Here is a 144,179-nt window from a genome sequence, read left to right as displayed (position 1 = left end):
ACTTCAGTCTGCTTGGCATTAACACACTGAAAGGCACTCCTAGCCCACATTTTGTAGTTTTTGTGGACTCCATTATACAGTTGCATTAACACTGCCTGCTTTTATATACTGCATGTAATAAGATTCAGATAAATTATTTTTAAAACTTAACAGATGTTATTTTAAATGCTTTTCTTAAATAACTTTTTAGTAGAAATATATGCATTCTTATTATATTGCAGAGATCCCAGTGGAAATGGATCTGGATGTCCTATAAAAGGATCTTCCTTGAAGAAAAGGCAATTGGAGCCTAGGAGGTACCATTTCTAGTGAGAAATGCAGCTCTGGGAGTGGAGGAGTGTGGGATCCAATTGCAACAGACTCTAAAGAAGGATCTGAAGGTTTCTGTAACTTGTACTCAGCCTGAGGGACTAGAACAATCCAGAGAATGCTTTGTAGGCTCCTTATGCCTCTTCTTATCATTAGACTTATCAGAATTCGTGTTTCCCTTAGTCTTATCAATAACTTTCTCTGAGGCAGGCGAAGAAGAATGTGTAAGGGGAACTTGTCCAAATGTGGCAGGGAGAAACCCCTTAAGCCACAGTTTGTTTCTTCTCTCTGTTAAAGTCATGGTACTAAAAACAGTGCAAATTGAACACTCCTCATCTAAATGTGATGCCCATAAATAATACATACATTTAGTATTAGCATCCAAGTTCAGAATTATGTAGCAACAGCCCACACACTTTTTAATCCTGGAAGGTTTCTCCACCATAATGATAAACATTTCACCAACAATGATTATAACAACAACAAATGGCAGCAAAAATTATAAGAACACAAGCTTTCTACTAAGGTATTGTTCAAAGGAAGCTAGAAGGGAGCAAAGCTCAAACAGGCACCATAAAGGTAGAGAGAAAATGTTTTTACACACACACACACACACACACACATATATATATATATATATATATATATATATATATATATATATATATATAAAATTGGCAAAAGGGGGAAGGAAGACAAAGAAAAATCTGAAAAAACTTAAATAAGTCATTAGGTAACCCAAAGAGAAAGAGAAAAAATGATAAAAAAACAATGTAGCTGTTACCCAAGCAGTAAGCCAAGAGATCACATACAAAGCAAACAGGTAGCAAGAGATTTGAGCTATTTTGCTACTAGGAATGGATTGTAGGTAAGGAGAGGAGCCTGAGCCTTAGATCAAAAGTCAGATCCAGTAACTCTTCCAACAAGGAATGGATGGAAAAAACAACATTGGGTCAGTTATTAACTGATATCTATATGAATAGGTTAAGGATTGTAACATGACTGAAGAAAGATTCAGAAAAACACCTGGTTACACAGTAAAAAAGAAAGGCATAATCCATCCTTCTGAAAGCTTTTGAATGATCAATTTCTAACCCAGCATATGCAATTCCTGTATTTAAAAAAAAATAATTAATCCGTGGTTTGATCTGAGGTATGAAAAGCTTTTATAAGGCCAGACTAAACAGGTGATGTAATGGAAGGTAAAACAGTCTAGAAAATCAATTAAAACCAAAGCACACAGCTTAACATGTATATTAGAAACAGTCATTTGTCTATAATGTGATGTATCTTTGGGGAGGGGGGCAGTGTTTGGCTTACGTAAAAAAAATATTTTGGAGTGCAATACAAATCAATGATCCAACTGAGCTGAATAAAGATGAAGATTTTTAAGAAAACTTTACTGATCTTTGCACTGAACATTTTACTGAACTTGTCTAAAAACAAACGAAATTATTGTTAAGAAGATCATTAGTCACAGATACAGAGTTCAGTCAAAGTTCAGCACAAAAGCAAAAAACAGAACTCCAATTTAGCAGGCATTTATTTATTCATTTAATCATTTAAGTGTATAAATGAGCTGGTTCAAAGATGATTATCAGATACAAACTGAGCCAAAACCTATTACACATACTCAACAAAATTAAAACGTATTAAATGCCAATTCATACATAATTCAGTGGGTAAAATACTGTTTAAGCACAGGGACATGAAAAGTTAGGGCAAGGAGTAAATTACTTGACATTTGCTTAATGGAGAAAGAGACAATAAACCTATCTAGTCTGCTTTTCACTGCATTTAGTACTACATCTCCCAGTATCCCCTATTTTCCTTCATCCTCTATCTGTCCTATGACCTCTTGAATGCCTTTGTGGAGTCTCTGTCCAGTTTACATTCTGGTAGTCAACTCCCCGGGTCTGCAACTCTTGTGTGTGAAGAAACAGATAGTCAGTTCTGCAATCTGCGGTGTGTCTTTCTTATTCTGTCCTTCTTGTACAGGACAACCCTTTCACATTTCCATGAAATGTTTTGTTTTTTTAATAACACCTTTACTGAATTATCATTTGTGACATTGGCAAACTTACATTTATATAAAAGAAAATAAACCATATGTACTTGTTCATAGTTACAAACATTGCACATCACGTATATTGTTGTACAATATAATCAATCCAACATTATATAAATCTGTCAATTCCTGCCTTCCCTTAAACCTCATTCCTCCTCCAAAACATTTTTCTGCATGTATTGTTCCCACAATTTCCTTTTTATAATGTAATTTGCTCCTACCCTTTCCTACAGATTTTAGTTCCAGTTGTTTTATCTCTGGTACAATATTCACTGAGACTTTGATTTCCATTTTCTAGTACTTGCTTTTTGACAGCCACCACTTACGATGTCTAGGCAATTCAGATCCTGTATCTTGGGGTAAAAAAAAATCTTTAGTTACATCCATTTGCTCTCCATTATTTCCAACAGAATATTCTGTGGGGAATTTTGAAAGTCTTCCAACTCCTTACATTCCTAATATGTATGTTCCCAGTTATTTCTTTCTTCCCCATCACACATCCAACATTTGCCGTCGACTTGAGGAAAAACTCTTTGGAGTCTGTTTGGGGTATAAAATACCTATGCAAACACTTCCAAGCAAAAATCCACAATCGTCTAGACTTTGTTGCATATTTGGGAGCAATATGTATGTCCTCCAATTGTTTCTTTGTGAATTGGTTATCTTACTTCCCAACCTTTTCTAACCTCGTCTGATTGATTCTTATAGTTGCTGTGCAATATGTTACATGCCCTACTAATTATCCATTTTAACAGCAGCTTCTGTTCTAGATTTAATTAAAAGCTCCACCAGTACCAGAGCAGGTCTTGCACTTAGGATTTTCCTATCCCTTTCTCTTTGCCTATACCCTGATATCAGTCTCTGATAGGGAAAGCAGTCTCTGGCCTGCATTCCAAATGTCTTCTTGGCGTCTTCTCATTCTATTACTTTTCTGTCTCTATTTGTTCCCAATACCGTGTCTCCTTTGCCAGTTTCCTCAAGTAATGTCCAGCCCCTCTTCCCTACTCTGTGTACCCCTCATTGCAGTCATCCCTACTGGCAAAATCTTCATTCTGCATTCCCGTGCTGGCTTAGTTCTTAGGATACTTTCAGCTATTTTATGAATAGAATATAATATTCTGTATTACACAAGTTATTCTCCTTAAGGGTCTGCACGAAAAATTCCACTCTCTTCTTATTTCTTAAGTTTATCCTTCCTTCATTATCATCACTTTCCACTTTGAATCTGCTTGTGTTTCATATAAGAGCCTTAACTGTGTAGTTCTAAAATATCCCTTCAAATCAGGTAATTTTAAGCCAACTGTGGGCACTGGGCAGTTGGGGCTGATCACCCTTTTCTGCTGGTTTAATACTTTTGTTCTAACTAGTAAGTGAGGAACACCGATTATTAACTTCAAACCTTGAGGTGATTTCCTGTATTTATAATTGGTAACTCTAGTGAACAGTAAGGACTGATTATGCTGCCATTATAGTGGCATACCTAGCTATACTTCAGCAGTAAACCATTAAGACAGTGTAGTACATGAAGCACTGTGATTATGCCCCAGTATTGGTAAAAAAGACAAACTAGTTAAATGCTAAGCACCCCCATAAGTGCTTTTAGGACAGTGTTTTGCGCTAGGCACCAAGACCTGACAGTACCAACCAGGATGTCGCAGTGGTGCAGCAGTTAACATTGTCACCTCACAGCAAGAGGTTCTCTGGTTTGATTCTCAGCTGGGGTGCCTTTTGTGTGGAGTCTGCATGTCCTCCCTGCATTTGCGTGGTTTTCCTTTGGATACTCTCGTTTCCTCCTACATTCCAAAGACATGCATGTGGAGTATTTCTCCCCAGACCTTCGCTGAAAATAGGCTCTGTCCTAGTCAGACTTTCCCAGTCAACATATATTAAATAAATAAAATAAACTTGCTCCATTGCAAGGGTGTCCAACCTTTTTGCCTGCCGGGGCCGTATTGAGTGAACAGAAATTGTCTTGGGGCCGCATATAAAATATCATATAGTTACCTGATTCTCTGTCATGGGCTACCAAAGTCGACCTCCTGGCTGTACTATAGGTGCATTTGATCAATGAATAAATGTAATAAATGCCTAATATTTGCCCTAAAAATTCAAATTCTCGTTCTAATATAACAGTTAACTCTAACATCTTAGTTTATTTGTAAAAATAGCTGACTTTTCACACAATACAATGTATATATGAAATAAAGTATCACAATAAAACCTGACTTATCACCATTTTTGAACATTCTTGAGTTAATGCAACATATCATGAATCTATATGAAACACAGATAAGACTTATAGCAGGAGTAAACCAGTATGTTCCTTTGAAATCAGTCTTAAAGAATAGAAAGTAATATATTATTCATATATTTTTTATATATGATGTCATGTTGCATAGTTAAGGTAATATATCCACATTTTATATACATTATAAATCATTTTAATATTCATATTTATATATAGTTGCTAAGATTTATATATAAGATGGTAAGGTTTGAGCACATAGCACTTTAACTTAATAGATTAACAACATAATCATTAGTTTTTAGTCCGACCTGTAGCACAGTGGCCTACGCTTAATTTAATTTTGTTTCATACGTTATTCTTCTTATTTCTTGAAAGTTAGCTTGGATATATGCATAAGAGACAAGCTGCACATATTAACATGTCTTATCTGTGTTTCATATAGATTCATGGTATGTTGTATTAACTTAAGAATGTTTAAAAATGGTGATAAGTCAGGTTTTATTGTGATACTTTATTTCATATATACATTGTATTGTGTGAAAAGTCAGCTATGACTTTAAAATTTGAAGGTTTCATTAATAAATGAGTTAATTGTCTTAATTGGGTACAAAGCATATAGTATTTAAACCAAGCTCTTTGAGCAAATTAATGAAATCTGATGAAGCGTATGGTTACATACGCGAAAGCGCTCATTTTATACTTTTACCTTGGATTAAAGAAGAAACTTTTTATCACTTTGTTGTTTGGCTGATTAATGGACTTTGTGAGTATATGCTGCCATTTCGTACTGGATAAACTTGTGTTGTTTTACTACAATCTTCGTTGCTTTTGACAAGTTTCCAGCGCGAGGTGAACAGTTTTATTGACTATTTTCCAAGGTATTCAGAAACTCTTGAAACTGGAAGTGATTTAATCTTCTGGATCTTATAAAATGTATTGTTTTAATAAGAACATTCATAACATTTTCCATTTTTAATTCACTGCACACAAATTTTCCTGATGTATAATGCAGTGGTACTTCATGCAAAAAGAAGTTATGTACTTACCATAACATTCCATCTGAGTAGTTAGACATCATTTGTCATCAACCTGTGGGCTTCGGATCTGGACTGGATCCGAGACGGCAGTTTCACCAGCATCAGATCCGAGTTGGTACAAGGAAAATGGACAGAGTACAGAGTTCACTCTAGATCACGAAAGCGCTTACTCTTTTTTTTGTATAAATAAAAGGTAAATCTGTTGTGGAACTCTGCAACTTCTTTATTTTACTATCAGATCCGAGCTCCAAGCTCCTCCCCTTACCCATACCACTGCACCTCCTTCCTTCCCTCAGATCGAGTTTGCCACCCAACGAATGAGCCCGATCAGCAAAAACCTGACCCACAAGAAAACACAAAAGAGAGCTGCAAAGGCACTATCTCTTAGTCACTTCAGATGAATAAACCTAACAACAAGGCCAGGGGGAAGGAGGAAGGGACAGTTGATGAGAAATGAAGTCTAACTACTCAGATGGAGCATTATGGTAAGTACATAACTTCTTTATCTGAAGTAGTTGACTTCATTTGGTCATCAACCTGTGGGAAAGAGTCCCCAGTTACCATAACCTTGGGAGGCCCTCATGGAAGGATATTCCAGAGCACCGCAGAACCAAAGGATGCTCTCCCTCTGGAAACCATGTCCAATTTATAATGAGAAATGAAAGTATAAGATGAGGACCAGTTAGCCACTGAACAAATATCGTTCAAGGATACTCTGGACCAAAAAGCAGCTGACGTAGTCATGGACCTGGTAGAATGGGCATGAACCCTCCCCAGAATAGGCATACCTTTATTTTTATCTTTGTAAACCTGTAGAATGCAAAGGGAAATCCACTTGGAACTGTCACCTTAGAAATTGGTTTGCCTAGAAAAAGGTCTAGCGAAGGACATGAACAATTGGTCAGACTTGTGAAAGGCTTAGTCCTGTGCAAGTAGAAATGTAACTGCCTATGTACATCTAACAAATGTAGTTTATATTCCCCCTTGTTCTGAAAATTTGGAAAAAAGACAGGCAGATTGATTGATTGACTGATATTTGATTCTGATCCACTTTAGGCAAAAAGGAAGGATTAGTCCGAAGTGAGACCCTGTCTTTATGAAAAAACATACAAGGGGATTTAACAGATAATGCTTGAAGTTCTGACACTCTCCAAGCTGAAGTGATAGCCACTAGGAAAGCTGTTTTTCAAGACAAAAATTTCAAATCCACAGAGGCAGCTGGCTCGAAGGGTGAAGCAACTAACGCCTGTAAAACTAAGGTAAGTATCCAAGGAGGAGTGGGGTCCTTAACCGGAGGCCTTAAAAGAAGGATCCCTTTAATGAAGGTTTTGCAAAGTCTAGAAGAAGCCAAGGACCCCATGTTTTCACGTACATGGAAATTAGAAATGGCAGCCAGTTGAACTTTCACTGTATACAAGCTGGCACCCTGCTGGAAAAGGTGTGCAAAAAATTCAAGAACCACTGGCACTGGAGCTGTAAAAGAATCTAGATCCCTCTGAGAAGCCCAAATCGAAAAATGGTTCCATTTACTACAGTAAACTTTGCTGGTAGATGACTTATGGGCTGCCACCAAAATAGACCTAATGGGAAAAAAGTCCAGGAGTCCTGGCAATCAATGGCACTGGAGCAGCCAAGCCGTGAGCTTCAGACTGCCCAGGTCTGGAAGAGGAATCCACGATGGGTGTGAAATAAGATCCAGAATCGGATCCAAGAAGGAGCTACTAGATGAGACCACAGACAGGGAAACCAGATCTGGTGAGGTCAGAATGGGGCAATGAGGATAACTCTGCTCCACAACAGACGAGCCTTCTGTAAAAACTTTGTCATGAGGGCTAATGGAGAATATGCATAAAGAAGACTGGGAGGCTAAGCATGGACCAGAGCGTCTCGGGGGGGTTTCCCCCCATGGGGGAATCAGAGCAAAGAACTCGCTGCACTTCACATTGGAACAAGATGCAAAGAGATCGCAGCAAGGCTGACCCCACTTGAGGAAGATCTGCTCCACTACACAAGGATTCAGAGACCACTTGTAAGTCATCAGGATAGTCCTGCTCATTTTGTCCACTAGTATGTTGGACCGAGCCGGAATGTGCATTACTATCAGAAAATGGTTGGTAGAGATCGCCCATTCCCATATTCTCATGGCCTCTTGACAAAGGGGGTAGGGTCTGGTTCCTCCCTGTTTGTTGATGTACTAGACCACTGACATGCTGTCTGTCTGAATCGCAATAGTTCCCAGAGGAAGAAAGGCATGAAGGGCCTGCAATGTTAAGAAGACCGACCTCATCTCCAGAACACTGATATGCAGATTGGTCTCATTTAGGGACCACATGCCTTGGACTGTCCTGCCCGAGCAATGCCCCCTCCTAGTCTGGATGTGTATGTGGTCACCATGGCTTGGGGAGGGGCTACAACAAAGGACCGTTCCTCTACTATCTCCAGAGAGTGAAGCCACCAGAGGAGGGACTTCCTGCACACCTTGCTTATGTGAATCGGATGGGTCAATGGTTGATCCATTAAGGACAACTGGACTGCCAATGTCCACTGCAGAGCCCGCATATGAAGATGAGTACAAGGAAGAAGAGTGATAGTGGTTGCCATGGATCCTAGGGCTCTTAATACCACTGCAGCTGGGGGAAAGAATACTGAAGAATTGCGAGAACATGAAGATGTTGGCTCCGAACCTGCTCTGGAATCAGAAAGACTTTGGAATGCAATGTGTCTATTCTCACCCCTATGTAGTCCAGGACCTGAACCAGTTCTAGAGAGGACTTGGCTATATTTATAGTGATGCCCAGCAAGTCTGACAAGTTCAAGAAATAATTCCTGGCTTGAAACAGTAGATGCCTGGTGGGAGCGGCAAGTAGCCAATCGTCCAGGTATGGACAGACCTGTATGCCCTGAAGCCTCAGGTGAGCTGTTACTGCTGCCATGGCCTTGGTGAACACCCTGGGGGCTGTGGTGAGACCTGGACCTGGTAGTGATTGGCCCTAGCTGAAAGCGGAGAAACCTCTTAGAGCGTCTGTGCACCTTTATATGGTAGTATGCATCCTGGAGGTCTATTGAGCACATCCAATTGTTTTCCTGCAGATAAGGCAGGATGGATTGTAAAGTGACCACCTGGAACTTTTCTTTGGCAACTAACAGGTTCAGAGTGGAAAGGTCGAGAATTGGTCCCCAGTCTTTTTTGGCACCAAAAAGAACCTAGAATAGAAATAGATGCCTGATCTGGAGTGATCTGGTGGGGGGGGCAGGCTGGATGGCCCATTTGCTTAGTAGCACTTCTACTTCGATCACTGCTGCCTCCCTTTGCATGGGTGGAACATCTGGGTGGTGCTTTGGGGGAGAAGGAAGTGTCACAAAGGGAATTGTGTAACCTCTGGATATTATTTGGATCACCTAATGGTTTGTTGACATGTACTCCCACGTTATCAGGTGTATAGGAAAATGGCCTCCGACTGCCTCCAGAGCACAGCAGTCAAGCAAACCCTCAGGGCTGTGGTGTGGGTCTGTCCAAGAATGGTTCTCAAGACACAAAGTTCTTCGGACCCCCTCCTGCCTCTGGGCCAGCATCTATCTTGTCTCCCTCTGCCTCTAGGGGAAAAGGAGTCCTGAGTGTCCCAGGAATACTGAGACTTCTGGAACCACATCTTCTTTTGCCATAACTGATTCCTGAAGAGGGATCTTTGGGGGTTAGAGAAGCAGATCCTGACAGCAGACAGTACATTCCCATCCTTCTCACTCTGGACTAGTGTGTCACGGACCGTCTTCCCAAACAAGAAAGAACCGTCATAGGGACCATTCGCAAAAGATGCCTTGAAGGGTTCTGCACAATTACATAGCCTGAGCCAGGTGTGTCACCTCATAGCAATGCCAGACCTGGCTGCACGTGCCGCTCCTTCGGTGGCATGAGAAAGGAGTCACGTGGATATGTTTGTAACCACTTTCAGAGTGGCCATTCGCGTAGAGAATGTGCATTTATCATCTGGCGACATGGATCCCGGGGGAGATGCAGTGAACTCTGATCAGGTCACACTGCAGTCTGGTAACATGAGCCATATAGTTCAGCGCCCTTATACAAGAGGTGGCTAAAGCATAAGTCTGCTTTCCCAACTGGTCCATGGTCCTGGACTCTCAGTCTGGGGGGATGGACCGTGGAACTCTCCTGATCCAGTTCCTTCTTCGTGGCAGCTGCTACCACCATGGCATCCACTGGGGACCCTTTGTTCCAGCTCGGTCTATCTACCAGGGGGGGCTCAAGATTTTATCTGGATGTTTTGGGATTGGCTCCATGGTGTCCATTTCTTTCCATGACCTGGTGGTAATGAGGTCCACCAGGGGATCCACGGGGGGGGACATCCAAGAAGTATATGGGCTCGTGTTGAATGCCTCCAGAAATATCGACTCGTCTGAAGAAGGCTTGGGGGCGGACCATCCCCCCCCACTGGCGCATTATCTCCATGATGTCTCCAAAGGAGACATCCTTGGGGGGGTGATCTGAGGGACCCTTCCCTTTCCTCCACGCCGGTATCCTCTGTGAGGGACTCGGGGGTGTTCAGGTGCCTCCGTTTGCACTTGCGTTTGTGAGGAACCTCTTCGGTGGAACTCTACAGAGAGGACTCATGTACAGCCTGTGGTTCCTCGAGGGGAACAGTCTGGGGGCATGTCGAGCACTGGCAGACCCTGCATGGGCAGAAAGACAGAAGGCACACCCATAAGAGAGGGGATCAGGGAAGACTCTGAGGAAATGGTCAGAGGCCTTGATCCATGTGCGAGAACCCTCTCCCCCACATCGAATGCCGAGGGGGAGCTAGCCTCCACAGAAAGAGAGGATGCTCTCCCCAGATCCAACAGGGGGATCAGAGCCAAGCCTGAAGGTGCCTAGACCCTGAGGGGTAGGGAGCCAATGGAGGGAAAAACCCAAACCCTCAGATCCAATACCCAGGCTACGGCTCCAAAAGCTGGGATCTGACTTGGTCGGACCTGATATGCTCAAGGTAACTGCCGGCGTAGAGCTAGATGGTACCATTGGCGCCGGCCCCCTGCCTCCAGAACCTCTTGGATTCAGGGACTTTGATACCAGAGGATGGATCGGAGAAGGAGAAATAGGGGCAAATAACAGTAGTGAGCTACACCCTCCAAAGGGAGAGGGTACCAGCAAGACTCCCATCTGCAACTGGGCGTGAATAAACCTTTGCATCATTCTGTCCATATTGGCTTACAATAAGCTTCTCATAGACCTTGAAGAGGCCACAGAAGCTGACTGGGAAGGACGGTGCACGGAGGCCCTAGAAGGAGGCCAAACCTCCTCCAGTTCTGGGGAAAACCTTGGTGAATGGAGATGACGGGAAGTTGGCCTGGTAACACCAGGTAGTTTGGAAGGAGGACCCGCCGGATCGGAGCATTCCGGGTATCTCTTCCCTCCATTTTCTCTCTCTCTCTGTGTTTCATAGACTCCATTTCCCTAAATCTGTGGTCAGGAAGGTGAGTTCCTGCCTGGGAGGGAGGGGAGAACACAATGGCCGAGATAGCTGCGGTCACAGCCATGACCACAGAAACAGTAGGTGAGGAGGCGGCCGCCTCTGTAGAAGGGAGTACCCCCTTTAAAATCAGCTTGGCCCTGGGGTCTTTCAGAGCCCTGCGGTTAAACCCCGCACATATGGAGCAGTCAGAGGAAAAGTGTGCTGCCCCCAAACATACAACAGTATGGCCATCCGCCGGTGACAACTTATGGGCACATTCCTGAAGATCAACTTCTGTTGATCTGACATCATCCAGCCCAAAAGGTACAAGGTACCAAAGGCAGAAAACTCAACCCCAACACACACACACAACACGAGGCTGGAAAAGGAAAGAAGGCTTACATTAAATTACACTACCAAACAGACACTCTACTCTAAAACTTTCTTTTTACTTAATGGAGAATGCGAGGGGAGGTTAAGGAAAGAAAGGGGTCAAAGATCTACCTAAACACTAAGCACACACACCAAGAAAATACCCTAAAACTGTCCTACCAGCCTGGAGATCAAGGGATCACGTTGTAGGCGAAGCTGCGGCAAACGAGATCTGAGGTAAGGAAGGAGGTGCGGTGGTATTATGGGTAAGGGAAGGGGCTTAGAGCTCAGATCTGATGCTGGTGAAACTGCCATCTCGGATATGGTCCAGATCCGAAACCCACAGGCTGATGACCAAATGAAGTCAACTACTACAGATAGCACATCACTGATCTGTTTTGGATCTTCTTCCATCAGTGTTGTTAGTCCTTCCTTCTTTCCAACCATAGCTGGAGCACCGTCAGTTACTATGCCAGACATGTTTTCGATGGTCAAGGAAAATCTTGCCAGTGTTGCTTTTAGTGCTTTATACAAGTCAACAGACTTTGTGGTATCTTTCAGTAGAACCAGAGAGGCCAGTTCTTCAGTAATACTGAAATCGTTGTCAACACTACGAATAAATATGGCAAGTTGTGCCATATCTGTAGCATCTGTGCTGTCATCCAAAGCTATGGAGTAAAACTTGAAAGTTGCACACTGAGATTCCAAAGTATTTTCTATATATTTGGCTATATCTTCCACACGCCTTGCGATTGTCTGGTGTGATAGACTTATTTTAGAAAAATCTGATTTTTTTTCAGGACAAATTATGTCTGCTACACTTTCAAGGCATTCTTTAATAAATTCATCATCAGCAAATGGCTTAGATTTGTAAGCAATTAAATTTGCTACAACATAACTTGCCTTCACTAATGAATCCAGTTGAGTAGCTGATTTTCGAAACAACTGTTGTTGGAATGTAAGATTTATTTTTAAATCTAATATTTTTTGTCTACGCAAACTCCTTGCAATTCACTTAATTTGGGGTGCATTTGAATATAATGCCTTTTCAAGTTGTAGTCCTTGAAAATGGATGCCACTTCTCTGCATAGTAAGCAAAGTGCTTTATTATTAGATTCAACAAAGAAATAGTCGTCAGTCCATTTCTCCTGAAACACTCTCCTTTCATCCGCTATTTTTCTTTTCGTGCAACTTTTATTTTGGCATGATGCAGAAGCCATGCTGAAAAGTAAAAAAGGATTAAAAAGAAGTTATGTGGTCACCATAACGTTCCATCTGAGTAGTTCTACTTCATTTGCCTTCAACCTGTGGGGATACGGATCCCTATCGGATCCAAGCCAGCAACTTTACTAGCATCTGCTCCGAGCTCCAAGCTCCTCCCCTTACCCATAATACACCTCCTCTACCTTCCAATCCCCAGATTGAGTTTGCTGAACCTTATACTGATAAACCGACCTGAAAAAATTATTTGTGACCTATAACTGCAGCCCGTAGGCTATTCATATGCCAAGGTCCGGGGGAAGGAGGGAGGGACAGTTGAAGACAAATGAAGTAGAACTACTCAGATGGAATGTTATGGTGAGTACATAACTTCTTTACCTGAAGTAGTTTACTTCATTTGGTCTTCAGCATGTGGGACAGAGTCCACAGCTACTAAACTCCTGGGAGGCCCTCATGGAAGGATATTCCGGAGCACCGTGGAACCAAAAAGTGCTGTCCTTCTAGAAGTCAAATCCAATTTGTAATGAGAAATAAACACATGAGATGAGGACCAAGTAGCTGCAGAACATATATTCAATGACACTCTAGACCAAAAGGCCGCAGATGTAGCCATGGACCTAGTGGAATGAGCTTTCACCTGACCTGGAGGAGACATACTTCTGTCCTTTTAGACCTGAAGGATGCATGAAAAAATCCATCTAGCAATAGTGACCTTGGAGATAGGTTCCCCAAAAAGGGTTTATAGAAGGATACAAACAATTGATCAGATTTACGGAAATTTTTTGTCCTATGTAAATAGAATCATAACTGTCTATTAACATCCAACAGGTGGAGTTTGTATTCCATCTCATTAGAAAAATTAGGAAAAAACACAGGCAAATTGATGGTCTGATTGATATTGACTGATGATGTCACCTTAGGAAGAAAGGATGGACTGGTTCTAAGGGAAACCCTATCTTTGTGAAAAATCATGTAAGGAACTTTAATGGACAAGGCCTGTAATTCTGAAACCCTTTTGGTAGAGGTAATAGCCACCAGAAAAGCTGTTTTCCAAGATAAATATTTCAGATCTACTGTTGCAGCAGGCTCGAAAGGATCTTTGATCTTGGGGGCATAACAAAAAGGTGCCTTTAATAAAGGCTTTATACAGTCTGGAGGAGGCTAAAGAGGCAGAATTCTCACTCACATGAAAATGAGAGATGGCAGCCAACTGAACCTTGACAGTAGAAGAATTACCTCCATGTTGAAAAATAGCTAGGAAATCAAGAATGGCGGAAATAGGAGCCGTGAAGGGGTCTAAACTCTTTTGAGAGGCCCAAAAGGAAAACGTTTCCACTTGCTGCGATAAACCTTCCTGGTCGAAGACTTATGAGCAGCCACCAAAATAGATCTAACTGAGGAGGATAGTCCGGGAGTCCTAGCAATCACAGGAATTGGAGCAGTCAAGCTGTGAGCTTCAAACTGTCCAGATTTGGATGAGGCACCCTGGAAGGGTGTGAAATCAGATCCTAAATGGGATCCGGCATCCAAGGCGGAGCCAGAAGGTGAGACCAAAGGAAGGGAAACATTACCTGGCGAGGCCAAAATGGGGCAATGAGGATCACTTTGCTCCCCCAGTCAACGTGCTTTCTGTAGAAACCTCGGAATAAGAGGTACTGGCGGGTAAGCATACAGAAGACCGGGAGTCCAAGCATGAACTGAGCATCTCTGGGGGACTCCTCTGGCAGGGGGTTCAGAGCGAAAAACTACACCTCGCATTGGAAGGAGATGCGAAGAGATCGCAGCAAGGTTGACTCCACTTGCGGAAGATCTGTTCTGCTACTGAAAGATTCAGAGACCACTCATAAGGCATCAGAATAGTCTGACTTAGCCTGTCCGCTAGGATGTTGGACCTTTCCGGAATGTGCATTGCGATGAGAAAGCGACCAATGGAGATCACCCATTCCCACACTCTCATGGCCTCGCAACAAAGGGGGTAAGATCTGGTCCCTCCCTGTTTGTTGATATACCAGACCACTGACATGTTGTCTGACTGAATTGCAATTGTTCCCAGAGGAAGAAAGGCATGAAGGGCCTGCAACGCTAGAAAAACCACCCTCATCTCTAGGACATTTGTGTGCAAGCTGGTCTCTACAGGGGACCACAGGCCTTGGACTGTCCTGCCCGAACAATGCCCCCCACCCGAGTTGAGAGGCGTCCGTGGTCACTATGGCTTGGGCCGGGGCTGGAACAAAGGGTCGTCCCTCCAAAATGTCCAGAGAACACATCCACCATATGAGGGATGACTGACAGACTCGACTGAGATGAATTGGATATGCCAATGGCAGTTCTAACAGGGACGATTGTACAGCTAGAGTCCACTGTAGAATTCTCATGTGTAACCGGGCACATGGAAAAAGAAGAGTTATGGTCGCCGCCATCGAGCCTAAGGCCCTCAAAACCAATTCTGCCGGTGGGAGATGAGAGTGGTAGATCAGGGAGACATGCATCCTCAGGTTTTGTACTCTCTCCGAGGTCAGGAAGATTTTTCACTGTAGAGTAAATCAAAATAACTACCAAGTGGGCTAAAAGTTCACCAAGAATTCCAAATCCAGCCCAACAAAAAGGTGAAGCAAGGTGAAGGTGAGAGGACAAACTTGGATCAAAAGTTTAATACATAGATACCATTAACGCTCACAAAAATACGTTTTCATTTGACATACACTTCATCAGATGCAGGCTTGAATTAAACTCCTTCTATATATACTATTTCTCTTACATATCAACCAATGAAAAGTGAACCAATTCATGAATTAATTGTTACAACCTAAGCTGAAAAACATATGTATACCTGGCATTTAGGAACCAAAACTGGTTATAGCTTATTCATTTTACTAAATAAAAACATAAAACATCCAACAAATAACAACACATTGATTTAAAACATATTTAAAATACATTTTTCACTATATGTGAAAGTAAAAAATGTTAAATTAATTTAAAAATACATTTAAATATTTATCTGGGGAAATGTCACCATCTTGTGGATTGTTTAAAAATTGCAATGCACTTGAATATACATAAAAAATACCAGTGTTTGAATGTGAACACAATCTCAAAGTGAATAAAAAAATGCTTTAAAACCATTTTTTAAAAAAGATTTAAACAGCATATAACTAATAAATTACATCAAGGACCACAATGTATATTGTCTCAGTTGTACCACAATCAAATCTACTTATAATTTTGACTGCTCTAAGCTTCAAGAGGGAGCCTATGGAAATATGGTAATTCAATCCAGACTTTTTATTAGCTTCCAAGGTGATCTGCCACCATAGTTCCTTATATTCAATATTTTCTTCCCATAGCCCCCCTCGAAGATTTTTATCCACCTTCTCCAAGGTGAAAAATAAGTAATGGTCACTAGCACACTCTAGGCTATGCTTGTACAAGGCATTAATGTTTTTTTTTATTTGATGCATCATATGTGTGTGTTCATATATTCTTTTTCTTAACTTTCGTTCTGTTTTACCTATGTAAAACCCATCACAGAGCTGACACTTGGCCAAATAGACAAGCCCGTTACTGTCACAATTTGTAAATTCCTTGCTTTCCAAGAGCCTATTTCTACATTGCAAGTACATATTCTCATTGTTGTAGACAAAGGCACATTGGGAACAATGCCCACATTTAAACATTCCTTTCCTCTTTTTATTCCTTGTAAACCCATAATCAAAGTTACTTTCCAAAAGATTTTTCAAATTCCTAGAGTTTTTGTAGAAAATTTTAATGCTTTCCTTTCTTATTTTGTCCAGGTCCGTAAGGGCTACAAATCTATCCCATTCATTGTTAATAATACCCCTTACCATGGTGGACCCAGCATTGAATTCCAGTATTAAAGCCCTATCAAAATTTTCCACCAAGCCTGTATTAACAAGTTTTGTGACCTTAACATCCCTTTTGCCTAAGATAGGTTTGTATTTCTCCATTCTAACTTTCAAAACCTCATTTTCGACTTCAAGCATCAAATGATCCAGATAATTCCTAGATTTAAACATTTTTCTTAACAATTCCATTTCCTTGTCAAAGTCCTCATTTTTGGATGTCATCCTAGAGCCCCTTATATATTGTCCTTTGACAATATTTTTCTTGTAATGCTTAGGATGAGCACTATCAAAGTGTAGATAGGAATTGGAATATGTTGGTTTTCTGAAATCCTTGGAATTAAACATATTGTCACACTTGTATATTTCCACATCCAGATATTGTAAAGTGTCCTTACTGGTTTTGTAGGTGAATTCTAAGAAAATAGTACTATTGTTGAGGTATTATATAAAGTAAGCCACTTCACTTTCTGGGGCCACCCACAAAATCACTATATAATCCAGAAATCTCTTGTAGAGAATCCAATTCTCCTTGTAGATGGAATCCACTATATACTTCTCTTCCCACCTGGCCAAAAATGGATTTGCATAAGTGGGAGCACAAGCTGCACCCATTGCTACACCCTGTATCTGGTGAAAAAATTCACCTTTAAAATACACAAAATTGTATCTCAGGACCAGGTCCAAAAGCTGCATACAGAACGAAAGTTAAGAAAAAGAATATATGAACACACATATGATGTATCAAATAAAAAAGACACTAATGCCTTGTACAAGCACAGCCTAGAGTGAGATAGTGCCCATTTTTCACCTTGGAAAAAGTGGACAAAAATCTTCAAGGGGGGCTATGGGAATAAACTATTGAATATAAGAAGCTATGGTGGTAGATCACCTTGGAAGCTAATAAAAAGCCCGGATTGAATGACCATATTTCCATAAGCTCCCTCTTGAAGCTTAGAGCAGCCAAACTATAAGTAGATTTGATTGTGGTACAACTGAGGCAATATACATTGTGGTACAACTGAGGCAATATACATTGTGGTCCTTGATGTAATTTATTAGTTATATGTTGCTTAAATCTTTTTTAAAAAATGGTTTTAAAGCATTTTTTTATTCACTTTGAGATTGTGTTCACATTCAAACACTTTGGTATTTTTATGTATATTCAAGTACATTGCAATTTTTAAATAATCCACAAGATGGTGACATTTCCCCAGATAAATATTTAAATGTATTTTACATTAATTGAACATTTTTTACATTCACATATAGTGAAAATGTATTTTAAATAGGTTTTAAATCAATGTGTTGTTATTTGTTGGATGTTTTATGTTTTTATTTAGTAAAATGAATAATCTATAACCAGTTTTGGTTCCTAAATGCCAGGTATACATATGCTTTTCAGCTTAGGTTGTAACAATTAATTCATTAATTGGTTCACTTTTCATTGGTTGATATGTAAGAGAAATAGTATATATAGAAGGAGTTTAATTCAAGCCTGCATCTGATGAAGTGTATGTCAAATGAAAATGTATTTTTGTGAGCATTAATGGTGTCTATGTATTAAACTTTTGATCCAAGTTTGTCCTCTCAGAGCTTTATCGTTTCACCTTTTTGTTGTGCTGGATTTGGAATTCACTGTAGAGTATCTATCCTGGCACCAATGTAGTCCATCACCTGTACAGGATCTAGGAGTGATTTGGATGCGTTGACTGTGATCCCCAAATGCAGGGCAAGAATCAGGAAATAATCCCTGGTTTGGGAGAGTAGATGCCTGGTGGGAGCAGTTAGGAGCCAATCGTCCAGGTACGGATAGACCTGAATCCCCTGAAGCCTCAGGTGAGCTGCTACCACTGCCATCACTTTGGTAAACACCCTGGGGGCTGTGGTGAGACCAAAGGGTAGGGCTCAAAATTGGTAATGATTGACTCCTAGCTGGAAGCGGAGGAACCTCCTAGAGCTTCTGTGCATCTTTATGTGGTAGTAAGCATCCTGGAGGTCTAACAAGCACATCTAGTCGCTCTCTTGCAGGTATGGCATGATGGACTGTAATGTGACCATCTGAAACTTCTCTTTGGCAACTGACAGGTTCAGGGTAGAAAGGTCCAGAATCAGCCTTAGGTCCCCTGTTTTCTTTGGCACCAAAAAGAACCTGGAGTAGAAGCCCGATCCGGACTGATCTTGGGGGACGGTTTTGATGGCTCATTTTTCTGGCAGCTTGGAAATTTCCTGTGATGCTACCTCCCTTTGCATGGGTGGTACATCCAGGAGGTGTCTGGGAGATTTGCGGGGATCCACAAAGGGGATAGAGTATCCTCTGGATATGATTTGAAGCACCCAGCAGTCTGATGTTATGGACTCCCATACCGCTAGGTGCAAGGACAATCATCCCCTGACTGCCTCCAGAGTAGAACAGTCGGGCCACCCCTCAAGGTTGCTGCCCGGGTTTGTCCGATAAAGGTTCTCGAGACCCAAAATTCCTCGGACCCCCTCTGCCTCTGGGCCGGCATCCATTCTGTCCCCCTCTGCCTCTGGGGGAAGAAGAGCCCTGAGTGTCCCGAGAATACTGTGACTTCTGGAACCACATCTTCTTTTGGCCTCTCTGGTTCCAGGAAAAGAACCTTTGAGGGTTCAAGAAGCAGATCCTGATGGCAGACAGTGTCTTCTCATCCTTCTCACTCTGGACTAATGTCTCTTTGACGGTCTTACCAAAATGAGTAGAGCCGTCATAAGGGGCATTGGCAAAGGATGCCTTGAAAGGTTCCAAAAATTGACATAACCTAAGCCAGACATTGCACCTCATGGACACACCAGACCCAGCTGCCCTAATCGCTCCTTCCATAGCATGTGAAAGAAGTCACATGGATGTGTTGGAGAATGCTTTCAAAGTGGCCATCCTCATGGAGAATGAAGCCCTGTCCTCCTGCAACATGGACTTAGGGGGAGACTCCTCCAGCTCCTTTACCAGGTCGTGTTGGAGTCTGGTGACATGGGTCAGGTAGTTCAGAGCCCTAATTGAAAAGGTAGCTGAAGCATACACCCGCTTCCCTAGGTGGTCCATCATCTGTGACTCTCGGTCAGGAGCATGAAACGAGGAACTCTCCTGGGTAAGTTCCTTCTTTGTGGCTGCTGCTACCAACATAGCATCTACGGGGGAGCCCTTGTTCCATGCTGGTCTGTCTATGGGGGGGGACTTAAAATTTTGTTAGATTTTTTTGGAATTGGTTCCATGGTGTCTGGCTCCTTCCATGCCCGCGAGGTGACCAGATCCACCAAAGGAACCATGGGAGGGGACACCCAGGAAGTAGATGGGCCCATGCCGAAAGCCTCCAGGAACATGGACTCATCAGAAGAAGGTTTGGGGGCAGACCAACCTCCCTGTTGGCACAGAATTTCCATGATATGTCCAAAGGAAACATCCTTGGGAGGTAACCCAGGGGAACCTTCTCCTTCATCCAAGTTTGAATCCTCAATGAGGGACTCAGGGGAGTCCAAGTACCTCCTCTTGCACATATGCTTGTGAGGTACCTCTCCGGTAGGGCTCTTTGGAGGGGAACTTACAAGCCACTTGTTCCTCAGGGGGAACCGTCTGGGGCTCCTCGAGCACAGGCTGTCCCTCTGGTAAAATGATGGGGACCATAGAAAGAGCCGAGGGGGCAGTCAGGGGTCTCGATCCAGTGGAGTGAACCCTTTCTACCACGTTGAACACCGAAGGAGAGCAAACCTACTGAGAAACCAATAAGGAGGCTGGTCTCCCTGGGCTCCTCGAGCACAGGCTGTCCCTCTGGTAAAATGATGGGGACCATAGAAAGAGCCGAGGGGGCAGTCAGGGGTCTCGATCCAGTGGAGTGAACCCTTTCTACCACGTTGAACACCGAAGGAGAGCAAACCTACTGAGAAACCAATAAGGAGGCTGGTCTCCCTGGGTCTGAGAGAATCGTAGCCGGGCCCAAAGTGGACAGAGCTCCGAGGGAGGGAACTTGGCCCAAGGGCAGAGCCTATGAAAAAAGTTCCACTCCCTTGGATCAGACACCCAAGCTCCAGATCCGAGAGCAGCTCGGATCCAACATGCTCCAGGCAGCTGTCGGCATTGAGGAAGCGGGTACCATCGGTGCCGACCCCCTGACTAAAGCCATCCTTGGATATGAATACTCCGAACCTGAGGGATGGATCGGAGAAGGAGATATCAGCTGGAAAAAAGGAAGCGACCTCCCCCCTTCTGAGGGAGAGGCGGCTAGCAAGACCCCCATCTGGATCTGAGTATGGATGAATCTCTACATCATTTTATCCATATCAACCTCAGACAAAGGCCAGGTGGACCTCGATGAGACCACGGACTCCAACCTTGTGGATCGGGGCACCGAGGCCCTAGAAGCTGAGCGTGTCTCCTCTGGCTCTGGGGAAACCTCAGAGATCGGAGCCGAGGGGAGTCACAGATCCGTAGAGTTTTCACTGGAGAAGGGAGGTCCGGTGACCTCTTGCGCTTTTCCCTCGCCTTCAATACTCTCTCCTTCTTTCTGCCCCTTTTCCGCTCTGCTTCCACAAGCTTTTGCACAGGAGGTTAAGTCACAGTCTGGGAGGGAGGAGAAGCCAGGGGAAGGGAAGAAGGATAGGCGGCCACAGCAGCTGCTGTGACTGAAGCCGAAGATGAGGCAACAGTCTCTGAAGGGGGAAGAAGGCCTTTTAGGGACAACTTGGCCTTCCTATCTTTAATAGCACAGGGTTGAACCCCACACATATAGTGCAGTCTACACTCAGATGGGCCACGCCCAAGCACATAACACACAGAGTGTGGCCATCCGCAGGGTATAACTTATGGCCACACTCAGTGCATCGTTTGAAAATAGGCTTGTCAGCCATACTGTCACCAGAAAGAAGAAACTAAAGAAAAAGTTGTTTCTTCCTTTCAGAGAACACCCAATCACCACACACACACACACACACACACACACACACACACACACACACACACACACACACACACACACACACACACACACACACACACACACACACACAAAGCATTGAGGGGGAAGGGGAAGCAACAAATCCACACAACTACTGTAAGTAAGGTAACTACCCTAAAAACTATAAACTCGACGCACCAAGGGAAGGGAGGAGAAAGGGGAACCTACTCTATCACTATCCAATGATTTTTAATGAAAAAAGAGATAGTTTAAAAGACTTTACCCACTTGAAAACCTGGAGGTAAAGAGATCAAGATGCATAAGCTATTCACGGCAAATGAGATCTGGGAGTTGGAAGGTAGTAGAGGTGTATTATGGGTAAGGGGAGGAGCTTGGAGCTCGGAGCAGATGCTAGTAAAGTTGCCAGCTCAGATCTGTATCCCCACAGGTTGAAGACCAAATGAGGTAAACTACTTCAGATCTAGTATTAACTACTAGTGCTTTATCCCTAGTTATATTTATTATTTTTAAAACAATGGCTAACAATTTACATTAAAAAAAGGAAATAAAAACTAAAAATAGCCATAATTGTAGTATATGTTAATGGTGCTGGAGGAAGCATTTTACATCCACAACATAACACAAAAATATCTAGGCAGGAGAGACACAGAATTTATGAAATTCAGATGGACTGCGATAGAGCTATGAACATGTATGGTTAGCATGTAAGCAACAGTTTCTTACTGGTACAAGGACGGTAGCTTTCAATAACCTAATCACAGCCCTACCATCAAGTTAAACATTGTTTCCTTTGCACGCTACCCAAGGAAACATTCACTTGTAAAGAAAAAACTGGCACGCGCTACACTGTCGTTTTAGTTATTCACTACAGCAGTACCAATTCTCACTGGGAAAACCACTCCAAGTATGTAAATTTTCAACATTAGCAGTCCTACAATACTATAATCCACAAAAATAAGCCAACAAATTTGCAATAAAGTAAAGAACTCACATTACTGACTTAACAAAACAATTCTGAATAAGCTACAAGAGGGTCTCACCCAAACAAATGACTGGTGCCAGAAACATGGCCTCAAGCTAAATGCCAAAAAATGCATCATCCCCTTTGGGTATGTTTTAACTACCTGTGCAGTTATGCATTTTTTTTTTTTGTATTTAAGTCAGGTTGTGGAAGAATTACATTGAGTATAATCATTTTGCATGTTACCAAAGTAAAAAAAATTCACAGGAAAATAAAGGTTTCCATTGTCCAATTAGCAGCTAGAGCTAGACTTAACCATTTCAAATTATTCTGCATCTGACAGCAGACAGATGTTTTCTGTATTTATGTGAGACTGTCCTGCAATATTGTTAAAATATTTCCTGCGATTCTGTTGTCACTGTGTTGTTGGGGGTCAAAGGCAGATTAAATTAAATGGCTTCACTGAGCCTGCCATACACTGATGAAATGAATTTTACCTTTTAAAATATCCAGCACCATTAACATATACTCTCTATCACTATCTGGCTCATCCCCACCCTTCACCCTTAACCTGCCTCCCCCTCTAGGTGACCTACCTGCTGCAATAAAGTGACTGGCCACTAGGTGGCATCTCATCACAAGCCACTGTATATTAATTTCCTATCCTATTGTTGACCGTACCTCCTTAACTCTGTTCCCACTTTTCTATAGACTTACTCTTTCACCATTTCTCCTTTGTCCTACGGTATCCTTAATCACCCTCTACTCCTCTAATATCCAGACTCTCTCCTTACTCGTCTCACCCACTTACTTACTTACTTACTACCCAATCACAGTCCTCTCCCACTTACTCCTCCCCTTTTTCTCTAATCAAGAAAAAACCCACCTCATTTTCCACTCCCACTGATAATCCTCCCCCTTACTCTCTTCCTACCCCTGCACACTTTGTTTCCCTTTATCCTATTCTTCAATATCTAACTCCCTCCATTCACTTCTGACCTTTCCCTTCTCAACTAACATACATCATTATTATTCTCCTGCCTGTATATTACCCTACCTTATCCTAACATGCCCTACCAACTCCCCTCAACTATTCAACTCTCCTGCTCCCTTCTCATCTTACTAATAACTCTTCATCATGCTACTTCATACTCCCATAAAGCTCCTCCTCCTCTCCTATGTCCTACTCAAACTACCCCTAACCCCCAACTACTACCTCTCAAACTCTCTCACTTTCACTCCATATGCTCCTCCCTTATTCCACCTAACCTGTTACACCTTTTTCATCCCAAACTATTCTCTACCTCAACTAAAACTCTCTCTCTGAAACCTCTGCTAAACCCTAACAAATACCTACTATACAAACCTTACAGTCCAAAACTGATCACCTGCAATGTCCTAGCCTTATCTGGAGACATTCATCCTAACCCTGGCCCTTGTCCCAGTGCAAACTACTCCATCCCTTCATCCTCCTCCTTACCTACAACAAATGACACTCCCCACCCTTCCTGTCCCCCTCCCACTTCCCACCTTAACACTCTGAAAATCTTCACTATCAATGCCCAGAGCCTTAACAATAAATGTCACCATCTGCAAGCCTGGATTAATCACAATAAACCCGACATCCTAGCCATCTCTGAAACCTGGCTAAAACCCCATACCACTGACTCTGAAATATTACCTCCTGGTTACCACATCCTCAGAAGTGACCGTTTAAACAAAAAAGGTGGTGGCTCTGCCATAATTTACTCTAATCATCTCTCCCTAATACCCCTTCAAATTCCTACCCCTAATTTCACAAACTCTGAAATCACAGCTAGCCTTCTCCGATTAAATAAACACAAGAATATCTGTTTCATATCCTTATATATCTCCCCAGGCAACAATATCTCCACCCTTGAAGATATCCTGTACTGGTCCTCAACTCAAATAAAATATGAAACATATATTCTAGGTGATGTCAATATCGACTGGAATAAAATCAACTCACCATCACCATCACTTTCCATTAACCTTCTAAACTTCACCCAAGTAATCTCATCAACTACTCGCCCTAACAAAAACCACCCCCCAGGGTCCATCTTAGACTGGATTCTAGTCTCCCATCCAAACAAAATCACTCTCAGTGGCACTATCCCTGACACTTTCAGTGACCATCTCCCTGCCTTCATCCATCGATCAAACAGCTTCACCCAACACCAACACCTCTACATTCAAACTCGTAACCTCAGTAACTTTAACCCTTTAATTTTCTCTAACATCTTCAAACAAATCAACTGGCAACCTCTAAATATCCTCCCACTTGACAATGCTGTTGAACATTTCAATTCCATCTTCCTAAATACTCTCAACTCCTAGCCCCTCTAAGAAATAAGCGAATCAAAACTAACTCTGCACCATGGTTGACCAAAGAAACTAAACAAATCATGTGTCATAGAGATAAGTCCTGGAAGCTCTACCAGAAAAATAAACTATCCTCTTCCTTACTTCTATACACCCAACTCCGCAACCAAGTAAAGAAACTCATTATCAAAGACAAAAAAAACTACTATATTAAACTTCAGTCCAATAACAATAAAAACCCTAAACAATTTTGGAAATCAGTCAATACCCTTCTTCATCCTGGATCTCAAAACAACCCCTGCCCCAACCCTAATCTGTCCGACAAAGAACTTAGCTCCCACTTCAATACCTTCTTCATTGAATCCATAGCCAAACTTACCACTACATTTCCTAATGACAACCCACCTAACTCCCTTTCCTCTCCACCCAACAACCCAAACAATAATCCCCCCAATTTCCATCTCAAACTGGTATCCACATATTTTATAAAAAAGCTTCTCTCCAAGCTAAAGCCAGGTTCTAACGCCCCTGACAACATTCCCCCTTCCTTCCTCAAACATGCAGCTGAAGGTATCACCCTTCCAATTAGTATTCTGATTAATAGATCCTTAACTGAGTCATACATACCCAAACTTTGGTGTTCAGCCTACATCCTACCTCTTCACAAAGGAGGCAAAAACACCTCTATTTCTAACTTCCGCCCTATCACCCTACTCTCTCCAATATCTAAAATTCTAGAAAAATGTGTCCACCACCAATTCTTACCCTATCTCATTCAAAATCACCTCCTAACACCCACCCAGCATGGCTTCCGTCCCGACCACAGTACCATAACTGCATTACTATCCTTCTTAGAAACTATCAATCAAGCTCGGGACTCTGGACTCATTGTATCCACAGTACTGCTAGACCTTTCAAAAGCTTTTGACACCATCTCCCACACACACCTTCTTCATCATCTGGCTAATCTCAAACTCTCCCCAAACACTCTTTCCTGGTTTTCCAGTTACCTATCTGATAGATCTCAAGCAGTCAAATGGAAGAACTCATTCTCATCCTTTTTGCCAACATCTACTGGCGTTCCTCAGGGATCCATCCTTGGACCCATGCTTTTCAGCATCTTCATAAACAACCTTCACACCTTTATCCCTGACACCACAGTCATTCAATACGCAGATGACTCTACCTTGGTCTGCTCTGCCCCAAATCTTCCTGAACTCCAGACCAAAACCCAATTAGCATTTACCACTACAGAGAACTGGATACACCAAAACCACCTTTCTCTTAACTCCAATAAATCCAAAATACTAATTTTTCTCCCCTCCAAAGTTTCCTCTCTGGACAAAAACACTTTCAATGTTCTTAGCCAAACTAACACTGCCATTGAAGTGGTCCCCTCTGCAAAACTCCTTGGCATCACCATAGACGAACACCTCAAATTTGATCTTCACATACAACATAACATTAAGAAAACTCACCAAAAGCTAGGTATGCTATATAGGAACAACCACTTCCTTTCAAATTCCACTAGGCATACCCTGGCAACATCCTTCCTCCTACCTTCCCTTCTATACAGAGCCTCTCTCCTAACCAACTTGTCTGCTACCAACACCTCTAAGCTTGAAGCTTGCTATAATAAGATCTCTAAATTTGCCACCAAATCCAAAACATCAACTCGCCACTGCCACAGCCTTCATTCTCTGAACTGGCTAGAACTCCCTAATCACCTAGACTATCTACAACTAACCACCGCTCACAAACTAATATTCTCCCCTAATAAATGCCCAGCCTTAAAGGACATCCTTCCTCCATACATCCCTAACAGATCACTGAGATCCAAAAACCAAAACCTAATCTCCATTAGTAAACCAAAATGACCTGCTGGCCAGCTTTTACTCTCCTTCTCACTAGGTAAAAAATGGAACTCTCTGCCTACTTCACTTAGGACTATACCCAACACTGAATCCTTCAAAACTCAACTTTTTCTTCACCTATCCTCCAAATGGAAATGCTCCTGCTTTCACCCCACTTAAATTCCATAGGGACTCCTAACTAAGTACCCCTACTCCTACTCCACTATACTCTCATACTTATTCTAATTTCTCAAAACACCTACAACTAACAGACTTTAAGTGACTGTAAGCATATAAATATTGATTAAAAAAAAAAAAAAAAAAACAAATCTGCCATCAAGTTCTCTGCAACTCTCAAAGGTATTAACCCTACTTGTTTTTACAAACTATATTGTATGTATTTTTACTTTGTAACCTTTATTTGCATTGTGTAACCTATATTGTATTATACTGTTCTTGGAGCTTTTCTCCCCGGGCCTCCACTGAAAATGGGCACTTCTTGGCCCAGTGGACTTCCCCGGTAATCAAACTGAAATAAAAAAAAAATAAAAATATCTCCCCAGATTTAGTTTCCTTTAATATAAATTCCACTAAAACATCTACTTGGTTTAACCTAGTGGTTGGAACAAAGGTGAAGCCATTTTGAAATAATTTACCAAACACTGGAGAAATCTGAAAATGACTATAGCTGAAAATGTTGTAACCATTAATATCAACAATGGTATCTGCATGAACATTCCAATATATCTGGTTTGACTCTCCCACTCCCTGGATGCCTCCTGTTGCATGTGGGACATTTGATTGAGATGAAATTGTTGTGCAAGACTAGGTACTGAATTCAATTCTCCCTGTCACCTCTTGGTGTTCTGTGAGGAGGTTGGCAAACTCAGAAAAAGTCCTCTTCATTATGTCTGTGGTCAACACCTTCTTAATTCAGTTCTCTTGTTTGTTGTTAATGGGGTGGTATCGAGTGAATCCAGCAGACAGATGTGAATAAACAATTTTATTATTATGATCCCTTTCATTACATTGTAATTTTTTTCTTATGCTTCCTCACCAATTCACAATAAATGTCAATGCAAAAACTTGCACTCTTCCTCATAACAAGGAAATATAAAACCCACGATAATATCTCACTGCAAGTTCTTAATCTCTACATGTACCTTTTTCAGTTCTTTATCATTTACCTTCAATAGGATGGCGACATACTCCAGCTCTGCCCTATCAAACAAATCCAGCAAATTATTGCACAACACAGTCCCTGCCTTTAACCCATTTACATAACTTAAGCTCCTTCAGGACTCATTGTGCATTTACACAATTTGTAAAAAAAACAAACCGTCTAGTTGCAAACTGAGATATATTTTCAAAAGCTTCTTCAGCCTACTAATTTTCATTTTCAAAGTATCAGTGCCCCTTGCACTAAAAGTCTTGGTGGCATGTAAATCAAAATGTTTCTTCAACCAATCTAGCAAATCAAGTTTTCTACCAGCATCTTCAGAGCTGCTTAAATTAGAAATGCATGATGCCAAAGGATGGTTAGAACCAGCTGTCACTTGGGTGTATCTCTCTGAGTCATCTCCTCTGGAAGGACCCTCTCACATTTGGGCTTCTTAATTCATTTCTCCTCCACCACATATAATGCTATTAAGTATAGCATCAAATTTTTGTGCCAACTGTGTTAATAATAGCATCACCCATATTGTTAAATCACTGGATGTAGGTACAGACGCAGGGCAAGAGTTCACATTACTTTCAACAGTAGCACATAAATCTTGTAATGATGTGCCCAGTAGGAACAATATATAAAAACTAAAAACCAAACACTTACATGCAAAGTTTTCAGATTTATGTGTAAAGGTTTTACATAAGGTACACTCATGCTGAATAAGCTTGTAAAAATTAAATGCATCGGGTATATTAGCTATTTCAGCCAGAGACAATTATGTTATCTACGTCCTGATTGAGTTCCATACTTAACAGAAATGAAACTGCTTCAGCTTAATAAAAATTGTGACAACTGTGTAGGTCAGCATTTTTTTCTTTTACACTGGTACAGAGTGTGGATATTTTATTCTTAAACCTATGCAAATCTTAATTTTTAGCTATCTGTGCATACAGCCTACCTGGATTTAGCCAAGGCATTTGACGCTATCCCCCACTCAGGCATCATTGACAAACTCACCTAACTAGGCATCAGCCCTTATATAGTTAGATGGGTTGCTAACTGTCTCACTGAGAGAACCCGTATAGTCAAATTAGGGGAATCCACCTCCAACAACAGACCTGTAACGAGCGGTGTTCCACAGGATCAGTCCTGGGACCTCTACTGTTTGGAATCTATTTCTCTGAAGTACAAGCAAAAACTAAAAGTTTGTGGCTGACAAAGTTTGCTGATGACTGCAAACTGAGAGCGGTCATAGAATCTCCAAATGACGTCAATATCCTACAAGAGGGTTTTACACAAACAATTGGTGCCAAAGTCATGGTCTTAAACTCAATGCAAAAAAATGCATTATCATTCCTTTTGATAAAAGCAATGTTCCTGCTAAGTACCACATCAATAGCAACAACTTAAGTATGTATTCAGTAGTGAGAGACCTGGGCACACAGGTTGACAGCAACCTTACCTTTGACCACCATGTCCCCACAGTGGTAAGAAGGGCATTAGATATTGCTCATCTAATAAGTAAGTGCATTGCCTCCAGAAAACAGATGTTATTACCTCCTTGTACTCTTCTCTCATCAGGCCAATAATTGAGTACAACACCCCTTTTGGTATGTACCTTTCTAAGCACCTGCAGCAGTTGGAGAAACCACAAAAGTTCCTCACAAGGAACATTCAAGGTCTTCTCCATCTGTCCTATGGGATTGTCTGAAATCACTGTCACTTTATTCTGTTTCATACAGATTACTCAGAGGTGATCTCTGCCTTGCATATAAGGCAATCTCTGACCCTGCGTTATTGGAAATGCTTCATATCCGAAAGTCAAATGGTACATAGGTTACTCACTCTAAAGACTTTAACCTGGTATGTGACATTAATAGAACCTGCTGGAGGGACAGATTTGTCTCCCAGAGGTTATCACACCTTTGGAACAGACTTCCTCTTCATGTCAAACAGAGCATCTCATTGCCCCTCCTCAAATGCAATCTGGACAATTGGATGGGTGAACATAAATTCACCCAGGGGTTCCATCTTTGTCCCTCTTGGACAGAGGCAATAGGTGCTGATCATAAAATAAGGGTAAGAACCTGGCTAGGCTTGTAAGGACCCTAGGGCCATTAGCCTAGTAACTTCCTATGATCCAATATAATGTATTGCCAATGGCCAAAGGTGAAGTATAGAGGTGAACAGAAGGTGGCAGAAGCAATATGATATATAAGTATGGTTACTAATATATATATATATATATATATATATATATATATACTGATATATAGGTATGGTTACTAATCAGCAAGTCAATGTGAAGACACACTCCCAGCCTTAATAAACTCTGCTGTCTCTTCTCTCTTTCACTTTCTAGGTAGTTTGAATTATTACTTACCCCCTCTGAGGCCTTCACTGATAGATTTCCACTGATTGCCTGTCTGGTTTCTTTGCATTCCACCTGATTTATACCCCTTGTGCTATCTCCCTCCCCCAATACTAAGTCTATATTCAAATCCTGCTGAGCATAGAGCCATCTTTAAATTTCTAGTCTCCCATCAGGACACAAGTGCTCTTCAGCAATTGCATTCTGCTTGCTGGTAAGCCATTAGTCCTCATGAATTTGTTTAAAGTGTTCAGATTTGTAAAGTAATACTTACTTTTTACTCTTGTCTTGATGGGCTCTGCCCCGCTCCATTCGCCCTCGATAATGCTCGGGCTCTCTCCGCTCCCCTGCCCTGCTCCATATTCCCTCCCACCCCCACTACCTCTACATTTATAGTAATCACAGCCACAGCTCACCCTCACATCATCTCCACCAATCACAGCTCCTCAAGTCATATCACATTATACCATACCAACTGACTCCGCACAAAATACTCCCAATCACTCTCATTCCCACTAGGCATTTTTTACATCACCCACACTACTTACCCATCCACATATAGTGCAACCCTATAATTCCTATTCAGACCCCCACCTAGAACCAACTTAAACTTTATAACCATGACTATAACACAACTAAGTCTAGTCTGTCTTCTCATAATTCTTTATAACACCACAAGTTATCACTCTAGCAATATCCCTAAACTTAGTAGCACAACACTACATTATGCACTCTCATATACAGACACAGCACATTATAATAATATCTGCCCACAATTGTTCAAGAACTACATAACAGACCAATTCAGAACTAAACACATATGCTCTCATTCCTACTCCAAAAAAACACAATACTTTCTCACACTTCTCACCAAACTCCAACATCTGTATCACCATTTTAACACCAGGCTCACCATAAGTGGGGATATCCAACCCAACCCAGGCCCAAATACATCCTGTCCAACACAAACTGCTCCAACACAAATGTCAGAACATAACACCCCCACTATCTTCATCCCTAGGCAAATCAACAGCAGCAGCAAAACCAACCATCGTTTAATGCTAAATATTAATATTAATATTAGATGTATCAAAAATAAAATACCTGAACTCCAGGGCACAATAGCACACTACTCCCCAGACATAGTTGTTTTAACAGAAACCTGGCTAAATAAAAACATAGCTAACTCAGACATTCTCCCTACTGGCTACAATATCATTAGACAAGACAGACCAATTCATAAAGGGGGTGGAAAGGCCTTACTGTATAAGTCCAACTTAACTGTACATCAATTACCAAACTCCTACCCCTCCCCACAATAATTGGGACATACTTATCTCACAACTTCAACTTCACCCTAAAAAGGTCATCACCACAATTGTGATCTATATTCCACCTGGTAATACACCTGCTAGCCTTGAAGACTTCTTATCTTGGTGTTCTTCCACATACTCACAAGAAACCCTTATTCTGGGGGATTTCAACCTAGATTGGTTCACCTGCATATCAGAACCACCAAGTAATCTAATAAATCTCCATGGCTACCAGCAGCTAGTCCAAATTCCAACTAGATGTGATAAAAAATCTAAAAGGGACTCCATCCTTGACTGGGTCCTAACAACCCAACATTGTACCCCTACACAGGCAGTCTCCCAGACACCTTAAGTGACCACAACATAATATACTTTATACATAGTAGAACAAGCATATGCAAAACCACTAACTATATATCCACTAGAAACACAAAAAAAATTTCTCCTGAGGTCCTCAATACTTTACTCTGTAACTGTGACTGGACCCCGCTAAAAACCCTCCCACTTGACCAGGCTGTAGCATATTTCAACAAAATATTTCTACAACACCTAGACACTGTCTTTCCATTGCACAAAATCAAGGTTAGAACCTCTTCAAACCCCTGGCTCAGTAAAGAACCCAAACAAATCCTCAAGTCCAGAGATACTGCCTGGCTTTACTATAAAAAAAAACAAAGAAACACAAAGCCTAAGTACCAAGAACTGCGCAACCATGCAAAAAAATGCATTAGGCTGGACAAAAAATCCTACTACAGGACATTACAAACTAAATACCAACACAACCCCCAAAAATTTTGGAAAAATGTAAACCTACTACTAAAACTCACCCAAAAGGCTACCCCCAAACCAACCACCCCTGACACTAAAGTTCCCATCGAAACACAATTCAGCTCCCACTTTGTGAACTCAGTTCTATCCTTAGTATCACAGGACAGTTCCTTCCTCACTATCCCCCCCAACACAAACAACACTAATACAAGCTTTACCCTCAAAACAGTTTCCACCACTTCAGTCAAAAACACATGTTCTCCAAACTAAAAACTGCATCAACAGCAGCCAATCTACTCCCCAGCTATTTCTTGAAACTCACAGCAGATGCTATTGCTATCCCAATCTCTACTCTCATAAACAGATCAATTGTTGAAAACTATGTGCCCAAACTCTGGAAAATATCCTATGTTACACCCATACATAAAAGTGGGACCTCCACTGAACTTAATAACTACAGACCCATTGCTTTACTCTCCCCCCTGGCCAAAATCCTAGAAAAATGCATCCATACCCAGGTGCTAAAATATCTCTAGACAGCAACATCCTGTCACCTACTCAGCATGGTTTCAGACCTGCCCATAGAACCACTACAACCCTCCTCTGCTTCACAGACACAATACACTGTCTCAAAAATGAAGGCCTGCAGGTGTCAACTCTTTTTTTGGATATGTCCAAAGCATTTGACACAGTCTCGCACCAAATCCTGCTAAACAAACTAAACCAATATAACCTATCAAATTCCACTCTTACCTGGTTCCAAAGCTACTTAACTAACAGGTACCAAGCTGTGAAATGGGAAAATTCTCTCTCGCCTCAGCTGCCCATAACTATAGGAGTCCCACAGGGTTCTATCTTAGGACCACTACTATTCACAGTCTTCACAAATGACCTCCACACATTATGCATCTATCATTCAGTATGCAGATGACACTACCTTAAATCTGTGCTGCACAAAACATTCCCACCCTCCTGCAAACATCTCAGCTAGCATTCTCTGACATTGAAAACTACCTTACCAAAGCCCAACTTATCCTCAGTCCAAAGAAATCTCAGCTTATGATTATAACCAGTTCTAACAAAAACACTGATAACAGTCAATTAACTATCTACTCCACAAATGCTACTCCAATCACTCCAGTGGCACAGGCTAAGCTATTGGGAATAACCATAGACTCCCAACTAAAATTTGATAGTCATCTCAACTTAACTATTAAAAAAGTACATGCCAAACTGGGATCACTCTACCGTATCAAACCATTTCTTACCAACAACACAAGATCAGCCATTGCTCGCTCCCAACTTCTACCCACCCTACTCTATGCATCTCCCATTCTGACTAATCTCAACAAAACTGAACTAAGCAAAATGGAAGCCTGCTATAACAGAATTGCCCACTTTGCTGCAAATTGCTCATATAGAACTCATCACTGTACTGCTTTGAGACAGCTCCACTGGCTTGAACTGCCCAACCTCCTAACCTACAATTAGCTCTGCCTCTGTCATTCCATCTAGTACCTTCCCAATAAGTGTTCTGCCCTCAAAAACCTAGTACAACATCACTCAGCCAAAAGGTCTCTTAGATCATCAAGCAAACTACTACTAGAAGTCGCCAACAGCTATAATAGCTTTGGAGACACACTATATAGTAGTTCAGTGGCTAAAAAATGGAACTCTGTCCCTACTAGCATTCAAAACACATCATCCAAAGCCTCCTTTAAAGACCTCATCAGGCAACATCTCAAGCAAAGTTGGCAGTGCCATGATTGCTCCCCAGGCTAGTGAAAGCAGATAAGGTACACATATTAAACCTCGAGTACTTGATAATTGTTTTCAGTCTTACTCACAAACACTGGCTAATCTACAATTTATGTACTGTACCTGTGTACTAAGTATGTATTCTACCTATGTTCCAAATTTCAACTGTACCCCACAAATCTATTAATTACCTTTATTTTTAAATTAATATTTTTTTGTTTGTTCTCTCCACTGTAACTGTTGATGTGCTGCATACCACTGTAAAAACATGTCTTTTGTAATTTGTGTGTATACTGATCATGTCTAAATAACTAAATGTATCTGTAATTTTTCTATGTGGAGCTTTTCTCCCTGGGCCTCTGTTGAAAAAGGGCCTTTTTGGCTCAGTCAGACACCCCCGGTTAACAAATGTAAAATAAATAAATATAAAATATCCTTTCTATTTTATCATATCCCTTACACTGCATGTAAAAGGAGTTGTACTGTTACAGTTTTCATATAATATCTCATAGTACTTGTAAAAGGTATTTCTAGCATTTAGTACACATTATAGTGACAATGGTATTTGCATAAATCCCGCATAATGCATTTCTGCTTTCCCTGTATCGTACTTCTGACAGCACCTTCACTGATGTGTTTTTTTAATAATAAAATCTATTGCACATCCTAGCATATTGCACATTACAAAATTAATTCAGGATATATTCCTTGTAGCAGCCCCATGTCAGGCTGCACATCCATGCTATTTACACTACCCATGGGCAGTATAATTGCATCAATACTGCAATGTTTTGTTATAATGTTTTACTATACCTTTTTATTATAACATATCTACACCATGTGACCCTATTCATTACTGATGGTGATGAGGCATTGTTACTTTTTCCACAGTGCATAATCTGGCTTTAAAAACAAAACAGGTATTACACATCCAGCAATACCACATTTGTACACAGATCACCTTATCTGTATTACTAATGGTACTTACTGTGCTAATATAAATGTAATAGTACCTGTGGGAAAGGAGGTAATGTGCTGGCATTGCACGGAAACTTCTTTTTTGCAATACTGACACAATACCTGTTATAGTTGTCATAACACTAGCTTGGGGAGCCACCATAACACAGAAGACATTCATTATAAGACAGTTTTAAGGTGTTATTTGGATGCTTCTCAATTTCCTTGGAGGTATTCTTTTGGAAAGTGTGTATGAAGTATGCTGCAGCAGTGGCTATAGAGTGGTGTGTCTTTTTTGTGTTATACTATTGTAAATATAGAGCAGACATTCAATACACTTTAGGAATTATTCAACTTTTGAATATGGCTCTTACTATGCATATTAAATTCAAGCACTTCTCTTCATGGCTTTGTGTCATTGAGGAAAAGGCATAGGTCAAAGTTCATGTCGCCACTGTGAAGTTTAAAAAGAATCACCTAACTCAAGAGGATAACCTTAGTGTATTCTTCCTGTCATTAACCTTTATTTTTCTCTACTTTAATGCAATATCTCTTTTTTTTTCTACCAACATTTGGGTTGACTATGGTTTAATATGGATACATATTCTAACTTTCTACAGTAGTGTCCTATACAGTACAATATCAGACGCCCCTATGATGTTAGAGTACAGCAGACCCAAACTACATTAGACACACATATGCTTTCCCAGTTCCATTCTAAAGAAAAGAATTGTATATTAGCATACCTCTCAACTTCTTAGAGCAAGAACACTGGACAAAGGCCCAAAAATAGGGACAAATTTTAAATATTGCTCTTACAAACTTAGAAAGTTGATAGAATAACAGATTTTGCATTAGCATGACATTTTTGAAGGGTATGGAGTCTGAAACTCAAATGTTTGTCATTATTTTTTATCTTCAGTCTTTAATGATTTTCCACAAATTTGCCAGAAAACCAAAATTTTATGAGAAATGGGCCAAAAATATGAGGCAAAAATCTGGACATTCTGAGAAAATCTGTACAGATGAGAGGTATCTGCTCCCAAAGAACATCTCTGGATCTGAGTGAGCGTATGAACAGTACAAGTATAGGTGACTTACTAAAGAATTTGCTATACACAATGACTGAAGCCATAAACTCTATATACACTGATGGTCAAATGCATGACTGCCAGTAAGGAAAGGTCAGCTACATGTCTGCTAAGAGAAGTAGTGTCCATAATCAAAGAAGTTATCTGGATCTTAAAAGGTTATGGGTTATTGCCAACACAGACTTCAGAACTACAAAAAAAAACTCCTTGGAAAAAGAACTACAAAGTGTCCATAATCAAAGAAGTTATCTGGATCTTAAAAGGTTATGGGTTATTGCCAACACAGACTTCAGAACTACAAAAAAACTCCTTGGAAAAAGAACAACAAAGTGTCCATAATCAAGGGAGTTATCTGGATCTTAAAGGTTATGGGTTATTGCCAACAGAAACTTCAGAACTACAAAAAAACTCCTTGGAAAAAGAACTACAAAGTGTCCATAATCAAAGTTATCTGGATCTTAAAAGGTTATGGATTTTTGCCAACACAGACTTCAAAACTACAAAAAAAAAAAAAAAACTCCTTGGAAAAAGAACTACAAAGTGTCCATAAACAAAGAAGTTATACGGATCTTAAAACATTATGGGTTATTGCCAACACAGACTTCAGAACTACAAAAAAAAACTCCTTGGAAAAAGAACTACAAAGTGTCCATAATCAAAGGAGTTATCTGGATCTTAAAGGTTATGGGTTATTGCCAACACAGACTTCAGAACTGCAAAAAAAAACTCCTTGGAAAAAGAACAACAAAGTGTCCATAATCAAAGAAGTTATCTGGATCTTAAAGGTTATGGGTTATTGCCAACACAGACTTCAGAACTGCAAAAAAAAACTCCTTGGAAAAAGAACAACAAAGTGTCCATAATCAAAGAAGTTATCTGGATCTTAAAAGGTTATGGGTTATTGCCAACACAGACTTCAGAACTACAAAAAAGCTCCTTGGAAAAAGAACTACAAAGCGTCCATAATCAAAACTCTTTGGAAAAAGAACTACAAAGTGTCCATAATCAAAGAAGTTATCTGGATCTTAAAGGTTATGGATTATTGCCAACACAGTCTTCAGAACTACAAACAAAACTCCTTGGAAAAAAATTACAACTGTCAAGGAAGTTCTGGAAATGAAATGTGTTAGTTTCTAATACAGACATCCGTCTTTTCTCTCTATCTCATCTATAGCCATCCACTGATTGAAACCTGATGAATTATCACAGGGCTAGTACTTAAAAAAAATAGCTAATTCATATAGCTTCATTTGGTGACAGACCATCAAGAAGTAAGAAGCACGCAAAACGTCAAGCCACATCCAGAAATCAAATAGTATGAACTTGTAGGGATTCGACACACACTCTTTTGGGACCCAACTTCTGTTAAAAATAAGATTCATCACAGTTTATTTCAACAAACCTTATACTGTGAAAGTGCTCTTCCTGACAGAAGATTGCTTTCAAATGAAACCTCAGAACACTGTTTTCTTTGAGGTGCCAAGTCTCCTACATCTCATACCAAGAAAGGAGAGAACTGTGCCCCTTAAATTTTAGAACAAGTTCAAGATGGCATCTCAGGGAAGAGAACAATTCCTTCAGTACAGTGAAGAACAGGGTAGCATGGTTATGAGCATGCTGAAGCAAGAAACTCACAACAGTTTCTGGGAAAACTGTAAAACAACTACCTAATGCAATGCTGGTGAAACCTACTATTTAGCAACCTTTTTCCATCAAAAAGCAAAAGCAGTTTTCAGACAAGAAGATTGCTTTCTCTGAACTGAGTTCATCAAACCAAGATCTGAATCATCTCTTTTCAACAAAAATGTCTGATTACACTATACACTTAACATAAACATTGATCAAGCATATACTCAAACGCTAATTTAAACTTACTAAACTGAACATCTGCAATAATGTCTGTTATAAGCGAATGTTACTATCTGTTAATGCAATACTAGGTTTTACTGCATATATATTCTGCTTTGGAGTTATTCTAGTTGTATTAGTTAAGGTCATCTTTAAGTAAAGGATCACTAATGGCAGGGTATATTGTAAAAGATGAGCTTTTTATTCCTTAAAAAAGTACAGTTGTGTACACTTACCATAAATGTAGATGTCCGAGTGTATTCACTGTTGCAGTCATCACATTCGGGTTATCTGCCTGCAGGTAGCCCTCAGCCAGCCTGAGAATACCAGAGTCTTGGATTCCTGCGTTGGATGCTGTCTCTTCTTCCATGACGTCAGGTCGTCAGGGGTATAAAACATGCAGCCAATGCCATTACATCAGTTTTTCTTGCCCCAGATGTCAGGTGCCCCCACAATGGGAAGCAATTATATGTTATGGTACCCCTCCAACAAAAAGTAAATACACCAGAAAGCTTAGACACACCAAACAAGAAGGAAGGTAGAGCCAAGAGAAGTCAGGGGGCTGGAAGGAGGGTAACCAGGACTGCAACAGTGAATACACTCAAACATCTACATTTATGGTAAGTGTACACAATGGTACTGTGTTCTTCGTGTTTCACTGTTGCAGTCATCACATTTGGGTTGATTCCCAAAGCTAAGGAAGGGAGGAGGCAGTTAGAGAGCATTAGGATCAGCTATTAAGCCCTGCAAGACTGCAGTGGCAAAACCAGCTCTGGATTTAGAAAAAATAAGCATGTGGCAATGCTTGGTGAAGGTATGTACAGAGCTCCAGGTAGCCGCTTCTAGGATGTCCCTGGTAGGGACACCTCTGAGAAAAGCTGTAGAGGTAGATGCAGCCCTGGTGGAATGAGATCTTATCCCCTGTGGGGTAGGTTTTCCATGGTGCTTATAGCAGAAATGAATGCAATGGGCTATCCACTTAGAAATGGTTTGCTTTGAAATGGCCTTCCCCTCTGCCCCTGCAGCAAAGCCAACTAGCAGCTGTTCAGAATTTCTGAGAGGCTTAGTCCTGTCCAAATAAAATCTAAGTTGTCTGTGCACGTCCAAAGAGTGCAGTATTTGTTCTCCTTTGTTTTGAGTTTTCGGGAAAAAGGTAGGCAAATGAATGGACTGCTTAAGGGCCACACTAGACACCACCTTGGGCATAAAGGAAGGATTGGTCCTGAGGGAAACCCTGTCCGCGTGGAAAATAATGAAGGGCTCCACTGCCATGAGGGCCTGTAATTCAGACACTCTTCTTACTGAGGTGACAGCTAGAAGGAAGGCTGTTTTCCATTAAAGGAATTTCAAATCTGCAGTTGCAGCTGGTTCATAAGGAGGGAGAGTGAGCTTTTCCAATACAAAGTTAAGGTCCCAGGCAGGAGTAGGGGCTCTCCTGGGGGGGGGGGGGTCTTAAATTTTTGGCCCCTCTGAGGAATTGCTTTAGCAAGGGCTGAGAGAAGAGGGGTGGTTCAGTATTATAATGTGCTGAAATGGCAGAGGCATGAATTTTAATTGACGAGAAAGATAGGCCCTTGTGGAGCATTTCTGTTAAGTACTGAAGAATATGAGGTAATCTGGGCACCATTGTGCCCATCCCCTGAGTCTGGCTCCAGGAACAGTATCTTTTCCACTTTTCAGCATAGGATTTTCTAGTACTAGGCCTCCTTGCCTCCAGAATGACATCTAACACCTGCTTGCTGAGGGATGTTATTGGAGAGCATAAGGAATTAGCCAGGCTGCAAGGTTCAGGGTTTGAAGCTGAGGGTGCAGAATCTAGCCCGCCTACTGGGACAGCAGGGAAGGTGTCTGAGGCAGGTGTCATGGTTCCAGCAGTGTCATACTGCACAAGAGGGGGTACCAGTACTGGTATGGCTAGTCTGGTGCAATCAGTATTGTCCTTGGTTTGTCCTGTTTGATCTTTAGCAGAACCTTCGAGAGGAGAGGCAGAGGGGGAAAGGCATAAACTGAGAGGCTTTCCCAGGTACAGGACAGGGCATCCACTTTCCAAGCTTGACTGTGGGGAGTTCTTGTGCAGAATTTGTCCAATTGGTAGTTCTGAAGGGAGGCAAACAGGTCTATCTTTGTTGTCCCCCATTTCTTCCTCAAGAGGTTGAATATTTTTGGTTCCAGTTTCCACTCGTGTGGGTCCATGAGATTTCTGCTTAGGTTGTCTGCCAATGAATTTAGCTTGCCTGGCAGGAATTGAGCTTGTAAGGTGCATTTGGTAGCTCAAGGCTGTGTTCCACAGAGCCATGGCTGGTCTGCAGAGAGGGTACGGGTGGGTTCCCCCCTGCTTGTTTATGTACCACATGACTGTGGTGTTGTCTGTCTTTACCAATAATTGTCCTGGAAGTATGTGGTCCTTGAAGGCTGTCAGGAAATTCTGTACAGCTAACATTTCTTTTTGGTTAATATGCAGGTGCATCTGTCTCGGGTTCCATTTGACCTGAATGCACTGGCCTGCCAAGTGAGCCCCCCATGCATAGTCTGATGCATCTGTTGTTAGGGTTTGGGTGGCAGGGGGTAGAGTGAAAAGGAGCCTCTTGTTGTGGTAGCAGGCCTCTGCCCACCAAAGGAACTCTGTCTTTATACAAGGAATGATAGGAATCATTGATTCCAGGTCCTGAGAATGTTGACAACATAGGCTTTTTAGATACCATTGTAGTTTTCTCATATGCAGTCTTGCATATGGAATTAGTAGAATGCAAGAGGCCATGAACCCCAGGGCTTGCAGAATTTTCCTTGCAGATAGCTGGGTCTTTATGGCCAGTAGTTTGAAGTAGGTTGTTAAATAAACTGTTTCTCTGGAGTGAGGAAAGCCATCTGGAAAGTTGTATTCAAGCTTGCTCCCAGGAATACAATTTGTTGGCAGGGTACTAGGTGAGATTTCTTTTCATTTATGGTGTACCCCAGTGACTTTAGAAGCTTCTTTATGAATGCCAGATGTTTTAATAACAATTCCTGCTTTCTGCCTGCATCAGACAATCATCCAAGCATGGGTATATTTGAATATTTCTCTGCAAATTGTATTCCTGGGAGCTATTTCTCTGCCTGCAATGGCTGGAGCTAGATGCTTTGTGAATACCCTGGGTGCAGTAGATAAGCCAAAGGGAAGTGCAGAGAACTGATAGTGCATGGAGCCTTCCCTGAAGCTTAGGTATTTCCTGCAAGATTCCCTTATTGGAATGTGCAGGTAAGCTTCCTTTAAGTCTAAGGTTGCCAACCAGGCATCTTTGCCTAACATAGGAAGCAGTTGTTGAAGTGTTAGCATCTTGAATTTTGGGATTACCAAAAAAGTGTTTAGAATAGAGGGGTACAGGATAGGATGCCAGGAGCTGTCTTTTCTGGGTACCAGGAAAAGTCTTGAATAAAAACCTTATCCCTTTTCTTCTGCTGGGACAGGTTGAATCGCCCTGATACTTAGAAGAGAGAGAACCTGCTGTTGAGCCTCTGCCCACTGATTTGGGGGTAGGTCTGGCCAACCGTTTGAGGTTGGTAGGGTGTGGAAGTGGAATCTGTATCCGTGGGAAACTATATTCAAAACCCATTTGTCCTGGGTAATGGGTTCCCAGTTTTTTGCATGCAGGGCAAGCTTTCCTCATAAGGGAGCAGGCAGCTGAGCAGGGCTTGGAAGGGCTAAGGTTAAATCATTGTGCCATTTTTCCATAGGGGGGTGTCTTACTACTCCCTGCTTTGGAAATGGGTGCCCCCCACTGCTTAGGCCTATGCGTAGCCTGAGACTGTAATCTAGGTGGTCTGCAGTTCCTGAGTTTGGACTGAGAAGGCCTGAAAGAGGCTGGAAAGGGCCAATTCTTTGAAGGCCAATGCCTACTAAATCTGGGAGGCTGTACTTGCAGGAAATCTTTAACAGTTTGCATAGATTTAGCTTTTTCCTCCATCTTTTTGAGGACTTCTTCTGCTTTGCTGCCAAACAGCGGTCTTGGTTTAAGGGAGCATCCAGTAATTTAGCCTTAACATGATCTGGCAAGTTTTGCTCCTTAAGCCAAGCATGCCTTCTAAGTACAGACCCAGTGACAGCAGCCCTGCAAGATGCTTCTAATGAGTCAAAACCACATTGCAAAGTATGTTTACCAACTTGTTCTGCAGAATGCATTAAATCCTGTAATTGTTTGTGTTCATTACAGTCAGGAATCAACATCATTTTCTGTTTAAGTGGTCCCATAATATGCTCCTGGTACTTTAAGATATGAAACTGGCAATTTAAAGCCCTAATGGCTAAAGTAGCATAAGTATATACCTTCTTACCCCATCTGTCCAAGGCTCTAGAATCTCTATCAGAAGGGGTAGGGTTTTTGGCAGCAATAGCCTTAATGGCCTTTGGTCCTTGGGAAATGCTCTCTGGATCCGCAGTAGGATTCTTGAAGAGGAACTTGTGAGAGTCAGGTACTCTGTAATACCTGCCAGGTTTTCTGGGAGCTGGAGGTAAAGTGCCTGGGGAAACGCTAGATTCCAAGAAGGCATTATCTACAATGTCCAGAACAGGAAGGATAGCTAAAGGCCTGTGTTGAGGGAGGAGTAAGAATTCCCTAAGCTTCTTTTTGGAGTCAGAGTAATCCTGGTTTTCCCAGCAGAAGTGCTCCCTAAGAGTGTGTAAGGTTTCACCAAAAGAAAAATCCTCTGGAGGGGAAGCAGAGGGAATGGAATCCTCTGCATCAGAATCCTCATAGGTAGATAGGGGCAAATCCTGATAATCAGAAGAAACAGAAATATCAGATTCCTGATCAGAAGAATCAGAAGGAAAATCAGTTCTAGGTCTCTTAGAGAGGGAAGGCTGGTTTCCCCTAATTAAGGTAATAAGGTCTTCAGCCACTGTAAGTATATGTTTTTTGGGCATATGGGCCTGAGCATGCGGTCTGGACTTCGATTTTCTAGGCGTGGGTCAAGTTTTAGGCCTGGAGGAAGAAGATGATGTCGGTTTAAAATGCAAGTCTGTAGGCCTGAATACACCCTCAGAAGCCGGTGCCTGCACAGCGGCTCTGGACCCATCCAAGGTAGAGACATCCGCAGGTTCCATAGTCAAAGAAGCATCTCACAACATACTGGACTCTGAATGGGTTTCAGTAGAGGCCTGCGAATCTGAAGTAGCGGGTATCAGGGGCTGCGGAAGCTCCTCACTGAGTACCGGCAGACTGGCAGCTAGCTTAACGGAAGTGTCATTGGCAGTTTTGGACCTATGCGGTCTGTCTCTGTCTTTATCCTTATGTTTTTTCAGAATATCGGTAGTCAGACGGCTTACTGAAGCCATTTCTGGATAGTTATACCAAGTACCAAAATAATTTGCTGCAAATATAGACTAACAACGAATAGTTCGGTGGTTGGTTGAACAAGGCACCAAACCGACAGCGAGGGATGTCGTGGTCTGGGCCTAAGCAAGGCATGCAGTACGAATGAAAATCTTTATGAGGTATTTACTTTCCACAGATAATGCAATTGTTAACTTTTACTGACATCGGTTAAAAGCAAGAAAAAGGATCCCCAATGGGGTACTTAGCTTTTTTTTGAAGACTTCGGTTCTGAAACTCGAAAATGAAAATTTCAGGAGTCTGCCGACTGGCACTTGCAAACTGCTTCTGCTTCAGCCACCATGCGGCAAGAAAGACTGTTGTAATGGCATCGGCTGCATGTTTTATACCCCTGACGACCTGACGTCATGGAAGAAGAGACAGTATCCGACACAGTAATCCAACACTCTGGTATTCAGGCCGGCTGAGGGCTACCTGCAGGCAGATAACCCAACAGTGAAACACGAAGAACATCACAGATTAACTGCAGCCCCTGTCTGGAGATATTATTTGGAATGCCTTCTGGGTCATGACATCTTTTTTTGAAAATTAATTTTTCCAAGCTACGCCACTGCTTACCTGTTAATACAGTTAGGAGATGTCGTACATGTTTTAAACAACAAATCCCTCTTCTTCAGCTCTTCTTTGGCATGATCGACAAATCCTTTTTCTACAGCTCTTCATCGGTGTGAATACACAGATTCCTATATCGGCATGAAAAAACTAATGGAATGGTGCTTTTGGCACATGCGCACATCAGTTAAAGGTCACGGGCATGGAAAAAAAAATGGAAAAAAAGTTGAATTTGGACTTAAGGGTTGCAGGCCGTATGGAAGAGCTCTGAGGGACGCATGCGGCCCATGGGCTGGACACATCTGCTCTATTGGAAGGATCAGTTTATCCAAATTGACTCCTGTCCTCTTCCCCTCTCAAATAGAATCCTTCAGCTCCTTATTAATTACTAACCAGAACTTCTTCTCTGGTTAATAAAAATATGCCTGATATGTGCATAAAACTAAAGGGACTAAAACATTTTAACTGTTTGCTATTTGTATCTATAGTTAACAGCTTCCACTTCCTCAGTTTTTGTATTATCTTTTGGTTATTCTCTTTCCACATATCCTTAGCAGCCATAACAACATCCTTTTTAACCCATACTCCTAAATACTTCATTTTATCATGCCACATAACTATGGGTATTGCTGAACCAATTCATTTGTGGGTATATAGTTTACAGATATAGCCTTTGTTTTACCTTTCATTAATTCTATAGCCTGAAAAAAACTGAAACTGTCTCAGAATGTTCCACAACACTGAAATTTCTTTATCTGGCTTTATCAGGTAAAAAAATAATATTGTCTGCAAATAAAGCCAACTTTTCTTGATTACCATACCAATTATATCCTTGAATTACTGCGTCCCTTATTTCTTTGCCAAAAGGTCTAAATATAACACAAACAACAAAGGGGAAAGAGGACATCCCTGCCTGGTTCTTCTGTTCAGACAGCTTATCCAAGAGAAGCCCTCCTGCTTTGATGTTTGCCTCTTATCCCTCATATATCCTCCGAAGTAATATTATTATATCAGGGAATGCAAATGCTTCCATTGCCCTACTCTTAAAATCCCAGCTTACTTTGTCATATGCTTTCTCTGCATAAAGACCCACCAACAACAGCAGTATTTTCTTATATTCTGCTTCCCTCTGGATCATCATTGTTCTTTTAATGTTATCAAATATTTGCCTCCCCTCCAAAAAACAACACTGATCCATATGCAACACCTTTGCCATTCTTTTAACCATTATAAACACTGTATAATTATGGTTTAAAATTGAAATGTGCATATAGGAAGCTAGACCTGATGTTTTTTACAGTCTTTAGGTAATACAGCTACCACAGAATGTAGGTATTTCCCTTACTTTTAAAATACTGTTAAAACTTTCCAGATCTTTATTACTTTTATCCCGTGTTGCTTCCAAGCTTCCACTGGAATGCCATCAGTTCCTGGAGACATTCCTGCAGATTGATTATATAGCATCATTTTTATCTCATTTCCTCCTATTTTAACTGCTAATTCTTGAGCCTCATCTACCTTTAACCTTGACATATTTAAGTTTTCCATAAATAGTTCCATATGTGCTTTTCTTTTTCCTAATTTTCACATTTCTCTGCTTTTTACAATTTTTCATAAAATTTCCAAAATACCTGTAATACCGCTACAGGATCTCTGGTTATTTTGCTTATTATAGGCTGCCTAATTTTGGCAATAAACCTTTCTAATATTTGTTGGCTAAGTTGTTGTGCTAAAAGTTTTTGTGCTCTAGAGCTATTATCAAAAGCAGTTGCTTGACATCAATCTTTCTAAATGTATGCATATTACCCAGGTACTCTCTTATTTTCTCTTTAACACTCTTCAAATGCGAGATTCCTCTTATTCTACAATACTTTAACCTTTGTTAGTCCCCCTAAATAATTCTTGTTACTTCTTAATTGTATCTCTTTTTATTTTATTTCTACCCTTTTAAACTCCACTTCAGTTTACTCTGCTCACTGGTTATAACCTCTGAAGGATTTTGTATCTTCCCTAATAAATCCTAAATAATTTCCACTACTCATTCCTTAAATTCCTCTCATTTTAACAAGTAGGTGGGGAAGCACCAGTGTCTCATTTTGACTTCATTATCCTGCATTTTATTTTAATTATTACTGGCACAAGGTCTGAAATAGTTACTGGGTATGTGTCAATCTCTCAGTTAAATGCACATGTTCATGTGAAATATACCTTCTGTCTACCTTGAGGAATAATATGCAAATCCTTTCAAAGTTCCTACTACTGAATTAATGTCCTACATACCCAATATTTTCATAAATTTAGTCTTAAATCTACCTTCTTTTGTTACATTTTCCCTTCTAGCCTCTCTGATGCATCTTCACTATTGGAAATCAAATTCCAGTCTCCACCTGTTAAAAACTGATTTTTCTCAAAAAATTCTTAAGCTCCATAACAGCTATATACATATAAATATATCCCAGCATAATCCTCTTACCTTCTCAGTAGCCCCTTACTATCATAAATCTACCATTATTCCCTTTTTTCCTCTTCTATCACTACTGGAGCTCTTCTAGCAATTAATGTAAGTACTCCTCTTTTCCCTTGTCCCTGATATTCTGCTAAATATCCATCCTAGATCTTTTCTTTATCAAATGCACATGCTCAGTTCTTTCCAAATGTGCCTCGTAGTATTGCTATTTGGACTGTGCATTTATTTATATAATTCAATGCTCTTTCCTTTTTCTCTATAGCTATGAGACCATTCTCAATTCCATGATAATATGAAAAGTGTCACCATTAAGATAAGTTATTATTCCCACCTATTATGTAAGTCAGGTTTTATAAAAGTCGTTTACCAGTTATTTTTTGTCATCTTCACTTGAACCAGTCACATTTTACAAGGCTTTTTCTCATAATGAAAACATTCAACCCCCCCTCCAAAAAAAAAAACAAACTATAACATGTTAACGTAATAGAAACACACAAAACTATATATATATCTTCAAATAATGGAATGTAACCCACCTAACAGGAACAATTGTCCTCAACAGGCAGCTGCAGTCACCGGCATTATATGATTTAAAGATAAGGTTGTCCATGCTAAAAAGCCTTGTTATTGCCTGTGCCATTACTTGCAGTTATTGCTTTCTGCTCTTTTTTATATTTATTAGCCTCCTAATTGTGAAAAACAACTTGCATGTTTTCAGAAAAAACATAACAGCTAACTTAACTTAGAAATTCTAGCTTTTTATTGTCCTATAATCAGTTTGTTGCCATAGAAAAATAAGAGAAAAAAATGTAGCCTTCAGCGGAAAGCTTCTAAAGACATGCAGAACATTTTTTGCTGAAGGAAAGGTTTTCATTGCATTCAGTATTCTCTTATTCAGTTGTTTTACTTAAACCTTGTTATAAGATTAAGCCAACTGTCTTGATGCAGACTTTCACCTATGCAAAAGTGAGAAAACATATCAGCTCTACATATATTATAATCTCTGTACTTTTACATCCCATCTCCTACCTCAACAACCCAAGATTGCACCCTAACTTAAACATGCTTTTATATCCAGCCTTTTTTTCCTCTTTTTGCATTGTATTGCCTACATTTCCTAATACTAAGAGAGAGAGAGAAAAGCATTCACTTAAAGCAATATCTGAAAATACTTTACTAAATAGCATGTAATGTATATCACAAAAAGTTTTAAAGAAATAGTGTTAAGAAACCATTTTACTCGATAGATAACCTTTTCTTTCATCTTCCCTTCCCCTCAGTGTCCTTCCAAACATTAATGGTATGAAGTGAGGCAAATGCCTCGCAGTCCCTCAGAAGTTTAACAAGGTTAATAAAAGTCCATTCTTTCCACTTTTTTCTTCTACAGAAATACAAATGATGCTTTTTAATCTCACATTTATTCATTAATTTCCATGCAGTCTGCCTTCTTCTTCTTCGCCTCCATCTCCCAACTCCAGACTCCAGTTCAATTCCAAGATGCTCCCGATTCTTCTAGTCAACTCCTGTACTTTGTCTCTCAAGCATTTTCCTTTGGAGCATTTGAAGGGTTTCTATGGCAAAGGCTTTCTAGGGGCTTTGCTTCTCATTATTTTGGTAATAATAGTGTACCCCTTCTGCTTGATGGCTCACTTTTGTTGGACAAACTTTTGTATTTCCTCCTTAGCATGTTCTAGATGAAAAATTACTTAGATCCTCTATGAAAAAATATTTTGAAAACAGCTGAATACAAGCAACTTGAATCTCACACCTGTCTTTGGACATTCCTTGATTACTGGAATAAATTTGCTTCTCTTCTGCCTGGTGTACACTAAATAATACTTTTCGACAAAGACTCTACTGTTTCCAACTTTTAACACTTTGCCCTTCTGCCACAGTTTTGTCAGGACCAACTCTTTCTTGTGGTAGTGTTGCATCTTTACTAAGACAGGTCTTGGTTGCTTTTTCATGGCCAGGTTTGGAGCAGACACACAATGAGCTCTTTCAATTAACAAATCCTGCTGTGTAATACCAGTCCAGTTACTTATTTGTGCTTTCTTAAAATTAATACAGTCTGTTCCTTCCAGTTTCTCTGGTACAGCAGAAAATCTCTGTTTTAATGTGCTCTCCCCTCTAACTCTACCATTTTTTAAATGTCTGTTTTTGAACAGTCTCATACTCAGCCAGACTTTTCTTCATTTCAAACTCTCATTTTTTTTGTAGTTTGTATCTGTTCATCTTAATAGCTGTTTAAAGCTTTTCCATTTCTATCCTTTTGTTATTTAAGTTGATATACTCCTTCAGTGTTTCATTTATTTTAATCAGTTTTGAGCACATCTGATTTATATTTTCCTCTAGATTATTTTAAGTCATATTTTGCACCAAAGCTGGAACTTGAACTGCTTTTTACTGAACAGATATAGGATTCTGCTTAGTCTTCTAACCTTTACTTGATTTTCTTTTAGGCTTTCAAAGTTTGTTTTTTTTTTGTTTGTTTTTTTTTTTGGCATTTGGGCAGTGTACGTTCTAGCCTGTAACTGAATTTATTAAAACTGGAAGAGTTCCTGGCCTTTATCTGTACATCCATCTTGGAAGTCCCCCATGAAATGTTCTTGTTTATAACTATGTGCCTCCTGTCTCTTCACAAGTCGGAAGAACCACCTTATGTACTGTGCATATTAGTTCCCAGCATTTCTCCCTTGGATGCCTTTCAACAGCTAAATGACAGGTTTTTTTTTTTTTTTTTGGAGGAGTTCCAAAAGTGCATAAACACTCAGTATGGTCTGACCAGGGCCCACTAGAATTGGAGCATTTCCTCTTTGCTTCTGAAGACTATACTTTGCAGACAGAACACAGCATTTTTTTCTGTTATTGCCACTGTCATCTCACTTAGCTCCTGGTGGTCCAATCCAGATGAATGAGGTAGATGAATGACTATTATGAACATTTCACACCAACAAATGTTTATGCAGATGAGGCTGTAAATAAGGACAGAATATCCAAGATCCAGGCAATTATGAAAAGTAAAATATGCAATACTGAATATAAGCAATTAGTTACTGGCAGGGAAATACATTTTGCACTTGCTAAATGCATGCACTGATTCATCTGATTATGACAAGACAATTGCCTGACTCAAACAGTGTTCCTTAACATTTTTGCCAGTTCTTTAAAATGCAAAAAGGCTGTTCTGATACATAGAGAAGCACTATGTCAATTGTAGATAAGGAAAATAGCCATAAAAAATTACAAAATGGCTATAAAATAATGAATACATTTTATTTTAAATTGACTAAGCACGTCTATTAACACATCACAGATTTAATCACACCAACTGATTAACCTAACAATATTTAAATAACAATTAAAAACAATGACCAAATCTGGTTAATAAAATTTATGCCTCAGTCTTCACCTCAACATATATTTACAGTTAATAGTTCTACTTAACCTTGGCTTTACATAGGCATTTAAAAAATCTGCCAAATTATTTCCTTTACTTCTAGTAATTTTTCCAAATTTTCCTTTAAGATCCAAATTAGCCATATCTAAAACATAAAATAAAATGTGAAATCTTTGTATTGTCATTCCACATCAGATTGGGACAGAATGGTTTGTTTTTTAAGTTATTGATAAGTGATACATTTACAGTATATTCTTAAAAAAAAACACTTAATCTCCAGACTATAGATAATGACTGGAAACCCTCCATGCCCAAGTTATTATTAACAAAACCATTATCATATCACAGCTGAATTCAATACCTCTTATGTCCCCCTCAGCCCATATCTCCTACCTAACTAGCATAGAGTCCCTAAGTATTAAGCCAAACACCATTTTCCTAGGAGATTTCAATTGACCCTTCCATAAACTGGGAGACTACACATTCTCAACTATGTATGCACAGGGTTCCCATTCAGAAGCCTGAAACATCATAAGCCTGAAAATCAAAATCCTGAAACCAAAAGCCTGAAAATTCAGAATCCTGAAAACTCAAAATCCTGAAAGCCCAAAATCCTGAAAGACCAAAATCCTGAAACTCAAAATCCTGAAAACACAAAATAGACATACTGATGTCATTGTGGCTTTGCTATTGTTAGCCCTGTGGTGTTAGGTCATGCGTTGGGGTCAGGTAAGTGTGCGGTTGGTTTTATTTTAGGGTTAGGGGCGGTTTAAGTGAGTTAGGGTTAGGGCGCATGTTAGGCATGTATGCAATAGTGACAAATATTGGGGTTAGGGGCAGTTTAAGTGAGTTAGGGTTAGGGCACGGGTCAGGTGAGTGTGTGATAGTGACGGACCTTAGGGTTAGGGTTAGGGTCAGGGTCAGTTGGTAGATATTAGTGTCTTTATAGTGACATATTAGCATTATTTGTGTTTTCAGGATTTTGAGTTTCAGGATTTTGGTCTTTCAGGATTTTGGGCTTTCAGGATTTTGAGTTTTCAGGATTCTGAATTTTCAGGCTTTTGGTTTCAGGATTTTGATTTTCAGGCTTATGATGTTTCAGGCTTCTGAATGGGAACCATGCACAGATATTTTTGGACTTCATCAATACAAAATCTCTGTAGCAGTTAGCCTACACACCAACTAAGGTCAATAAAATCCTGGACTTGTTCCTTACCAATGTGGGACAGTTTTGCTCTCCACCAGTTGTAGCTTGCTCCATGGTCAAATCAGACCATAAGTCACTCACATTTACCATAAGACTGAAGCATCTTCCAATACTTCTGTTTTCAGAGATCATGCAAAAGCTAATCTACTAAAATTGAGTGATGACTTGGCTAAACTCAAAAGCCCCTTGTCTCCTACATGTTACCGAGATGCTATCTATGCCTGGCATACAAGTAATCCTCAGATCCAGCTCTGATGGATCATTTGCTCATCCAAAAAATGAACACCATCGGAACCACCAGATACAAGGATTTAAATTTTGCTTGTGACATAAATAAGACCTGTTGGCAAGACAGATATGTGACTCAGAGTTTTACCATGCTCTGGAACAGGTTCTTCATTCTTGTGAAGCAGAGTACATTCCTAGCAATATTTAAGCATAACACTGACCAATGGATGGAAAATCAGAAGTTCACCCTAGGTTTGGACCCATGTCTCTGACTGACAGAGGCAGACAGTAATACCCAAGCTAACATACCCCCCGCATAATCTTTAGTAATCTTTAGAAACTTCCTAACATACCCCCCCCAATAAATGCCCATGATACACAGGGACACAGATGGGTTGGATTATCCAGTCAGCCTACTACACAACTTATGAGTTTATGAACCTAATGGATCCCGATGTTTATGTGGAATCCTTCACTGTTAAATTCTATGCACGTGTAAATAGCTGCAGCTAAGTACTTGCTCACCTAGGAAACAAATACATTGCTAAATTCAAAAATAAATCCCTACAATAGAAACCAAACATGAACAAGCGTTATAATAAAATAAAAAAATTCAATGTACACAAAAATAAATCTCTCAAGATGCCAAAAACACTCTAGCTATATTAACCAAGGAACTTTGAACCCCAATCAAACCAATCAAAGACAGTCAGGTGGTAAAAATAGCCACGGGGTAAAGGAAAACCACAAAGTATTCTTTATTTTAAAAATCTCAGAAACAATGCCCAGAACTTTGCCAAGCTAATAATAAATAATATCACAAACTCAGACCAAAAGGACATAACGGATCTACTAGCAGACAAAAATAGCTCAAACTTCACTCCCCTCTAAGTGTGACATATTTTATTTAACCGTTTGGGAACAGGTGCCTGCTTGCCAAGCACACTGTAACCTGTTAAGAAAACATCTTCAAAAGCCAAAAGTAGAGGAAGTTCAGCCACAGAATGTGGAAAATCCATTTGTAAGAATCATAATACTTTTGCTGAGAGGCAGGGATTTTATTCTGTTCCCAGTTAAACAAATCTTTCATTTTATTTATAGTATCAGAAAAAAAAAAAAAAACAGCAAAAGCGGCCACTGTAGATCATAAACCAAGTAGAATCCAAAAAACAAAACGATCAGGACAGTCAAACGGTTCCAAGTATGACTTTTATTGAAAAAACATTTAAAATATTAGCACTTTCATCTAACTTATTGTAGACATCTTCAGAAAGAAAGAAATAAGACAAAAAGGCAGTAACATCATGAGAACACTCTAAAACAGCCCCTTTTTGTAACAAACAGGAAGTATGTAACAATATATCAAAAGACCATAAAAATTCTTAATGTGACCTGTGCAATTTAAAAATGACCTATGCTATTTAAAAACAATAGTAAAGCTTTGAGTACCAGCAAAAGTGAAAGGGAAGGTGTACAAGAGGGTAGTGAGACCAGCTATGTTATATGGGTTGGAGACATTGGCATTGACAAAAAGGCAGGAGTCAGAGCTTGACGTGGCAGAGTTGAAGTTGTTAAAATTTGCACTGGGTGTGATGAGGATGGACAGGATTAGTAATAAGTATATTAGAGGGTCAGCCCAGGTTGGAAGTTTTGGAGACAAAGCCAGAGAGGCAAGATTATGTTGGTTTGGACATGTGCTGAGGAGGGATGCAGAGTATATTGGGAAAAAGATGCTAAGGATGAAGCTGCCAGATAACAGGAAAAGAGGGAGGCCTAAGATAAGGTTTATGGATGTGGTGCGAGAGGACATGCAGGTGGATGGTGTGACAGAGCAAGATGCAGAAGACAGGAAGAAGTGGAAACAGTTAATCTGCTGTGGCAACCCCTAACGGGAGCAGCCGAAAGAAGAAGTAGTAGTAAAGCTTTGTAACACTGATAATCACTGTCACCAAGTTAAACAAGAAAATATTAAAAGATCCACTTTAAAAACAAAAAATAGTGTCCCGTCTCTGAATACTGCAAATAAATAGGGTGCAGAAAAAGTAACTTTAAAATGTGCACTCAAAGCTCAAAGTTTATAAGCCATTTTAGTGCACTGGTAATAGATACTGCTTCTTTTAAATCTGGTACACCTATGGCATCCAAATGGAACTGCCAAGACAGTTCTTTATGCAATAATAAATTCTGCCTGTCTCCTTTGTTATTTTCATCTAGAATCCTTTCAAGAATGGAAAATCTAAACATAGAAAAGTGTTCGCAACTTATTGCATGCCTTGCTAGGGCACTTTTATTGTCTCTTCTTTAGTGCTAAACAAATGCTGATAAATACGTTTATTGAGCGAATTGTTGGTCTTGCCTATGCAAAAGGCTGTGCTTGACTGACACTGGAGAAGATAAACAACTTTATATATATAGCAAAAATATCAGCACTAGTAAGTCATCTTCTAACAGTGTTCCGCAGTGTCCTGCTGTAGTTATTTTCTATATACATGCATTGTTTCCACCGGCCACATTTCAATGTCTCAAAGCTTCCAGTGCATGATTTTTTTTTTATCTGGTCTCTCTAGAATTCTCTTGAAGTTTGGACGATTCCTATAGGTGTAAGAAGGCCATGGCCGGTGTTAATATTTTGAGGGCCCCCAGCAAATCTCAAGTTGGAGGCCCCCTAGACACTTCCAGTATAAGTATCATCCCTTCAATGCCATCCATCCTAAGCAACCTTTTATTTCATGCTGCAAACTTTTAGGAATAGTATCCTCAGACAGACCTGTAGCTACAAGCTCTTACATTAAAACAGGCCTATGTACCACACTATCACTATGTTGACCTGTCTAAGAAAGGGGCAGTTGCAGTTACTGACACTTAGTTGTAACAATGATACATTGCAACAATTCTATGTACAGGTCTGGACATAAAATTAAATGATGACTGGGCCTACATTTTAAACACACACATATACACCCTCCAGTTTTCTCCTCTGACCCCCCCCCCTCCCTTTTGGGCTCCCCATACCATGCACATTACTTTTTTCTTCCTTTTCTCACATTTTGCCTTACTCTCAGCTTTTTCAAGAAGCCATAACTTTCTATATGCTCTGAAGTGCATTTTAGTTTTTTTTTTTTCTTTTTACACAACCTTTACATCCAATAATGGCTTGAACAGAAATTCCGATTAAGGAAAGAAATTCACTGTTGCGGTTCAGCTTTAGTTTTCCTTGCATCCTTTCAACACACCTTTCCTGAATAAGACAGCACAGTAATAACTATTTAGGAAATAACTCAAGTAAGCCAGGGCCCAAGAAGCCATAGGTTTGCAGATGGCCTGGGATGCATTTTAGAGCATTTTCTCAACATTTTACTCCAAAGTTGGCTTAAACAAAAATCATGAAAAAGAAAAGAATTTCAGTCTTATTTTTTTTCTTTCAAGGAAGACATAAGTTGTGTCTAAGGCTTAATTTTCAAAACTGATAAAATAGTAGCTTACAGTAAACTAACAAACCAGTAGTTGTGAGAATACTTAAGTCTTATCTGGGAATACTGCCTACCTCCCTAACCCCCTACAAAAGACAGTCACTGTATATCCATCCCTCTGGTGTTAGACTGGGATGAAAGCAGAGATTTAAATTGCCTTAGTCATATATTTCAAGGGACTGCCGATATACATATACATAGCATTTTTTCACCCCTGGCCCTCAAAGGCAGCCACATGTATATGTGCCTGATACATGATTGTGAGAATGATTTCAGTAATATATTTGAATTTGTTGCTCCTAGACAGTACACCTCTCCTACACAAGCTATAGTAACCTTCTTTGTACACCTCTGAGGTCTGTGAGAAGCACTGCCCACAGCTCAAACACAAGCTATAATGACTTCATGTGCATACATCTAAGGTTTGACTGTGATGCAAATTAAAGATGTAATAACCAGGGGCGGGCCCATGCTATTGGACTGCCGGACTGCAGCCCCCTCAACTGTAAAATAAAGAAAAAAATAAAGAAATAAAAAGAAAAAAAAATTTAAAAAATCACAGACTTTCGTTTGCTGCAGTCTCGTTGGGGGAAGATCTCAGAACAGGCAGGGTCTGGTGTGGATTTGCACAGGTTTTCATAGCTTACTCAGACAGGGATTTATGGTGGATTGCTACAGGGATTTGGAGGATGTATGGTGGTTTGCTACAAGGTGTGTGTGTGTGTGTGTGTGTGTGTGTGTGAATGCCCGAGGTGCAATATACTGGTGGTATGGTAGGGAATACCTCAGGCTTGAACCCTGTACCTTGTATGCAGGTGTTAAAGACCTGAATTCCCTACCCACCACCATTTGTAAAAAAAACTGCAGATTTTTTCCTCATATTTGATCTGATCTGTTTCTCATAATATCTGTGGTTTGTAAATGCTGCAATGCTTGATATTTGATGGTGCAGTGGTAGCATTGTTGCCTCACAGCTGCAGGTTATCAGGTTTGATTCTTGGCTGGGGTGCTGTCTTTGTGGGGTCTGTATCTTCTCCCTGTGTTTGTGTGAGTTTGCTTTTGCGTCCTCCCATGTTACAAAGACATGTCTGCATTATTTCTTCCTGGGCCTCTGCTGAAAATTGTTTTTTTGTTCCAAGTCAGACTGTCCTGATTAACAAATGTTAAATAAAATTGACAGGCATTTGAATTTCAGACTTCAGGTTTCTGAATGTTTAATTCCTTACATATTTGATGGTGCAGTGGCAGTATTGTTTCCTCACAGCTATAGGTTTTCTGGTTTGATTCTTGGCTGGGATACCTTCTGTGTGGAGTCTGCATCTTATCCCTGTGTTTGTGTGGATTTGCTCTGGTGTCCTGCCATTTTACAAAGACATGTGTCTACAGTATTTCTCCCTGGGCCTCTGCTGAAAATTGTTTTTGTTCCGTCAGAAGTAAAACTGACAGGCATTTGAATTTCAGACTTCATATTCTTCAGAAAATACATAGTAAAACAACTTTTTATTCTAGCAATAAATATATAGTAACACAACCTTTTATTATAGCAATTTTCTAAGTTTATAAGATGACTATTTGAAATTTGTCCTTATTTTTGGGACTGTATTACCCTGTTATTGGCGTTGTCCAAGTTTTTTGTGCTAAGGTTGACATCTATGGCAAGAACTGAATTCACTGAATATGTTTGAGGGCTGTATTCCCTCATTACTGGGTTTGTCCAGGTGTTTTGTGCTAAGAGGTTGACAGCTATGGTGAGAACTGAATTCATTAAATGATAGCCATTTAGTTTCAGTCTTCCTCTCTTTCACAAAGCAGCTGATTTGGCGTAGTGGTATGTTGCTCTGACTGTTTTGCACAGGGACCTTGGCAGTAAAATGTATGGTGGTAACACAGCATGTTTCTTTCACAAAGCAGGTGATTTGTCATAGTGGTATGTTGTTCTGACTCTTTTGCACAGGGACCTTGGCAGTAAAATGTATGGTGGTAACACAGCATTTTATTCTAGCAGCTTTCCAAGATTATACAAGCAATGTTTAATGTGTTCCTGGTTTTTGCCCTTTTGACCCACCCCGATAAATTTGGCTTTTTCCAGATTTCTTGTGCTGCGAAGTTGAGATGCAGTTGAGTATTGAATAGATTTTACAAGGAGCTGAGAGCTGCAGAGGAAGAGAAGTTTAGTGCTGATTATGCTAAGTCAGCTCGCATTGCTAATAGCACAACAGGTTGTGTACTTGCTTTTGATGCAGAAGGTTGTTGGTTCTACTCCCATAAGGGGTGAATGCTGCCGTACTGAAAGTTAAGATACTAACTATGAGCTTGTTACCAGTTTGCCATCCATTTCCTATTGCAATATTACTAGCTTATTTTTTATGTAATTTAGGCAATTTATTCCTCAGGGGCATCAGACACTTTATTTTTCGATGAAACCATGAAATATAAAGGTGATTGCTAGCAGCAACCTCTTCATTACAGATTTATTTAACGTGGAATTATTTAGATGACTTTTTTACTACTTCAGAGATTGTACATATTTACTGATAATGGTGGACTGTAGAAGTGTGCATATTTACTGATAATAGTGGTCTGTAGAAGTTTGAGTAGACTTTTATGATGGAAATGTTCTGAATTGGGCAGTTTTGTCATTGGTGCATGCTTTTTGTTTCATTGTTTACTGGAAAAATGTTCAAAGCAATAGGAAGGTGTATCAAAGAGCACATGTATGTTTCATATGCAAGGGGCTTATGATTTGAAATATAAAGGTGATTGCTAGCAGCAACCTCTTCATTATGGATTTATTTAACGTGGAATTATTTAGATGACTTTTTTACTACTTCAGGGATTGTGCATATTTACTGATAATGGTGGACTGTAGAATTATGCATATTTACTGATAATAGTGGACTGTAGAAGTTTGAGTAGACTTTTATGATGGAAATGTTCTGAATTGGGCAGTTTTGTCATTGGTGCATGCTTTTTGTTTCATTGTTTACTGGAAAAATGTTCAAAGCAATAGGAAGGTGTATCAAAGAGCACATGTATGTTTCATATGCAAGGGGCCTATGATTTGAAAACAGCCCAGAATTAATCTTTATCTGCCACGGGTAAAATGTAGTTTCTTTGAATGTGGGTTTTAATGTTGTTTCAATGAATGTGAGTTTCAATGGCAGAGAAGTTTTAATGCCAAGTTTGTTTAGCAGATGTCTTAGTGTTTGTGCTGTAAAATGCAAAATAAAACTTTCAAATGAAGTTCAAATCATCATAGAAGTAAATCAGTATGCACATTAGTGTTTATGGTAAATGGAGTGAAATAGCCAAGTAATGGATCATTGGAATGGCTGCAGGGGGAGGCTCCATTTGACCATGGTTTTGTGAGAGGGAAGGGCGGCAAACTTAGGCAGCCCCAGCTGAACCATACCTCCCAACTGTCCAGATTTTCAAAGAATGAATAGATTTTTTGCTTCTTATTTTTGGTTTGTTCCTCATAAAATTTATGGTTTTCTGGCAAATCATTTAGGAATTAAGTCACTAAATAATGACACACTGAGTTTCAGACTTCATAACCTTCAGAAAAATGCATGCTAAAGTAAGACCTGTTCTATCAACTGTCTCAGTTTATACAAGAGCAATTTTAGTACTGTTTATATGTACCCCCAATATATTTGGCCTTGTCCAGATTTATTGCATTAACAGGTTGAGAGGTACATGCAAATAAATTGCTTTATAGAATTAGGCATAGCCAAACCTCTCAACTGTCCCTGATTTTGGCTCAAAATGTTGCTCTCCCCCTAATGATCCCTCCGCAAAATAGCAATTTTGGAAGAAAACATGGAGGGTTTATAATTAAGAAATAACTGTAATAATCAGTTAGATTACTTTTATTTCAGAAATGCATGTAGATTCTTTTATTTTGTCAGCTGTTCAAGTTAGCAGTACTAATATTAAAGTATCCCTTCTTTGACAGGTTCCCAGCTGTATTGTGTTGCTACTTTATATTTTTACATCACATTTTTGGTCCATTTTTCATAAAATTGTGTTTTTTTTGGCAAATTAGTGACAAATCATTAAAGACTGAAGTTAGAAAATAATGACAGACATTTGAGTTTCAGATTTCATACCATTCAGAAAATTCATACTAATGCAAGACCTCTATTATCTTTCTAAGTTTACAAGAGCAATATTTTAAAAATTGTCCTTATTTTTGGGCCTTTGTCCCATTTCTTTGTATGGCTTGGTCCAGATTTCTTGCTCTGAGGTTGAGAGGCATGACAAATGTGTCAGGGCCATCACAAGTCAGCCAGAGACATTTCAAACTGTGACATACTTGTTGCACCCCACTCCCCCATGTAGTGACTCTGGATGTGTCGAAGCAATGCAAGGAGTAGTTATGCAGTGTAAATGTGCAGAGTATCCCCCCATCCAAGGTAGACACAAGTACTAGAGTGGCTTTTCATCTGTCCTTGATTTTTACAGAATGGTTTGGTTTCTGTCATATTTTTGTACTGTTGATTTATGCTTATTACTCAAAGTGCCTGTTGCTCTGTGTTAAAGTAGCAATACTTTAATGACCATTAGGTAAGCTTGGCTGAGATTGCAAGATGCAAGTAATCTTTAATAAGCATACTGTTAAAGAGTTGCCAACATTGAAAGCCTTTCTGTTGCCATGTAGAGAATACTTAACTAGATAATGTATAAGCCTTGGGTATTGAAATGCATATGCCAGTATTTGTAATAAAGGACAGGATTACATTATTTTAAGAGACTCATTACACTTGGAGACTTCCAGTCATCTCTGCAGGCTTTACCCGTAAACAGAATGCCAATTGTGTGGTCCATAACCTGTACAGTAATCCTTTTAGTGTGGTCCATAACCTGTACAGTAATCCTTTTAAGCAATGTATCTTGAGCTTATTTCTTGTTTGCTTTTCATTTTTTACTTTGATCATGTTTTCCCCATGAAACAAGTAGATGTCAGGCAGCAGGTCTTTTTTTGGATAAGGAACATTTTTACAAGTGGGGGCATCAGAGATTTCTACTTTCAGCATCTTACTTGGTACTTTAAATAAAGCTGAATATAAATTATAATTAGAGCTGCAGTGCACGAAGTGGTTTGAGTTGAGTGCTACTTGTTTTTCTTATATTTGATTTTGGCTGGCATTCCATTAATGTATTTAAAAAAAAGTAATTTATTTTTTCATGCCTCACAACCTTTTGTGTTTCCATCCAGATATTAAGCTGTCAAGCAGCCAATGCATTGAAATATTTTTATTCTTCTACACTTCATTTTTGTCTTGATTGGACTCTCATAATGATGGTTTGGCACCCAGGGCAGTATATTTAGTTTTTGTGGTTTTGAACATAGCTCCTCCCCTTTCTAGTTGGCTGCACCCCTTTCCATTGACCCCACCCATTCAGCTGTCTCCTGCAGCTCCCCTTTGATTTGAAGTCACCAGCCGCCACTTGTAATAACCACACAATCTCCAGCCCCTCATAATCTGTAGCAGCTTTCTGTACACACACATTTGAGCAGGGCTGGTTTTAGAATGGGTGTGGTTGTAAACAGAGGCTATTATCAGCTTTAGCCTAAAAGGGTCATATCTCAGCACCATTCAGGTTAAACAGCATATTCAGAAAATTTATACATTTTTCTCTAACCAACTACAGCTTTAGTGGGGGCCCACACAGAGTCAAGGATGATTAAGGGAGTCCCCATTATCCACTTAGACAATCTGGTGAGTTGGGGCCACCATACTCCAATAATATCTAATTGTCTCAATGTTCTGTGATATATATTATGTCTTACTTTCAAAATATAATTACTTGTTAGGTACATTTTTTACTGATACACAGAAAAATAATGTCTGTGTTCTGGCATTATTGGCTGCATGCACAGACAAAAATCAGTGATGTTTTTTACACACAAACATGCATAAGCCACAACAGTACTAGTTTTGTACTTATTTCAGCAAACAGTAATACATTGTGCAATGCTGATACTGCCACACCAGATCAGTGACTGCTGTTTAGCAGTCGTCAAACAGCAGAAGGGGTAAGATTTATCTCATTGAGGAGTAATGCATAGCTGTCACTGTCTCTGATTTCACAGACCTTCCCTGATTTTGTTCATAATTTTGCTTTGTCCTTTGTAAAAAGTCTGATTTGCTGGTAAATCATTCAGGATTACAAACATTCAATCAATCCAGACATCTGAGTTTTATACTTATTGTCCAAAAATATATGTTGATGCAAAAGATGTTATTCTAGTAACTTTTTAAGTGAATTAGAGTAATATTTAAATATATTTTTGATTATGAGCCTTTATTCTATTATTTTTCGGATTGCACTGAATTCTTAAGCAAAGAAATTGAGAATTATAGTATCTGGTGTTCTGGTATTATTTATAAAACTACCTGAAAGACAAACTATCCCTGATGATCGGAAGCATCAGCTCTTCTTAAAATCCAAAGTTTCACTGAAATAAGTGACTCTGGGCTGCTGATCCCTCTATTGCTTATATTGCTCATGTTCATTATCAGCTTCATCCTAACAGGGTCGTAACTCAGCCCTGTTCATGTTAAAGAGCATAATTAGGAAATTAATACATTTTTTCTTCCTCATTTTTCCCCAACCAGCAGCAGCTTTTGTGGGGCTCCTACACAGTCAAAGATGATTAAGGGGGACCCCTGCATCCATGGGTTTTGCAAGGACCTAAAGCTGGCTATGTAATTAGTTTTAGTGGAGAAAATGTCCAACAGCAGAGTTTAGCTAAGCCAGGGACACTATGTCAGTGGTAAAATATTTAATGGAATTTTGATGCCTGTTACTTGACAAAACGCTGTTACTACAACCAGAAATATCTTTGAATTTTAAGAGAGAAGTAAATAAGAGTTATTACACTCATGGTTTATTAAGTATACAAGACTGTTGTACTAGCTTTCATTGGTTTTACAGACATTACAAAATATCAGGCTAAGATAACTTGCTGTGGTTGGGGGCCCCAGTGAACAGAGGGCCCCCATCGACTGCAGGGTTCACTGGTGCCTAAAGCCAGCTATGAAGAAGGCATATCATTAAAGTGACCTTTAAAGTCACTTTTGTTCTATACTAGTGGCCATTTTTTTTAATATAATATTCCTGATTGTCTGCTGCATCCAAGTACTAATGAATGATGACATTCTGATTACTTGTATTCCGTCATTCGCCTCTGTTAATTTCATTGATACATTAACTGTGATGTATAGTTGGAGCGTACTTCTTAGTTCTCTCTGCCCTGATTTATTCTTTGATCTTCTCGATCATCTCCACAGGATATCCATGATCCAAAAACATGTTCTTTAACATCTCAAACTGTCTAGAGCACTCATCATTGTTTGATGTTAACCTAGAAATTAATGCAAATTGACTTTTTAGAACACCTTTCTTTTGGTAGAAAAAATGGCAAGTCCTAAAATGCAGAAATTAATTGCAGTATGTAGGTTTATGATATATAAATGTATCTGATGTGTCAGCACTATTCTTCACAAGTTCAACATTCAAAAAGGGTATCTTGTGCTCTTCAATCTGGGATGAAAAACTAAGAAAGTATGTTGATTTATCCAATTCTGTTATGAACACCTCTAGTTGGTGCAAAGTAGCTGACCAAATAAAAAAGATGTCATCTAAAAAAATGGCAATAGCTCTTACAATGCTGAAAATAGTCCAATTTAAGTACCAATTCCTTTTCTCATTTTAATAAAACAATTTTTTTGCAAAGGTTGGGGTACAAGCTCCACCTATTGCCACCCTGGAGATCTGTTTAAAAATTTCTCTGTCAAAAAACAGCAAATTATTGGTCAGGACTGCTTCCATAAAATCAGGCATGAGTCTAAGCATGTTGTCACTAACTAATTGGAAATCCAAAATAATGTCACTGAACCATGAAAAACCAATGTTGCGCAGAATCACTGTGAATAAATTTTTGACATCCAAGGTGACCAATATGTTATTTTCTCCACTGTATGAATTTCTTAATTTATCAACAAAATCCCATGAGTTCCTCAAGACATGTGAAAGTCTTTGAAGAGATGTTTCAATTTGCTATCCATCATTTTGTTTTTAGTATCAGAAAAAGATAATTCTTCTGGAAAGGAATCCAAAGAACTACTTTCCTCATAATCAGAATCTTCAGCTTGAGGAGAATTAAATGAAAAATCCCACTACCCTACTCATATGATTGGCAGTTATCAGACTGAGTAACTTTTTCTTCTTGTGAAATGGAGAAACACGAACTGCAGAAACACACTTACTCTATGTTCAAGCAAGGAATGAAGCCTCACAAATGAGTACCAGAACCTGAGCAAGTTGGTAAACCTTCTTAAAGGAAAATGAAGACCAAAGTAAACTTTTCCATGACTGTCCCCAAAAGCACAGAATCATATCCCCATGCATTTATCCTGTTTTAATTAACCACAAAAAACAAATATTATGATTTTCGGAACCCCTAAAAAATACATGATATGTTACCTATTCAGTTCACTAATCTCAACAGTAACCATATACTGAATGTTGCAGAACAAAAATATCTGGGGCTTATTCTTGTTCAAACTCTCCCTTTCACAAAACACACAGACAGTTCAATCAGCATCTTTGCACAATTAAATTATGTTACAAGCTCACTCATCGTCTACCTTCAAGAGCCTAGTAAGGTATTGCTAAAAATACATTACTTTCCAAACTTAAATACGGCCTCCCCTTTCTGGTTTTTCACTCAACCAAAAATACCCACAGAATTCAAATGACAGAAAATAAGATGCCCCAAGACAATTCATTTTCAATTTCTCAAACATGTTTCAAATCTGTAAGTGGAGAAAAAGCTTTCTCCAGATTGGTACCTGCAATGTGGAACCATCTGCCTCCATAAGTTAATAATCAAGAATACTGTGATAGTTTTAAAACAGGCCTTAAGAAAAATCTCCTGTCTGAATCTTTATGCAACTGCTTTCAAGAAAATGGTTAATAACCTTAACCTGACAATTGCCCATGCAGCTGTTATGAAACAAGGCAGAGATAATTCTTTATCTGGTATTACTGGAATACTATATCTATGGTCTGTTAGACAAACAAATGACTTCAAATCTATGTAAATCTACATTTATCTCTATGTTATGCATGATCTCTTTATATGTATGCTCTGTACTTCATATTGCCTTTGACTGCACTACCTGCCATGCTTACCTGTGTGCACAATGCTTTATGTTCCTCTGTGATTGTATCACAGTCTTTTTTGAAATCTCTGTTTTCCCAGATCATGGCATAAAAAGGTCTTTGGACTAGCCCACCTACCTAGTTATAAAATAGTATTTTGACCATCTCACCTAACCAGTTATCAAGTAGTAAAGCAAAAAATAATCAACTATAAAAATGAATGTTATGTACTTACCATAACAATAGATCCATGTTCTCTTTCTATTTGGTTCAACCTGTGGGTTATTGAATCTAACTCAGATCCAAGGCTGGCCACATTCCATAGAATTCAGCCCATTGAGCTCCACCTCCTTTACCCATAATCACTTGTTCCTCAGGATTACCACAGAGTTTGGCCCATACTACCAAAACTGACAATACTCAAACTCATTCAGCAAAAGATATGAAGGACCTCAAAACATTAGGTAAAAAGGGAAGATCTCTCTAACTCAGTCATCCCACAGTCAAGACACTTGCCAAAAAGATTAGGGGTCAGAAAGAGGGAAGGATGAAACATATGGAGAGAGAGAACACGGATATATTTGTTATGGTAAGTACATAACTTTCATATCAATGTCTTTTCCATCTGAATTCAACTTGGAGGCCAGTCTCTCAGCCACATGTGAAACCCCTGGGAAGGCTCAAAAAATGATATTGCACAATATGGTGGAACCAAAGGAAGCCCTAGACCTCGACTGAATGTCCAGCTTGTAGTGGGGCACAAAGGTGTGAGGACCCACCCAGACAACATCAGCACACACCTTGTCCAACACAGTTCTGGAGAAAAATGCTGGTGAAGTAGTCATATTGCTAGTAGAATGACCTTTTGCTTTACTCTGAAGTGCTTTCCTTTCAAACTTTACTCAAAAGAGATACAATCAAATGGCCACTTGCAGAGAGTAACCTTAGACACTGGCATGCCCAACCAGACTTTTGAAAAAGAAACAAACTGACTGGATTTTATTTGTTCCATCCAAATAAAACCTTAGTTGTCTATGAACAATCAGGCAATGCAGCAAGTATTCCCCTTTCATGGCAAGCTAAGGAAAAAACACTGGTAAAACAATGGAGTGGTTCAAATTGTTCTCCGTAGCCACCTCAGGAAGAAAAGAGGGGTCTGTGTGCAGGGAAACCTTCTGTTTATGAAAACCAAGTATGGAGGTACTGACGAGAGGGTTTGCAACTGTGACACCTGCTTGGCAGAAGTAACTGCTATCAATAAGAAGTAACTGCTATCAAGAATAAGGTCTTCTGAGATAACAACTTTAAGTTAACTGTAGCAGAAAGCTCAAAGGAAGGAGCAGCCAACACCTGAAGCATGATGAACAAATCCCACACAGTGGCAGGGTCCCTGAGCAGAGAACATAACAAAAAGGTACTCTTGAGGAACACTTTGTAATTTTGAGAGCCACTAAAGGCACATTATCGAAATGGAAATGGCTGCCAATTGCATCTTAACTGTATAATAAATAGAGCCTGTGTGAAATAAATCCTTATGATGCCAAAAAGGGATCCAACCCCTTAAAGGTAGCCTAACAAGCAAAAGGCTTCCACTTACTAGCATACAACCTTACTTCTAGACAGCTTCTGAAAGGAAGACAAGATATGCACCTCTCTATCGGAAAGTGTGGGATTTTGGGAAGAGAACTTGAGGAATCACTCAGTCAACTTTAGGGCCTGAAGGTTGGGTGGGTCCATGCCTGTTGGGTGAGAGATCAGATCTGGAATGGGATCCAAGACCTAAGGAAGGTACATCAGAAAAGACCAAAGGCAGGGGAGCAACACCTGATGGGGTCAAAAAGCAGCAATGAGGATTACAGTTGCTCTGCAATGGCCTGCCTTTTGAAGAAACTTTATCATCAGTGAAGTCAGGGACAAAAGTAAAGGAGACCCGGGGGTCAAGCATAAGGAAGAGCATCCATAGGTGATTGTCCCTGAGGAGGCACTAAGGCATAATAGCTGCTGCACTTGGTGGTGTTAGGGGATGCAAACAAATTACAACATGGAGTGCCCAAGGACTGAGAAATCCAAGCAGCCACTCTCTGATTCAGGAATTACTCGTGGAAAAATAATGTTTCTGATGAAATTGCCTGTTAAGATGTTGTATCTCCCCAGGATGTGCATTACAACCAGAAACTGTTTAGATGAAATTGCCTATTGTCAAACCTCTTATGGCCCCTCCCAAAGAGGATATGAATGGGTTTCCCCCTTGCTTGTTCAAGTATCACACCACAGATAAGTCTGAACTAAAATCACACCCTGGGGGAAATGTTCCTGACTCCTGCAACACAAGGACCACCATTATCTCTAGGACATTGAAATGAAGACTGGCTTTGGTATTGGACCAGGTCCTTTGGACTGTCCTCCCTTTAAAATGCTCGCCACCCAATAAGAGAGGCACCCATTGTGACCATGGTCAGAGGAGGGGGAAAAAATAAATGGTCTCCCAGCGGACCCTCAGGAAGACACAAACCACCACCTGATTTGATTTCAGCAGACCTCTTTTAATATGATTGGGAACTCCATCAGGTGTCAGATAAGACCAGTGACCCCCAATGTCCACTGCAGAATCCCCATGTAGTACCTTGCGAGGGGAACCAAATTGTGACTGCCATGTGCCCCATAAGCTTGTGAACCAAATGAGTTGGGGAGGCTGAGGCATGACAGTAATAAAACAGGAAAGTCAATTGAGTGGCAGCAAAACACACTCTCATGGAAGACAGCATCTTCCTCTCCTGCTCACTTCTGGTCAAAGTGTCCTTAAACTTGGGCTCAAAAAGAAATGAGCCAAATGAGATGTTAGCAGACTGCTTCAAAGCATCCTTGATAAAGTTACATGACCTCATCCAAGCATGGTGATACATGGCAATGTTGGTCCCAGCAACTTGGGCCATGCCATTAGCTGCTTTAGATAGCAGATGCATAGACACTTTGGCAATGGACTCTAAGTGGACATCTGAGTCTTGAAAGTCTTCTGAAAATCCAGAGTCTGCTGAGTCTTAATCACCTTTGACACTTTAAGACAATGTCCTGCTGAAGTCTGGTCAAGTGGGCTACATAGTTCAAAGCTCTAAGTGCAAAAGTGGCTAAGACGTAAGAATGCTTCCCCAGTTGTTCCAACACCCAAGATTTCATGATCCTTTGCTTACTTTGTCTCCATTCAGGAGGTCTGTGTCACTACCACTTGGTTATATGTGCACACCTTTTTAAACATGCATCATTTTTTCAACCATGTAAGAGCCAGGCTTCCCCTGAGCACAATTCATTTCAGTGGAGTCCTAATGAGTAAAGTTTCAGTATGATGTGATGAAGAGAAAGCTGTACAATCCTCAAGCAGTGAATTAGGTATTAGCAGTTACAAAGACAAAATGTTTGATATGGAAAGGTGGACTTGTTAAAATGGAGTACACGTTAAAAAAATGTAATCCTACAGAACATATCTAGAAGACTGGAAGGAAAACTAAAATACACTAAAAGTAACATTATGAGCATAAGCAGACGTGCACACAAATCTAGCAATAAATTTTAACAGCAGCAATGACAACAGCCAGGTCCTTACATGTTGACAGTCTTTGCCTTTAGATATGGCAGAAATCTTTGGACATGACCTGGAAAGTTTCACAGTTTTTATTTTTAAGCATTTTATATGATGCCTTCACTGCCAGTGGAGAAGAGTACCCTTCTCAAATGTGGTACACTCTTGCTGGCTGTTCTCATGACATCCAGGGGTGAAGAGAACTGGTTGTGGCCTTTCTATTTTGACCTTTCAGTTGAGGAGTGAGAGAGTAAATGGCAGGAAAATGTACCCAAGTCTCCCATCTCAAGGAATGGAAAATGCATCCACGACCAACTCCTTGCTCTGCTGCATCAAACAAAACAGGGAGACTGCAGCATTCAACTGAATTGTGAAAAGGTCAATCTCTAGAGGGTCTAATTGTTGTAAGATGCTAGCCACACCCTGCTTCTAAAACTGCAACTCCAACAGGACTGAAAAAGTGTCTTAAATGCTTCCCCTAGGATGTGAACTACCCAAAGAGCAATATCCTTGGCTATGCCCACCACCATATGTACAATGCTGCCTTGCAAATAAGGTATGACTGTCCATATGCTTGCAGAGATGTCAAGTGAAGGATTGGTTGGTCAAATAAAGAATGGTCTGGAAACATGTTTGTCTCAAAAGATCTTGGCCAATAACGACTTATGTAGAGCCCACAGTGAGAAATCGTGACCTATGAAATCTGTGGGTGCCTAGGTGAGCTCTTCACACTACCAGTGAATCAGCCATCACTAAAATGTGAAAGGTTCTGCTGCTGGAACAGAAAGCCATTCAAAAGTATGCTGAGAACTGTCTACCACTAAGGTACAGTGAGTAGAGTCTGAAAGAGATCAAAGAATACATGAGGACTGCTGTCAGGACACCTCATAGTCCACTGAAATGCCTACTTCCTCAGGCATGGAAATAGCAACATGGACATTATGGAATCAAGCAAACCCTGAATGTGTTACAGGAATTAGATCTGATCCTGTGTTACGCCCATAGCCACCCAACTCAATGCCACTGAAGATAACCCTAAAGATGGAAAGAGAGACAGGATTTCTCCCAGTTAATGATGATCTTAAAGGAATGCAAGCACCATGAAATTATTCAATGGCATAGCCAGTAGTCCAAGAAGGGGAACACAGAGGTTATTCTCGTTCATTGGCAAACCTCTCTGGGTGCTTAAGGCAGTCTAAATGGTAATGCACACTGTACTGGAGTTGATGACAAGAGCAAATGAGTGTGTGTGTGTGTGTGTGTGTGTGTGTGTGTGTGTGTGTGTGTGTGTGTGTGTGTGTGTGTGTGTGTGTGTGTGTGTGTGTGTGTGTGTGTGTGTGTGTGTGTGTGTGTGTGTGTGTGTGTGTGTGTGTGTGTGTGTGTGTGTATGCGAGCACCTGTGTATATACCTCAAATGGCAATATGGCACAAGTCATCCACCACAGCCAGCTACATCATCCAGGCAAAGTACATATGACGATGCATAAGCACTTAAGTCAACATTTAGAAATGGATGCAAGAGTTTAAGTCTCTGAGATGTAAGATGTCATAGAAAACAGCCACCCCTTCAGATTAAGGAAAGTGTGAAAACACATCACCCCATTTCTGAATATGGGACACTAACTATGGCCCCATTCAACAGTCATGTTGAACCCTGTCCCAAAAGCACTGTTGAAATAGCTTAGTCTCTTACAGAGTTTTCTGGTTGATAGACTACTGCCTTTAAGATGTGGCCAACTATGTGCTAATCTACAGTCCACTGGACCTTGATGGCAGTTTCCAAACTGGGAAGAATTTGTGGAACTGTCCATCACAGAAGATCCAGGTTGTACTCAAGCCTGCAAGCCACTTGAATACCTTCCTTGGATTTTTCATCTATTGGGGTTGGTTTAGTCTAAAATATGAGTAAAAGGCTCCAGGGGCAGCTCGTGGCATCGGACTGCCGGACTGCAGCCCCCTCATCTAATTTCAAAGAAAATGTAAAAAAAAAAAAAAAAAAAGTACCTTTTTTTTGTGTGACAGACTTAGCAGATGTATTTTTTTGGTTAAATGGATCTCTCCGAGTCCGCGACTCGCAAGTACGTGCATGCGCACTTTAACCGCCTTGGGTTGCGGCAGTTTTAAATAGATTTCTTTTTTGTTTTTATTTGCAGCCTGGGGGAGTAATTAAGGCATCATTGTGATGCCCAGAAGTCTATGCGGTTCCAAACCACATAGAATTGGAAGGGGCTCGGACTGTGACGTCCGCAGGCACGTCATGACGTGCTTGCTGGGCTAAATGCTGCTGATTGGTTGTCGCTCTCTTCCCGGGCTTTATGTGCTGGGAAAAGAGTGAGAATCAATCAGATAGTCAGTTAGCTTGTGACTGTGTATTGATTCGTGACTGTGTGACAGACACACGGGATTCCGGGAAGGAACGATTATTTTTTTAATTAATAATTGCCATTGTGGATTTAAATTTTTTGGGGCGCTATACGGCTATATATTTTGTCAGCTGTGCTGAAGCAGTGAAGCCTGAAGGAAGAACAAGAAGAAGAACTGAAGAAAGAAGAAGAAAGAAGAAAAGACGTTAGAAGAAGAAAGAAAAGAAGTTAGAAGAAGAACAGAGTGAAGGTGCAGAACTAAAGTAAGTAATTATACTCTGTTATGTTCCTTTGAGAGAAGGAATCCCAAATATAGATTCTATCTTCCTGGAGAAATTGTCATTTAAATTTTAATTCACCCTGACTGGTGCAATGTATTGCAATTGTGGAAAGGCTGAAAAATGGCATTTAAGATAAAGGTGTGGTGTGGATATATGAAACTATTACTCACTGAAAGTGACTGAACTGCAAGTGCATGCTGATGAGGAGCATATGTCTTACTCTTTTCTGCATCTTAGAATAGCTAGTGAGCTGCTGGGATGTGGTGTGCTTTCATTTTCTGTATTAGAGATTTTGTATAGGAAAAAGTGGAATGTATTAAAATAAACTTTATAGAGGTAAGAATTACAGATAGAGCTAGTACTCAGTAAATGAAATGTGTGGGAGTGTGGACATCCCAATAACATGCATTGTGCAGCCCATGTATACCAAGGAGTCAGGACACATGCTACAGTAGTAGTGTATTTGTATATACATATAGATAGATATACATATACACGGGTCTGGGTGAATTACATTACAGTATAAATTTTTAGATAATGGCAGAAGCTATGTCCCATTTGAAATATGAGATTCGGCATAATGCATGGAAAAAAAGAAGAAATGGAGAAAAAGGAAAACCTCTCATTCAGTCACATACAGACTGCATTTCCTTTTAAGGTTCTGGTGGTACTGCGTATCCTGCATTTTAAAAATGATTTGCACTTGGAGTGGTAACTAACTTCTGTCTACTTTGTGAATCCTTAACTGTCTCATGGAATGGCGCCTCTAGCCTTTTAGTGCAACTTAACATAATGGCTGTAAGCCACTAGCAACAAGCACAAATCTACTTTGAAGAGGTGTGTGTTTTTATAAGAGGTGTGTGTTTTTATAAAGTGGGTAACTATTACCCTTACTGTATATCTTTTTTTTTTAATAAAACCACCAAAAAATGTTCCTTCTTGCTTGTTGTGGCTTTGTAATATTTCATTTTATTTGTAATGACATTAAAAGATATGAAGTAATGGCAGGGACTGTGCACTGTGCTTCCAAGCTGTAAGTGACATAATAAAGCACTACATTTTACTGCTACAGTTGTGTGATGGGGTGCTTCCTGCGCTCCTTGGATGGATTGGGCGGATTCATCTGGACAGTATGCTGCTGTGAACTGTCAAAAACATTTACCTAATAAAGATATAGATGCAAAATATGACTAACGATGAACTCTAATAAGGTAGAATAACACCAAACTAAACAACAAGATGGCATAAGGCATTTCTGGTCCAAAAATAAGAATAACTAAAATAGCAAACCAAATCATCCCTTAATTCGATAAGCAATATTATTATGCTAGTAAGCTACTGCCCTGCCCAGTACGCTTAGATGGTAAGACTCTCCAACACCCAACTGTCCATTGCTGAGAGAATGGATGGATGGTTCCATCCCAAGCTTCAGGGTGCCTACCTTGGATAAGGAATAAATGGGATTTGCTATTGCCACTACAGAAGGAATGAATGAGTTGTTTGGGTGTCCAGAGTTTTGCAGAATGCCCAGATTTTTGGTGTGTTCCTCATAAAATTTGTGGTTTCCTGGCAAATCAATACAGCTGAAGCTACTAAATAATGATATACATTTGAGTTTCAGACTTCATATCCTTCAGAAAATGCATGACAGAGTTTAAAATCTGTCACTATTTTTGGGCCTTTCTTCCCCCATTTCTTTAGGCTTTGTCCAGATTTCTTGCTCCAACAGGTTGAGAGGTATGGGTTTCCAAAGGAATTATGCTGTGGGCAAAACAAAATGTTAAGCATTTGAAATGTTGGCCCCCACTAGATCAAGTTCCAAAACACAGAGACTCAGTGGCAAAAAACAAATGACTTGTGTGTATATCTATAAAATGTATACACACACACACATATATATATGTGTGTGTGTGTGTGTGTGTGTGTGTGTGTGTGTGTGTGTGTGTGTGTGTGTGTGTGTGTGTGTGGATGGAATAGTGCCTTTTCTTCAAGATATGGTGATCTTAGAGTTATTATATATAAGTTCGGGGAGGGGGGAAGGCTCCTGCAAAAAAGAAGTATAAAGGAGAAGAATGATGTTCGGGATTCACTCTTTTCCTGCATGTCAAATCTTTTTTTTTTTCATTGTGTCGACACTCAACATTCCATGTACCATCATTTCATTATAAAAATACTGTATTTCTGAATGGACTTCTTCCCGTGAATAACTTATGATTACTCTAGTTACAATGCACAGCACCAAAATGAAGTCCATGTCTATTTTCAGAATGCTAGACCTTCTAGGTCAAGCAGTATATAAATCATTGTCAATACAGAGAAGCTTGTTAAATGTAATTTGTTATATTCTGCACCTTTACTTCTTCTACCACAATATGATATTTATGCAGAATTATAGACAAGATCAGCAGAACCCTTTCCATGTTGCTGTGCTGTGTTTTCCATTTTAAGCCTTTCTTTTTTTTTCATGAAAGTTTTGCCCTTTCTAATGTCTGGTTGCATTTTAACCTCTCCCTGATACTTGCAGGAATTTGTATATCAAATGAGGAGGAAGGATGTGTGTGTGTGTGTGTGTGTGTGTGTGTGTGTGTGTGTGTGTGTGTGTGTGTGTGTGTGTGTGTGTGTGTGTGTGTGTGTGTTGAGGCAGGGATTATCAGCAATAACCATCAGTATCTATTTGTCTTTGAATGCCTAAAGGACTAAATCAAAATAACTGCATGCTTTTATCTGGTTTGGTGTAGACTTTAGTAAACTGCTACCAGGGTAATGTGAAGTTTTCTGCTTGCTGCAGTTTTAAGAATGCGACTGCCATGGTCATTTATGTACTTGTCATTTTTCAGGTTATGTATTTATGTGAAAAGATATGTAGACATACCACCTTTTGAAATCAGATTTGGTAGATTTTATATGCAACTTTAACAAGTGCGATGTCATTAAATATATTACATGTATTACAATATTTGAATGTAATGTTCCTTTGCCTAAAATTTCCCACAATTCCCACTCTAATATAATATCACCCACCCCATCCAACCACTACCTTTCTTTCCACTCCACTAACTACCTTGATTATAGCAAGCTCAGATGCTCATAAGCCTAGTACTTATTATACAGCAGGAACTTCTCATTGTAACATTTGTTAATGTCTGTTATGTACTTCACAGATAAAATTCTAGTTGTCTACTGATGTACTATGTTCTTCATCTGTAAATATGTTGTAAGTAATTGCTATGTAAATTGTTAATCGCTATGTAATCCAATGTAACTGCTGTCTGTTTATTTTAACTGTGGAGCTTTTCTCCCCGGGCCTCCACTGAAAATGGATCTACGTCCAGTAGGACACTCCCGGTCAACAAATTTAAATAAATAAATAAAATATATCACTAAAGCAAACAACATTAAGTCCCGAAGTATCATGGTCCTCCTGTTTTTTTTCCGTAAAAATCTGGACTGAGGAAGACAATAAAAAGCTGGCATTGTAGCTAATTCTAGTAGTGAGAGTAAAAAAGCTGCAAATGATCTACATTCTGCAGACATGATTTTGAATCTCAAAACTGCAGTTTCCACAATGTATGACTCTTAAAACTTCACATACCAAAGCAAAATTTGCAAATTGCTTCTTAAAACAGACACGTCAAACCCACTCACTGAAGACAAACAAATTAATATTTCAATAATTCTGAAAACAATTAATAACATATACATCGCTGGCGCAAATTGTTTTCCTTAGGTACGTCAGTTTAATTATCTGAAATCATTAAATGTGTAATTATGTGTATCTTAGAATTTTGGCAATCTCTGAACAAGCTGTGCTGAAACAAAAGACAGAGGAAACAAAAGTCATTATGGGCTTATTATGTTTGAAGAAGGTATCCAGCAGGCGATTTCAGTTTGGCACACCAGATCTATCTCACTTATCCATTAAAAATAAATAAATGGAATGCTTTTGCAGGTAGAATATGTCAGGCCAGAATGATACAGTCATCTGAGCAGGTAACCACACCTTTTTATTTTTTTAATTATATAAAGATCTGCTGGAAAGTTATCTGCTCAGATTTTTTCTTTGCATAAAGCCGGTGCTATTTTTCAAGTTGGAAAACTAAGCAACGGTGATGAGCATTTCTGCAACATTCTGAGGTTCACCGACAGGTGTTTTGAGTTTCAGATTTCATACCCTACAAAAAATTCATACTGATGCAAGACCTACTGAACTTCATAAGTTTGTAAGAGCAGCATTTAAAATTGTCTGTATTTTTTGGACCTTTGTCCTACTTTTATTTATGGCCTTATCCAGATTTCTTGCTCTGAGGTTGAGAGTATATGAAATGTGTCAGGGCCATCGCCATCAGCCAGAGACGTTTCAAATTGTGACAAACTTGTTGCACCCCACTCCCAAATGTAGTGACTCTGGATGTGTCCAAGCAAGGCAAGGAGCAGTTATGCAGTGTAAATGTGCAGACTATCCCCCCCCCCCCATCCAATGTAAACACAAGTACTACAGTGGCTTTTCATCTCTCATTGATTTTGCAGAATGTTCTGGTTTCTGTCATTTTTATACTGTTGATTTATGCTTATTATTATTCAGAAAGTGCCTTTTGCTCTGTGTTTAAGTAGCAGTGCTTTAATGACCATCAGATAAGCTTGTCTGATATTATAAGATGCAAGTAAGTTTTAATAAGCAGTATTGCCAACATTGAAAGCCTTTCTGTTGTTGCCATGAAGAGAATACTTACATAACTAGATAACGTATAAGCCTTGGGTATTGAAATGCATATGACAGTATTTGTAATAAAGGACAGGATTACATTATGTTAAGCTCATTACAGGCTTTACCTGCAAACTAAACAGAATGCCAATCTATCATGTGTGGTCCATATCCTGTGCAGTAATCCTTTAAGCAATATATGTTGAGTTTGTTTCTTGTTTGCTTTTCATTTTTTACTTTGATCATGTTTTCCCCTTGAAACAAGTAGATAGTTGTTGTCAGGCAGCAGGTCTTTTTTGGATAAGAAACATTTTTACAAGTGGGAGTATCGCAGAGAATGCTACTTTCAGCATGTTACTTGATACTTTAATGAAGCTGAATATAAATTATAATTAGAAATGGAGTGCAAGGAGAAGTGATTTGAGTTAAGTGCTGCTTGGTTTTCTTATACTTGATTTTGCCTGGTATTCCAGTAATGAATTTAAAAAGTCATTTATTTTTTCATGCCTTGCATCTTTTTTGTTTCCATCTAGATATTAAGTAAGCTGTCAAGCAGCCAATGGATTGAAATATTTTTTTTCTTCTACACTTCATGTTGTCTTGATTGGACTCCCATAATGATGGTTTGGCACCCAGGACAGCGTATTTAATTAAAGTTACAGTTTTTGTGGTTTTGAGTATAGCCCCTCCCCTTTCTAGTTGGCCACACCCATTCCCATTGGCTCCACCCATTCCACTGTCTCCTGCAGCCCCCCTTTGATTTGAAGTCACCAGCCGCCACTGGTAAAAGCAGGGTGATACAGAAAGAAGTAAAGAGCCTACAAAGTGGTGAGGGCCTGCTTCCTCTTCAAAAAAACATCCACCTAGATTTGAGAGGTCTGACCAAACAGCACTTCACATTTGAACTAAATGTCCAGAATATAGCTTCTGAACACTTTAGGGAGGTAAACAGCCACACTACCCTAAGCAAGTACATGCTTAAACATCCAGCCCTGGAAACATCATTGAACCTACTCAAAAACCTTAAGAGTTTTAATTTTGTATGCATCCCTCCCAGAATGGTAGCCAAGGTCATTATCTCTTGGCTCCCCTCATCTGAAAAGGGAAATTCTCATAAAGGACAATCACAACATCTGGAAAACAATACAAAATACTTGCCTCCAGGAAGGCAAGGCACTGACATTAAAATTGGGTTATTGTGATGGTGCTTCAGCTGGAATATGGAACTGCAGAAGGGACCCTCCTGTTAATCTCAGCGTAATGAACCTTTAACTGCATTTATCCTTTTGACAGTGAGGAAGTCCATGAGTTTCTCTCTTGAATGTATTGGGGAGGGGATAAGATTGGATTTCTGGCACTTAGGTAATGCTTCATGTCATGCTCTCCCCAAGATGAAGGAAACAACAGTGCTAGTTCTGATTCGTTTGATAGCCACAGAGACACTATGTAGATTGCTACACAAGCACTGAACATAATTCCAAGGCTTCATCACCGCTAGCCCTGACAGATCTGTTGCACATGTGCAAAACAACCACCACCAGAAACACTACACCCAGGCATCTGAACTTCTCTAGTGCCATAAACAGAACGTGCCGGATAGAAAGATGCAAGTCCCAAAGGATCTCTGTGTTATGGAATAGGCTCCCCATCCATGTAAAACATAATTAATCCCTGACCTTATTCAAACAAAATTTTGATAACTGAATGGGAAATTGTAATTTTACACTGGCATGGCTCCCATGCCCCTTATGGATAGATGCAGTCAGTAAGTATTATCCTAACACCCCCTACAAATTTCTTAGTTATCTCTCTACTAACATGCCCCTCCACCCCATGATACTAGGGATCCAAATGGGTTTGGGGGGGTGTATCTGGAACTGTATGGGCCCTAGTGGCTGTTAGCCTAGGAACAACCTATGAAAAGTATGCAGCATGATTGACATTCAATCTGTTTAAGCAGAAAAAAAACAGATGATGAGGCTAGGGATGATTATGTGGTCGGCACATGACATTAGGATATGCATCGGCAATGAGTACACGTCTTTAGCATGGGAAATTTTAAAGAAATATCAAGCTATGACTGGGATACAGGATGAACTAAATACAGAAAAAAAGAAGTTATGTCTTTACCATAATGTTCCATCTGTGTTGTCGATCTTCATTCATTCTTGACTGACGGGTCCGGTTCCAGATCCTCGGAACAGACTCTGCCGTTATACTAGCTCGCGCCGGCCAAAAACTTTCGAGCTAAGGCTATACCCATTCTGACTGTCTTCCCATTATCTCAGATTATGTTTGCCTATCATAAAGAAAAATGGAAGCTCTGTCTGAGCAACAACCCTAGAACAACCCCAGGACTAGTTCCGAACCTCCAGGAATCTCTAGGAGGGGGCAGGAGGGGGGGATATCAAGAATGAATGAAGATCAACAACACAGATGGAATGTTATTGTAAGGATATAACTTGTTTATCTGATGTTGTCAATCTTCATTCAAACTTGACTGATGAGACAGAGTCCCCAGCTACTTTAGATCTTGGGTGGTCCTAAGGAAGGATATTCCTGAGCACCACAGAGCCAAAAGATGTTCTTCCCCTGGAAACCATATCTAATTTGCAATGAGTGATAAAGATATGATGGGTAGCCCAAGTTGCGACCACGCATACTTCTTCCATAGAAGCTCTGGAATGAAAGACTGCTGAAGTAGAAACAGATCTTGTCAAATGAGCTCTAATTTTTGTTGGTAGATTGAGTTTATTCTGATTGTATATAAATGTAATGGAGTCTCTCAACCATTTTGATAAACTGACCTTTGAAACTGGTTTGCCCAATCTGGTACCTGAAAAGGATAGAAATAGATGGTCTGATTTTCTAAAAGATTTTGTTCTATCCAAGTAAAAACATAATTGTCTGCGGACATCCAACATATGCAAGCAGTACTTTCCTTTGACACATTTGGAAAGAAGACTGTTAAGTCTATGGTCTGGTTGATACTGGAGTCTGACACCACCTTAGGAAGGAAGGAAGGAAGGGGGGATTAGTTCTGAGTGATACTCTATCTTTGTGGAAAATTATATATGGATACTTCACAGACAAAGGCTGTAACTCTGAAATTCTGCTGGCAGACATGATAGCTACTAGAAAGAGGTCTTCCAGGATAAAAAATTGAGGTCACAGGTGGCTTCTGGCTCAAAGGGCTGACAAACTAAGGATTGCAAGACCAAGGTTAAATCCCAAGTCCCTACAGGATTTTAGAAAGATGGCTTCAAATGCAAGCTCTGCAAAAGCAGTGAGAAATCAAAGAATGATCATCAAATCTATTATGGAAATTCGAAATGGCAGGTATATGAACTCTAATGGTAGAAGTTGTGACTCCCAATTGAAATAAAGTGGCTAAGTATTCCAGGACCTTATTGACTGGAGCCAAGAAAGGATCAAAACCATTTGTCCTCGACCAAATAAAAAAACTTTTCAATTTGCTAAGGTAATTTTTTCTGGTGGAAGGTTTGTGAGAAGCCAGAAGTATGTTTTGCACTGGGGAGGACAAAATTGTTTTGCCTGGCAATTACTGGGAGTGGACAAACCAAGCTGTTAGCTTGATATGTTGAAGGTTGGGCTGGACCAAGCCCTGATGGTGAGAGAACAGGTCTGGAGTTGGATCCAGAGTCCACGGGCTGTGAACCAGGTGAGGCCGGAGAAAGGGAAACCATACTTGACAGGGCCAATAAGGTGCAATGAGAATCACTTTGCTTCTCAACCACTGGGCTTTCCTCAGAAATTGGGGAATTAAGAGGGAATGATGAGAAGGCATATAGAAGTCATGGGGGCCAATCGTGGAGAAGTGCATCTCTTGGGGACTCCCTGCGAGGGGGGACTAGGGTAAAGTAGCTGCTGCAATTGTAGTTTATGAGAGATGCAAACAGGTCACAGCAAGGCTGACCCCATCGATGAAAGATACTCATTGCTACATTGGGATTGAGAGACCACTCCTGAGGTAGAAGGATACACCTGCTTAGTTTGTCTGCAGTCACATTGGAATTCCCCGGAACATGTGTTGCTATTAGAAAGCAGTTGGAGGCGATTGCCCATTCCAAAACTCTTAGGGCTTCCCAACATAGTGGGTAGGATCTGGTTCCCCCATGTCTGTTGATGTACCAGACTACTGACATGTTGTTTGACTGTATAGCAATTGTCCCTGAAGGAAGGGAAGACTGAAATGCTTGCAATGCTAAAAGCACTGCCCCCAGTTCTACGACACTGATGTGCATATTGGCCTCCTGAGGGTACCAAGTGCCTTGGACGGTCTTTCCCTGAAAATGCCCCCCCACCCTATCAGGGAAGCATCTGTTCTGTAGCCACTATGGCCTTGCCTGAGAGGGTAGAAGGGATGACTCCATAAATTCTCCTCTGGCTTCATGCACCAAGACAAATCCTTCTTGTAGTGGTTCATTGTTAGAATTAGATGAGACATGGGGTGAGTTAAAAGTGACCAGTGTGACAGCAGGAGCCATTGAAGCAGCCTCATGTGATACATCACCAGGGGGACTAAAAGGATTTTTGCTGCCAAGAAGTTGTAAAACCAGAGAGTGTATCACTTGAAGTTGTGACCTCAACTTTAACAACCTATGATGAGGAAGGGAGGCCATGCAGGATTTTGTATTTAGTTTTGTTCCGATGAATTCTAGGCTCTGTGTGGGAGATAGTTGTGATTTTTCTTTCTTGATTGGAACACCCAAGAACTTAGCAAGGCCTTAGATGCCTGGTGGGGGTGGTGTGGAGCCAGTAGTCTAGATATGGAAAGGGTCTATGTAAAATCTTCGAACACTGGAAATGTTGAACGTCATATGGTCAAGACCATATGATCAACATTTCAAGTGTTTGAAGATTGACTTTTAATGATGACACATGGTGCAGAATGGGAGAATTTCCCTTTTCTGCACTGAAGTGCAGTCTCGGAGTTGGTATATTTAAGTAGGGGGGTGTAGGTGGTGCAGGGGGGCTTTTTTATTATATAATCGAACTTCTGAATATCAAACATATGGTCTTGACCATATGGTATTCGACATTTTGGACGTTCGAATATATAAAATAGACCCTATGGAAACACACGGAATCCCTGCAGTCTTAAGTGAGCTGTTACAACTGCCATACATTTGGAGAACACCATGGGGGCTGTGTGACACCATAGGGCAGTGCTCAAAATTGGTAATGACCGGCTCCTAAGCAGAGAAATCTCCTGGAGCATTTGTCCATCTTTATGTGGTAATACGCATCCTAAAGATCTATAGAGCACATCCAATCATCTTTCTTTAGAAATGGAAAATAGACAAAACCATGGCGTTTATATCACGTTATCGAAAGATGAAAATAGTGAACGCTATTTCATCGGCCCCAAAACATCTAAACATGAAAATATCGAACATTCAGAACAGCTAATTTTTTCCCATGGAAAAAATTTGCTGCTCCGAAACACATACATACATACAACACAAGCACATCAAACAAACAGCAACCACACACATACACTTAAATTCCTACATCTAACGCTACACTAAACTAAACATACACTATTATCTACCCACTTACCTTAACCCAAACTCTAACCCTAAGGTCCGTCACTATCGCACACTCACCTAACCCACGCCCTAACCCTAACTCACTTAAACCACCCCAACCCTAAAGTCTGTCACTATCGCACACACGCCTAACCCGCGCCCTAACTCACTTAACCCGCCCCTAATGTACAAACAATCACACACTTACCTGAACCCAACCCGTAACTTTCCACCACAGCGCTAAGAATAGTGAAGCCACAGAAACGGCCAACCAAATTCTTCCCTGAGGAAAGAATACGTTGTTCTGCAGCTTCACTATTCTTAGCGTTTGCTGAATAGTGTTCAATATCAGAACATTCGAAGTTTTAATACTTCGATGTTCTGATATAGACCCAAACCATGACCATCTGGAATTTTGTCTGCTGTACAGATTTTTTCAATACACTGAGGTCCAAGATTGGCCTTCAGTCCCGTCTTTTTTGGCACCAAAAAGAATCTTGAGTAAAATCTGGATCCTAGCTGGTCTGGTGGGACTGCTTGGATGACTCTTTTGAATCAGCTTTTGAATCTCCTGTGCTGCTATATCCCTCTGACTGGGTGAAACATCAAGGGTTCACCTTTGTGGTTTGGGAAAGAGAACGAAAGGGAATGCAGTAACCTCTGGTAATTGTCTGCACCCAGGAATCCGATGTTATAGAGTACCAGGCTGCATGGTGCAGAGAAAACCTTCCCCTGACTGCTTCCAGAGATAAGCAATCAGCCCACCGCTCAGAACCGCTGGTAGGCTTGTCCAGAAAAGGAATCCCTGGAACCATGATTGCGTGTACCCCCCCCCCCCCCGCCATGGGAAGGGCATCTTCCAGAAGAGTTCCTCCCTCTGTCCCGGCGGGGGAATACTCGCCACATGTGTTCTGAAAAGGCTGTTGGGTCCTTTGGAACCACACCTTTTCGGTCCTCTGATTCTTGGGGTAAAGTTGTTGAGGAGTGGAAAAACACATGCCCACAGCAGAAAGCGTCTTTTTGTCCTTCTTACAACTGGCTAATGTGTGTCTGACTTTTGAGCCAAACAATGAAGTAGCATCCACTGGAGCATAGACAAAGGAAGACGAAGGGGTCCGCAAGATCACACAAGCGCATCCAGGTGTGGCACCTAATGGCAATGCCTGTACCCACTGCTCTGGATGTCCTTTTGGCTGTATGCACAAGCCACATGGACGAATTAGAGATCAACTTAAGGGTGGCATGCTGGGAGACAACCTTGTCCTGGACCTTATCAGACACTGCTCCTGCCAAGGTATCTGAAAGCTTGGTTATCAGATCTCTTTTGAGTTGAGTTAAATGCACCAAAAAGTTCAAGGACTGATTAGCAAAGGTCAATGAAGCAAACACCCACTTCCCAAATCTGTCCATCGTCCAGGACTCTCAGTTTGGAGGATGGACAGTAGAACTCTCTTTGGTGAGTTCCTTTTTAGTGGCTGCCACCACCACCATGGTATCCACTGCTAGACCCTTTAACCAATGGGGCTGATCATCAGGAGTTCAAAGAATTTTATCCGGTCTCCGAAGAATTGGCTCTATAGTGTCAGGATCCTTCCAGGCACACTGCATGATGAGTTTTATTAGTTCATCAGCAGGCAGGGTCACTCAAGAAGTAGATGGCCTGCAAGAAAACAGATTCCTCAGAGGATGGGTTTGAGGACATCCAATCACCCTTCTGTTTCAGAATTTAGAGATCTTCAGGGGGTGATCATGGGGACCATTTCCCTTCATCGTAATCTGTATCCTCAGAGACCGATTCTTCTGGAGAATCCAAGTGCTTCCTCTTGCATGATCTCTTACGGGGTGGCTCCTCAAGGGGGAGATCTGAGGAGGACTCCTAAGAGAGGGGACCCTGCACTAAGTTATCTTGCTGTTCTTGTGCTCGCTGTCCCGAAGTAGCAGATTGTGTCAGCTGTGAGCCAGAAGGTACAAAATTATGGCACTCTTGACAGGGATCCTACCAACGGTGAGCCTGCTGAGGCTAGGGCTCTCTCCATAATCTGGAAGGCAGGCCCATCCGAAAAGGGATGGGAGCCCGGAACAGAGAAAGACAGCCTCAGAACCGGGGGTCACATCCCACTCCAATGAGCCACACCTCCCAGAGCAGGAGCCGAGACAGGACTTGAAACCACCAAGGCACTGAGAGCCGTGGATGGTGCCTTAGAAAAAATCAGTGCCAATCCAGGGATCCCGGAACCAGCAGTTAAATCTCAGTCCTGTGGGTACATCAGTTCCAATGGAGCCAAAGACCACAGAGTAGGTTCTGGCACCGAGGTGAGATCCACTGATGGTACTGAAGTAGTTGGCACTGGGAGTGTCGAGTAGTGGGCTCTAAGACCTGCGGAGAGGTTGAAGGGGGAACATAAGCAGAAGTCCTGGGAGAGTAAGCCTCGGCTCCAGGAGGGAGGGAGGTCCTAGGGAGCAGGAAGACCTCTGGCTGCCAAGAGCTGCTCTACCAATCTAAATACATCTAATTCCAATAGGCTCCTGGAGAAGCAGATGGACATTCTGAAAGAGGATTCCAGTCTTTCTATAAATGGACTTAACTGCTGACCTGAAAAGGGGTTTATTGATGGGGAGTATCTAGTCCTGGGGATAGTTAGCATCTCGACCTTCGGCACCATGGTCTGCTGAACAGAAAGTTGTTTGGCAGGGGAAGATGGAACCAAAATATTTGAGGAGGCCACTATCGGTGCCAGAGAGGTCATCAGTACTGGAGACAAGGTCAGCACCAACAGTGCCTGGGTAGTTATAATGGTACTCAGCATCGTGGGAGATTTTGTTATTTTCAGTGCCGGAGCAGAAGTTGGTGCAGTCTTTGGAACTTTTGACTTCGGTTTCGATGAATGATTCAAAACGTGAGACTTTGGAGTCTTAGATTCATATACCTTGGGGGAAAATAGTACCAAATGGCTCAGATTTTTTTATTCTCTCTTCGGCGATTTCAAAGTCTCTGCCTTAGAGAGAGCTTCACCAAAAGGACATTTTAGTAATCCTTTAAAATTATCTTGTTATGCCTCTCAGCAAGAGTTCAAGCACTGAAAACCTTGCAGAGTTCGCATGGAGGTTGGATTTCAAGATGAGGGACACCTAAACAATAAATGCAAGAAAGATGCCCATCAGAACTGGGCATCTTCCTGCCACAGTCCCTGCACTGCTTGAACCTGAAGGCTCCTTTCTGCTTCTCTGCCATTTTTCTAGCCAGAAAAAGGTATGCACACACATGCACACAGACACACTCACTCATCAAACAGGAAAGGTAAAGTTTTTTTTTTTTTAATATATCAACAATGGTATGTCAAGATTACCCAAAAAGAAGGATAAGAGAAACAAAGGAAGAGGAAGAGAAAGATACCAGCAATGGCATCAAAGAATTACCAACAGGTAGAAGGGAAGGAGAGGCCTATACCAATGATGGTAAAGTAGAATACCTTGAGAGAAAATGGGTTAAAAAGTAAAAATAGAGTCAGTCACACCAATGATAAGTTTAGAATAAAGTGTAACTACCAGAAAAAAGGGTAGAAAAATATCTAGTAAAAAAAATTGAGCACTTAGCTGAGAGCAATGGCTGACGCATCCAATTTCCTACATGTGAAATGAGATCTGGGGTAATGGGAAGAGATCGAGTATGGTTAGAGCCTTAGCTTGAGAGTTTTTGGCTGGCATAAGCTAGTATAACGGCCGAGTCAGTTCTGAGGATTCGGAACTGAACCCATTGGTCAAGTATGAATGAAGAGTGACATCAGATCAAAAGTTACATAAGCACTGGAACAATGCATCTGTGTTTGCTTTCATCCTTCCTCAGCCTTTGGGTTTTGGATATGACTTTGGCCACTTCTCAGACTTTAGCTCAAGTTCCTCTACTTACTCATAATCCTCTCTCAAGTCCCAGATTACCTCAGATCAAGTTTGCCCCTTGATACAAACATATAGAAAAAACAACTCTATAAATTTACTTATTTGTCTTTGTTGACCAGGAAAGTCTGACTGGGTAGAGCACATTTTCAGAGTAGGCCCGGGAAGAAAAGCTCCACCACAATATATTAAAATTAACAAGTGAATTTCAGACAGTTCTCAGGAAAAATAATACTTGCGTAAAATCTTACCATAACCATAGCTGTCCTTCTCTTCCATGTTGCAGTATTCCATATTCTTGGGTTTTCCTCTTTTGTTACCCAAACGTCCGGCCAGTATACAAAAGCTTCTAGTCACTGCTGGGTATGTGTGATGTCTGATGTTGGCTAAGGGAATGTGGGCCACAAAAGTGACATCTGCGCATACCAGACCTCAGAACTGAGAGCCCCAGTCGGACTCCAGTCCTAGGAAAACTGTATAGGTCCAGTGTCATCCAAGAAGGAACAGTTTAAGGGATGAAGAGGGGAAGGAATACTGTAACACGGAGATGGACATCTATGGTTATGGTAAAATTTTACACAACTATTCTATGTCCTTGTATTCTCATGTTGCAGTATTCCATACTCTTGGGTGAATGCCAAAGCTCATTAGGAAGAAGGTGGTGGCTTGGAACTATTTTCTATAAATCCATGGAGGATTACCCTGATAAATCCAGCCCTGGATTTGGAAATGTGGTCCATTTTGTAATGCTTGGTAAAGGTGTGGACATAGGTCCATGTAACTGGCTCTAAAATGGTGGCAGTGTCCAATCCTTTAAAGAAAGCTCCAGATGAAGCTATAGCCTAGTGGAGTGTGCTTTAATTTTGGACCCCAAGGGTTTCCCATAGTATGCATAGCAGACGGAAATAGCTTTGGAAATCCAGGCTGAAATTGTCTGCTTTATCACTGCTTTCCCTGGGGCCCTGGGGTGAAAGAAGACAAACTGGTCTGATTTTCTGACAGATTTGGTCTTGTCTAGGTAAACCTAAGTTGTCTATGCACATCAAGAAAATGTAAGGCTCTTTCACTGTCACTCTGAGGATAGGCAAAAAAGGTGGGAAGGTGAATAGCTTGGTTTAAGGATAGCTCAATGACCACCTTGGGCATGAAGGGATGGTCCTAAGGGTTACCCTGTCTTTGTGGAAGATGAGGAAAGGGGAGATGACCATGACGGCCTGAACTCTGTCACTCTTCTAGCTGATGTAAAGGCGAATACGAGTACCATTTTCCAAGTTCAGTGATTTAGAGAGGCCTTAGTGGCTGTTTCAAAAGGAGCCACTGAAAGCTTCTATAAAACATAATTCAGGTCCCTAGGTGGTGGGATGGATTTTCTGGGGGGGGGGGGGGGGGCTGAGATGCAGCACTCCCTTTAGGAATAGCTTTGCAGACAATCGAGAAGCAAAAGGAGGCTCCACAGGCAGACAAGCTGAAACAGCAGCAAGGTGGGTTTTAACAGAGTATGCAACCCTGTCTGCAAGAGTTCACACAGGTATGACAGTACCAAAGGGACATCACCCTGGAAAGGGTCCAACTGTCTTTGCAGACACCATGTGGAGAATCTTTTCCATTTAGATATATAAAACCTCCTAGTATTAGATTTACTGGCCTCCTGCAGGACTGTGAGCACATCCTCATTGTAGAGGTGTCTGTAAGGGATCAGAATTCTATCACCCACAGGGTAAGTTTCAGAGACTGTAGGTGGGGGTGGATTAGGGATCTCTTGTCCTGTGTGAGGAGGTCCACTCTGTGAGGTAACTTGTGACTGCCCCTGACTAAATGCAGAAGGAGGAGAAAAGTACAGTTGTGTACACTTACTACATAAATGTAGATGTTCAAGTGTATTCACGGTTGCAGTCATCACACTTGGGTTATCCTGCCAGGGGTAGTCCTCAGTCAGCCCAAATACCAGAGGCTTAGTATTTCTGCATCGGTTGCTGTCACTCCAGGACTGATGTTAGGTTGTCAGTGGTATAAAATCAGGCAGCCGACGCCATTACATCAGTTTTTCTTGCCCCAACTGTCAGAAGCCTCCAAATAGGGAGCTAGGTTATGGTGGAAGACCACCACCAGTAGAAAGTAAATACCAAAGATTCCCTATAAGGAGTGAGGGAGAGAGAGACAAGGGGGATGGAGGGTGGGAAAAGTACAGTTCTGTACACTTAGCATAAATGTAGATGTTCGAGTGTATTCACTGTTGCAGTCATCACATTTGGGTTATCTGCCTGCAGGTAGCCCTGAGCCAGCCTGAATACCAGAGTCTTGGGATTTCTGCATCAGATGCTGTCGCTTCTTTCATGACGTCAGGTTGTCAGGGGTATAAAACATGCAGTCAATGCCATTACATCAGGTTTTCTTGCCCCAGATGTCAGGTGCCCCCACAATAGGAAGCAAGTACAAGGTATGGAACACCCCCAGCAAAAAGCAAATACACATGATATAAAGTATGCCAAACAAAAAAGATAGATAAAAGTAAAGAGAAGTCAGGGGGGCTGGAGGGAGGGTAACCAGGACTGCAACAGTGAATACACTCGAACGTCTACATTTATGGTAAGTGTACACAACTGTACTATGCTCATCGTGTTTCACTGTTGCAGTCATCGTATTTGGGTTGATTCCCAAAGCTAAGGAAGAGTGGAAGCAGTTAAGGAGCATTTGGGCTAGCAATGAGGCCCTGTAAGACGGCTGTGGCAAATCCAGCTCTGGATTTAGAAAAGATATTCAAGTGGTAATGCTTGGTGAAAGTATGTATAGAGCTCCAGGTTGCAGCTTCCAGGATGTCCCTGGTAGGGACTCCTCTGAGAAAAGCAGTAGAGGTAGATGCAGCCCTGGTGGAATGTGTTCTTATCCCCTGTGGGGTAGGTTTTCCATGGTGCTTGTAGCAGAAATGGATGCAATGTGCTATCCATTTGGAAATGGTTTGCTTTGAAATGGCCTTCCCCTCTGCCCCTGCAGCAAAGCTGACTAGCAGCTGGTCAGATTTTCTGAGAGGCTTAGTCCTGTCCAGATAGAATCTAAGCTGTCTGTGCACATCCAGGGAATGCAATATCCTTTCCCCTTTATTCTGGGGATTAGGGAAAAGGGTAGGCAAATGAATGGACTGTTTCAGAGCCACACTAGACACCACCTTGGGCATAAATGATGGATTAGTCCTGAGGGAAACCCTGTCCGCATGGAAGATAATTAAGGGTTCCACTGCCATAAGGGCCTGAAGTTCAGACACTCTTCTTGCAGAAGTGATGGCTAGAAGTAAAGCTGTTTTCCAAGAAAGAAATTTCAACTCTGCTGTAGCAGCTGGTTCAAAGGGAGGAAGAATAAGTTTCTCCAACACAACATTTAGGTCACAGGCTGGAGTGGGAGCTATCCTGGGGGGTCTTAAATTTTTGGCCCCTCTAAGGAATTGTTTTGGCAGTGGATGAGAGAAGAGGGGTGGCTCAGTATTGTAATGTACTGATGAATCTTAATTGATGAGAAAGATAGGCCCTTGTGGAGCATTTCTGTTAAATAATCTAGAATATGAGGTAAACTGGGCAACGTTGTGCCCAGCCCTTGAGACTGGCTCCAAGAACAGTATCTTTTCCACTTTTCTGAATAGGATTTTCTAGCACTAGGCCTCCTTGCCTCAAGAATGGCATCCAGCACCTGCTTACTGAGGGTTGCTAGCGGTGAGCTCAGGGGATTAGCCAGGCTGCAAGGTTCAGGGTTTGAAGCTGAGGGTGCAGAATCTGGCCTGCCTGCTGGGATAGCAGGGAAGGAGTCTGACGCAGGTGCCATGGTTGTAGCACTGACAGACTGCATAAAAGAGAGTACACCAGTGCTGGCATAGCCAGCCCGGTGCAATCAGAATTGTCCTTGGCTTGTCCTGTTTGATCTTTAGCAGGACCTTTGAGAGGAGAGGCAGAGGGGGGAAGGTATAAACTGACAGGCATTCCCAGGTAAAGGACAGGGCATCCACTTTCCAAGCTTGACAGTGGGGAGTTCTGGTGCAGTACTTTTTCAATTGGTGGTTCTGAGGAGAGGCAAACAGGTCTACCTCTGGAGTCCCCCATTTGTTCCTCAAGAGCTTGAATATTTTGGGTTCCAGTTTCCATTTGTGTGGGTCCATGAGATTTCTGCTTAAGTCATCTGCCAGTGAATTTAGTTTGCCTGGTAGGAACTGAGCTTGTAGGTTCACTTGGTTGCTCTAGGCTGTGTTCCACAGAGCCATGGCTAGTCTGCAGAGTGGGTAGGAATGGGTTCCCCCCTGCTTGTTTATGTACCACAGAACTGTGGTGTTGTCCATCTTTACCAATAGTTGTCCTGGAAGAATAAGGTCTTTGAAGGCTGTCAGAACATTCTGTACAGCTAACATTTCTTTTTCATTGATATGCAGGTGGATCTGTATTGGGTTCCATTTGCCCTGAATGCACTGCCCTGCCATGTGAGCCCCGCATGCAGAGTCTGATGAGTCTCTTGTCAGGGTTTGGGTGGCAGGGGGTAGAGTGAAAGGGAGTCCTTTGTTGTGGTTGCAGGCCTCTGCCCACCAAAGGAACTCTGCCCTTAGGCAAGGGATGATAGGAATGATTGTTTCCAGGTCCTGAGAATTCTGACACCATAGACTTTTTAGATACCATTGAAGTTTCCTCATATGCAGTCTTGCATATGGAATTAACTGAATGAAAGAGGCCATGAACCCCAGGGCTTGCAGGATTTCCCTTGCAGATAGCTGGGATTTTGTGGCCAGTAGGTTGAAGTAGGTTGTCAAATAAACTTGTTTCTCTGGAGTGAGGAATGCCATCTGGGAAGTTGTGTTCAAGCTTGCTCCCAGGAATATAATCTGTTGGCAGGGTAGTAGGTGTGATTTCTTCTCACTAATGGTGTACCCCAGTGACGTTAGAAGTCTCTTTACAAATGCCAGGTGCTGTAAGAGCAAGTCCTGACTCTCTGCCTGAATCAGGCAATCATCCAAATATGGGAAAATCTGAATATTGCTCTGCCTGCAAAATGCAATGGCTGGAGCTAGGCACTTTGTGAATACCCTGGGCACAGTAGATAAGCCAAAGGGAAGTGCAGAGAACTGAAGCTGAAGCATAGGTATTTCCTGCAAGACTCCCTTATTGGTATGTGCAAATAAGCTTCTTTTAAGTCTAGGGTTGCCACCCAGGCATCCTTGGCTAGCATAGGAAGAAGCTGTTGAAGAGTTAGCATTTTGAATTTTGTAACCACCAGAAAGGTGTTGAGGATAAACAGGTCCAGGCTAGGATGCCAGGAGTTTTCTTTTCTGGGAACCAGGAACAGTCTTGAATAGAAACCTTGTCCCGTTTGTTCTCCTGGGACAGGTTGAATAACCATGATGCTGAGGAGAGAGAGAACTAGTTTTTGGGCCTCCGCCCACTGGTTTGGGGGGAGGTCTGGCCATCTACTTGGGGATGGGAGAGAGTGGAAGTGGAATCTGTATCCTAGGGAAACTATGTTTAAAACCCATTTGTCTTGGGTAATGAATTCCCAGTTTTTTGCGTGCAGGGCGAGCTTTCCTCCTAAAGGTGCAAGTAGTTGAGCACGGCTTGGAAGAGTTAAGGATGTCATTGTGCAATTTTTCTATAGGGGAGGTGGCTTACTATTCCCTGCTCTGGAAGTGGGAGCTGCCCACTGCTTAGAACTGTGCATAGCCTGAGACTGAAGTCTTGGTGGTCTGCTGCTCCTGGGTTTGGACTGAGAAGGCCTAGAAGGGACTGAGAAGGGCCAGTTCTTTGAAGGCCAGTGCCTACTGAATCTAGGTGGCTGTACTTATAAGAAATCTTGAACAGTTTGCATAGATTTAGCTTTTTCCTCCATTCTTTTGAGGAGGACCTCCACTTTGTTGCCAAAAAGTCGGTCTTGGTTTAAGAGTGCATCCAGTAATTTAGCCTTAACATGATCTGGCAAGTTTTGTTCCTTAAGCCAAGCATGCCTTCTAAGTACAGACCCAGTGATAGCAGCCATGAAAGATGCTTATAAAGCATCAAAACCACATTGCAAAGTATGTTTACCAACTTGGTCATCAGAATGCATTAACTCTTGTAAATCTTTGAGTTCAGCACAGTCAGGAATCAACATAATTTTCTGTTTTAGTCATACAATATGTTGCAGATACTTTAACATATGAAACTGGCAATTTAAAGCCCTAATGGCAAGAGTACTGGAGGTATATACCTTCTTACCCCATCTGTCTAAAGCCCTAGAATCCCTGTCAAAAGGGGTAGGATTCTTGGCAGCAGTAGCCTTAATGCTTTTTAGGTCCTTGGGAAATGGTCTCTGGATCCACAGTAGGATTCTTTTAGAGGAATTTGTGTGAGTCAGGTACTCTATAGTACCTGTCAGGTTTCCTGAGAGCTGGAGGCAAAGTGTCTGGGGTAAGGCTGGATTCCAGGAAAACATAATCTACAATCTCCAGAACAGGAGGGGTAGCTAGAGGCCTGTGCTGAGGCAGGTTTAAAAATTACCTAAGTCTCTTTTTGGACTGTGAATAGCCCTGGCTTCCCCTGCGGAAATGTTCTCTAAGGGTATGCAAGGTTTCACCAAAAGAAAAATCCTTTGGAGGGGAAGCAGAGGGAATGGAATCCTCTGCATCAGAAGCCTCATAAGTAGACAAGGGTAAATCCTGGTAGTCAGAAGGAATACAGATAACAGATTCCTGATCAGAAGGAAAATTAGTTCTAGGTCTCTTAGAGGGGGAAGGCTGGCTTCCCCTAATTAAGGTAATAAGGTCTTCAGCCATTCTAATCATTTGTTTTTGAGGCATGTGGGCCTGAGAATGTGCTTTGGTCATCGGTTTTCTAGGCGTAGTGCGAGCTTTAGGCCTGAGAAATTTAGTATTTTTAGCTTGGAATAAAGTCATCGGTTTAATATGAAAATCCATAGGCCTGAATACACCCTTAGAAGCCGATGCCTGCACAGCGACTCCGGACACATCCAAGGTAAAGACATCCGTAGGTTCCATAGTCGAAGAAGCATCTCACGGCATACCAGACTCTGAATGGGTCTTAGCAGAGGCCTGCGAATCTGTAGAAGTGGGTATCAGGGGCTGCGAAAGCACCTCACTGAGTACCGGCGGACTGGTGACTGGCTTAATGGAAGCATTGTCGGCAGTTTTGGACCTATGCAGTCTGTCTCTGTCTCTGTCTTTATCCTTACGTTTTTTCAGAAGATCGGTAGTCGAATGGCTTAACAAAGCCATTTTGGAGTACGGAGATCAAGAACAAAAGTACTTAGCTACAAAAACAGCCCGATGACGAATAGTTTGGGCATTGAACAAGGCACAAAATCGACAGCGAGGAATGTCGCGGTCTGGGACTAAACAGGTGATGCAATAAGAATGAAAAGTATTTGCTTTCCACAGGCAAGACAATTATTAATTTTTTCTGACCGGTTAAAGCAAGAAAAAGGATCCCCAACAGGGTACTTATCTTTTTGAAGACTTCAGGTCAAACTCGAAAATGAAAATTTCAGGAGTCGGATGACCAGCACTTGCGAACTGCTTCTGCTTCGGGCAATGCAAGGCAAGAAAGACTGATGTAATGGCATCGGCTGCGTGTTTTATACCCCTGACGACCTAATGTCATGGAAGAAGTAACAGCATCCGATGCATGAATCCCAAGACTCTGGCATTCAGGCCAGCTGAGGGTTACCTGCAGGAAGATAACCCAAATGTGATGACTGCAACAGTGAAACACGAAGAACATCCAGGACTGCTACAGTGAATACACTCGAACATCTACATTTATGGTAAGTGTACACAACTGTACTATGTTCTTCATATTTCACTGTTACAGTCATCAGACTTGGGTTGATTCCCAAAGCTGAAGAAAAGGGTGGAGGCAGTCAAGAAGACTGGGGGCTGGCTAGGATGCCCTGCATGACTGCACTTGCAAAGCTTGCCCTGGATTTGGAGAAGATAGGCAGGTGGTAATGCTTTGTGAAGGTATGAACAGAAGTCCATGCTGCAGCCTCCAGGATGTCTCTGGTGGGGACCCCTCTGAGAAAAGCTGCAGAGGTGGAGGTTGCCCTGGTGGAATACATCCTGACCCCATTAGGGGGTGGATTCCCATGGTGTTTGTAGCAGAAATGGATGCAGTGTGCTATCCATTTGGAGATTGTTTGTTTGGATATGGCCTTCCCTCTGCCCCTGCTGCAAAGCTGACTAGCAATCGGTCAGTTTTCCTAAAAGATTTAGTCCTATCCAGGTAGAATCTGAGCTGTCTGTGCACATCTAGATAATGCATAATTATTCCCCCCTTGTTTTGTGGGTTAGGGAAAAGTTGGGCAAATGAACTGATTGGTTGAGAGTCACACTGGACACCACTTTAGGCATGAAAGTTGGGTTAGTCCGGAGGGAGATCCGGTCAGCATGGAAAATGATGAAGGGATTTTCAGCCATGAGTGCTTGTAGCTCTGAAACTCTTCTAGCTGAAGTGATGGCCAGAAGCAATGCTGTTTTCCAAGAGAGGAATTTTAACTCTGCTAAAGCTGCAGGCTCAAAAGGGGGTAGGGTGAGTTTTTCCAACACAAAGTTAAGGTCCCAAGCTAGGATAGGAACTCTTCTGGGTGGCCTTAAATTGTTAGCCCCTCTTAGGAACTGTTTGATGAGAGGGTGTGAGAGAGGTGACTCTGTGCTGTAATGAGCAGAGATGGCAGAGGCATAAATTTTAACAGAAGAGAAGGATAGACCCCTCTGTAGTAGGTCTGTTAAGTAATCCAGGATGAGAGGTAGGGAGGGCTGTGCTGTTTCAGTTCCTTTAGCCTGGAACCAGGTGCAAAACCTTTTCCACTTGTCAGCATAGGATTTACTAGTGCTGGGGCATCTGGCCTCATGCATAACATGCAGGACTTGTTTGCTTAGGCTGGCAGCTGGAGGAGAGGTCAGGGAATAAGCTAGGATGCTAGGTTCAGGGTCTGCAATTGTGGATGCATGAATTCTCCATTCTTCTGGATCAGGAGTGTTGGAATCTGAGGTAGGTGCCATGGTGGCAGGGGTGATAGGCTGTGCAGCAGTGAGTACCAGTGCAGGCGTGGCCAGTCTGGGACAATCAAGATTGCCCTTGGTTTTTCCTCCCTTATTTTGAGCAGTACCTTTGAAATTAGTGGTAGAGGGGGAAATGCATAGATTGAGAGGTTTACCCAATGGAAAGCTAGAGCATCCACCTTCCAGGCCTTGCTGTGAGGTTTCCCTGATGGAGAATTTGCTGAGCTGGTGATTGTTGTGGAAGGCAAAGAGATCTACCTTTGGGGTGCCCCATTTCTGGGTTGCAAGGTTGAATGTTCCATGGTCTAGCTGCCACTCATGTGGGTCTAGCAGGTTTCTGCTTAAGTTGTCTGCCAGAGAGTTTAGGGAGCCTGGCAGGAATTGTGCTAGCAGGTGAATTTGCATGGCTGAAGCCGTGTGCCAAAGGGTCACGGCAAGCCTGCAGAGAGAATAAGAGAGAGTTCCTTCCTGCTTGTTGATATATCACATCACTGTGGCGTTGTCTGTTTTGATCACTAGAGGCCCTGGGGAGAGTAGGGGTCTGAAAGCTGTCAGAGCGTGCTGAATAGCTAGCATCTCTTTTTGGTCGATATGCAGATGTATCTGATTTGGGCTCCAATGGCTCTGAATGCACCTGCCATCCAGGTGTGCACCACAGGCATAATCTGATGCATCTGTGGTGAGGGTCTGGGCAGCGTGGGGTTGTGAGAAGGGAAGAACCTTGTTGTGGTTGCATGCTACTGCTCACCAAAGAAAATCTTTCCTTAGACGGGGTATCATAGGTATGATACTTTCCAGGCCTTGAGAGTCTTGACACCAAAGGTTTTTAGGTAAGATTATAGTTTCCTCATATGCAGTCTGGCATATGGAATGAGTACAATGCAGGAGGCCATGAACCCTAGAGCTTGCAGGATTTTCCTTGCAGATAATTGGGTTCTGGTGGCTAGTTAAGAGAAGTAGCCTGTCAGGTAGGCTTTTTTTTTTTGGAGTAAGGAATGCCATCTGGGATGCTGTGTCCAGGCTTGCTCCCTGGAATACAATTTTTTGAGTGGGGACTAGTTTTGATTTCTTTTCGTTTATAGTATACCCCAGGGAGGTTAGTAGGTCCTTTACAAAGGTCAGGTGCTGTAACAGGTTTTCCTGACTGTCTGCCTGAATCAGGCAGTCGTCTAAGTAGATTTACCTTCATAATGTCGATCACGTATAATCGACCGGCTGCATCACTGAACCGTTTCCGCAGAACCGTGAAAACTTTCGAATGTCGAAAAAACTTCAAGTTTTGACATTTCTGACTGTGCCACACCTCCACACCAGTGCTAACATGGATCAAAAAGGGGGTGAGATTTTGTCGTTCGGAAATTTGTTCGACATTTTGAAAAGTCGCAGTTCGGTATTCATGGAAGCAGGGTCAACCATAACGTGATCGGCATTATGAAGGTAAACCATCTAAGTAGGGGTACATTTGAATTTTTCTTTGTTTGCAAAAAGCAATGGCTGGAGCCAGGCATTTTGTGAAAACTCTGGGAGCAGTGGATAAGCCAAAGAGAAGCACAGAGAAAGTACAGTTGTGTACACTTACCATACATGTAGATGTTCGAGTATATTCACTGTTGCAGTCATTACATTTGAGTAATCTGCTGGCAGGTTGCCCTCAGTCGGCCTGAATTCCAAAGTCTTGGGTCATGCGTCAGTTGCTGTCTCCTCTTGCATGACGTCAGGGGTATAAAACATGCAGCCGACGCCATTTTCTTTAGTTTTTCTTGCCTCAGATGTCAGGTGCCCCCAAAAAGGTGGCAAAAATATGTATATATAAATACATGCAACAATATAAACTTTACCTTCATCTACAAGCAAATACACCACATAGGTTGTAGAAGATAGAGAAGGAAAGATAAACTCCAGAATGAAATGGGGATGGCTGGAGGGTAACCTGGACTGCAACAGTGAATACACTAGACCATCTACATTTATGGTAAGTGTACACAACTGTACTATGCTCTTCGTGTTTCACTGTTGCAGTCATTACATTTGGGTAGAATCCCAAAGCTATGGTTGGGTGGCTGGAGCTAAACAGCATTAGGTGCGGCTATAGGGCCCTGCAGAACTGCAGTGGCAAAGCCTGCCCTGGATTTAGAATAGAGAGGCAAGTGATAATGCTTTGTAAAGGTGTGAATAGAACTCCAAGTAGCAGCCTCTAAAATGTCTTTGGTTGGTACTCCTCTGAGAAAGGCTGCTGAAGTAGCTGCAGCTCTGGTAGAATGAGACCTATTGCCCTTGGGCACAGGTTTACCATGGTGTAAGTAGCAGAAACGAATGCAGTGGTTTACCCCACTTTGAAATAGTCTGCTTTGAAATAGCCTTTCCTTCTGATCCTGCAGCATATGCCACTAGTAATTGCTAAGTTTTTCTTAGAGTTTTAGTCCTGCTCAAGTAGAATCTTAGCTGTCTGTGCACATCCAAGGAATGCAGAATTCTCTCCCCCTTATTCTGCGGATTTGGGGAAAAGGTTGGCAGATGAATAGTCTGGTTAAGGGCCACACTGGAAACCACCTTAGGCATAAATGTAGGATTTGTCCTCAGAGACACCCTGTCTGAGTAAAATATGATAAAAGGCTCTACAGCCATGAGGACCTGTAGCTCTCAAACTCTTCTTGCTGAAGTAATTGCTAGAAACAGAGCTGTTTTCCATTATAATAACTTTATATCAGTGGTAGAAGCTGGTTCAAATGGAGGCAGGGTGAGCTTTTCCAACACATAATTGAGGTCCCATGCAGGTATTGGTGATCTTCTAGGAGGCCTTAAATTTTTGGCTCCTCTGAGATACTGCTTCAGTAAAGGATGAGAAAAGATTGGTGGCTCTGTATTGTAATGAGCCGAAATGGCAGAGGCATGAATTTTAATTGATGAAAAAGATAGGCATTTGCCAAGCATCTCAGTTAAGTATTGTAATATCTGAGGAATATTTGGTTCTGCTGTATCAGTTCCTTGTGCTTGATTCCAAGCACAGAATCTCTTACATTTATCAGCATAAGATTTTCCAGTACTAGGCCTTCTGGCTTCCAAAATGACATCTATCACAGCTTTACTGAGAGGTGTTGCTTGTATAACTACATGATCAGCCATGCCACCAGGTTCAGTGTCTGGAGATGATTGTGCAGGATCTGATTAGTTGAGGTCTTTGAGGTAAGGTCCAAGCTGGGTATTGAGACAAGTTCCTTAGGATTGGGTACCAGTATTGGTGGGGCCAGTCTGGGGCAATTAATATCATCTTTGGTTTCTAGTCTGACTTTTAGGAGGACCTTGGGAAGAAGAGGCAGAGGAGGAAAGGTGTACACTGATAGGTTTTTCCAACTGAAGGATAGGGTGTCCACTTTCCATGCTTGTCTGTGATAAGTCCTTGTGCAGAATCTTTTCAATTGATAATTTTGAGGAGATGCAAATAGATCTATGTCTGGGCTCCCCCATTTCTTTATCATCATGCTGAAGACTTGTGGATCTAGTTTCCACTCGTGGGGATCCATAAGATTTCTGCTTAAATCATCTGCCAGGGTATTTTGCTTTCCTGGCAGGAATTGAGCTTGAAGATGTACCTGGTAAGTCAAAGCTGTGTCCGACAGTGTCATGGCTAATCTGCAAAGGGGGTATGAGTGTGTGCCCCCCTGCTTGTTTATATACCACATGACCATGGTGTTGTCCGTCTTTATCAGTAATTGTCCTGGATGAAGTGAGTCCTTGAAGGCTCTTAGGGCATTTTGAACAGCTAGCATCTCTTTCTGGTTGATATGTAGATGCATTTGTTTTGGGGTCCATATGTCCTGAATGCATCTTCCTGCCATGTGGGCCCCCCCAGGCATAATCTGATGTGTCTGTTGTTAATGTTTGGCTGACAGGGGATAGAGTGAAGGTCAGTCCCATGTTTTGGTGACATGCCTTTGCCCACCATAGAAACTCCTGTTGTAGACAGGGAATGAGAGGAATCATTGTTTCCAGACTGTGACAATGTTGACTCCATAAACTTTTTAGGTACCATTGAAGTTTCCTCATATGCAGTCTTGCATATGGAATCAATAGGATGCAGGATGCCATGTAGCCCAAAGCCTGCAGAATTTGTCTTGCAGATAACTGGATTTTTGTTGCCATCAGTTTGAAGTAAGTAGTCAGTTGCCTTTGCTTGTCTGATGTGAGGTAAGCCATCTGGGCAGTTGCATTCAAGCTTGCACCCAGGAATGTTATTTTTTGAGAGGGTACCAGATGTGATTTCCTTTCATTTATTGCGTACCCTAGGCATGTTAGAAACCTTTTCACAAATGCCAGGTGTTGAAGAAGAATGTCCTTGTTCTCTGCTTGAATGAGACAGTCGTCCAAGTAAGGATATATTTGAATACGTTTTTGTCTGCAAAATACAATTACTGGTGCCAGGCACTTTGTAAAGACCCTGGGCGCAGTAGATAAGCCAAAGGGCAGTGCAGAGAATTGGTAATGTATTAAGCCAGCCTTGAATCTGAGGTATCTTCTGCACGACTGTCTTACTGGGACATGCAGGTATGCCTCTTTTAGGTCTAATGTCACCAGCCAAGCATTCTTGCCCAGCATGGGCAAAAGCTGCTGCAAAGTCAGCATTTTGAATTTTGGAATGTCCAGGTATGTGTTCAAAATTGATAAATCCAGTATTGGCCGCCAGGCCTTGTCCTTTCTGGGTACCAAGAACAGTCCTGAGTAAAAACCTTGTCCTTTTTCCTGTTCTGGTACTGGCTGAATGGCCCCCATATCCATGAGGGATGTAACCTGTTTCTGTGCCTCTACCCATTGATTTTTTTGGCAGATCTGGCCAACCGTTTGCCATTGGCAGAGTATGGAAATGAAACCTCTATCCCTGTGATACTATGTTTAGCACCCACTTGTCCTGGGTTATTAACTGCCAATTTTGAGCAAAAAGTGCTAATTTTCCCCCTAAGGGTGCTGCCAAAAGATAAGTGCTTGGTGCAGGCAGAGGGAAGTCATTGGGACTGTTTTCTGTAGGTTTGCACTTTATCTCCTCTGGATTTGGAGGTAGAAGCGCCCCATTGCTTTGACCTGTATGAATCTTGCGCCTGGTATCTGGAACCCTTAAGGCATCTGGATTTGCCCCTTTGAGCTCTGTCTGACACAGGAAAGGACCAATTTTTTGTAGGCCAGTGTCTACTGAATCTTGGTGGCTGCACTTGTAAGAAGTCTTTAACAGTTTGCATAGACTTAGCTTTGTCTTCCATTTTCTTTAAAACCTCATCTGCCTTAATACCAAACAGAGTATCATGCTGTAAAGGTGCATCTAGCAATTTAGTTTTAACATGATCAGGCAAATTTTGTTCCTTTAACCAGGCATGCCTCCTAATTACAGATCCAGTAACTGCAGCCCTGCAGGAGGCCTCTAAGGAATCAAAACCACATTGCAAAGTATGCTTTCTAACCTGTTCAGCAGCATGCAATAATTCCTGCAATTCTTTATTTTCTGCATATTCAGAAATCAACATCATTTTCAGTTTCAGCAATCCCATAACATGTTGTTGATACTTGAGCATATGAAATTGACAATTTAAGGCCCTAACTGCCAAGGTAGCGGATGTATAAACCTTTTTTCCCCATCTATCCAGTGCCCTTGAATCTCTGTCAGAGGGGTAGGATTTTTTGCTGTTGAGGCCTTAACTCCCTTTGGACCCTGTGAAATAGTTTCAGGATCAGCAGCAGGGTTTCTAAACAAAAATTTATGTGAGTCAAGGACCCTGTAATATCTGTCAGGCTTGCTGGGAGCCGGAGGTAAGGAGTCAGGGGTCAAGCTTGACTCCGAAAATACATCATCCACAATGTCTAAAACAGGAGAAATGGCTAAAGGCTTGTGCTGAGGGAGAAGAAGGAAATCCCTGAGCCTCTTTTTTGATTCTGAGAAATCTTGACTCTCCCAGTGAAAATGCTCCCTCAAAGTATGCAAGGTTTCTCCAAATGAATAATCCTCAGGAGGTGATGCAGATGGTATAGACTCCTCTGCATCTGAATCCTCATAGGGAAGTATAGATAATTCCTGATCAGAAGAGGAATCATAAGAAATAGAAACCTGATCTGAAGATTCATAATCAGTGTCTTGCCTAGGCCTCTTATCTAGAGGGGGATGGTTACCCCTGATCAAGGTAATAAGGTCTTCGGACATTTTGATCATCTGTTTTTTAGGCATAGAGGCCTTTTGTCTTTGGTTTCGCAGCTGTTGTCAGTTTGATATACAAATGTTGAGGCCTGAATACACCCTCAGAAGCCGGTGCCTGCTCAGCGGCTCCATACCCATCTGAGGGAGATACATCCATCGGTCCAATACTTTGAGTATCTCGTTGCATGCTGGACTCCACATGGAAGTCAGTAGGGGCCTGCGACTCGAAAGTAGAGGGTATCAGGGGCTGTGAAAGTGCCTCACTGAGTACCGGCGAACCGGCGACTGGCTTAGGAGAAGCTTTGTCGTCGGCTTTGGATCTCGACTGTCTTTCTCTGTCCTTTTCTTTGCGTTTTTTATGTACTCCGGCAGTCAGATTGCTATCCGACGACATTTCTGGGTAGTTAAATCTGTTTCCAAAATATTTTGAGGCAAAAATATACCAACGCTTAATAGTGCGTTGGTTAAATCTAGCACAAAACCGACAGCCAGGCACTTTGTGATCAGGGCCTAGGCAAGGAATGCAGTATAAATGGAAATCCTTATGAGGTATTTGCTTCCCACAAGTAATACAATTATTGACTTTTTCTGTCATCAGTATGGAGCAAGAAAAAAGTTTCCCCAACGGGGTACTTAGCTTTAGTGAAGACTTTGGTTCTGAAACTCAAACTCGAATATTTCAGTAGTCGGCCGACCGCCACTTGCGAAATGCTTCTGCTTCGGGCACTGCGCAGCAAGAAAGACTAAAGAAAATGGTGTCGGCTGCACGTTTTATATCCCTGACGATCTGACGTCATGGACCAGTGCTTGGAGGGGCAATGCCTACTGAACCTCGGAGGCTGGACCTGTAAAAAGTCTGTCTGCATAGATTTAGCTTTTTCTTCCATCTTTTTTAAGACCTCTTCTGCCTTGGTGCCAAACAAATTGTCTTTGTTTAATGGTGCATCCAATGGTTTTGATTTGACATGATCTGGCAAGGTCTGTTCCCTAAGCCAAGCATGCCTTCTAAGTAGAGAACCAGTGACTGCTGCCCTGCAAGATGCTTTTAGGGTGTCAAAGCCACATTGCAAGGTGTGTCTAGTAACTTGGCTTGCAGAATGCATAAGCAATTGTAATTGGCACAAGCAGGAAGAGTAGATATTTTTTGTTTGAGGAGTTCCATGGTATGTTGCTGGTATTTCAGCATGTGGAACTGACAATTTAGTGCTCTAATGGAAAGAGTTGAAGAGGTGTATACTTTTTTACTTCATCTGTCTAAAGCTCGGGAATCCCTGTCCGAGGGGTTGGGATTCTTAGCTGTAGTTGCTTTAATTCCTTTAGGTCCTTGAGAGATGACCTCTGGGTCAGCAGTAGGATTTTTGAAAAGGAATAAGAGTCAGGGACTCTGGAATACCTGTCAGGTTTCCTGGGAGCAGGAGGAAGGGTGTCAAGAGTGAAACTGGATTCCATAAAGACATCATCCACAACATCTAAGACAGGAGGAATGGCTAAAGGTCTGTGCTGTCATAAATGTAAGAATTCCCCGAGTCTCTTTTTGGACTGAGGAAAGTCCTGACATTCCCATTGGAAATGGTCAATATGTAGGGTTTCACCAAATGAAAAATCCTCTGGAGGAGAGGCAGAAGGAATAGATTGCTCTGCATCTGAATCCTCATAAGCAGAAAGGGGTTGCATGTCTTCATATTCAGAAACCTCAGAATCATCGGAGTCCTGGTCAGATAAAACTGCTGGGGACAAGTCTCTTTTTCTTTTGGAAGGTGTAGGCTGGCTTCCCCTAATAAGCATGATAAGGTCTTCCGCCATTTTAAGCATTTGAGATTGAGGCATGGAAGCAGGTGCATGTGGTTGGGTCATCGTTTTTTTTTTTTGGCGTAGTTCATACCCTGGACCTTAGAAACTTGGTAGTTTTAAAAAGAACTCAAGACATGAAAGAAGTAGTTGGTTTCTGTCGAGTATCGGTAGTACAAAGAACTTCCTCAGAAGCCGGTGCCTGATCAGCGGCTCTGGACCCATCCAAGGTAGAGACATCCACAGAAACCTTAGTCAAAGAAGAGTCTTGCAGCATAGTGGATTCCGAACGTCTCTCAGTAGGGGCCTGCAAATCCACAGAAGCTGGCATCAGGGGCTGCAAAACTGCCTCACTGAGGACTGTTGAAGTGACGATTAGCCTAATGGAAACATTGTCGGCAGTTTTGGGCCTGTGTGGTCTTGTCTCTGTCTTTATCCTTACTTTTTTTCGGAAGATCGGTAGTCGGATGGCTTACTGAAGCCATATCGGAATATGGGGATTAAGAGCGAAAATATTTAGCTACAATAAGGGCCCAATGATGTATAGTTCTGGCATTGAACAAAGCATAAAAGCGACAGCAAGGTACGTCGTGGTCTGCGCCTAAACAGGTGATTGCAGTAAGAATGGAAGTCTCGGTGTGATATTTGCTTTCCACAGGCGAGACAATTGTTAACTTTTTCTGACATCAGTTAGAGCAAGAAAAAAGGATCCCCAACAGGGTACCTAGCTTTAGAAGACTTCAACTTCAATTCGGAAATGAAACTCAGGTAGCGGCCGACCTGCACTCGTGTGAACTGCTACCACTTCGGGCTCCTCGGCAAGTATGATTGATGTAATGGCATTGGCTGCCTGATTTTATACCACTGACGACCTGACATCAGTCCTGGAAGGATGGCAACTAATGCAGAAATAATAAGCCTCTGGTATTCGGGCCAACAGAGGGCTAACCCTGGCAGGATAACCCAAGTGCGATGACTGCATCAGTGAAAGAAGAACATCCAGTGCTGTCTTGGCCAAAAGGGAGTCACCAAGAAGATTTTTGGTTTGTCCTGTTTGGTTTTTGGTAGGACCTTCAGAAGTAAGAAGGGTGGAAATGCATACAGAAACACCCCCTCCAACAGGTTGAGAATGCACCCAAGAGGACTGGGGAGCCTGGTGCAAAAGAATGAAAGTTGTCTGTTCATAGGGGAGGCAAACAGATCTATCTGAGGTGTACTCCATTTGTGGACTATGTCCAGGAAGACATCCCTGTAGAGCATCCATTCGTGGGACTGTGACATGGACCCGCTTAATGTGTCTGCCTGAGTATTCAGCTCTGAAGAGATGTACACTGCCTGTAGTGTGACTCCCTGTTTTGTGGCAAGCTCCCATTCTTGGAGAGCTAGTCTGCATAGCAAATAGGACTTTGTTCCCCCCCTGCTTGTTCACATACCACAGAACTGTAGTGTCTGTAAACAATTTTAGTGGGCCCTGCTTTAGCACATGTTGCAAGGCCTTTAGGGCCAACAGAATTGCGCTCATCTCTCTGATATTGATATGTTCCTGTTTGGAGTCCAGTCAAGTGCCCTGGACTCTTGGGGAACCCACGGGTGCTCCCCAGCCCAGATCCAAGACATCCATATACATCTCCTGCACTGGCAAGGGAGCCTGTAAGGGGAGTCCGGGGTTGCAGTTCACTTGATCCAACCACCACTGAATCTCTTTCTTGAGGCAAGGTAGGAAGATGATTTGTACTCTAGAGGACGAGTGCGCTGTGTCCAACTAGACCTTAGGTACCACCGTAGCTTTCTCATGTGGAGCCTTGCCAATGGTAACATGGGAATGGTTGATGCCAAGTCGTCAAGTCTGTGGCCTGAAGGACAGTGAGCAGGAACTGCCTTAAGCTTTCCACCTTTTGGGGTGGCAGAAAGGCCATCATGACATCCGTCCTTATCCTGCACCCCAGGAATATTTGGTCCTGAGAGGGGGTCAGGTTGGACTTGGAGTAATTTACCTTCAAACCCAGTGCTTGCAGGAGTGTTATTACTGTTTGTAGATGGTGTAGGGATTCTGTGCAGTCTGCCTGGAAGAGAAGGACATTTAGGTAACACAAAATCTGAATCCCTTGGGTCCCGCAGAAGGTGACCACTGGTGCCAAGTATTTGGTTAAGACCCTTGGTGCCACAGAAAGTCTGAAGGGCAAGGCACAGAATTGAAAATGTGAGGAGGCCACAGAGAAGCACAGGTATTACTTGTAGATGGGCCTTATGTGGATGTTTAGGTAGGCATCCTTGATGTCCAAGGTGGCTAAGAACCCCTGAGAGAAAATCAAGGGGGAGAGGGTCTGCAGATTGAGCATTCGAAAGGTGGGCACTTGCAGGAAGAGATTGAGGTGGGATAGATCTAGGATTGGTCTCCAGGGGCCATCTTTTCTTGGGACTAGGAAGAGTCTTGAGTAGAAACCCTTTCCCTTTTCTGTCACAGGGACAGGTTGAATTGTTCCCTGAGCAATAAGGCCATCTACTACTGGCTGAAATAATGGAAGCTGTTCTTTGGGAGGGCTGTGGGATGCCCTTCAAATAAGGGGTTGTGATCCCAGTCATAAAGTAACCCATCTTGATGATGGATAAGACCCACCCATCTGTGGCGATGTTTTTCCAAGCAGGGAAACAGTGAGAGTGCCTTAGGGATAGGGGAATGGAGTCGAGATGTTGTTTCAGGAATGGCAGGTAGTCACAGACTACCTGTCCTGTCTTGAAATTGAGGCTTCTGGGCTGGAGTCTGAGCACTACTGGAAGAAGTTGTTTGCTTCCTGGCAGTCTTTCTTCCCCCAGAAAGAGGAGGGGAAGCAGTGTGTTTCTTGATGAATTGGGTTTTTGAAGGGTAGTTCCTGTGGAAGTTGGGGACAGGAGAAAAGTACAGTTGTGTACACTTACCATAAATGTAGATCTTTATGTCTTTATGTATATCTTTATCTAAATGTAGACCTTGGATGGGTCCGGAGCCGCTGTGCAGGCACCGGCTTCTGAGGAAGTCCTTTGTAACACCGAATCCAGACATAAACCGACACCTTCTTTCATGTCTACTGTCCTTTCTAAAACAATTGAGTTCCTTAGGTCAAAGAGTAGAACCACCCCCAAGAAACCGACTTCCAGTCATTCTTTGGCACCTGCTCCCTTGCCTCAGTCACAAATGCTTAGAATGGCAGAGGATCTTATCATGCTGATTAGGAGAAGCCAAGCCACTCCCTCAAAAAGAAAGAGAGATCTGTCTCCAGAAGTTTTGTCTGAGCAAGAGTCAGATGAATCTGATCCATCTGACTATGAAAACATGCAGCCCCTCTCCACATACGAGGATTCTGATGCAGAGGAATCTATTCCTACAGCTTCTTCCCCAGAGGATTTTTCCTTTGGGAAAACCTTGCATATGTTAAGGGAGCATTTCCAATGGGAGAGTCAAGACTACCCACAGTCTAAAAAGAGACTCAGAGTTTCTTGACCTTCCACAGCACAGGCACTTAGCCATTCTCCCAGTCCTAGATGTGGTGGATGATGTCTTCCTTGAATCCAGCTTGACTCCAGATACCCTCCCTCCCTCCTGCTCCCAGAAAGCCAGACAGGTACTACAGAGTCCCTGACTCACAAATCTCTCTTTAAAAACCCAACAGTGGACCCTGAGGTTATTACTCAAGGCCCTAAAGGGGTTAAAGCTACTTCGCAAAGAATCCCATCCCCTCAGAGAGGGACTCCAGAACACTGGACAGATGGGGTAAAAAAAGTATACACCTCAGCTACCCTTGCTATCAGGGCACTAAATTGTCAGTTCCATATGCTTAAATATCAGCAACATACCTTGGAACTCCTTAAACAAAAAATTTCTTCCTTTTCTGCATGGGCAGAATCTAAAGATTTACTGGAATTAATGCACTCTGTTGGTCAAGTAACTAAACACACTTTGCACTGCTGGTTTGACACCCTAGAAGCTTCTTGCAGGGCAGCAGTCACTGGATCTGTCATTAGAAGACATGCATGGCTTAAGGAACAACCGTTGCCAGACCATGTCAAATCAAAACTGTTGGATGTACCCTTACACAAAGATAACGTATTTGCCAGTAAAGCAGAACAGGAGTTAAAAACATGGAAGAAAAAGCAAAATCTATGCATACTGTTAAAAGATTTCTTACAGGTACAGCCCCCTAGGTTCAGCAGGCATTTCCCTTCTAAGCACTGGTCTTTTCCTGCACCTAAGAAACAGGGCCAGCCTAGGTCCCATGGAAACAGAACTCCAAGACAGCAGTCCCAGGGGTTGCAGAGATCTAAGCAGTAGACTGCCTCCACTTCAAAATTAGGGAGTTCTAAGCCACCCCCTTATGGTAAAACTCACAATGACTCACCCCCTCCCCTTCCTTACATCTACCCACCATCACATACCCCTAAGAAGAAAACTCCTTTCACTCAAGCACCTGGGCCACCATTACCAAGGACCAATGGGTTTTGAACATTGTGTCTCAGGGGTACAAATTCTCCTTCCACACCTTTCCAACCCAAAAAGGATTCCCAGATCTACCACCAAATCAGTGGGCAGAGGCTCAAAAGCAAATCCATACCCTCCTGTCCTTCAGAGCAGTAGAACATGTTCCTGCAGAGCCAAGGCTTCTACCCCAGGCTTTTTCTGGATCCCAGAAAAGAGGGCACCTGGTGCCCCATCCTTGATCTATCCATTCTAAACACCTTCCTGGTAATCCCAAAATGCAAAATGCTCATCCTCCAGCAGCTGCTACCCACGCTGTCCAAGCACACTTGGCTAGTCACCCTGGACCTAAAAGAGGCCTATACTTCCACATCCCCATCAGGGAGTCCTACAGAAAATATCTTCGCTTCAGGGCAGGATCTCAGCACTTTCAGTTCTCTGCACTTCCATTTGGCTTATCTACTGCTCTCAGAGTTTTCACAAAATGCCTGGCTCTGGCCATTGCATTCTGCAGACAAAGAAATAGTCTAATTTACCCCTACTTAGATGACTGCCTTATTCAGGCAGACAGCCAGGAAAAGCTGTTCAAAGACCTGGCCTTTGTAAAGGACCTACTAACTTCCTTAGAGTACACAATCAATGAAAAGAAATCCAAACATGTACCCACCAAAAGAATAATCTTCCTAGGAGCAAGTCTGAACACAGCATCCCAGATGGCATGTCTAACACCAGAGAAACAAAGTTTCCTATCAACTTACTTCTCTCAACTGGCCACCAGGCCCCAGCTTTCTGCAAGGGAAATCCTGCAAGATCTGGGGTTCATGACATCTTGTATACTCCTTCCATATGCCAGACTGCATATGAGGAAGCTTCAATGGTACCTAAAGAGCCTTTGGTGTCAACACCCTCAAGATCTGGAGATTATTTTACCTATCATTCCTTGCCTGAGGAATGAATTTCTTTGGTGGGCAACACCCTTGCTCACACAACAAGGGACTGCCCTTCTCCCCACACCCTGCCACCCAGACCCTCACCACAGATGCTTCAGACTACTCTTGGGTTGTACACCTGGATGGCAGGTGCATACAGGGCCAATGGAAACCCCAGCAACTACCCCTGCACATCAGTCTAAAAAAAATGATGGCTGTGCAGCAGGCCTTGATAGCTTTCAAACCCTTCTCTCTCCAGGGGTTCTCCTAATCAAAACAGACAACACCACAGTGATGTGGTACATCAATAAGCAGGGAGGCACTCACTCCTACATGCTGTGCAGGCTGGCCATGACCCTTTGGTTCATAGCTTTTTCCATGAATCTGCACCTGTTAGCACAATACCTGCCAGGCTCTCTCAACTCCCTGGCAGACCAACTAAGCAGAAATCTGTTGGACCCTCATGAGTGGCAGCTCAACAGAAACACTTTCTAATAACTCAGAAATGGGGAACCCCGGAGGTCGACCTCTTTGCCTCCCACACCAACCATCAGCTCAGCAAATTCTGCACCAGGGAGCATCACTACGTTGCATGGAAAGTAGATGCTCTGTCCTTCCCCTTGTTAAACCTCTCATTCTATGCCTTTCCTCACCTACCTCTCATTCCCAAGGTACTGATCAAAATAAGGGACGAAAAACCAAGGAACATTCTCATAGTTCCAGACTGGCCCAGACAGCACTGGTACCCCTTGCTGCGCAGCCTGTCCCCACTGCCCCCATGGAATCTTCCTCAGATTCCCAATCTCCTAATCCAGAGGGAGGGGAAATTCATGCACCCCCAATTGCAGACACTCAGTTTGGCAGATTGGCTTATAACCTGATCTCTGACCTATCTGCCCTCAGTAAACAGGTGCTGGATGTTGTTCTTTCATGTCTACTGTCCTTTCTAAAACAATTGAGTTCCTTAGGTCAAAGAGTAGAACCACCCCAAGAAACCGACTTCCAGTCATTCTTGGCACCTGCTCCCTTGCCTCAGTCACAAATGCTTAGAATGGCAGAGGATCTTATCATGCTGATTAGGAGAAGCCAAGCCACTCCCTCAAAAAGAAAGAGAGATCTGTCTCCAGAAGTTTTGTCTGAGCAAGAGTCAGATGTATCTGATCCATCTGACTATGAAAACATGCAGCCCCTCTCCACATACGAGGATTCTGATGCAGAGGAATCTATTCCTACAGCTTCTTCCCAGAGGATTTTTCCTTTGGGAAAACCCTGCATATGTTAAGGGAGCATTTCCAATGGGAGAGTCAAGACTACCCACAGTCTAAAAAGAGACTCAGAGTTTCTTGACCTTCCACAGCACAGGCACTTAGCCATTCTCCCAGTCCTAGATGTGGTCGATGATGTCTTCCTTGAATCCAGCTTGACTCCAGATACCCTCCTCCCTCCTGCTCCCAGAAAGCCAGACAGGTACTACAGAGTCCCTGACTCACAAATCTCTCTTTAAAAACCCAACAGTGGACCCTGAGGTTATTACTCAAGGCCCTAAAGGGGTTAAAGCTACTTAAAGAATCCCATCCTCAGAGAGGGACTCCAGAACACTGGACAGATGGGGTAAAAAAAGTATACACCTCAGCTACCCTTGCTATCAGGGCACTAAATTGTCAGTTCCATATGCTTAAATATCAGCAACATACCTTGGAACTCCTTAAACAAAAAATTTCTTCCTTTTCTGCATGGGCAGAATCTAAAGATTTACTGGAATTAATGCACTCTGTTGGTCAAGTAACTAAACACACTTTGCACTGCTGGTTTGACACCCTAGAAGCTTCTTGCAGGGCAGCAGTCACTGGATCTGTCATTAGAAGACATGCATGGCTTAAGGAACAACCGTTGCCAGACCATGTCAAATCAAAACTGTTGGATGTACCCTTACACAAAGATAACGTATTTGCCAGTAAAGCAGAACAGGAGTTAAAAAACATGGAAGAAAAAGCAAAATCTATGCATACTGTTAAAAGATTTCTTACAGGTACAGCCCCCTAGGTTCAGCAGGCATTTCCCTTCTAAGCACTGGTCTTTTCCTGCACCTAAGAAACAGGGCCAGCCTAGGTCCCATGGAAACAGAACTCCAAGACAGCAGTCCCAGGGGTTGCAGAGATCTAAGCAGTAGACTGCCTCCACTTCAAAATTAGGGAGTTCTAAGCCACCCCCTTATGGTAAAACTCACAATGACTCACCCCCTCCCCTTCCTTACATCTACCCACCATCACATACCCCTAAGAAGAAAACTCCTTTCACTCAAGCACCTGGGCCACCATTACCAAGGACCAATGGGTTTTGAACATTGTGTCTCAGGGGTACAAATTCTCCTTCCACACCTTTCCAACCCAAAAAGGATTCCCAGATCTACCACCAAATCAGTGGGCAGAGGCTCAAAAGCAAATCCATACCCTCCTGTCCTTCAGAGCAGTAGAACATGTTCCTGCAGAGCCAAGGCTTCTACCCCAGGCTTTTTCTGGATCCCAGAAAAGAGGGCACCTGGTGCCCCATCCTTGATCTATCCATTCTAAACACCTTCCTGGTAATCCCAAAATGCAAAATGCTCATCCTCCAGCAGCTGCTACCCACGCTGTCCAAGCACACTTGGCTAGTCACCCTGGACCTAAAAGAGGCCTATACTTCCACATCCCCAACAGTGAGTCCTGCAGAAAATATCTTCGCTTCAGGGCAGGATCTCAGCACTTTCAGTTCTCTGCACTTCCATTTGGCTTATCTACTGCTCTCAGAGTTTTCACAAAATGCCTGGCTCTGGCCATTGCATTCTGCAGACAAAGAAATAGTCTAATTTACCCCTACTTAGATGACTGCCTTATTCAGGCAGACAGCCAGGAAAAGCTGTTCAAAGACCTGGCCTTTGTAAAGGACCTACTAACTTCCTTAGAGTACACAATCAATGAAAAGAAATCCAAACATGTACCCACCAAAAGAATAATCTTCCTAGGAGCAAGTCTGAACACAGCATCCCAGATGGCATGTCTAACACCAGAGAAACAAAGTTTCCTATCAACTTACTTCTCTCAACTGGCCACCAGGCCCCAGCTTTCTGCAAGGAAATCCTGCAAGATCTGGGGTTCATGACATCTTGTATACTCCTTCCATATGCCAGACTGCATATGAGGAAGCTTTAATGGTACCTAAAGAGCCTTTGGTGTCAACACCCTCAAGATCTGGAGATTATTTTACCTATCATTCCTTGCCTGAGGAATGAATTTCTTTGGTGGGCAACACCCTTGCTCACACAACAAGGGACTGCCCTTCTCCCCACACCCTGCCACCCAGACCCTCACCACAGATGCTTCAGACTACTCTTGGGTTGTACACCTGGATGGCAGGTGCATACAGGGCCAATGGAAACCCCAGCAACTACCCCTGCACATCAGTCTAAAAAAAATGATGGCTGTGCAGCAGGCCTTGATAGCTTTCAAACCCTTCTCTCTCCAGGGTTCTCCTAATCAAACAGACACCACCACAGTGATGTGGTACATCAACAAGAAGGGAGGCACTCACTCCTACATGCTGTGCAGGCTGGCCATGACCCTTTGGTTCACAGCTTTTTCCATGAATCTGCACCTGTTAGCACAATACCTGCCAGGCTCTCTCAACTCCCTGGCAGACCAACTAAGCAGAAATCTGTTGGACCCTCATGAGTGGCAGCTCAACAGAAACACTTTCTAATAACTCAGAAATGGGGAACCCCGGAGGTCGACCTCTTTGCCTCCCACACCAACCATCAGCTCAGCAAATTCTGCACCAGGGAGCATCACTACGTTGCATGGAAAGTAGATGCTCTGTCCTTCCCCTTGTTAAACCTCTCATTCTATGCCTTTCCTCACCTACCTCTCATTCCCAAGGTACTGATCAAAATAAGGGAGGAAAAACCAAGGAACATTCTCATAGTTCCAGACTGGCCCAGACAGCACTGGTACCCCTTGCTGCGCAGCCTGTCCCCACTGCCCCCATGGAATCTTCCTCAGATTCCCAATCTCCTAATCCAGAGGGAGGGGAAATTCATGCACCCCCAATTGCAGACACTCAGTTTGGCAGATTGGCTTATAACCTGATCTCTGACCTATCTGCCCTCAGTAAACAGGTGCTGGATGTTATCCGAGAGGCCAGATGCCCTACCACCAGAAAGTCTTATGGAGATAAATGGAAAAGGTTCTACACCTGGATCCAGGCTAAGGGGGCGAATATGGCACAGCCCTCCATCCCTCTCATTCTGGATTATTTAGCTGACCTACTGCTCAGTGGTTGTCTTTCTCCTCTATAAAAATTCATGCCTCTGCTATTTCCACTCGTTTTCCCACTGAGCACCCTCTTTTTTCACACCCTCTGATCAAGCAGTTCCTCAGAGGGGCTAACAACTTGAGCCCCCCCCAGAAGGGCACCAACACCGGCTTGGGACTTTAACTTTGTCTTGGAAAAGCTCACCCTGTCTCCATTTGAACCAGCTTCTTCTACAGAACTAAAATTTCTCTCCTGGAAGACAGCCTTCCTCCTGGCCATCACTTCAGCCAGAAGAGTCTCTGAGCTGCAAGCATTCATGGCAGTGGAACCCTTCATCATCTTCCATACAGACAGGGTATCCCTCAGAACTAATCCATCCTTTATGTCCAAGGTGGTATCCAGTGTGGCTCTCAACCAATCCATCCATTTGCCCACCTTCTTTCCTAACCCTCAAAACAAGGGGAAAGGATTCTGCACTCTCTGGATGTGCACAGACAACTCAGATACTATCTGAACAGGACTAAATCCTTCAGAAAATTGGATCAGCTGCTGATTAGCTTTGCTTCAGGGGCAGAGGGCAAAGCTATCTCCAAACAAACCATTTCCAAATGGATAGCACACTGCATCTGTTTCTGCTACAAACAGCATGGCAAGCCTCCCCCCAAGGGGGTCAGGACCCACTCCAACAGAGCAGCCTCCATCTCTGCAGCATTCCTCAGAGAAGTCCCCATCAGGGACATCCTGGAGGATGTCACCTGGACATCTGTTCACACCTTTACCAAACATTACCACCTGCCTCTCTTTTCTAAATCTAGGGCAGGTTTTTCCTCTGCAGTCTTGCAGGGCATGCTAGCCAGACCCTAGCTTCCTTGACTGGCTCCACTCATTTCCTCAGTTTTGGGAATCTACCCACATGTGATGACTGCAACAGTGAAACACGAAGAACATAGTACAGTTGTGTACACTTACTGTAAATGTAGATGTTTGTCTTCATTGTTGCAGTTCTGGTTTCCATCCCTCCTTTCCCCTTTTTCTTTTTGTTACCTATCTTCCTTGTTGTTTTCCTTTCCTTACAAAAGGACATATTGGCATTTTTTTTTCCACTGATGGGGTTCTGCCCCCAGGGCCTGGGCTCCTGACTGGTTAGGGCAAGAAAAACTGATGTAATGGCATCGGCTGCCTTCCTTTATATCACTGACGACCTGATGTCAGTCTTCAAGTGACAGCAACCGAAGCAGAAATACTAAGTCTCTGGTATTCAAGTCGAGGCAACCCCAGCCGGGATAACCAAAATGTGATGACTGCAACAGTAAAACACAAAGAACATGAAACAGGTGTTTGAGGTCTTGTAACTCCTCCTCATTTTGTTGCAGAGTTTTGAATAACTCAGCCACCTTTGTCCCAAAAAGAGCAGGTTATAAAGAGACGTATCCAAAAGTTTTGCCCTAATGTCATCAGGTAGGGGCTGTAACCTTAGCCAGAAATATCTTCTCAGGACAGAGGCAGGTGTAGCAGACCTGGAAGAAGCTTTAGCTGCATTGTAACTACACTTAATGGAGTGCCCTGTGACCTGAGTAGGGGCAGCTCGTGCTATAGGACTGCAGCCCTCCCACCTGCAGAAAGAAAAAAGAAAAGAATAAAAAATAAATTGCAAGTCTCCATACCTGTAAAGCTGTAAAGTACAAAGAAAAAAAAAATTGCGAGTCCCAGAACTCCACGGATGTCTGCTGTTGGAGTTCCTGGTACTCAGAACTCCAGACTGCTATGTTAGGCAGTCCAGATAAGGAAGAAAGGGATCTCCGCCCTGCCAGCCCAGAAGTCTGTGTGGTGATGACCGCACAGACTGGAAGGACACCGGACTGCATCGTCCACAGACAGGAGGCTCCAGCCTACTCTCGTCTCATGGGGAAACCAGTACAGTTTGCATGGGCTGCTACGGAGGATGGACGGTTGATCGGGCTGCGGCAGAAGATGGATTCAGGCTGCTACAGAGGATGAGGATCTGCTTCCATGGAGGAACGGAGTTTGATCTTCTGCTGCTATGGAGGTAGTGTGTGTGTGTGTTCACAAAACTGTCTTATTGCGAGGTCGTACAGTAGTGAAAGTGACACGTTAGTGTTGCTGTCTCACAGCCCGTAATTTTTCTAGTACCATTCCCACCTGGGTGCCCTTCTATGCTGATAGTGTGCATGTCCTCTTGCATTTTGCATGTGTTTCACCAGATGCTCTAATTTTCTGCAAATTATCAGACTGTGAAACTGGAGATCATTTAAACTGCCTGTAGATATATGTGCAGTCTATCAGTGCATAGATTTGCTCTGTTACAAACTAGCCTTCCGTCCATGATTGTTTTTTTTTTGTTTTTTTTTCTGTCTTACATTCCTTTGCTTGCCAGAATAGGCCTCGTCTCCTCTGACAACAAATAGGATGAAGCAGATGTCAGCGAGTTAATAAAAAAAAGAAGTTATGTACTCACCATAACATTCCATGTATGTAGTCCATCTCACCGAACATTATTACACGTGGGTTCGGAGCCGATCCTCGGCTCCAACTCGGCCACTTAGAAAGCCTGAAAACATCTGATTGGCTTGTGGCTAATAGGTATCCCATGATGCATGCGCACATTCCCCAGATCTTGTTTTCTACTAGTCTACCCGAATAAGACAGGAAAAAGGACAAAGGTCTGGAAGAATAAACTGTAATAAAAGGTGCCCTTGTGGCAAAAACCACTGTAGAAAAGGAAAAACTGTATCCAGATCCTCCAGGAAGGGGGCTGGTGGGTAGGTTCGTAATAATGTTCGGCGAGCTGGACTACATACATGGAACATTATGGTGAGTACATAACTTCTTTATGTTATGTAGTCCTATCTTGCCTCCATTATTACATGTGGGACGGCGTCCCTAGCATCTTGAATGGGTGGCTCACTGGAAGATACTCCTGAGTACCGTGGAACCAAACGAAGCTCTACCCCTGGAAGTTAAATCCAATTTATAATGGGAAATGAAGGTATGAGGGGTAGCCCATGTTGCTGCTGCACAATACTATAAATAGTTGTCCTGACTTGGAAAGCAGCAGAAGTAGAGAAGGACCTGGTGGAATGAGCTTTGACTTTAAAGGGTAACTCATTTCCTTGAGAACTGTAAATAAAGGAAATACAACTAGAGATCCAGTTCAAAAGTGTAACCTTGGAAACTGGCAAGCCCATTCTCACCACAGCAAAGGAAATAAACAGCTGTTCTGATTTTCTAAATTCTTTGGTCCGGTGGATATAGAAACGTAGTTGCCTGTGCACATCCAGTTGGTGGAATGTACACTCTGCTTTATTGGAGTGATTAGGGAAGAACACTGGCATTTCAATTGCTTGGTTTAAGTGAAATTGAGAACAGACTTTAGGAATAAAAGAAGGGTTGGTCCGGAGAGATACCCTATCTTTGTGAAAAATTAAATATGGAGGTTTAACAGACAGAGCCTGTAATTCAGAAACTTGCCTGGCTGAGGTTATTGCTACCAGAAAAAAAGAGTCTTTCAAGACAGAAATTTCAACTGACAACCATGTGCTGGTTCAAAGGGTGGCAGAGTAAGTCTAGACAGAACTAGATTCAGGTCCCAAGGAGGAAAGGGGTCTTGCAAAGTCTTAACATCATGGAACCCTTAAGAAAGGATTTGCACAGTTTGTGAGACATAAGACTGGAATCATTAATCCCCACATGAAAATTAGATATTGCTGATAGTTGAACTCGGAGTGTAGCAGCCGCTGAACCTTGGTAAAAAAGTTTTGAAAGAAACTCTAGAACAATAGTAATGGGATCTGTAAATGGATCAACTTCTCTATTATGTGCCCATATGGAAAATCTCTTCCATTTACTATGATACAATTTTCTGGTCGAAGGCTTGTAAGAAGAGGTAATAATATGAGTTACAGCTGGAGACAAATCATGAAGCCTAACTAGTGATGGAACTGGAGTAGCCATGCTGTCAGTTTGAGAGTGTGGAGACTGGGGAGAACCTGACATGTGTGTCAGGAGGTCTGGCACTGGGTCCAGAGTCCATGGGCAGTTCAACAGGTGAGGCCCGAGAAAAGGGAACCAAATCTGACAAGGCCAGTAAGGAGTGATGAGGATCATCTTGCTTCCCAATGGCATTGCTTTCTGTCTGACCTTGGGGATGAGTGGAAAAGGAGGAAAAGCATAAAGGAGTCCCGGGGGCCAATCGTGGATGAGTGCATCTCTTGGAGACTCCCCCAGAGGGGGGATGAGAGAGAAAAAGGTGCTGCATTTGGTGTTGATGGTACTGGCAAAAAGGTCACAGCAGGGTTGTCCCCACTTGTTAAAGATCATACTGGCTATTTTCTGGTTCAAGGACCATTCGTGAGGTAACAATATTGCCCTGCTTAGCTTGTTCGCTATTACGTTGGAAGTCCCCGGGATGTGCATTGCAGTGAGAAAGCATTGGGAAGAAATCACCCAATTCCAAACTCACATGGCCTCTTGACATAAGGGGTATGATCTGGTCCCCCCCTTGTTTGTTTAGATACCAGACAACCGACATGTTGTCGATCTGGATAGCTATCATCCCTAGAGGGAACAAGTCGTGAAGTGCTTGCAATGCTAGAAGCACCACCCTCATCTCTGGGACATTGATATGGAGATGGGCCTCGTGCTCTTGCCATGTGCCTTGGACAATCCTGCCAAGATAATGCCCCCCCACCCTATCTGAGAGGCATCCATGGTCACAGTGGCAATTGTTTGATGCGGTACAAAGGGAGTCCCTGTGGTAAGATGACCTGGTTGAATCCACCAGCATAGGTCCTTTTTGCAAGAATCTGTAACCAGGATCTGATGATGTAGAGGCAACTGCTGAAATGACCACTGGGATGACAGGAGCCATTGGAGTAGTCTCATATGCAGTCTTGCTAAAGGTACCATGGTTATGGTTGATGCCATAGATCCGAGAAGCTGCAACACCACCTTCGCTTTGACTCTTCGAAGGGGAAGTATCCTGTAAATTTGTTGCACAAGATTCTATATTCTGTCTGTAGGTAGTCTGGCTGTCATCTTGACCATGTCTATGTTTGCTCCTATAAAAGTTATAGACTGAGTGGGCAAGATAGAGGATTTTTCCCAGTTTATCGAAATTCCCAACTGGGAACAGAGCTTGATTGTGGAATCTCTCGATTGAATTAGGTGACGCCGGGTGGTGGCAGTCAGGAGCCAATCGTCCAAATATGGACAGACTTGGATTTCCTGACGCCGCAAATGAGCTGTGACTACTGCCATATACTTGCTGAACACCCAGGGGGCTGTGGTGAGACCAAAGGGCAGTGCCCAAAACTGGTAATGATTGGCTCCCAGCCGGAAGCGTAGGTAGCTCCTTGATGCTTTGTCCATCAGTATGTGGTAGTAGGCATCCTGGAGATCTATTGAGCACATCCAGCTGTCTCTCCCCAATAAAGGGAGTATGGATTGCAGAGTGACCATTCGGAACTTGGACTTCTTTACATGCTCGTTTAACCTGCTGAGGTCTAGGATGGGTCTCCAGTCACCTGTTCTTTTTGGAACTAAAAAGAACCTGGAGTATGTTCCGAATCCTGTCTGGTCTGTTGGGACCTTTTGGATGACTCTTTTTAATAGCAGATTTTCTACCTCTATAGCCGCTTGATCCCTGTGATTGGATGGTACATCTGGGATCCTTTTGGGAGGGCGTGGTGGAAGGGAAAAGGGTATAGAGTAACCTCTGGTAATAATGTCTTGTACCCACTTGTCTTGAGTGTGATTTAGCCAGGCTTCTGGGTACAAGGACAGGCGACCCCCAACCGGCTCCAAAGATGCACAGTCGGGTTCCACATCAGGAACGCTGATAGGGACGGTCACGAAAGGAATCGCGACCTCCCTTATTTTGTGTGCCTCCCCTGCCTCTAGGGCGATGTCTACCATTATTTCCTCCTCCCCTGCCTCTGAAGGAGGAATCACCTTGTGTGTCCTGGAAAGGTCTCTGTGATTTCTTGAACCACATTTTGCCACTCTTCTGACATTTAGGGTAAGGTCTAGGAGGAATGGTAAAACGGACTCCCATGGCAGAGAGAGCCTTTCCTTCCTGCTCACACCTGGTGAGGGTATCTTTCACCTTGGGTCCAAAAAGAGAGGATCAATCCACGGGAGCATTGGTGAATGTAGACTTGAAAGGCTCAGCAAAGTTGCATAGACGCATCCAGGAATGTCTCCTTAATGAGACTCCTGAACCCGCCGCTCTACTCACACCATCAGCTGCATATGAGATCAGCTGCATGGAGGAGTTAACAATAGGTGTGAGGGTAGCTAACTGAACCGACACTGTAGATGGGACTGCTTCAGTCGAGGTACCCTGAAGAGTATCTCCTAACTCCTTTAGGAGAGCTCTCTGAAGTCTCATAAAATGTGCTAGATAGTTCAGTGGAGTGTAAAAGCCGCTGAAGAGAAGATACGCTTCCCATACCTATCCATCGTTCGGGATTCCTTATTAGGTGGATGGATAGAAGAAGTCTCTGCTAGCTCCTTCTTAGTGGCCGCCACCACCACCATAGCATCAACAGGTAAACCCTTAGATAAAAACTCTTTGTCCTTAGGGGTGGAGAGAAATTTATTTGGCCTCCTAGGGACCGGTTCCACAGCATCAGGAGTCTGCCATGCTTTCTGACTCCCAAGATCTAGTAATTCATCAAATGGAGACGACACCCATGAAGCTGAGTGTTGAGACCCAAAAGCCTTCAGGTACACTGACTTCTCATCAGAAGGGGTAATGGTGGGCCAGCAGCCTCTCTGCCTGAGGATCTCCAAAATGTCTGCAAAGGAGACATCTTCAGAGGACGACTTAGGGGACCCCTCCGACTCATCGAGGTCAGTGTCAGATGTGACGGACTCATCAGGGGAGTCTACATGCTTCCTCTTATATAATCTCTTCCGCAGGGGCTCCTCAGTAGGATCTTCTGGGGAGGTCTCAGAAGATTGGGGACCACCCAAACGGGGGTCCTGAGGCTGTGAGTCTCTACCATCCTGGGGAGAGAGGATGCTGAGACCGTAGTTGGTGCTTGAGAGAGTATAGCATCAGTACTCCTACATGGTATGGATGAACTATCCAACATGCTTCCTCGTCCTCATGAAAACTGATTCCTCTGGCACCGAATGATGCCTCAGCTCCAAGGAGAGCATAGGGGACGATGGCTCCAAAGGAATCAGCTCCGATAACAATGTAGGGTCCGAGCTCACTCGGGCCGACGCACCAAGAGGAAGACTCCGCACCAAAGTGGTCTGGTTCCAAGTGTCCCCCTCGGGTCTGACCGAAGAGCTTCAGACCCTAGACACTTCGGACAGCGCCGACAGTGTCAGAGTGGAGCTCAGCTCCGAGACAACCACCCAGGGTGCTGGAGCCGAGGACACCACTATAGTCAGTATCGACAGCATCTGCTCTAAAGGCCCAATCTGGGTTGGAGGAGGAAAAAAAGCAGGGTCGGTATCAAGAGTCGGCTCTGAAACAGAAGTGGTCAGAGCCGATAAAAATGTTGGCAAGGCCGATGACTTAAGGAGTCTGAGCACCACTCTCTCGATGTCTTCTTCAGAAAAACTCCTGGAGGATCTGGAGGACAGTGTTGGAGACCTAGCTCTCTTCAAAATAGGTGATTTTAAAGTAGGGGAGACCGGTGGAATGTCTGTAGACCTGCTCCTAAGAGGACTGCTAGTGATCGGCTTCAAAGCACTGGGTGCCGATACTGCAATGTCCGTGTCCAGAATCTCAATTGGCTCCGACAGTGGAGCCAAAGAGACAGAGGCCATCTCTGATTTATGTGGAGATTCAGAGACAGAAGTTGAGGCTGGAGAAGGCCTTTTTGAGGTCTTGCCCTTATCTTTACCAGAAGAATGTGACCTAGCAGAGGAGGACAAACTGGCTAGGTCTGCCTCGAAAGAAGGTTTTAACAAGCCTTTTAGAATCAACTTATTCTTCCATTCCTGGAGCACTCTAGGACTAAAGGAATGGCAAAAGAGACAGGTCTCTTGAAGATGTATGGCCCCTAAACAGTACACACAGACGCTATGTCCATCAGTGATGGACATTTTTTGAGAGCATTTAGTACACTTTTTAAATCCTGACTGTTTACGCTCTTTATGTTCTTTAGACATAATGTTAGTCTCAATATAGGCGATTGAAGAGAAAAAACAACACACTCACTCAACAAAAGAGGAACTAGATCCTCTAACAAACAGATCTAGCCCTACTTCTCACAACAAACAACCAAGGGAAGTTTTACTAGGTTCTCTAACTTAAACGAACCTAGTGTAAAGGAAAAGGGAACAGACTAGTACCTCTAAGTAAAATGGTTTAGTCAAAAGCACACACTCACGAGAACACACACACAAAAAAAAGGCCAACAGGCCCAAAATTTTATAGCAGAAAAGTCAAATCCAGTAAAAAGTTAAGTCCGGTTAAATTGACACAATCGGTATCACAACTTCTAACAAGCAGAATAATAAAGAACTAAATCACTTAGCCACGGCCAACCAAAAAAAGCTTCCGACTGAAGATGCGGTAAATGAGATCTGGGGAATGTGCGCATGCATCATGGGATACCTATTAGCCATGAGCCAATCAGAAGTTTTCAGGCTTTCTAAGCAGCCAAGTCGGAGCAGAGGATCGGCTCCAAACCCACATGTAATAATGAAGGCGAGATAGGACTACATAACATCACAAATTAAATGTTTTAATTATGATCTTCTTTTACTGGTACTGTTTTCTCATGAATTTGCATGTTTTTATGTACAGTACTTTTGAAACGGGCATTGAGTTGGATTATGGCTGCAGAATCTGAATAAATAAATGCACCTCATATAGACTAAAAGATCGGTGATAATTTTATTATTGTTGATGGGTTAGATTATTGCTTAATAGAATACCATTATTTGCTGGTCAAATGAAAGTGTATTATACTGTTTTTATCAGTTAGATAATTCTGAGCATTACATTTTTAGCAGTTTAAACAAAAATCATTCAGTTTCCATAGACAATTCCTACATTGTGTTAACAGTTTCAAACCAGGAGTGCTTAGCTTCTTCTTTCAGCTTTCCTGGTTAGGGGTCGCCACAATGGAACTCCGGTCCGCTAATGATTGGCAGTAGATTTTTTTACGGTGCCGAGTTGCCAATCAGATGCCCAACCTTCAATGAAGGCATGCCCATTCATGCATGTCTTTCGAACACCACTCCACGAAGAAGGCACTCCACTCGAGAATCAACGCTACCACTGTGGCTAGCTACTTGTATTTATTCAACTAGCATCTAAAGACATGCGTCTGCTTTTATTTGGTTATAACATGATATATGGCTGTATTTTTATGTCAAAACATAATAAATTTAAATCAATGTGCTTCTGAGTTTACATGGCTTTTACAGGGCTTCACCTGTATGTTTCTTGTTTGTGTCAAATATTGTTGTATAGGATTATAGTTTGTAAGCTGTAAATAAAACATTTTGTGGTCTTTGTATATATAAATGTTTGTCTATAACAGGGATAACATGCAAAAAAGCTACTGCTATAATTTTAAGCAAAGAGATACTATTTTATAATTGTTTTACAAGGTTAAGAAAAGGCATTTGGGTATACCATTGTTTTATGAGGGTTAAACCAAGATCTATGGATGTGCAGCTGTTACAAAATATAAAAAGAGATCTATTGATGTTATAAACATATTTTGGATGAAGCTAAGATCTATGTATGCTATCCTTTCCATTAGGTTGACAATGATTTGTGACTATGTTCTTATGTTATAGATCTGAAAATAGAGCTATGCCTGCACTTTTATTCTGATTATATTGCAGAATTGAGTCTGATGATCTGAAATAAAGATCCATTAATTTAGAATTGCTTTAGAGGATTAAGGATAGCAAATTGATTTATAAATGTAGAGTCTGCTGCTGTCTTCAGTGAATTAAAAAAATATATTCACCGAAGACAATGACAACATTTAAACCTTGCCATGATTATTCAGTGTTTCCTTACTCACTCTGTAAATTCTAGATTTTTCATGGTGTCTCTGTTTACTTTATTAATACTGGCTTGCATCTGCTCTACTCATGTCTGCTCTTTTCAGCTCCAGCATACTACCTCCTCACCACCACAGCTTGGCATATTATCTGTGTATCCACCACTCTTTCTGTGAAGGATTACTTACTCCTGTTAATTCTTACTCTGTCTGCTTCCACTTTTTATGGGGATATCCTGCTGAGCACATGTACCTATTTGTTACTTTGGGATATTGGAAGGTTTATGAAATAATGGTTAAGGTCTTTGATTTTGACCTTGGCTAACTGGCTAGACTTAAAATGGCCCTTCAGGGCAGTTAGCCTAGTATTTACCTATGAACCTATGTCTTATCTAATAGATCACCTTTCAAAGAGCTCCTGTACACCAGAGGATTACAGACTCGTCATAGCTGAGCAAACATTGAAATATATAGGCAGTATTGTGAATACACTGACATTCACTCAGTCTTGTTAAAGATACTGAAGGAAAATTATATTCATGGTAACAAGAGTCACTGGCAGAGGAAATGATCTATGGAGAGAATCAAGTCAAGTTAAAAAGTGGAACCAGATATTTTGAAATGTCTTATATATACCTTCCGCGGTGGTGCAGCTGTAGCGTTGTTGCCTCCCAGCAAGAGGTTCACCCGTTTGATTCTCGGCTTGGGTTGGGAGTGCCTTCTGTGTGGAGTCTGCATGTCTTCCCTGCGGTCGAGTGGGCATTCGAAAGACATGCGTTGAATGGGCATGCCTTTGTTGAAGGTTGGGCGTCGGGCTGGCAACTCGACACCATAAAAACCAACTGCCAATCATTAGCGGACCAGAGTTCCGCTGTGGCGACCCCTAACCGGGAAAAGCCGAAAGACAAACAACCTAATAATCACAGTTATAGATTACTTTTATTTCAGAAATGCATGTAGATTCATTTATTTTGTCATCTGCTCAAGTTAACAGTATTAATATTAAAAAAGCGTCCTTTCTTTGACAGGTTCCCAGCAGTATTGTGTGGCTATTTTATATTTTTGCATTACATTTTTGGTCCATTTTTCATAAAATTGTGGTTTTCTGGCAAATTAGTGGCAAATCATTAAAGACTGAAGTTAGAAAATAATGACAGACATTTGAGTTTCAGATTTCATACCCTTCAGAAAATTCATATTAATGCAAGACCTACTATTAGAAAGTTTATAAGAGCAATATTTAAATATTGTCTTTATTTTGGGGCCTTTGCCCCACTTCTATGTATGGCTTTGTCCAGATTTCTTGCTCTGAGGTTGAGAAGTATGACAAATGTATCAGGGCCATCACAGTCAGCCAGAGATATTTCAAATTGTGACATACTTGTTGCACCCCACTCCCCCATGTAGTGACTCCTTGATGTGTCCAAGCAAGGCAAGGAGCAGTTATGCAGTGTAAGTGTGCAGAGTATCCCTCCATCCAAGGTAGACACAAGTACTACAGTGATTCCATCTGTCCTTGCTTGATTTTGCAGAATATTCTGGTTTTCTGTCATATTTTTGTACTGTTGATTTATGCTTTTTATTATTCATAAAGTGCCCGTTGCTCTGTGTTTAAGTAGCAATGCTTTCATGACCATCAGGTAAGCTTGTCTGAGATTGTAAGATGCAAGTAAGCTTTAATAAGCATACAGTTAAAAAATTACCAACATTGAAAGCCTTTTTGTTGTTGCCATGCAGAGAATACTTACATAACTAGATAATGTTTAAGCCTTGGGTATTGAAACACATATGACAGTATTTGTAATAAAGGACAGGATTGCAGTTTTTTTAAGAAGCTCATTACACTTGTTAGAGACTTGCAGTCATCTTTGCAGGCTTTAACCATAAACTGAACAGAATGCCAATCTATCATGTGTGGTCCATAACCTGTGCAGTAATCCTTTAAGCAATTTACCTTGAACTTGTTTCTTGTTTGCTGTTCATTTTTTTACTCTGATCATGTTTTCCCCATGAAACAAGTAGATAGTTGTTGTCAGGCAGCAGGTCTTTTTTGGATAAGAAACATTTTTACAAGTGGGGGTATCACAGAGATTGCTACTTTCAGCATATTACTTGGTACTTTTATAAAGCTGAATATAAATTATAATTAGAACTGCAGTACAAGGAGAAGGTGGTTTGAGTTGAGTGCTGCTCGTTTTTCTTATACTTGACTTTGTCTGGCATTCCAGTAATGTATTTAAAAAAGTAATTTATTTTTTCATGCCTCACAACCTTTTTGTTTCCATCTAGATATTAAGTAAGCTATCATGCAGCCAATGCATTGAAATATTTATTTTCTTCTACACTTCATTTTGTCTTGATTGGACTCTCATAATGATGCTTTGGCACCCAGGGCAGAGTATTTAAAGTTCCATATTTTGTAGTTTTGAGCATAGCTCCTCTCCTTTCTACTTGGCCACACCCCTTCACATTGGCCCCACCCATTCAGCTGTCTCCTGCAGCCCCCCTTTGATTTGAAGTCACCAGCCGCCATTGGACCTCAGAGTATAGAGATATAAGGCTGGATTCTGAGACTTGGCAGGAGTCTCTGGGATTTCACTCAGGAGTTTGGTGGTTTGTCCTAAAAGGGCTAGGGCATATTTGGACATGTGGGTTTGATAATTTCTTGCCCTGAATGCCAAGGTGGATGAGGTGTAAAACTTATTCCCAAGGTGTTCTATGGCCTTGCTGTCTGTGGGGAAAGGAGAGGAGGCTAGATGGAGCTTAGATGCCTTATCAGCTGACAATGATACAGTGACAGGGTCTGCTTCAGAGCAGTTAAAGTAATTGGCTCCCTTAGGGACCTTGTAAAATCTGTCAGACCTTCGAGGCGCAGGAGTCTGAGTCTGGATTAACTGATGCTGCATTAAATGCATCCAGAAATGCTGGTAGTACTGGGGGAATAGCTGAAGGGGTGGGGAAATCCATCTGAAGTTGTTCATAGTATCTTTTCTGAACTTCTGTCATCTTAGAGGAGTCCCATTTGAAATGTTCCCTCATCTTTAAAATGGTCTCCCCAAGGAGAGATCCCCACCTGGGGAATCATTCTTCAGATTCTTCCTCAGGGGAGGCATAGCCAAGAGGAGATGGCATTTGGGAGACATATGACAGGGAATCCTCTGAGGAAAAGTCAGAGGATTCCTCAGGTGCAGCTTGGGAAGTATCTAAGGCCTGAGGCCTAGGGCTCATCACAGGAGGAGCTACAGGGGAGGGCTAACAGTATAGTAGGCCGCAGGGCTATGAAGGCATTGAAAAAGCTTTGAGAAAAAGCCTGCCAATCTGGCTGCCTCTCTACTGGTGGAGAAACATGTTTTTTTTTCTCTTTCCTTTCAAGGGAAGGCCTAGTAGGTGTCGGTGCCAAGGTAGCCCTGGATTCTCTAATCTGTGGAGTAGTGGAGAGATCCGTCTGGGCAGCAGATATATGCCAAGGTTCCCCTCACCATCAGAAGTTGATGTCTGAGCTACCTCCAAGGATGTGGCTTCCGCTCTGGGTTCTGTGGCTTTCTACCCACTGTACCCTTATTGGTGGCAACCAATGTCAGTCACAGAAGGGACAACAGGTGGAGGAGGTACACTAGGGATTCATGCCTAGCAACCTGGCCTTTTTCTTGGGTAGCTCGACAGGCTGACTGGATGGCCCCTCCATACCTAAAGCAAAGCTCTAAGGTGCTGATTCTCAATATAAATGTTTAACATGTGCAGACAGCTGCATAGCATTTTTGGAATGAAGGCCTAGCAGATGGAGCAGGACATATGGTTATGCATAGGCCCTAAACAAAAATGGCAAAGCTCATGGGCATCTTTATGGGGGATCGGATGACTGCATCTACACTTTCCCTTCCTGGATGACATGAACCTACACACGCATGCAGTGATCAAAAGAAACAAAATATCCCCAATGAAGTACTTATCTTAGAATTTCCAATCCAACAGCTTGTACAGCAGGAACATCTGGCATTTGACTGGCGGCAGAGAAGTTCTGAGGTCTGTTACATGCAGACATCACTTTTATGGCCAACATTCCCCTAACAGTCAGACGTCCCATGTACCCAGCAGTGACTAGAAGCTTTTGTATACTGGCTGGATGTTCAGGTAGCAAGAGAGGGAAAACCCAAAAGTATGGAATACTGCAACAAGAAAATAGGACATCAACAGTTACCAGAAACATGACAGCAAAGACATCTGGAGCTAAGAGAGGGAAAGACCAAAGAGAGGAATACCTCCAGGTCATACTAGGAGCCCATATGAGTATTTTCTTCCAGTAGAAGAGGGAAGGAGGAAGGGTAGGTTGAGAATGGATGAAAACAGGCAACACAGATTCATCATTATAGTGAGTACATACCTTTTGTATCTAATATCTTTTTCATCTGTTCTTCAACCTTTGGGACAGAGTCCCCAGCTAGTATCAACCCAGGTTGCTCTTATGGAAGCATGTTTCGTATTATGGCAAAACCAAATGCTACCCTGCTCCTAGAAAGCTATCAAACTTGTAATGAACTATAAAGGGATGAGCACTGGACCAAGTAGCAACAGCACAAATATCATCTACAGATGTTCTGGATAAGAAAGCAGAAGAAGTGAAGTGAAACCTTGTGGAATGAGCTTGGGATGGTCTCGGTAAAGATAAACCCTTGTGTTTATAAACATAGGAAATACATGCAGTGAGCTATTGAGCTAATGTAACTTTAGACCCAGACTGTGCCAACTTAGTTTTAGAAAATGTAATAAAAACAATTGGTCAAATTTCCAGAACGCTTTTCATAGGAAGTTACTAGGCTAATGACCCTAGTGCTCTTACAAACCTAGCCATGTTCTTACCCTTATTTCCACAATCAGCACCTATTGCCCTGGTCCAAAAGGGACACAGGTGGAATCCCTGAGGTGAAGTTACGGTCACCCATGCAATCATTCAGATTGCGTTTGAAGAGGGCCAAAGAGGTTCTCTGTTTGACATGAAGTGGGAGTCTGCTCCAAAGATGTGGTAACCTCTGGGAAACTAATCTTTCTCTGCAACAGGTTTAATTAATGTCACATACCAGGTTAAGGTCTTTACAGCAAGTAACCCGTGTATCATTTGATGTACGGATATACAGCATTTCAAATAAAGCAGGGTCTGAGATTGCCTTGTATGCAAGGCAAAGATCACCACTGAATAGTCTGTATGAAATAGAATAAAGTGACAGTGATTTCAGACGATCCCCATACAACAGATGCTGAAGACCTTGAATTTTCCTTGTGAGGAATCTTTGTGGTTTCTCCAACTGCTGCAGGTGTTTGGAAAGGTACATACCAAAAGGGGTGTTGTACTCAGTTATTGGCCTGATGAAGAAAGAGTACATGGAGATTATAACTTCTTTTTTTTCTGCAGGCAATGCCCTTACTTATGAGATGAGCAATACAGAATGCCCTTCCTACCACTGTGAAGACATTGTGGTCAAAGGTAAGGTTGCTGTCAACCTATGTGCCTAGGTCTCTCACCACTGAGTGTGTACGTAAGGTGTTGCTATTGATGTGGTAGTTAGCAGGAACATCACTTTTACCAAAAGGAACGATAATACATTTTTTTTTGCATTGAGTTTAAAGCCATGACTTTGGCACCAATCATTTGTTTGTCGAAGATCCTCTTGTAGGATGCTATCATTTGGAGATTCTATGACTGCTCCCAGTTTGCAATCATCAGCAAATGTTGTCAGTCACAGACCTTTAGGTTTTTGCTTGTACTTCGGAGAAATCAATTTCAAACAGTAGAGGTCCCATGACTGATCCCTGTGGCACACCACTGGTTACAGGTCTGCTGTTGGAGGTGGATTCCTTTATTTTGACTATACGAGTTCTACAGTGAGCTAGTTAGTGGCCCATCTAACAACATAAGGGTTGATGGCTAGTTGGGTGTTTGTCCATGATGCCTGAGTGGGGGATAGTATCAAATGCATTGGCTAAGTCCAGGTAGGCTGTATGCACAGATTTCCCTTCGTCCAGGGCCTTGGTGACTCTCTCGAAGTCGTCCACCAGGTTTAACAGGCGTGATCTCCCTTTGACAAGTCCAAACTGAGCAGGGTCAAGTGTTTGGAGATTATCTACATCTTTGTTGATAAGGTCCATGATGATTCCCTCCATGGTCTTGCAGATAAGTCTAATAGGTCTATAGTTCTTGCGGTCAGTGGAAGCGCCACCTTTGTGCAAGGGAATAACAGTGGCTGTTTTCCAGTCAGCTGGAATGAAGCCGGTGTTTAGACTATGATTGAAAACAGTACCAATGGTGTTGCTAATTCATGTTGGAGCCCATGTAGGACACAGCCTGGGATGTTATCAGGTCCCATAGATGCTGTGTTTTTGGCCCTAGAGAGGGCATTTACGACCTGCTCTTTAGAGATACAAGGTAGTGGACAGGTGGTAGGGATGCCATGGGGGAAGTTTGGCGGGGACAGGGGAGTGAAGTTTTCACAGAACCTGTCTACTAACAGTTTAGCTATTGTCCACAGGCTCAGTCTATGTGATATCATTATCTACCAGTTCAACACAAATATCGGCCTTTCCTTTTAGGTTATGGATGTAACTGCTGACTGCCTTCTGGTTGTCCTTTGTTGAGGTAGCTAATTTGGTCTCAAAGTTTGCTTTGGAGGACTTCACAAGAAGTCTTATTTGCTTTTTTAAGCTGAGAAGGGAGTGTTTCCAGTTTAGGAGGGCTCGCTCCCTCTTACTGTTACACAGCAATTTCTTCCTCTTATTGTAAAGCCTGTTAATGGCAGTTGTCCACCAGGCAGGTTTGGTCTTCCTTGAGGAGCTTGTTTTGGTCCCATCAGGTAGAGCCAAGTCAATGCAGCTATACAGATGTTTGTATAAAGCACTGGTGTAGAGCTCAGCATAGCTGCCAGTTCCATCTGAGGGAGGAGGTGCAGTGAAACTATTTATACCATCCCATAAGTGGTTATAATCTGCTTGGAAGAAGTTTTTTAGTTTCGCTGCCGTTAGGGGGAGGTCAGGTGCGATAATTACTTTGAATGAGACTGATTTGTGATCAGATCTCACCAGGGAGGACCTCACAGTGGGGGTGCTACAGTGGTCTGCCATACTGGTAAGCACCAGATCAAGGATGTTAGCACCCCTTGTGGGGGTGTCAACCAGCTGGTCCACAGCATTGGAGTTAATGAAGCCGAGGAACCTTAGGGCAAGTTAGTTTGAGCATGAATAATTTACCCATTCAATGGATTGGTAAAGTCACACAAAACTATGGTGTTTGGATATATCTTGATAGACTCAAGTAGATCCAAATAGGCAGAGTGGGTGTTCAGATTCATGGAGGTGGGGTCCTGTAGTTGACAATGACTTTAATAGGTGTCCTACCAATAGTTAATTGCAACTGAATTATCTCCAGGGAATCATTCTGTTTAACCAATCTGGAGGTGTACTTATCTTTAATGAATATTAACAAAAAAACAAGTAATCTCCATGGTATCCCCGAAGTCTCAAAACAACCCACAAAAGTGTAGTGCGTCCAAAAACAAAACAGTGTAAGAAACTTCTCTGTGTGGAAGATTTTCAGTCCATATATTTCTAGTTAATCACTGTATATTCATCAGATCAGACAATGGGTAGTACAAGTAGCGAACTTAAACTCAAGTCAAAACAAAAACTCGTCTTTATATTTATATATTATTATGACAGCTACTGAGTAGGGCAGGACCAGCTCAAATGTCACACTGATGGGGGAAGGGATGTGAATTTAACATGTGTACCAATAACATTTTGTTTACAGCACAATAAACCACTCCCATGCCTGATGAAAACTATATATATATTTAGAAAGCTTGTGAGGAAATTATTACTCTATTTTTGTTTTACTTGGATTGGATCGCTTGTCTGTGTACTTAAAGGATTTTCGACTGGAAACAGACTGCCTGCCTTGCTTGGATTACTTTCGAATACTTAGTAATGCTGTACAATTATATATTTTCTATTATTATTTTTTGTTTTGGTTTTGTTAAGTTCGCTACTTCTACTACCATTATCTGATCTGATTAATATACAGTGATTAACTAGAAATATATGGACTGAAAATCTTCCACACAGAGAAGTTTCTTACACTGTTTTATCTTTAATGAATATTGATACACCACCTCCTTTAGTTTTTATGTCTTCATTTTGAGGTCTGAACATGTGGAAGGAGGTGTAACCCAGTATGCTGGGGTGCTCTCCACAGCCTTGAACCAGGTCTCCCTAACTGCACAAATGTCTGCGTTTTCCAAGGTGAGGATAGCCTCCAGTGAGTAGTTTCATGTTCAGACTCCTAAGCATTTAGCTGTGTGGAGATAAAATTGCAGCTGTCTGTATACATCCAACAAATGAAACATATATTCCCCTTTACTGGAGAATTTTGGGAATACTGGTAAATTAATTTTATTTATGTACTTATTTATTGACATTTGCTTAGGGCCAAGAGAACCCATTTTTAGTGGAGACTCAGGGAGAAAAGCTCCACATTATAACAGTACAAAACATGCAATATAAAACAGATTCTAGATAAAATCAAGTAAAACAATGCATACATAGTAATATATCATATATGTAAGGGTGGCACACAAATATGTACATGAGTATAGGTGAGCATAACAACTAGTATAAGTTGCAGAACTAGAGGAGTAATTGAATTAATAAACATAATTAAGTGGTGTATACAAGGTATCTTGTGAAAACTGGTCAGTAAAAGGATGGGAAAGGGGCAGTGAGTGGTAATGTAGAAAAGATGGATAGAAGAGTAAAAGTTTAGTAAGGTTTTTTTTGGTAGTGAGTTTGAAGAGGGGAGAGATGTGGGATAGTGTGTGAGTGAACTTAGAGTGTGGGCAATCAAGTTATAGAAAAATGAGAATAGGGGCATGTACATTGCCAGAGGGAAAAGAGATGTAGTTGCAATTCTTTTCTGAAAGAAGTGATTTTACTAGTGGTTCTGATGGCTGAAGGTAGAGTTCCAAAGTTTGGCAAAAGAGAAGGAATAAAGCCTGTTGCCAGCAGTGAGTTTAGGTTTGTGTACTTGCACTAGTAGTTGGTTTTCATATCTACGTAGCCTGTTAGGGTGGTATTGGATGAGGATGGAAGAGAGGGCTGGGCAGTCTGAAGGCTTGTAGATAATTTTGAGAGCTGTGATTAGCTGTAGGTAGGTGAGATGATGCGGAAGTTTGAGCTAGTTAAGTGATTTTTAAGGAAATACAATGATGGGAAGAGTATTTTGCTTTGGTTGCAAATTTGGCAACCTTGTTGTAACAAATCTCAAGCTTGTTTTTTAGGGTGCAGTGGATGTTGGTTAGGAGAGGAGCACCACAGAGTAGTGAGGGTAAGAGAAAAGTTAAGGCAAGAGTTTGGTAGAGCAGTTGAGAAAGTATTTTTGTTGGTAGAAGGAGCCTAACTTATAGTTTTTTTTTTGTATTATTATGAATATGGTGGTCAAATGACAGATCATCGATAACTTGAAGTAATTTAGTGTGGGAGACAACTTTTATAGCTGTATTGGTTTGAGAATGAATGAACTCTGTCTTGTTGACAGAGAGATTTTTCTTGGGAGCGAATAGTAGCATTTTTGTTTTATTTGGGTTTAAAGCTAGATGATTATTAGTCATCCGTATTTTGGTAGTGGTGAAGGCATGTTGTCAGATCTGCAAAAGTTCTGTTGTTGATTTAGCAGAGCAAATAATGGTCGAATCATCTGCATATTGTACAACAGATGCATGTGTAAGGTAGGTATGGAAGTAATTTATAAAGATGCTAAATAAAAGGGGACATGATATGGAACCTTGGGGGACTCCTGGGGTAGAGTTAAGGAATGGAGAGAAAGAGATGTGCCATCTAGTGGCTTGTTGTCTATCACTCAGGTAAATTTGTGAACCAGTTTAGAATTGTTGGGGAGAACCCTATGATGAAGACTTTGCTGAGACGTAGGAGGCGGGAGATCATATCAAAGGCTTTTGATAGGTTGAGAAAGAGGGAGGATACAAATTTACCATCATTTCTGGCTTGATTGATGGTTTCCATAAAGGAAATAAGGGCAGTAGTGGTGCTATGACCAAGTCTAAAGCCATGCTGAGTTGGAGACAGGAGATTGTTTAGTTGTAGATAGTGTAGAAGTTGATAATGAATACATTTCTCAAGGATTTTGGACAAAGGGGAAAGAATTGCAATGGGCCTAAAATTCGAGGCATCTATGTTGTTACCTCCTTTGTGGAGGGGTAGAACGTATGATTTTTTCCATATTGTGGGAACTAAGACTCTTGGAGAGATCTACTGGAGGAGTATACTGATAGGACAGGTAATAGATCTTGCTGCCATTTGGAGATATTCTGGAGGTAGGTTGTTGGGGGCACAGGAGCCAGGCTTCAGTTTAAGGAGAAGGTGGTGATGGGGATAGGGGAGAAAGAAAAGGTAGTTGAGTTGGAGGTGCTACCTGGGGGGAAGAAGATGAAGGAAGATGGTTGGTATTAGTGTGAATTGTGAGGGGAAAGTGGAGGTTAGTTTGACTATTGTGTTGATGAAATTGGAGTTGAAGAGGGTGGCTGTTTCACTGGCTGGTTTTTCAGGGAAAGGGCATGGGTTGTTTGTTGTACCAGGGTTTTAGAGCTGCAATGGACTTCCAAAATTTCTTAGAGTTTTGTTTATAGTTGCTTTGTTGGTTTAGGTAGCATTGTTTTCTATCATTAATGATTAGGCGTTTTACTTGGTTGCGGAGCTGTCTGAATTGTAAGAGGTCAGTGGGATTTTGATGTTTTTGCCATTTTCTTTCCATATTTTGTCTCTGGTATTCATACTTTGCTTGATGGTTCTAATAAGCCAGATGAAGTGCTCGATTTTGACTCTTTTTAGTTGAACTGGGGCAAGTTTATTGAGGATGGTTAGAAAGGTGGAGTTGAATAATTCAATGGCTCCATCTAGTGGTAGGAGGTTTAGAGTATTCCAATTTCTCATTTGTAGAGATTCATTAAAAATTGTGGGGTTAAAGTCACTTAGTTTCTTGATTGTTTAAATTGGTATTGGAAAGGAATTAGGTTGGCCTTTCAGATTATGTAAGCTGGAAAGTGGTCACTAATACTTAAGGGGAGAGTACTTGTTATTTTGCTGGGGTCAGAGACTAGCACTCAGTCTAGAACTGAGCCCGTCTTTGTTTTTGTTGGGTCTAGTTATATCTGTAATCATTTGTGTAAAGTTGTACAGGTTATTAGGTGATGGAGAATGGTCGAAGTCTAACCAGTTTATATTTACATCCCCTAGGATGATTGTTTCCATTATTAATATTACCTGATATCCAGGCGAGAATATCTTCTAAGAGGGGAGTATTGTTGCCTGGCGGGGGTGTATATGATGGTTATACAGAGAGATTTAGAGTTGGTAAGTTTGAGAAAAGAGTAATTCAGCGGTTGCAAACTGAGTAATAGGTTTAGTGCATGGGTCCATGGTGAGAGTATTGGGGAAAATTATAGCAAAGCCTCCTCCTTTTTATTGGGGTCTGTCAGTCCAAGACAGGCATAACCTGGTAAAAGGAATTCTGAATCCTTTATGTATGGTTTCAGCCAGGTTTCAGTTGGAGCTAATAGACTGGTTAAGGGTGAGTTCAGAAGCTACTTTCGGAAGAAAGGATGGACTGGTATGAAGAGAAACTCTGCCTTCATGAAAAATGAAATAAGGTGACTGGGAAGATACATCCTGAAGTTCCAAAACTCTTCTAGCAGATGTAATGGCAACTAAAAATGGTTTTCCAAGACAAAACTTTTAAATCAGCTTTTGCTACAGATTCAAATGGAAACTGAGTCAAGGCTTGGAGAAAAATCTTCAAGTTCCAAGAAGGGGTAGGTTCCTTGGTAGGAGGCCTGAGCAAAAATGTTATCTTTAAGGAAGGCTTTACATAATCTAAGGGTGGCTAATGATGAATAATCTTTGCCTACATGAAAACTTGTGATTGCAGCCAGCTGTACCTTAAATGTAGAGCAACTTGTTTCATTATAAAAAATGGAAGTCAGTAATTCTAAAACTACTAGAATGTACAATGAAAAAGGATCTAAATATCTCTCTCATTAGCCCAAACAAAGAGAACCATTTCCATTTGCACTTGTATATCTTCCTACTGGAGACTTTTGAGAAGTAATAAGGATGTGTAAGACTACGAAAAAAACTTGGACTATCTAGCCATCAATGGAAGTGAAGAAATCATGCTGTAAATCTGAGAGCTTGTATGTCCAGGTGAGGTGAGTGAGAAGATCCAGAAGGGGATCCAGAACCCAAGGGGGGGTATATCAGATGAGGCCAAAGGAATGGGAACCACATGAGGCCAGAATGGGGCAACAAGGATCTCCTTGCTCTTCCATTGAGAAGTTTCTGTAAAAACTTTGATATGAGAGGTGTAGGAGGGTAGTCATAAGAGTCCAGGGAACCAATCATGGATCAGAGCATTTCATGGTGACTCCACCCTCTGGGGATTCAGTCATGTTGACTAATGTCCCTGTCTGAGGGTATTATGACAGACACCTTTGAAGACTTTTGAGCTGAGGCACTAGAGGTCTTTTGGTCTTAAAGAAGATTGTTTGGATCTGTGGCTGTGGTTCTTGTTTTTGTTTAGATTTTCATCTAGTGGTTTATGTAATAGGGCAAAGAACCTGCTGCATTTGAAATTGGGAATGAGGTGAACAGGTCGCAGCATGGTTGGCCCCAATTGTTAAAAATTCTGCTCTGCCACTGAAAAATGGAGAGACCACTCGCGAGACATAAAAAGAAGTTATGTCTTACCATAGCATTCCATCTGTGTTGTTCATCTTCTTTCATTCATCACTGATGGGTTCAGTTCCAAGCCCTCGGAACCGAGTCGGCCTATTACCAAGCTCGCGCCAGCCAAACAAACTCTCGAGCTAAGTCTCTACCCAGAATACTTCTCCCTGTTACTTCAGATCGAGTTTACTAAGAAAGGAAGTAAAGCCTAGGCCACTTCTATGCAAGTACCCTAGTGCACCACTTAGACCCAATGCATCCCCCAGGAGCCTTTGGAGGGGGAAGGAGGATGGGAAGTGATGAATGAAAGATGATGAACAACACAGATGGAATGTTATGGTAAGACATAACTTCTTTATCTGATGTTAATCTTTTTTCCATTCATCACTGATGGGACAGAATCCAAAGCTACCTTGAGATCCCTGGGTGGCCCTTATGGAAGAACATTCCTGAGTACCATTGAGCTGAAGGAAGCTCTCCTCCTGGAGATCAGGTCCAATTTGTAATGATTGATAAAGGTATGAGGCTTAACCCAAGTAGCTGCTGCACAGATGTCATCCATGGATGTCCTGGAATGGAATTCTATAGAAGTTGCCACAGATCTAGTGGAGTGGGCTTTAACTTTTGGCATGGATTCATTATGGAGGGAATAGGTGACACGTATGCAGTCCCTTAGCCATCTTGATAATGTAACCTTGGAAACAGCTTCTCCCATTTTGGGTCCTGAAAAGGAGATGAAAAGCTGTTCAGATTTATGAATAGGTTTGGTCCTGTCTAGGTAAAATCTTAATTGTTTATGTATATGTCTAAGGTGTGAAGGCAATACTCTCCTCTATTGGCAAAATTCAGAAAAAAAACTGGTAGATCAATGGACTGGTTAACAGAAAATTCATAAACAACTATGAAAGACTAGGTAGGGCCTCTTTATACACGATGCCTGCAGCTCTGAAACTCTTCTGGCAGAGGTAATGACTACTAGGAACAAAGATTTCCAAGACAAACTTTAGGTCATACTTAGCAGGCTCAAAGGGCTTTGAGTCAAGGACTGGAGGACTAAAGTGAGGTTTCATAGTTCCATGGCCTGTCTGAGAGGAGGCCTGAGATGAGAGGTCCCTTTGAGGAAAGCCTTGCAGAGGCGTAAAGAGATAAGAGGGATGCCATCTATACCATTGTGGAAATTGCTGATAGATGCACTCGTACTGTAGAGACAGAGGTTCAGTTATCAAAAAACTTAGGCAAGTATTGAAGCACTGCAGTAAGTGGATGCAGAATACAGGTTCAGGTGACTCAATCTCTGGGGTGAGTGATCAGATCTGGTAGAGGGTCCAGAATCCACGGTGGGTATATTAGGTGAGGCCGAAGAAAGGGGAACCAAACTTGAGGCCAGAATGGGGCTATGAGGATCACTTAGCATCTCAACTGAAGAGCTTTCTTTAGAAATTGTGGGATCAGATGAATGGTGGATAGGCATAGAGAAGTCCCGTGGGCCAATCTTGGATCACAGCATCCCTTGGTGACTCCCCCTCCGGGGAAGTATGGCGAAGTACCTGCTGCACTTGTGTTTGATGGAGAAGAGAAGATGGCAGCAAGGCTGGCCCCAGTGGCTGAAGATTACAGACGCCACCTATCGCCCACTGCCAAATTCTCATGGCTTCTCAATATAGGGGGTAGGACTTGGTTCCTCCTTGCTTGTTGATGTACCAGACCACTGACATATTGTCTGACTGAACTGCAATTGTCCCAGAGGGGAGAGCAGAAGAGAATGCCTGCAATGCTAACAGCACGGCTCTCAGTTCCAGAACATTGATATGCAGGTGGGCCTCTGAGGTGGACCATGTGCCTTGGACAGTCTCCCTGAAAATGGCCCCCCCACCTGATCAGGGAAGCATCTCTGGTCACAATGGCTGTGGACTGGGAGGGTAGAAATGGACAGCTCCAAAGATATACGTCTGGCCTCATCCACTAAAACAGGTCCTGCTTGCAGGAGTTGGTTATTCGAATCTTGTAATCCAGGGTATGACAGTTTGGAAACCATTGAGACAGAAGGAGCCATTGCAGAATTCACATATGTAGCTTTGCGAGAGGCACTACTGGAATAGATGCAGCCATAGAACCTAGGGCTTGAAGAACTTCCCTTGCAGAGGCTGATGTTTGAGAAAGAATCACTTGGATTTGAAGCCTCAATCGGTGGAGTCTGTGAAGAGGGAGTGATACCAGACAGGACTGAGTATTGAGCACTACTCTGTTTGTTGTGTAGGGATAAGGGTTGATTTCTCCCAGTGTATCGTTATTCCCAACAATTTAGCCAGGGAAGAGTATATTGTAGCGCAGTTACCAGAAGATGCTTGGTGGGGGCAGTAAGGAGCCAGTCGTCTAAATATGGAAACACCCAGAATCCTTTTAGTCTCAAGTAAGCTGTTACCACTGCCATGCATTTCATGAACACAATGGGGGCTATAGAGAGACAGAACGGTAGGACACGGAATTGGTAATAACTGGCTCCTAACCAGAAGCAAAGCTGACTCCAGGAGTGTTTGTCCATCTTGATGTGGTAATACACATCCTGGACAGCTATAGAGCACATCCGATCGCCTTCTCTTAAAAAGGGAAGGATGGACTGAACAGTGACCATCCAGAATTTGGTGTGGGTGACAGACTTGTTTAAGCTGCTGAGATCCAAATGGGTCTCCAGTCCCCTGTCTTTTTTGGCACCAAAAAGAATCTAGAGTAAAATTCAGATCCACGCTGGTGTAATGGGACTGGTTGGATGACTCTGGGACAGCTTTATAATCTCTGAAGCTGCTTCTTCCCTTTGGAATGTCGGGAAGTTTTCTTGGAAATTTTGGATGACAAGAAAAGGGAATGGTGTAACCTCTGGTGATAATATTCTGCACCCAACGATCGGTGGAGACAGACTGCAAGGCAGCTTGGTGCAGAGAAAAATGAGCCCCAACTGCTTCCAGAGATAAGCAATTGGGCTGCCCCTCAGGAGCGCTAAGGCTGTCCAGAGAAGGAGTCACTGGAGCCTTGGTTGTGAGAACCCCCTCTGCCTCTATAGGGGCATCTTCCAGGATTGTTACCTCTCTGCCTCTGAGTATCATCACCATGTGTGAGATGGAGATTTCTTATGCCACATTTTCCCACTCCTCCGATTCCTGGAGAAGGCATGTTGAGGGTTGGAAAAAAGTAGGCCTAGGGCAGACAGGGTTTTTCCATCTTGCTTGCACCTGGCTAGAGTGTCCTTCACTTTGGAGCCAAAAAGGGATGAAGCTTTGATGGGAGCATTCAGAAAGGAAGACTTGAAGGCATCCGCGAGGTCACAGATGGGCATCCAGGCATGACGCTTCATAACAATGCTCGAACCTGCTGCTCTATCCACCCCTTCAGTCGTGTGTGAGAGCAAACTCATGAATGAGTTGGATATTGATTCTAGGGCTGCTAGCTTTGAGGCCACCTTGTCCCTGACCTCAGACAACTGTCCTGTGAGCATCCCAGAGTTTTCAGAGAACAAATCCCTCTGGAGCCTCGTAAAATGTGCCAAATAATTCAGGGACAAAGGTCCCTGATGCAAAAACATACTTCCCAAGTCTGTCCATCACCCGAGACTCCCTGGGTGGAGAGTGGGATTTTCCTCAGCCAAGTCCTTTTTCGTGGCCACCACTATAGCATCAACTGGTAACCCTTTAGACCAGTGCAGATTCTCCATGGAAAGGGAAAGAAATTTGTCTGGTCTCTGGGGGATGACCTCAGTGGAATCAGGGTTCTTCCACATGTGCAGCACAACGAGCTGGACAAGCTCATTGGCAGGTGGGGTCACCCATGAGGTAAGAAGGCCAGGCACGAAAAGCCTGCAGGAATCCGGACTCCTCAGATGAAGGTTTGGAGGACTTCCAGTCACCTCTCTGCTTTAGCATCTCCAGGATGTCTCTGAAGAAGACATCAGGAGGTGACTGTGGGGACCTTTCATCATCATCGTAATCCGTGTCTTCTGTTAAGGACTCCTCAGGCGAGTCCATGTGCTTCCTCTTGCATGTCTTATTTCGAGGGGGCTCCTCAGTGGGGATCTCTGAGGAGGACTTGCAAGAGTGGGTACCCTGAACAGGGGTTTCCTGAGGCTTTTCTGCTTGGTGTCCTGGGGGGGTGGTCTGTGACAGCTGCAGCTCAGGGGGTGAAAACTGGGGTTTCGACATGAAAGGAGTGCAGCCAGAAGCAAGAGACCTCTCCATCACGTGAAAGGCAGGCCTGTCCAAAGAGAGATGGGAGTGCAGAACCGAAAAAGACAACCTCAGGACTGGGGTCAAACCCTGGTCTGATGGACCCACCCCATGGATGGAGCATCAAGCAGGATTGGCACTGACACAGCCATCGGCGCCGAGGAAAGAACTGAGGAGAGGGTCGGCACTGTACCTCGGGCAGACATGCCCATCCCCAATCCCCAGATTGAGGAAGGACCGGCTCGGTGGGAACCAAAGACCAAAGAGACAAACTCAAAGCCAGAGTGAGATGCACTGTAGGCGCCGAGGTGATGGGTTCCAAGAAGGATGTTGGAGCAGAAGGTTTTGGAACAGAGATGGTCGAAGGAGGAGTGTAAGATGGAGTCTGTGGATAAGGCAACCCAAGTCCTGCAGGTGGATGGGTTTTAGAAAGTGAGGGAATCCCCCTGGCTACCAACTGCTGGTGCAGAAGACGCACCATGTCGTGTTCCGAAAGGCTCCTGGTGGATCTAGTGGATAGTCCAGAGAGTCAGGATGTTTGAGAAATGGGCTATACGCTTGGCCCAGAAATGGGTCTACAGAGGGGGAGTATCGGGTCGGTGGTGCAAGGTCTGCTGGCACCGGTCTCCAGTTTCAAGACTGGAAGCAAAGGGGTCAGATCCAGCGAGGTTGGTACAATGCTTGGTGCCAAAGTGGCACTCGGAGCTGAAAGGGTCAGCTCCAAAATGGAAACTGATGGTGTAGTCAAAGGTGTGCCCTGAGCCGAAGTAGCTACAGGTGCTGAAATCGAAATAGGTGTAGTAAGATCAAAGATCGGTGCCAGAGGCAGAACCTGTGCCGAAACAGGAATCAGTATCGAATGTTCTGAGATGGTCAGAGCTGAAGAGGCAGATTTATGCTCGGACGATAACTTAGGGACCTTAGATTTCCCAGGTTTGCTCTGATCACCCGATGGTGAAGAATGAACAGAATGGGATCGCTTTTTTCCTTAGAAGGAGGGGTTGAGACCTCCATCGCAGAAATAGCCTCTGAGCAGGGAGACGAGTAACCTCTTCAGAATATGAGTTTATTTTGTGCTCATTAAGAGTGCGTTGGCTGAAGCTCTGACAAATATCACATGGAGGCTGCACCAAAAAGTAAGCCACTCCCAAACAGTATACACAGTCATCATGCAAATCACTGTTAGGTAACTTGACCTTACAAGAAGTACAATGCTTAAAGCCTGAAGTACCCTTCTCATCAGACATCTTGATAGAAAAGGACACCACAACCAACTGTATATCCAGTAATACTGAAGTCAAATCCATTCAAAAAATCACCAATATAACAATACACTGTATGAAGAGAAGAAAGGGAAACACCTGAATAAAGATAAAAGCTAACAGGTTAGACAGCAGAAGGAATACCAGCTATGGTAATGAAGACATAACACAAGGGTAAGGGAAAAGGCCGTACCAGCAATGGTACTAGAGTTTACCAACGGTAACAATGGGTAAAGTTGAAAGAATAAGGTTAGACTGAAGAAAAGACACTAGCAATACTAAAGGTTTGGTAAAATATGAAGATATCCAAAACTTTTTACACAAATATCAAAAAAGATTTCACTTAGCTGAGAGCTCAGCTGAAAGGCGGCTTTACGTCTACGTAGCAAACGAGATCTGAGGTAATGGAGAAGGGCATTCTGGGTAGAGACTTAGCTCAAAAGTTTTTTTGGCTGGCGCAAGCTTGATAATGGGCCGAGACTGTTCCGAGGGCTCAGAAGCGAACCCATCAGTGATGAATGGAAAGAAGATTAACATCAGATTAAATGTTCTCAGTCTGTCTGCTAAAGCAATGGGCTTCCCTAGAATTGCTAAAAGACAGTGGTTGGAAGGGATCACCCATTGCCACACTATCACTGTCTTCCAACACAACAGGCAAGAGTGGACTCTCACGTATGTTCATGTACTAGACTACTGACATGTCTGTATAGCATTCATCCCGAGGCAGGATGTCTTGAAATGCCTGCAATGCTGGAAGGATGGCCCTTATCTCTAGGAAGTGGACATGAGGGCTGTCCTCCAGAGGGGGAAGTGCCTTGAACTGTCTTGTTACAGGAAATGCCTCCCACCCCAACTGGGAAACATTTGTGGTTATAGACAATTGGACTGCTAGAGTCCATTGTATTACTCTCATGTAGTATCTCGCTAAAGGTAGAAGGGTTATAGAGGCCAACATTGACCCAAGAAGCTGACGGACGAACCTGGGTGGTGGTGACTGAATAGATGGCAGACCTTTATTCTGAAGTTGTAATTTGGACAATCTGAATTGAAGATGTCAAGCTACTTCAGAAACTGTATCCAGATGAGCTCCTACGAACTCCAGTGTTTGGGTGGAAAGGTGGTGAGATTTGTCGTAGTTGACTGTGATGCCCAGATGAAGACCGAAATGCAGCAAGTAGTCCCTGGCTCATGCCAGTAGATGCCTGGTGGGAGCCATGACGAGCCAGTGGTTGAGATATGGAAACTCCCAGCAATCCCAGGTGAGCTGCAACCACCTGCCATGCATTTGAACATTGCGGGGGGTTGTGGTGAGACCAAAGGGCAGGGATCTGAACTGAAAATCCCTGGCTACCAACCAGAAGCGAAGCTATCTCCTGGATCATCTATTTTTATATAACAGTACACATCCTAGAGATCTATTGAGCACATCTATTGTCCTTCCTCAAAAGGGGAAGAATGGACTGGACCATGACCATCTGGAACTTGGGAGTGTTTGGCAAACTGGTTTAAGTGGCTTAGGTCCAGTACTGGCCTGAGATCCCGTTTTGTTTTGCACCAAAAGGAAATTGAACAAGTTCCAAATCCTCATCGGTCAGGTGGGACTGCTTAGATGACTTTATTAGCAGCTTTTCTACCTTAGAAGCAGCTTCTATCCTCTGGTCTTTCGACTTTTTCCCGGTTAGGGGTCACCACAGTGGAACTCCGGTCTGCTAATGATTGACAGTAGATTTTCACGAACGCCGAGGTGCCAGCTCGACGTTCAACCTTCAACGAAGGCACGCCCATTATGCATGTCTTTCGAACGCCCACCTAACTGCGGGAAGGACATGCAGACTCCACACAGAAGGCACTCCCCGCACTCCATCTGAGAATCGAACGGGATAACCTCTTGTTGTGAGGCAACAATGCTACCGCTGCATCACTGCAGCTTTCCATGCAGCTTCTATCCTCTGATGGGGGGAAATATAAGGGATACTTTGTGGGTGAACAGGTGGGGGAAGGGAGAAGGGAATGCAATAGCCTATGGCAATTACGCTCTGCACCCAATTCAGACATCTTTGGTGGACATACAGGTTTCAGGGTGTAGAGATAAGTGCTCTTGACTGCCTCCAGAGTGCAGCAGTCAGGTAACCGCTCAGGTAGCTGAGCTATCTAATGCCGAGACACTGAAGGGAAGACATGGCTCCGAACATCTTGGAGTTGAGCCACTACTAAAAAGGATGCTCAGGAAAAGGGTCTCTGAAGCCTTGGTTTTGCAGGCCTCCCCTGCCATGTGAGTAATGTCTACCATTAGAGATCCCTCCTCTGCCACGGGGGTGGGGTGGTTCAATCTTCACAGGATTCCTGAGATAATCCTTGTGATTTCCAGAACCACATCTTTCTACCACTTTTCTGGCTTCTTAACAAGGTCCTTTGAGGAGTAGAAAAACATGTCCCTACAGCAGATAGGGTTTTCCCATTCTGTTCACTCCTGGAGAACATCTTTTTAACTTTGGGTTCCAATACTGTGGATCCATCAAAGGGAGCACACTGATGAAAGACACCTTGTTAGGCTCCATAAAGTTACAAAGACACCACCAGGAGTGCTCAACGGTAATGCCTGAAACTGCTGCTCTTGAAACGCTTTCTGTAGCATGTGGCATCAGACAAAGGCATTTCCTAGGGACTGATGACTGGATAGTTGCAGAGAGAGAGTCTTTTTATCCTCTGCCGGCATGGATCAAGACAGGGATTTTGTAAGCTACTTCATCAAATCCCTCTGAAACCCTCTATAATGTGTGAAGTAATTCACCAACTGCAGAGCAAGGGTCGCTGAAGCAACAATTTAGTTCCCAAATCTGTCCAGCACCCTAGACTCTTGGCTAGAGGGATGGACAGAGGGATTTTCCTCACCAAGTTACTTTTTGGTGGCTGCAGAAGCCACTGTGGCATCAACTGGGGAAATCCTGCTCCAATGGGCACTGTCCTTAGGTGCAGCAACTAATTACTTGCCTGGTTTCTTAAGAATAGTTTGTCATATCTGGATGTTTTCAAGCAGGATGGGAAAAGAAGTCCACCATTTCATCCACTGGGGGTACCACCAAGCTGTAGTTAAGTCAGTCCCAAAAGCCTCCAGAAACACCAACTCCTCCTGGGAATGGACTTCAGAAGACCAATCACCTTTCTGTCTCTGAATTTTGAGGATTTCTCTGAATGAGAAATCCTCAAAGGGTAACCTGAGTGACTCCCCCCTTTATCAAAGTCGGTGTCTGCTTTTAAAGATTCCTGTGGAGAATCAATGTGCCTCCTTTTGCACTTATGCTTCTGAGAAACTTCCGAGTGGGGGTGATCCCAGGAGGACCTGAAAGTGTGTGGGAAGTCCTGTAAAAGGTCTATCGAGACTAGAACAGATAATCTGCCCCAGTGAGACAAAATAAGTAGACTTATGACTCTACTGACAGTTGTGGAGGGACGACCCAAGAAGAGGCAAAGACATCCCATCTCCAGTCATGTGGAGAGCTCTTGCCACAGCATCAAAGGCAGACGCCAATAGAGAACCCAGGGCCACTCTAGTAGGTGCTGATGCCATCTGTCAAGAGAAGTCAAAGTCCTCCCCATGATTTTACCTTGATGCAGAAGTCAGGGCCAAGATATCTAATGCCGAGGCACTGAGGGGAAGAGAGATGGCTCTGAACATCTCATAAATGAACCACTACACCCCTTGAATCCAGTGTCAAAGATATGGCTTCAAGACCCCTCTGGCTCCAACAAAGTTGGAGTCAGATGAGTCAGAGAAGGTGTCAGAGTTGACAAAGGCCAAACCTTTGGATCTGACCCAGACAATCCAGGAATTCTTGGATCTAGGATAAAGGTGTTTAGGCTGGTCAGAAGCTCATGGGTTCAATGGGAGACAGGGACGGGAGTAGCCCCAACTGAATTTGGGTCCTGAGAAATATTTGCATCATCCTGCCCATATCTGCTTCAGAACAGGCTCCTGGCAAACCTTAAGGACGAGGACGTAGATGGAGGTCTTGACACCCTGCATGGAGTCTCTTGCAGAAAGGGGGAGTGAAGCAAGAATGAGATCAGTTCCATTGAGAATCTAGGGTCCCAAAGGGATGGAGACTTAGAAGCTGAAGTCTTCAGATCTGAAGTGGCCAGATCAAATGTCCTAGAAATTTTGGCTGAAGAAGAGTGATGACAATGGTCAGAGCAGTGTTTTCTCAACTTCTTTGTCTTTGTCTTCATCTTTTTCTCTCTTTTCACCCTGATGTTTTTCTGCCAGTTTCTGAGTGGAGGGAGAAGCTCCAGTTAAAGAACAGGAGGAAAGCAACAGAGCTTTAAGCACTAATTTGTTTCTGTGCTCAACCAAGGTTCTATGCTTGAAAAGTTTTCACACTACTTCCAAATGTGCAGCCCTAAGATAGTAAAACATGGTCTGAATGGGCATCTGAGTTAGGCATTTTATGTCCACAAGAGGCACATTGTCTGAAACCGGTAGGTTTCTCAGACATTTTGAAAGCAAAGTCATAGCCTTAAACAGCAAGGAAGAAAAATACCTGGAAATACCTAGAGAAAAGATCTAGTTAGTATAAATACCAGTAATGGCCACAGCAAAAACTCCCGACAAGGGAAAGAAACTACCTACAATGCTAGAGAAGACTACTACAAGGAAAACTATTAGAGAGGAAAAAAGTGAGAAAGGCACAAGGCTTGAGAGGAATAGAAGGCAACTCTACAAAATGTACTTTTCTGCACTTTTTTTTTGATAAACTAGAAAGGATAGGAGATAGCCGAAAATAAATTCAAGTACTTCTCTCCAAAACACTTCAGCTACTTCAATGATGTCTGATCGTTACAGCAGCAAATGAGATATGGGGTAATGTGGGACTTGGAAGAGTATTGTGGATAAGGGGAGGAGTTTGAGCTACAGATCCAAAGCCTGAGAAGTGGCAAAAGTCAGATCTGAGGTCCAAGGTTGAGGAATGGTTGAAAAAGACATTAGATCTATTAATATTCAGCAATTTTTTTTTTAAATAAAGCTTTCATACCCCAGGATAAATCCCCACAGTATTTTGTTTCTTCCTAAAATGCTTTCCAATAGCAACCATCAGGAATCG

Source organism: Protopterus annectens, chromosome 6.part1 (genome assembly GCF_019279795.1).
Source record: "Protopterus annectens isolate FY-2018-M chromosome 6.part1, PAN1.0, whole genome shotgun sequence".
Classification (NCBI taxonomy): Eukaryota; Metazoa; Chordata; order Ceratodontiformes; family Protopteridae; genus Protopterus; species Protopterus annectens.
Note: the sequence above shows the minus strand (reverse complement) of the source record.